The 135,330-nt window shown below is 40.1% G+C and overlaps 1 protein-coding gene and 1 long non-coding RNA gene across 2 annotated transcripts; one reads left to right on the forward strand and one right to left on the reverse strand.

Annotated features, from left to right (window-relative positions):
• Positions 1 to 6,100: 6,100 nt before the first annotated feature.
• BMPR2 (bone morphogenetic protein receptor type 2) lies at positions 6,101 to 109,460 on the reverse strand. Its single transcript, XM_009809575.2, has 13 exons — positions 109,385 to 109,460; positions 53,887 to 54,060; positions 52,383 to 52,562; positions 26,035 to 26,145; positions 25,422 to 25,513; positions 23,215 to 23,445; positions 19,082 to 19,196; positions 17,311 to 17,471; positions 15,399 to 15,546; positions 14,305 to 14,441; positions 10,446 to 10,618; positions 8,103 to 9,382; positions 6,101 to 6,351 (listed from the first exon to the last, which is right to left on the reverse strand). Exons 1-13 carry the CDS (start codon positions 109,458 to 109,460, stop codon positions 6,101 to 6,103), a joined length of 3,129 nt encoding a protein of 1,042 aa, XP_009807877.2.
• A 1,277-nt stretch (positions 109,461 to 110,737) lies between these two features.
• LOC132317420 (uncharacterized) lies at positions 110,738 to 115,598 on the forward strand. The gene is made up of 3 exons (XR_009484078.1): positions 110,738 to 110,780; positions 113,431 to 113,567; positions 115,266 to 115,598. It is a non-coding gene; the product is annotated as an uncharacterized LOC132317420 (long non-coding RNA).
• Positions 115,599 to 135,330: the final 19,732 nt, after the last annotated feature.

Below are 135,330 nucleotides of genomic sequence, written 5' to 3' on the forward strand. Positions count from 1 at the left end.
AACAACTGAATAACTTGCAAATTTACACAACTGCTGATCAATAGGCTTTTAAAAATATCTGACAATTACATTATAAATTAACATAACTCCAACTAGTTGCTGGTTATTATGCACATATGTATATTAAACACAGTGCAATAAATAGAAATGGGCATAAAAAGTAATTCATGTTAGTAACGCACCACAGCAGCCACTAAATCAGACCTGCATGAAGCCCAGATCAACATTAACAGGCTTTGGTGTAACTGAGGATTTATCTTGAAACCTTCCACTCCCACTGGTGCAATTCCATTTCTTGACAATAGCCACAGCTGCACTGGTACTGACCTAGCCCCACAGCCTGAACCGAGGCATCAGCTAACACCCCTCAAGATGTCAGTAGCCAGGGTTCACCCATGTGGTCCCACATTCCACCTTAGCCTTCCCAGGGTTAATCCTCCCAAGAAATTTTTAAAACCACTGCCAGCAGAACCCAACCCTCCTTTTTTGCTCATCATCAATGGCAGACTCCTCTTTGATTTCAACAGCACTCGACTCAAGCGCTAGCTGATGAGGTGTTGATTTCCTCAGATACACTTGTGCTAAATGAAGTCCCATTTTGATTCACAGGAGTGCCTAAATCTGTTACCGGCAGAAGTGGAAGTTCTGCTACCGATTTTAGTCAGTACAGAAGAAACTTCAAAATGAGAAATCTAATTTGTTACTATTTCACATCAAAACTGAAGGGGGGGGGGGGTCAAAAAAGGGGATGTATTTCTACAGCTACAGTTTTACATGACAATATAGAAGCCTAAAATGTAATTAGATTTAACAGACTAAAATACTATGCTTAAATGGCAACCACACATGTAACTATAGCTACGACATAAAAGAGACTTGTAAAAATTATAATGTCTTAAGTATTTTGGGTTATTTTTTTATGTTTAAGAGAGGTACTTTAAATTACTCAGCTTCAGATAAAGTTTGTCATGTGCATTTCGAGCTTTCTCTCTCTCTCATAAATCCATTCCACCTAAACAATGAGTGACAAGTCTGTCAGGGGAGATCTTGCACTACTGGACTATGTGTCACAGTCCGATCTCAATTTTACTGTGATGCACCAAAGACAACTTAAAAATGGCATATGAAAAAGAACATTATACTTGCTACCAATGCTACCATCTGATGCTGTAACTCACAGAATTTAATCCTGGAATTTATGCACAACATACATATGCATCTAAATACACACAGAGTTTAAATAAAAAATATCTATTTGGCTTCACTGCAGTATGTATAGCTTTTTCACTGAAGAAAGGCTTAGAGTTGAACAAAATAGTAAGCACATTAAAAAAAGGAGGTTAATATATTTACCTGCTAAAATGGATAGTGGGAGATCAGACAGAAAAATTCAAATAATCTGAATTTATGCAAAATACTAAGTTGTCCAGTCTATAATCCAACTTTCATAGACTAATCAATCATATTTAAATTTTCTTTGATAAGCTGCTCCAAATTTTCCAATTAGACATCAGGTCATATATATGCTACTGTGCTCGGCAATTACTATTTTTATGTCTTAAAAACAGCCTCGTTCAGCAATGGGAACTGCCATCATTTTTATACAAGTAAAAATTACAGCTTAATTAATTTCTCCTGTATTGACTAAATATGTGAATTTTAAAATTCTCCCTAATTAGGCTGGAACTTTCCATAATAATGTTTCAATGGCAGAATGGCTATGATATTTTGAATATTTTTCATGAAATAAAATTATAATCTGAACATAGACTTAGTAAATGTCATATTAGTGGACTATTTTTTTTAACATTTAAAAAAGGAATATCATTAAAGCAAGATGCACTGAACACTGAAACTATGCCCTATACGATGTATACACACATCTTTTTAAAGTAGCAATTCATTATTATTGTATTTGGCCCAATAATCTATTCCACACAAATAAAGAACTTCCTATTCTCCTTTCTGAGGCAGGTAGGATTAAAGATTTCTTGTAGAGAAAGTTGACACATGGGAAGATACATACTTTCTAAATATATTTATAAAGTGGGCTTTTTTGTTGTCTGTTTCCTGAAACCTGCCAACATCCATCTCGCATTGTTTTTTTGTCCCCAGTGCACTGAGAAAAATGAAAACTGTGTTGCCTTTGAAAATCAGGTAATTTTCTATATGGAAACAAGACACAAATGAACAGCAGTAAGAAAGCAAAACACAAACAGAAATGTTCTTTGTTTCCAAGGATATTCTAATGACGACAATATCAGTTGGTTTTCTTTTAAATTAGGAATTCCTTTACTTTTAGCTGTGCAATTTAAATGCATCTTGGAATTTCAAGAAAGGCATTTTTAATACTAATTGTTTAGGACATGAAGCTATACAGCATTATAAGCAAATTCAGGGCAAGTGTTGCAGATAATCTGACTTGTAAATACCAATTTTAGAAGAAAATAAATCTGACTATGAGGCATGTCTGTTCAAATGGATAGAATTCACATTCTAAAAACCATGTTATGTTGGTGAGTATCTCTAGTATAGGAAACAGAAGAAAAGACAATGCATTAACCTAAGCAACTCTTCTGGCTTCTACTAGTATGTAATTTTCTAAAACCAGTAAGATTTTGGGTTTTGGCTTATACATACAAACATCACAAATGTTTGCTCTAACATTTTACTTGAATTATACATTATAAATTACTGTAGCAAATATTCTACTGTTGCCTATTTGACAGTGGCACAATTCATAGGTATTTACACTATCATTCTATTTTCATTTTGCTATATTTATCTCCTCTGCAATATATATGAGAAACTGATAGAAAATTATCAACTTTCAGAATTATCCTTTTTTCTTAAAAAAGAACAAAAAACCAAAAGCCCAACACAAAGAAATAAAACACATTTGTCTCCCCTGATTATAGTCCATTTATCAACTATCCATGTGTCTGATCTGTAGAATTCTCTCTCTTACATGTATTTCATTTGGTTAAGGATGATTCCCCATGGTATGAGATACAATTCAATATCACTTAATTTACAGAGAAAGTATTCTGTAGAGATTGGATTATGTACTGTGAGCAAAAAAAGGGCATTACTAAATTAAGCATTAAAACCAAACTACTAATCTGATCTCATCTAGCTGTGCAGAATTACAGTATTTCAGTACCCACTAAAGAGTTTGTTTTGACTGACCTTTAAAAAGGAATAATTTTTCTCTATTTAACCTATAGGCTATTTTGTGCTAAAGTACATATTTCTATCATGTTACAAATTATATTTATCCATGGTAGGTTACAAAGCCAATACTTTCTACTAATTGTAATTCATCCCAAAGGCCTTCCAGCAAGTGATAGAAATAGATAAAGGGAAAAGAAACTGTTATGTTTGCTTTAAGAATGTTTAAGGAAAACTGCAGAAGAACATTTTCATCTGGTATTAAAATGATTTTGATTGCATTGAACGAAAATCTGAATTTCTTACAAAGGATTGGCCTGAAAAGAAAGGCTAGAAGACTGGTGCAAATCTGTCTTAGCAGAAAAAAGCAGTAGTCAGAGCAAATAACTTTTCTCTCCCCAGAGTGTTTCAAGTTAGATAAGAGTGTTCTAAATACGCTTTTCATCCCACATTTTGAAATGCTGATGGATGATACATCCAAGGCAAAGCAAAAAGTCATTGGGGAAGGAGTGAAGAATCTTCAATATGCATGATACAGCAATCATCATAAAACAACACACCATACTTCAAATGGAGACTCAAAGAAGGCCAAAAGAGAAGAAAACCACAGCCAGCGTTATGAACAGAATGCCAAAAATCTGATTCAGGTCTTGAAACACAGCTGAGCAACTGGCAGGTTTTCAACATCTGGGATGTGAAATTGCAGCAGATGGGAAGCCGGAGAGTGAATTAAAAGTAAAACCAGAGAAAGGCTGTATTTTTGAAGAGGGGAGATATAACTGTGTATTTATACAGGCGGATAACAGAATTACGTCTCAGAGACAAAGGGTACTACTTGAACCAGTGCTTAAAGAACATAGGGAGCCCAAAATGTGTCTCATGGCTTGTATTTCTACAACTACCCTTAATCAAAGTCTGGATTTATAGAGTTATCTCCTGGAGATATCGAGGAGAATCTAAGAAACATTAAGAAGCATTACAAGAGAAAAATCATAGCAAACAAGCATAAACAAGGGAGTTTGGAAAACAGCAAGAATCAGATGTAGCAAGGCATATATTATGCTAGTTGCATCATCAGACATAGAAGAACAGGGTTGGCAAAGTTTATCTCAGGGGAAAAAAATAATGTAACAGCAAGGAAACAAATGAGCTTGAAAGCATAGAGCATCTGTTTCACTCAGCTGAAAGGAGACAGGCTGGGGGACGCAATTGTTTGCTGCCAGTATCCTGCCATAGGAGTTTGGCAGGCTGACTGAAAAGATTTTCTTTCTTTGAACATCACCAGCTTTCAGATACAGTGATGAAACTTTACTCAGTACCAAAGACTGACATGTGTTATATCTTTTTTATCTAAATAGTTTTTACTGAAGTGTTTTTAATCAGAAAGAGTATTTCCCGTGTGGAAGGATATTTCTTAGGCGAAAGGAGGTCCTGACCAATAAGGAAATTAATTTTCTTTCAGTAGACAGTAAAAACAATCATTCTAAAAAAAAAAAGGTAAGGTTTACTTGAGATGGTGAAAAAACAATTTATCTCAATAGATATTACATTCATGTTCACTGACACCTAAAATTAATGTGCATACAAACTGAAAGAAGGGTCTAAGCACAGGGAAAAAAACCCCAACCCTTCCCCGCAAACACTTATAACCGTGAATTTTAAAAGCATGCAATAAATTTTAACAAGATGAATGAGGGGCTCTAAAAACTCTGAAGGAAGGACAAGTTTCAACTCAAGTCAGCAACAACAGTCAATTAGGATGCACCTACCTGCATAAGTAATCAGGCTGATTTTACCCCAGACTGTCTGTAAGGAAGTACATCAGGAAAGATTTGTGACTCATCACAAAACTGTTTTGTGCCAAATAAGATTCATGATTTTTCCTCCGTGTAAACAAAATACGTTTGCAACCTATCTTCCCTAGAGCTTTTAAGTGTGACAGTTATTAAGATTTCTGAATAAAATGTATTTTTCAATATACGTTATTAGTGATCTAAATAAGGTTTTACATAAATACAGGGGGTGAAACTGCACACAAAATAAAATGTAAAAAATGGCTGACATTGTTTCCTTATGTTTGTTTAACATTTTGTTATTCAGAACTTCACAGGCTGGCATCTACTACTATGAAGGAAACATATTTTGATTTGGAAGGATCAAAGAAAAGGTACTGAGCTCAGATTTTTTTTTTTTTGTTCCTTTTTAAAAGCCCTTTCAAGTTGGGGAAGATTAATGCATTGTCACCTCAGAGCACAATGTGATATAGGCAGCTGCTTCAAGCTGGCTATGGTGTGCAAAGTTCACTGTCATGACCGGCTGACTGTTCAACTGTCAGGGAAAAATTAACAAATACAAAAAGGGGAACGTGTGGCAGTTTTAGAAACACACTTTTCAATAAAGCATACTGTGAACTATAGACTATTGCACATTTCAACATGACACAAGAAAAATAGGGGGTTCAAAAGAGAATACACTTTGTAACATAGAAATATACAGACTAGCTTGTGCACAGAAATCAAAACATGGTTACAAGACACCACTGCAGTCAAACCTGTCTTATAGTCTGCTTATGATCTTACTGACCTTAAGAAACTGGTCCAAACTGATTATCAGCAATACTTTTTTTGTTACTTTTTGTAAAAAAATATTTTGAGACCACATTTTTGATACACATATATATATTCCGTGGTCAAAACAGACAGACTTAACTTTAGCGATACTAAATAAAAGTGCAAAAACGTTCAAAAATAAAACAAAATAAAAAATATGGAAGCATAAGCTAAAAATTTTCTGCATAGCTGAAATCTATTTAAAGCGAGTCCTTGGTAGGGGTTGCTGACAGGAGGAGAAAGCAGTTTTTTTAAAATGTCTTCTGCATGTTTGTTTCAAATAATGCAAAAAAAGGTCATTTGTTGGCTTTTGAAGTGTTTCACAGGCAGTTCACTCCTGCGTCCTTCGATACCATTGTGGTGGCAGTGCCTCCTTCCGCAAGGTAAACAGCGGTGCTGGATTTGGAGTGGACTGCCCGGTCACTGCCATTATTGTTGACCTCGCAGTGCAGCGGCTCGGTGGAGATGACCCATGTTGAAGGACGCCACCGCTTAAGTGAGTACGGAGTTTTCACACGTTTCTTGATCTTTTCTCCTGAGCCCGATTTGCCATCCTGTGATGAGTCACCTACTGAAGAAAAAAACAAACAAAAAACCAAACAAAAAACAAAAACAGAGTAGAAAACAGTATTAAGAGAAAGATAAGATTAGATTGGAAAGTCCAGGGTTGTTACTCATGCAAAACAGAAGAACAAAATCTCATCTTATTACACAAAATCTTATCTTATTACACAAAAGCAACTGCGTGGCAGAGGCATGACAGGTATATCAACTACAGTAGGTGCCACTAAAACAAGGGGTCAGATTATGTTCTCTGTCAGAAATTACTTCAGTGAAGTAATTTATGTTACCTTGAATGCACATTGGCATCAAACAGCAGAATCAGCATTTGACATTTGAGGGGCTTTTGCATAGTATCTTATATTACCTGTAACAGGAGGTACAAAAAAATGTTGCTACCACAGGATGGCAAAGGCTAAACTTTTAACAGCATAATTAAATCATAGGTCCCCTAATCCTACTTCACCTGGCAAAGCATTTTACCTGAAGACAAAATGGTCCATTCTCTGTTAAGATCCTAAGTCAGGATTTGGGATGTTGGGTTGCAAAACTGGCAAAACCAACTTTAATCATGATAAAATTTCAGCAGTAGATATCTGATTGTTAAAAAACTTTCACTTTATATAACCTTCAAACCCTTTCTTTTAACTTAACCTTAAATTAAAGAAAGTTACTGCAATAATATTTTTTCTTTACCTCAATAAGATTTCAACTCAAGTCAACATGTTAAGCCAAAAATTAAGGTTTCCTACTTAAAAGGAAGGCTTAAACATTCTGTTGCTGAATATTGAAGTACATTTCTTTAAAGGTCTGTTCTAGTTTGTTTCTAAACCTTTTCTTTCCAAACATGCCTGGCACCCCAAATTATTTCACTAGTATCACAGCATATCTAAACATAGTCAGAGGTTTGCAAACACCTTTCAAAGACTACAGTGCATTCTGGAAATATATTCTCTTAAAAATGCACACTAGGAGGCCTTTCCAACAGCTCCAACAGGCCCAAAGTCAAACTCAGAGGATGTACCTAATTTAACTATAACTACATGATTACATTCTCACAGGAGAGCTGCATTGTAACATCTTAGATCTTTGGCCGTAAAACTCTGAAGTTATTCTGAAGGAGTCTATTAAAATCGATTCCTTCTGTAACTACTTTGATTAATTTTTAATATGGTAAACTGACAAAGGATTGCTATAATTGTTGCAGCTCAGACAGCAAAGTAGAGAATGCCCAATGCTCCGTCTAGGCTGGGCTAATACAGTAAAATCAGTTGCTTTAAAAGTAATGAAGCATGTAAGTAGTTATTATAATAAATTATTTTAATCAATGCATCTTAGAACCAGCTACTCTTAAGAGAACAAGGCAAAATAAGGAAAAGAAGGTATAATGTACCCCTGAAGGAAGAAATAGGAAGCTTTTTCAATATGCTTTGCAGCTGCCAAGGTAGGTGCCTTGCAAGGCATAATGAAAGTTAGAAATTACTCCCTTCCTAGAGTCAGAGTAGACAAGTTATCAAGGGATAGATTTATTCCATGTATGTGGAAGGAAGATAGTGACCTAACATGTGCTGGAGTTGATGGAGACAGGACTTTGACGAGAAGATTGAAATTGCGCTGATAGAAATTAAATTTCTATGGGATTTCATAAGTATGCTTTGAGGAGGGACAGGAGAGACAGAATTATTTTCTATTCAAGCAGATATATGTAGTTATTAAGTAAAAAAGTGTCAGGGAGACTGTTCAAGTCCTGCAGGCACTTACACTGCATACTACTGCTATCCAAACTATTTGTGGCTGACAGATCCAGCGAATTAGGCCTCTGTGCTCTTCTAGTCTGGGTCTGCCCAGGATTTCTTACTACATTCTGGATACTGACTGTAGCTGTGTCTTGCACTGGACATGGATTACTGTTGTTGTTATTGGCATTTGTTCGGCCATTATCCAGTGGTCTCTCTCTCCTGTCTACTAGGCGGTCCAAAACACCTTCATCATGGCCAGCCTGCTGCTCCCGCCTCAACAAGGGTTCATGTTCATCAGGGCTTGAATTAATATTCAGCCGACTATCCTCTCCACTGAACTGGTTCTGAAGCATTTCCTGGGCCCTCTGCGCTACCGAACTGGTTGTCTGGCCAGATGGCACTGTGCCATTGGCATATTGGGTTGTGCCAGCATGAGAGTTTATGCTGTGGCTTCTCCCAGCCACTCCGTTCATGGTAACTGTGACGACATGAGGTTCTGCAGCATTGATAGTGTTCATCTTGGCAACACCTGTTTCCACTTGCTTCAAGTTTGATTTGTGCTTGCCACCAAATTTTAACCGTGGCTCCTTTGTTGAATTTTTGGTGTTTAGGGGGAGGCTAGTAGGCCTCTTCGGAAGGTTCTGTTGTTTGGGTAGAGGATAGACCTGAGCAGATGGGACATCCGGAATCAAACACGCTTGACCGTTGCTAGCTTGTGTGAAGTCCTGTTGTCCTGTCACCTCTACTGCAAGTTTTATCAGTGGATAGAGCAAGCTGGAACTAGTGCTGCTGAGTGGATCTGGCCCGCTAAACTGCTTAAGTGAATGTTCCATCAGATTCTCATCAGAGCTTTCTTTCAGGTTCTTATCCACTTCTTTGGGATCCAATTTATTTGTCTCTAAGTCCTCCTCTGTTAGCTGCAGACAAACAGGGGTGGGCCCACCTGGCTGCATGACATTTGTAGTATGTAAGTTTGTTTCATCCGAGTAAGGCATTTCAGATATGGTGGTCATGCCAGTGCTAGGAGTGAGGCCAGTTGTATTGGTGGTGGTAGTATTGGTGGACAAACTGGTGACACTTGTCTCAGGACTAGGGATGCGAGCTTGTGCTTGTTGCCGCTCATAGTTAATGGAGTTTCTATTCTTTTCCCCTGAAGTCAATGGTGTAGTGGACATAGAATGTTCAGAAGAGATGTTCTTCACTATGCTGTCAGTGTGGTGGATTGAATCTTCAATGTAGGAAGAGGAAGAGTAATCTGGATATGGCCTTATCTTTGATACACGCCTATGATGCGAGAGATTCCTTTAAGAAAAAAAAAGTGATATTAAGATCATATATGTAAAAATCATCCCGTATTATAAAGCCTCTTATTTAAGAGAGCTGAATGTCTTTCTATTTCTTTTAATGCATAAACTAAGGACAGATACAGTACAAACTAAGATCCTTCAGTAACTTCCTTGAAAATTCCTGGGTAGCAGAAAATTGGTTTTACCAGGACAGCAATTCTGAAATGGATGTTATTTATACAACTAAGTCAGATAACAGTAGTTTTCTTCTATTTGTCCAATATGCTGTTTGTGCAGTTCACTGCTAAGGTACTGCTCTAGTTGCAGAGAAGTCATGCTGAAGGAGGGCAACAAGAACTCAAAACACAAGATGGAGAAAGCGATGCTGGGAAAAAGTCACAAGGTTCTAAACCACAAAAAAATCTGTTATTTTAGCAATTTAGGTATTCTCCGATTTGAATGTAATTTCTTTCATTACAATAAACACCGCCACATACAGCAACATTACTCTTCTCTCAAGTCCAGATCTCTAGTGTATACTATTACGCAGTAATGTCAGTTCTGCAAACTCTCAATCCCTCTGGATCATATATAAGCAGAGAATGCGCAGCATCTCTCTCACTGGGATCAAAATAACAATGACTTAAACGATGGCCCTGCAGTTCTTTAACTGAAAAGTTACAGGTTTGAGACTCAGTGATTTCCTGAACTCATATTGCCTGCAAATTCACAGCTTTTAGAAGAACATTTTAAATAGAAGTTTTATGCATCATTTAGCAAGAGTCCTTAAAGACAATTCATCGTCACTTCATATCTTTGCAAGCCTGTTTGGACAGTTTGCTTAAGTTCAGTTTAAAAGGCCCCTCTGACTGAATTCTGCGGACACACAGGAGATCTTAAGAACACAAGCAATCAGGATCATGTCATACAATACCCATATGCAGACTAGCTCACATAACACACACCCACATCATGGGTGCAGAAATGTTAAGCGAGCAGTGTGCTCTGGCTTCCTTCCTCGAGTGAGCTGAGCATTGCATTGGGCATTCACTGCTGACTAAAACCGAATGTTTTCTTACCGCTCATTTTGCATGGCAGTTGACATAGGGTTGACCGTTGGACTAACTGACTTATTTCTCTCCCAAATCATCATGAGTTCTGCCATCCTCTCCTCAGCACACTGCGCTGTTAGTCGAGCTTCAGCATCTTGATCCCAACAGTCTTCAATTGTTTCCTTAAGTGACCTCACAGCCTGCCAGGAGACAAACAAACAAAACCACTTTATCTTAAATTATTTTCCCTTTATATTGTGCTTCCAATTTACTGTTTTATGACAGCATTCTGTATGCATGAAAATAGTCAGAAGCAGGTGAGAAACAGAAGATACACAATTTAACTCAAAGCTAGTTTACCCTGAAAACAGCAATATGCAGGACTAATATTATCATACCTCACACACACACCAACTAGGAAGACAATTATTTAAGAAAAGCTACATTCACCATCGTCCATACAACGTTCAGTCAGCCCTCTCTGATGTGTGCATGCTCAGCTCACTCTCCCTGCCTTATGAAAGCTGTGTACTAAGGACTGATGATACTCAAGAAATGCTGTCATTGTTATCCTCACAATTCAGCTAATGGTCCCTGCCTTGCTTCCCTGCCCTATATGCAAATAACACAGCCTTGCTTATTTCATCACGCTTTTCTTCCTCTGTTCACTACTGTAGCATGCAAATGCTTCATAAATATCAGTGAATTTGCGCTATGGGAGGAGATTATTGCTGCCCTTGTTTTACAGATGGAGAAACAGAAACAGACACACTTTCCTGGGATCACACTGTGGGGTGAATGGTGCAGTCAGAATTAGAACTCAAGACCTCCAAAACGTGCTGCCATATGGTCAGAGACCTGGAGAGAAGACAACTGAAATTACGAGCACTGAACACTTCTACTTCCACTGCATCCGGAATACAAAAAACAGGCAGACATTTATTGGCCCCTGCTGCCCAGGTATGGCCCATGGATAGGATATGGTTTGCCAGAACATCTCGCATCTACAGCCCAGCTTTAACCTCTCTAGCACCAATGATTATGCATATTCCCAGCTGGGCACTAAGGCATTCACTGAGCCCCACTGACTGCCTCTGCGCCAGAACTGCCTTGTTCGCTTCTGGCAGTGAAAGCCAGGACTAGCTCTGCATGCTAGCCAAGAGCTCCTCGCCCACAGAGCGGGCTCCTGGCATCACCTGCATCTGGCACATCACTGCTGCTTAGTGATACAGCTACGGCTGCACAGGTGGGGATGAGCTCCCACACAAGCAAACCTTTTATCTCCCTTCCCACAGTAGATCAAAGAGGAGCTAAGCAACTACACCCCTCTTAGCTGAGGGACATGAGTCTAAAAGCACCCCCAGGGACAATGACAGGATAGCGTACTGAATCCGTTTTCTCTCCCAGAATAAAAAGCCTTCATTTGGCTGTTAGGACTTGATTTAGTCACAATTTAGACACATCTCTAAGTCACTGGACACCTTAATATCCTGTATTGCCCCGTTGTAAGACTCTCCCCTACAGGTTTCACCAGCAGTAAATTTAAACAGTGTTTAATTTAATACTCTCTTCTAACAGATCCTTTCCTTTTGATGTTTTAAGGATCATGAAAGGAGCATAGTGATGACTGTATAGATAGTTAACAAAACTGAAGTTCTAGAGCTTCATATTTACCACAGTAATGTGTTTTCTATTAACTTCAGGTTCAGAGAGATCTATACTAAAATGCACTATTTAGAAGTTCCAGCACTCAAAGAAGATAGAAGGGACAAGAAATCTGCATTACTCTATTGATATCCTTCAGTCCTGACCTTTGAGGTCAAGCTTGGGCCCTGCTTTGGCTTTGGCAAATGAGACAAGAACGCTGCTAACATCCTAACTCAGTTTATAACCCTTGAATTATTTCATGCACATCATCTGCTCAGATTGTTGATTTATACAGTGAAAAACAATACTGCTGATCAAGATTTGTATCATAATGCATATGTTCAAGAAGCAGATGGAGACTGCATAGGTAATCATAAATTTAGGATTCCACATCTTCTGAGTGCCTTAATTATGTGACCGAAAAAATAAAACATTGCTTTTAATTTGTATTTCTCAAATGAAAAGGGCAAATACATTTCTCTAATAGATGAATTTGCATGAAAGTGATATAACCTAACATGTCAGCTTTAAATAATGGACAAAAGTCTTTTATCACATGCATTAGATACAGGAGGTTAGGACTTGGGTCCAGGGTGAGGTTATCTGGAGCTTCGTTTTCTACAATATCTCCCCTAGATTGCTCATTGAGTTGTTATTCTAGACTGGCATAGGGTGTGGGTTGTTTGATACCCATGAGACAATTACAGATTGTTTATTTCTTTTCTCTTACAGCAATGGTGTAGATCCATCCTTAGAGCTGGACTTATTATCACCACCATTAGTAGTATTTTGAATTTTTGCAAAAAAATTAGTGACAACACAAAGAATGTGTTAGGCAGTTTAAATATAGGGATCATTACTAGCTCAGCGTCTAATAATGCTGGAGTCTATCAGCTTGTTAGAACATAATTAACATTTAAAATGGTAGTCTCCAAAAAAACCCAAACCTTCTTGAGCTGTTTTAGTTATAACCATCTTCAAAAACAGCTGTCAAGCTTGGTTCTTCCAACACTGCATTTGACAACATGGCTGTAGTTAAAACAGTTGCAGCTTGATTTCCTATATAATTTGGGCATGGATTTCATGTCCCCCTCCACCCCCAAGACTGGCTGGCCAAAACTGTATCATAAAAGAACCTCTCTATGAAGCTCTCAACTCAGTTACAACATGTTTTACAACAGTGTTAATACTGGTGGCTATGCTCCTCTCTGAAAATGGTTTCATACATATTTACAAGTACCAGCACAGATGAGGCCTTAGGCTCCCCATTATCTGCACAGTAGCTACATACTTATCAACTAGCAAAGTCTCTGAAGATCGAAGGGCATAATTTCAGTAAGGGAGTAACTAGAAGTATCTTTTTAAATAAGACTCAAATATGTCATTTTCATACTCGCAATCAAGCTATTTTAGCTTAAACAAGTTACCATGTATCAGGTAGAACCCAGTAACTGTTTGCATTTCACTTCGCTTGTAGTAAAAGACAAACAACCCCCCTGAAGCTAAGGGGATTCGCATTACCTCACCTTTGCTGCAGATGAAAGCAAGCACACAGACTCTTACCAGAGTTCAGCTGACTTGCCGTAACTCGTTGGCCTGCAGCAGCAGGCAACACTCTAAGCCATAGCTATACTAATTCAAAACAACAAACATTACTATGTTTATAGTCTTGAAAATAAAAATTGCAGATCAAATGAAGCCATATAAAATTTCTAACGTAGTTATAATGAAATGATTGCTAGAAGCTGTAGCCTCTGCAAATTCTGAGGACTATACAACTTGAGAAAAAGTTTACCACCATGTTTATAGATACTAGTTTTGGAAGAGTGTATTTACATTTTTACCAACTATTTTAGGGTGTTACTAGTTTATAAGATGTTAAAAGGCAGAAAATGCCTTTATGTTTCTTTTCCAGCATACAGAGAACATATGAGCATTTCATACATAATACTACAGGTACTGTCTAACAACGAATACAAGAAGTTATCTTCCGTGTATCACACTTCAGCGTTCCATAACAATTGTAGTATTTTTCTATAAAAGAAATCTAGCTTTCATGTCAATGGCTTTTTAAAAACTGAATTCAATATTTAAGAAGTCTGGACAGAAGCAGCTCTCAATCCTTAAATACTAGGAAAAATTTTTTTAAAAAAGAATGTATTCAAAAATTACTTTTGAGAAGTGAGTACACCCTATAGCTGGTTAAATGATTGTTTCTTTGAAAAATATTCTATCTCACCAGGCTGTTCTCCTTCCACGCTTCTGGGAATTTTGGTCTTTGCTTCTCTCTAGACACTAAGACTTGCATATCTTCAAAAGTGGGATGGTTTCCGACTTCTGTTTGGAAAGCCATCTGGTACTCTGGCACAGATTCTCCTGTTAGCAAAAGAAAGGAAAAAAAAAACACATTAAAAGGCAGAGCAAGGGCTTTCATGTGATGAAAGGTAGTATCAAAGTTGCTGTCTATCGCGATGTTCTCTACTTTCCCCCAAAGTCTATAACTTCACAAAAAAAGCTGAATTAACTGCAAATGAATTAAGTGTTGTTCAGCAACCTCTCAAAGGATAGCATCTTCAAGCTTTGCTGGTTGAGTGGCACATTCAGAATGTCTCAGAGCCTGAGGATGACACCTAATTTCTGTGAAACGTCGCTCACTGAATACATTAATGTACTTCATTTTGAAGGAAGGCCAGCGACATTACAAGTCTCTGCACATCAAGTACAGCTGTTTGACTACAGAGAGAATGCTGCATGTCAGATTAACTCTATATGCTGTATCTTGGGAAGAAGATGGTGGTTGTGACACAATCTCACGTGTTAAATTTTAAAAGTCTACTTCCCCTTGTTTTATGTTATGGGTATGGAGGATTTCCCTCAATTTTCAATGTCACTAGCATAAATAAAAGTACAACTGACTAACGGCTACATTAAATTACAGCACTTTCCCATCCATCCTTTCATGAGGAAAGTCTGAATGACACTTCAGGCACTTTTATCAGTTCTAAGAACTGAAAGTACTGCCTTTGCCATCAGCCCAGCTCTCAATGTTTGTAAACTCTGGACAATAATAATAATGCTCAAATTGCACTTACCATGAGGCCTCCAAACTGATTAAACAAGTAATTTAAAGTCTTTCAGCATGAACCGTGCTTCACACTCAAATACACTTTATTTACAACAATCATCTCGAACGCTAGATGGCACCGACTTAATGGCAAAAACAATTGAGAAAATTATTTCCATTCTTCACTCTAAAAAGCTATGGCTAGGGAGTAGCTTTGGTTGCCAGTACCACTTTCTACTACTTATGTTTTTTCCAGTTCTGTTAGTTACCTGGGAAGAGGTCTGTACATCTCATAAATATCTCCCAGTAGATAAGGCCCAGTGCATACATATCTACTTGTTTCAAAGCAGATTCACAGTCCCTCAAGTTCACTGCTCCTTCAAGCACTTCTGGGGCCATATAGCGGATCGTACCGACCTGGAAAAACATAAAACCAAAGCTTCAAATCAGGAAGCAATTTTCAAATTCAATTTATTATGGGGATTTATTTTTTTTAATACCCTACTTTGTTTGATATTTTCTACAGTTAAGAAAAATGCAGTTCTCTTCTAATCAATGTCTTCAACTTCTAGACTCCTATCAGGAGCCTTGTCATAATAAAATCCTTCCCCTACTCTGTCACTTTTTTGTATATACTAAAAGAAAACAATTTTGTCCCTTACTCAGTGTTCCCATATGCAAAACAATATAGCACAAATGTTTCTTTTTTCCTGAAATTACTCTGTTAAACACCAAGGTATGTATCATGATGGAAGAGGATGCTACTGAACGAGGAACTTGTTCTCTTTATTCCTGGACTGACAGCAAGGCTCTCCCCTACATCTTCCACGGTCAAAGGTTATTAATAGCCTTGGAAGGTATCTACTAATTTCCACTAGAAAATATGTTAGATTAGAGCAATCACTCATCAGTACTTGTAGGACAGTATTTTGTCCCAGGACTATTCCATATCGCTGCATTTTAAACAGTGGTTTCCCTGTTTCTTTGTTCAGTAAGGAGAGATCTAAAAAGAGGACCTGTGCACTAGGTATTATTAATGTAGCACTTGCTTTCTAAGGGAAGGTGATTAGCACTGCAAAAAACATTCTGTGAAGGTTTTCTGTAAAAGCACAAAGACAACAAATACACTAAACCATTAGGGACTTTCACTCTTTGTTTAAAATAGTCTCACTGTATTTCAGTAGCCTGTGCTCAGGTGTCAGTGTATTTATGCTTATACAAAAAGTAAACAACAACAAAAAAAACACTCTCCGAATCACAGCATCATAAAAAAGAAAGCTTAAGAAATCAGTTTCTTCTTTCTGCCCAGAATCCATTCTAACCCACTCCTAGCAGATGTTTTCCTAATCTGTTCCTTAAATTCATGAAATGATGCAAATTCTATACAGCCTTCCTCAGAAGTCCATTCCAGACCTTGGCTGCCTTCTACAGATTAGAAAGGTGTCTTCGTAACTAACCTAAATTTTCCCTCCTACAATGTAATCCCATTACCTCCTGTCCTATCCACACTGAACGCAAACAGTTTTTTACTTTCTCTTTGTAGCAGCTGTTTACATATTTGAAGACCTGTCTTTACTTCCCTAAACAACCCTCATTCTTTCATCTTTTCCCATAAGGTACTCTTTCAAGCATCCCCTGTTATTTTGTCCCCGTTCTTTCTCAGTTGGTCCACGTCTGTCTACATGCACTTCCTCTCCCAGATGTATGCATTTAAAGTCCAGAACATTGCAGATGGCACACAGAGAAATGGTTGTAAGATGTAGGATACGGTATGTCACCATTTTGGAAAAATTAACACCAAAACCACCAAAGAATGTTTGGTTTTCAGTTAATATTTGCAGTACAAGACTGAAGGGACCTGTACCACATCATTGCAAACAACATGGCAACCAAACCTACCTTGCACCTTCTCAATTCTCACACAGAAAACTTCAGTCTCCAGGGCTGCCAGTCCACCACCTTTCAAAATGCTAGGTTTGTTTTCGAATATTTTGAGAATAAACCCAGTTTCTTCCTATCAAGGTTTCAGCCACTTCTCACCCATATTGCAGCAATTCCCCCTTACAGGAATTGTACCACCTTAACATTAACCTTGTAACAATAGAAACAACTGTTTCTCAGTGTTACTTCCATACTAATTTGTCTTCCTTTATACACTGGTTTATCTTCATTTGTACTTACCTCGCTAATGGCTGCATTATCTTCCTCACCTGGGCGTACCAGTCTGTTTCCAGTTAACTTCATGGAGAGTCCAAAATCACTAATTACACATGTTCCATCATTCTTTACCAGTACATTGCGGCTGTTCAAGTCACGATGGGATATTGCGGGTTTGTAATGGTCTATTCGGATATATGGAAGTACTTGTTATTATTTGAGCAGCTCTAGTGTTTGGCAAAATGAGAGAACCTCATTATGTCTGCTCAGCTATTACAAACAGAAAATCAACTTATCTTTTAGAAAGCTAACATTTTCGCTTCTTTATAATGAGCTCCACAGTATGCTATCTATAGAAAACTGACTGGCATTCAGAGTTTCACTGTATCTATACAATATATTAGGCTACTGCTATATACAATTTTAGTGTTTGCCAATAAGCTTCTTTCCAAGGAATATTTCAGTATGATTTTGGCAGGAGACATCATGTACTTAAGCACAGACCTGCTGCCACAGCCCTGACAGCCATTCCAAATCCTCTCTCTCATATCCACACTCCTGTGTCAAATACCACACCAACTATTTACGTTATGATTGGGATTGGCACCTATTCAGAAGATAGATATGTAGACAATATTATTCCAGAGAGTCTGAACATGGTCATCTTGCAAGGGATCTGATCTTTTCCAAAGAATAATCTCAGTTGTTCCTAGTTTATATGTAATTTATTTTGTTAGTAAAGCAGCCAGCACTATAGAACCAGTTTTACTGTGGAATTTATTCTACTCCATGCGTTCCTTCCTAGCATTCATAGACCAGCCTATGGCTGTCTCTTCTTTATGATGGAAGGTTTACACATTTTCTGGCTGCTAATGGACACACCTGCCTGCACATTTTGGAATGATGAAGTTAAGATGAGAGCTGCAGTTTCAATGGCACATAGGAATACTGATTTAGGTATTTTTCAGGCTTGCACTTTTAACAGCATCTTCAGTTGTCATTCTTTGCTAGAGCTGATTTGAGATATATAGTTTGGAATTTTAATCCAAACATTATCACCTTAATGTAGAATTAATGATACCATCCTTTTATTTACTGCCAAAAAGCTAACACTTCAGTGCCAGGCCATATTCTGCAGCCTGATACATCACAGACCTCAGAATATCTGCTTTATAATCATGTTACTTCAGCTGCTGAAATGCTGGCTGAAGCACGCAAGCAGAGATATAAAGATATAAATCAATATGTTGTCACATCCGGTGCTCTAATAAAACACTAGAAGTCCAGCAGTATTGTTTGTACACAGTGAAGACTAGGCCCCCACCCTTAGACAAAAATCAAGAGATACGATAAATGAAACTACAGTTGAGTTAGAAGATTTAATTATTTCTCTTTGTGTATACACTTCACACACAAAATAGAAATTGCTTTGGTGATTTCTGTCTGAACTGCAAAAACAAACAGCACACCCCATATGTTTGCTCTCTGCTAGACAGACATCCAGTGCTTCAGGTCTTCAGTAATCTGTTGCCATGATACAGCAGCACTGCACAACTCTGCCTCCTCCTGCCTTTCTCTGGGGCTCTGCTGGCTCTTACTCCGTGTTTTCATACAAGCATCACAGACACAGCCCACAACATGGGATTGTTCAGAAGGAAAGAACGTGTCAGAAGTTCTGAGTAATCTCTGTTTGCATTCATCATTTCCTACTCACCGTACTGTCACAGGGAAAAAAGAAAGGCAGGAATCTACTGCCTGATAGAAATAACGTCTTGGCATCCCTTCCTGGCCTTACCTCCTCGAGGTAGCTCCGTGTGCAGGTACGCCAAGCCCCTAGTTATAGAGTGTGCCAAACGACAAGAGCTCACCCAGTCACTTGTGTGGAGACTCAAATATTTGCACAAAGAACCCTAAAAAAACCAAAACAAAACACTGGATTAAAATCATTGTCCAGTTGAATAACTCAAAATCTTTAGGAGAGTCGGTTTTATCCATTGCTCCTGAAAGGTGTAATTCCTGCAACTGCTTCTGTGTTTACCCAGATGTTCTAAAACATGAGGTTGGACCAAAGTTTCATTAATTTCTAGTGCTGCCATTTGGTTTATCTAAAGAAGTGGAACAGAAGATTTATCACAGAATAATAGGGATTGCCTTTAGGAATAATTATATTAATTATAAAGCAAAAGCAAAGCTTGCACTTGATTCATTCTTCTGAAAAAAGTCTTGCTGAACAACAGAAGAAGAAAGGTAACTACAGACATAACAGCCTGGGTGACTAAACAGTGGTCTTCAAATCATTAGCACTTACAGAAGAATACTCAACATCTCTCACTGGCATCACCCCTGCTATAATATATTTATGTTTCAAAACAAAAAAACCCCAAAGGCAATTCAGAATAGGAGTGAGTCCACATACACTGAAGAAACAGGAAAAAAGAATGTCATGTTCCCCTTTTCTTGAAAGGGAAGTTAAATGTGAAAAATGGGGGATTTTTTAGTAATTTGTGGTGGGATCTCCAAGAAAACCAGAAGGAAGGGTATCAATTATGATACTGAGATATTCTAGAAACTGAGACTGCTATCTGAAACAAGAGCCAGATCCTGCAAAGTATGACACCTTTGAGCAGTTTTTGTGCACATAGTCCCCAGTGACAACATACTCAGTTTAAACAAACTAAATCCCCATGCATGAAGAACAAGTCATTCAGTTGTCTCTGCATACATATTACAATATATTTATGACTACAAACTACCCTGGTTTTGCCTGTTTAAATCTGTAATCCTAAAGATGCACCAAAGTGTAACTTCTTATCATAGCCACAAATAAAAACACTTTATTGCAAAATTAGTTATATAACATTTGGTACAAAAAAATCTGGTATGTGCCGTTTGAGTCCATTTGGAGTCGACATTCAGGTATGTAGCACATGCACAGTTCAGATGGAGGCACACAGATAATACCAGAATTTAGTGGCTGAAGCATTAGACATTTTTTTATTCCAATGCTAAAACTAAAACCAAGTTCTTGACACTACTTAATAGAATTACAAAAGCCTTACAGGTTTTCAGACTTAGCCTGTGCAGAACTAGGAACCCATTAACAGATAACCTCCTCAGTGAAAACACAGACTAAGTGTCACTCATACAGGTTTACACAAGCATTTTTTTTCATTGTTTAAAATGCTGTTATATGAACTTCAAATAGATTTTGGTAATTAAAAAAACCCCTGAGAATCCACTCAGAAATTAGTTAAAGAATTTTGCATTTTTTTTCTTATCGTTTAAAGCTTTTTGAGAAATACAAATACTCTTATTAGCCTCCAACTGCCAGCAACTTGGGTGCAGTAACAGATTTTCTTGGCTTAGCGGGTTGAGATTCCAGCCCATTCTAATGGAGGCCACAGGACTGTTGTCACTGTGTGACTGGGAAATACTCACTGTATAAAGATCTCAAACCAACTTCAAGATCTTTCTGCTGCAAAGCTTGCTAGCCACCAGATATTTTTTAAGCTAGCTGAGGGCTGTGATTTTATGCTTTTAGTGAAGTTCAATATAAAAGGCAACCAGGAAAAGTTTTAGTCAAGATTTAGAGAGATATTTATAAATTAAGATTATTCTCGTCAGAGTCGTGAGCTACATGTTAAATTGGGGACATTTGTTCTGATGATAACTTTTGATAAAATTGATGGGTTTGTTTTAACAATCACAAGATTCTGTATGTGTTTTACAACAATTTTGCTGTTGTTCTAAAAAGACATGAATGTCTGGCTACTGGGGGGCCAATTCTGTGGCTATTACGTATTTCCTACTATGTCATCCCTTGCAACTTACTGCTTATTCACCTGCCACACCTCAGAGTACCATCAGAAAAGCATGTTGATTGATAAATACATGTATATCTTTCCTTTTATTACTTGCCCACCTACTTTCTGTGGTCCGAAGGCATGTTTGGATGATAACACAATTTGAGTCAAACCTATCTGTCTTGCTTTCACTGAGGCAACACCAAGAAAAATTTTCCATGTGAAAATGTTCTGGTTTGTGTGTTCCTATTTCCAAGAAGGAAAGTATTTCAAGGGAGAATGATGTTTTGGATGGGGAGTATTTCACTTGCACATCTTGTATGGGTTGCTCCTTACTGAAGTAAGATTTATGGCTCCAGTTTGAATGGTGCAATTCCCTTTTAGCAGGGCTGCCACAGCAGGCTTCCTTTTCTGCTGTTAGCTCCACATACAGCAGAACATCTGCTCACTGAATTAAGGATCACACTGTGCATTAATTACACCTGCTGTGCACTTCTTCCAATGACTTCCAAACCACCAGTGGATTGATTTTAGACTAATCTTGCTGTTCTTAATACCATATTGAGAAAGAATCTGATAATATGATGTCATAAGCCTCATCTGTGCATTTAATCAGATAGTTAACAGATTCTGTTTATATAAGCAACAAGACACAATTTTCAATCAAATGGCATTTCAGCTGAAAATCCTTTCATTCAAGAAAACAGCAAAACCAGATCACCTGTTAAGACAGTTATGCTATGCCCTCCCAAGAGCAGAATACTCGCTTGATTTCACTTAACTGAATTAGTTCAAAATAAGCATACTCTGCCAGAGCAGGGCAGAGCTGACGTGCTTTGCCACTGTTCATCTGGTGTGGGCACGACTGAGCTTCTTCTGTGGTCGTTTCTAGTCTCTGCAATCTCTTCTCAGATGCCCATCTCTTATAAGCTGACGTGATCAAGTGTGCTCTCACTTAAAAGTTTCAGTTAAGATACTCTATATATATTTGTGAAGTGCTACGTTGCCTTCAGTTTGCATATATATTTAGATATTTATATACATGTATGCATTTAACTTTCAACATAAGCATATATCTAGAGCCTAAAACACGCTAAGACAGGCCATCATTACTGCTATCTATTACTGTTCTGTCTCTTTTTGCTATTTCAATAAGCAGCTTTTGTCCTACTGCCCCATAACAAATCAAGCTTCAGCCACCATCTTTACACACTGGAGGAAATACGATACAAGTTCACTTACTTGAGACCAAAAAGGTCATTAAAAAAAATATTTAACTGAACAATTAAAGTTCGTTCCCATACACAAGCAAAAAAACCCCAAGTTAATTGTGAAACGTAATTTTTTGCATTTTCATATATATATAACGCCCACATACATTACAATTTATGATTTTTCATGAAAGCAATTCACATTTATGCTATGTATTTTTTTAAACATTTTTGTTTCTATGCGTGTGTACACAAACACACAGCACTAGGAACTCAAATCAATGAATTTGAGGGATGGAATCATTAAAGTTAGCTAACAAGATTTGAAGATATGGTTCTGGAAAAAAAGGCTGCCACCTTAAGACTTGTCCTACATCATCAATATATGGTACAGCAAAATAAATATGGTATGCCACAGAAATCTTTGAAGAAGATAATCGGATAAAAAGCCAACATGATTTATAGTACCACAAACCAGTTTGACAACAATATTGGATCTATTATGTTTCATTGTAAGAAACCCCACCATTTACAGCTACTGAGTGAGGTCATAACTACCATAACAGAGATATAATGTCTTAATACTAAGAAGTTTTAAATTTATTAAATTATCTCTCTTCAAATTCTGTCCTTGAATATTGCACAGTTGATTAAAAATCCCTGCACCATAACCAAGAGCAATTACAGCTACAAATTTGTAAGACTACATTTGGTAGCACTAACTGGGAAATCTTAAAGGGTATTACAGTAAACCACACTAAGGTTCATTAAAATTGTAATTTATATGGATTATTTTTACATTACTGTGCAAGAAGAAGCAATGAAAAACACTGGCAAATACTAAAGTACATCCTTTTTATGCGGCTGTTCTTACAAATCTAAACCAATTCGATTGGTTTCTTTGAAGCACTTACATTGGGGTAATATTCCATCACCAATAAATATTCCATACGGCCATCTGCAGTGAATCTCTCATCCCCCACAATGAAGCGGGCAATATTGTCATGTTCCATCAGTGGAATCCTGTAAATGTTCCTCTCATTGACAAAGTTCTGACGATTAGCGAAAGAAAATACTTTCACAGCAACTGGACGTTCATCTAAGGAGCCTTTATACACTGCTCCATACCGTCCCCGGCCAATCAACTGCAAAAAAATGTAAATAATTAGTTCCCTAAATAATAAATTAAGACAAAACCCAAGTTTTCACTCGATGAAGATTGTACTCCAACTTTTATACTGACTTACACTATAAAAAATAGTGAATATAGTGAATATTTTGTATTGAAAACGAGAATTAGAATGCTGTCATAGAAGGCCAATTTAGATCTTACTAAATTGAACTATACTCTGAATACCCAGGAAATAAATCATAAATAATCTATTCAGCAGTTTTATATACAGAATAAATAATATCTGTGTTTTGTGCTGCTAATTCTCTTATTAAACTTTTGCCTACTAAACTTTTATAGCTTTTATGTGATCAATTTTAATTAACTCCAGAGATCACAGACATTAAGCTAAACATTTTATGTTTACGATAGCTTTATAAGCTGTACCTTTTAGGTTAGTAATAACAATATATGCATTTGTAGTGCAAAATAGATACCAGAAGAGGTAAACAGGTTTTAACAGAAAGGAATAATTAATCCCTTACTACCTGTGAATCTTTATTCTAGCCCCCGCTATGTTAGATGGTCTTCACAGAATGGCCTTTCCCATCTCCATGGCAACTGAAGATAGATGCGATCTCTGCTCTAAACCAAAACGTAGGACCACCTTCAGGAAGAGTCCTAGTTTCTAAAGCTCAAAAAATTCTAACTACATAAGAATTTAGGCATCTATTTAATTCAAATAATTTTCATGAAGACCTAGACAGGAAACTGTAAGGATTTCATGGACCAGTATCTTTTTACTTTTTAAATACTGGAGAAGAAATGGCAAGCAGAACAGATTACAAAAGTAATGCTTCTAAAGATGATAAAATGGTCTAACAGGAAAGTTTGCAACAATAAAGTATCCTTTAACAGACAGACTTTCCGTTTCTCAGTCCTTCCATGTCAGTGGATTGCAAAGCAGCAATGAGTCACTTCAAGGTACAAACCCAGAATGTATTCTACCCACAGAGATGTGAAAAGGCAAGCACAGGTTAAGACAATTTGTTCCGGGGGTGAGGAGCCAGCTTCTTGGGATTTAAGGAAGAGGACAGAAGACCCCATAGCAAACCTCTCCACCAACAAAGTTGCTGCTTTTTCCAAGACTGCATATCAGTGTGAGTAATTTAATCTGGTGCTTTGCACACTTCTACAATACACATCCTTATACCCTTGTAAACTCTGCCTCAAGTACTTTTTAGCTGGCAGAAGGCACCCAAGCTTCTTTGCTGATTAGTCTGCTGTCACCATTAGTCCAGACCACACTGCACGTCTGCAGTCTGCATCTCTAGGTGTGATTTCTAATGGGCAAAAAGAAGAAAAGTACCAGTCTCTTAATCTCTCTCAGTCATTTTACTGATTTATTTCTGGCTAAAAGCTTTTAAAAGTTCCGTAAGTTCTATCAAGCATACCAATTGAAAGCATAACATTTTGCATTTTTCTGATGGTACATCTAATACCAAGCTGAGTAAAAAGTTCTGGTTGGCCTCTAGTTGCCATGGAGATAGAGAGTACCCCACTGTGAAGAATGACTATACATAAACACACCACTACTGAAACATACTGCCCTATCTGCAGTAAATTCTATATTCCAATAGCGTTACTAAAGCATTTCAAATGACTACGGTAGGATACTGTACTTAAAGCGATCTATGTCAAGCAAAAAGATGGATCTTTTGATGCAATGTTGAAATACAGCACATTCCAATTTCCCCCATTACCTCCCAGTGTTTAGCCTCACAGTAGAACATGTTCTAGCTAGTATCAACAACATTACCTACAAAACCAGGCAAAATGTAACTGCAGTAACCTTTTTTTCTTTTTATTTCTTCTTTACACTGTGATTTAGAACCAAACATTACAGGATTACTGATACATTTATTTCTGCAGCTATACCTGGGAGGTGATATGACCACAAGTGTTACATTGAATAAAAATGAAGATTAAGAAACCGAGTTGAACATTTACCTCCAACAACTTTAGATTATCCAGATCCAATGAGGGCTCTGATGCTGCTGCCTCCATCATATTCATACTGTGCAAACCTTGTTTACGGTCTCCTGTGGAAGGGTGATGGGAGAGAATCAGACAGTTTCCTTTGACTGCCATGCTACAAGTGAAAACAACACAACTTACCTGGGACTTGGCAGAAATACATATTGTAGGCAAGGACAATACAAGTAAAATGGAATCCTGTAAAATCTTCTCAGAGTCAGTAAAATCAGCAGTGAAGGTGCTGATAGCTACAAACTTAAGGCTATCTGCTACACAACTAATTTGATACTTGAACGTCACTGGCAATAACTATAAAGCATATTCGCAACCTCACTTAAGCTGTGCTGAGCAAAGGATTTGTTGAAGAAAAACGGGTCCCAAAATGCCAGCTTGCAGAAATCATAAATCTCTCTGAAATGTTATGAAAGGGATACCACCATAAAGTGTCAGAGGGGAGAAAAGGGAGCATTATGTACAAACACATAAGAAGGACTGAGGAGAAGACATTAAGTATAACTTAACATATATAAGTATATGAGAAACATTCAAAAGAACAATTAAAAAAAATAGGATTGTCAAAGCCTACCTGCAAGCATCCTGTATCCAAAGAACAGAGCAGCAATCAAAACAGCCAGTACAGACACAGATGCAAGGGCAATAACTATTGTCTCATCTCGATGAAAAGAATGAGAAGAATCTGAAAGAAAACAAGATGAAGACTCATTTAATTGTAAATTTGAAAGAATCAGCACTATAAAACATGTAATTGTTATTACAACAATGAGGAAAAAAAATTGTACTCTGGATTGTAAGACATGGCACTAAACTCTTTTACCTTTTAAAATCTAGGGATGGCAAAAGAGCTGATTAGCTCAAACACAGCTGAGCACGCATTCATCAGCAGCTTTTCCCAGTCTTCCCTTGCCACGGTAGAGAGGCACCAACAGCAGAAAGTGAATCTTCTTTCTAGCTGGCAAAGTTCAGCCCAGCCATACAAGGCCAAGGTGATGCCATCCTGCTCTGCTATCTGTGCCTTAATCCAGTTTCCTGGTATGAATCTGGTTTGTAACCTTTACAAATTGGGGTTTTTTTATTATTTCTCCCAGAATGAAAATCTCAAAAAAGTTTGCTAATAATGCTGCAAATGTGATGAATACTGATAGTTTTCTATTAAAATATCTACAACATACATTAGATACTTTGGGGTTTTGATTTGTTTCGTGTCAGCGCTCAGATAATTTTTAGCATAATTCTCACTGCTTAATTCACAAAAAGACAGAGATATCTCCACAGACTGCAGCACAGTATCAGGAAACGTGAAACAACAATAAAACACTAAACAAAATTAAATAACTAATTTTATCAAGCCTTTTAAAAAATAACATTTTATTTTTGTCAAAATATAAGTATCCTGCTTTTTCTTTTTTTTTTTTTCCCCCAGAGGGGGAAAAAGTTTTCATGAAAAAATTTCTTAGTGTCTTGAATGGTTAGCTTAATGCTTCTCCACATCAGACCCCAGTCTTGCTTCTTGCAGGCATATAAAGATTCAGCCACTTAAATATAAAAATTTATTACTGCAGATATTCCTCTGATGTCAGAATCACTGGAATGTGGCACTACAAGACCTCATTTACTTTGGCTGCAAAACCAAGTTTGGGAACTATGTTTAAACTTGTCTCATATATTGCTAAAAGTACTCCTTAAAAGACTGTAATGAGACCTAACTATGCTAAAACCACAAAATATAAAACGCACACAAGGCTTAAATATTGGGTAAATTTTTAGGTGAGACTGAAATACAATTTATCCCAGTCTACACTAGCTGAATAAACTGACAAATTCATTTTGCTGGAACTGCATTTAAAAGAAATTAAACATGATTCACTTATTCCAATTCCCAGTGTGGATAGACACAAGAGAACCAGATAAGAATAGAAAGCAAATTTAAAAGACAACGGCTTCCATTTTTACATAACCATAATGGTAAGAGGAAATAATAAAAAGCTAGTAAAACAAAATACCAGAGAGAGTTTCAGCTGTGATGTACATATGTGAAAAATCACCCACCAAAAATAACAGGCAGCTCATATCTAATAAACCCTTCAAATAAAAAGGAGCTTGTATTAATCATGACACCATCAAATTTAAGTTTGTTCCATCAAAAGAAATACCATTGCTACTGGTTTCGGTAAAATAAGTTTCACTAAGAAAACAAGCTATTGCCACAGAGCACTGTACTGTGGAAGAAGAGTCTCCTCCATGACAAGGAGATTAAAAGATACACATTACAATTCTCATCTAAATTATGAATTCAAAACATATACATACATACATATATATTAAAAACCACAACATCATAAAGGAAACTGTTACATCATACAATACTATATGAAATATTACACAAGTGTAAGAAGCTGAATAATTGCTGGCAGGGAAATCATAATTTTGACTTTCATATTTTTGTGAATGGAATTTACATTTTATCGACTTATCTTTTAAAATATATATTAAATGTGGTGGGTTTTGCATCAGGTCAAGATAGTGCCTAGCACGTACTAAGAAAATGCAGGTTTTGAGGGGCTGGGCTTTTTGCTATAATCTCAGCTTTATTTTCTTTGACCACGCAACTAGGGTGCAGCCATTTACAACCTTCCCATTGCTAAATATACAGTAATCGTTTCCACCACTGTTTGCCAAATGCTATCTAATGCCTAAGTCTGATTGCTCTACTTTAGTTCTTCTTACAGTCAAAGGGTTAACAACATGCCTCCATCATGAGGGCCCTCCTCTACCCTGGAACAGGATTTTGCTGTTCCTCCACTCCTAGGATGGCCCAAGGCAAGGGCACCTGGAGCAACAGGGTGATGAAGCAGCTCTGGCTGCACTGGCACACTTGCTCCTTCTCCCGTTAGAAGCTTGTGAATGGTAGCATTATGCAGGCTGGAAAGCTACTAGAAAATCTCCAATAACAACTTTTTGTGCCGATCAGCAGTAGAAAAACATGCAGAAAAAAGGATCGTTGCTTTCTCGTTCCTTGATGGACCAACCCTCTGGGGGCTTTTTATCTTTAATGGGTAGCTGTGCAGCCACCAGATAACCTCAAAGAACTTACCTGGCCTTCAACAGGAAAGAATGCTTTCATTTTTTTTAAGCGAAGTTGTTTCGTAACAAATCTTATATTGGCTTATCTTGAACCGATTTTTCTTATAAACATTTTACAATAATGTTGTCAACATTCTAACAGACAAGTCAGACCTACAGTGTGAGTTACTGTTGTCAGGTTGTTGAGCAACTTTTATAAATACAAATTTCTTAATAAGGGTAACTGAACATCTCAATGGAGTGGTAATGTGCAGCTCAAAACAATATGAGTGGGTAAAACGCTGCATATGACGGCCAGTCATTTCCCAGCAAGGACAGTTTTACTATCTTTTACTTGTAAATCTACATAAAAAGAAAAGCACAAAACAAACCAAACACAATGACAAAAAGCTCAGATGGCCCCCAAAACCCCACAAAAAGTATTGTTTCTATCTTCCCTCTATCTGCTTTGTAGGCCTAATAGCTTTTGATGTTGTCAGATTATCAATCTTTCTTAAATAGAACAAAAAGGATGTCACCTATTGACCCAGTTTTAAAACCTTCCAAAGCTTAACAAAACTCTTATTAACTAATTCATTTTTTCAATCCATCTCTTTCTTTGGATATATTTCATATTTAGCCTTTTACACCAGCTGCTGACTTGCCTTTAAATGCCTAGATGAGAAATGCTGGCAAAGCCAAAATCAGATAGGACCTCTCAAGGCATTTGCAGAAGTTCACATTTCCTCTTTTATCTACTTCTAAGTAAAATAATACATATTTTATATATACACCTATACATACGCACACAGCCATATTTCTCTTGGTATTATTTGGAGATGCATTTTAACTAACTCACCAAAAGGCACATCAGTATGGGTCAATAAAAGTAATTACTGACCTTTAAGCAAGACACTTTTAAAATAAGAATGTAAAATACGCACATATACAAATTTCTTTTCATGTTTTCTTTCATGAATTTATAGTCCTGTCTGAAACAACCATGACTTCTTAAGATTAAGAATGCAATATGAAAGTTTATTTGATATTACACTTCCTATCAGTAGCTCCAGGTGCATCACAGAGCATAAACAAAGTTTTCTCAAGTAAGACTTTGTTGGTCTGAAACTGTTAACAACCCCATCCCCAAATCAGTGAACTCTGCTTTTAAAGTTTGTTTAAAATGACAAGACAGCTGCCCTACAGCTTCAGTATTTTTTTGTCATGTCATAGTATGAACCGCCTGTAAACACGCGTAACTACTATTCAACAATCTCATTTGAGTTTTTGGGATCATTACCAATATTTGGGTATTTCTTTAGTGACAAATACAAACTGAACGAAAAACAAACTGTCCAACAGTGGCTTCAAACTTCAGACCGGGAACACCAGTATCTCAGTATTATTCCCAAAACAATGTATAGCATAAAAAAAGCATATGCTGAGCAGACTTAGGTGCAGACTCTAGAAAATCCAATGATTAAGAAGTTGACTGCTGAGCCAAATTCTACCCACGCTTGTACGCTGAAGATTATCAGCAAAACTTCCTCAAGTTTATGTTACTGTAACTGAAAGCAGAGGTTAGCATACTTGCTTTTTTCACTGCTATTTGTATGTGAGGTTTTTATTTCCAACTTCCACTTAGGCTTCCCGATCTAAAACAAAATCTGCCAAAAAAAAAAAATTAAACCCAACAGAAACCAGTGTAAGGCCCAAAATGCCTTGAGAGCTAACTTCTTATCCCAGTTGGATAGGAAAGGGAGAGCACTGCTCACAGGGTTACCAACTCTTCAAGCAGCAGTGTGAGGATGCCATTTAGAAGGCACCCAGCACGTACATGCTTCTATCTTGAAACATTTCTGTTAGTAATTGTGATACTAGTCAACCTTTTTTCTCAAGTCCACCAATCCCATCACAAAGAAATATCACAGCAAATACTGCAACAGGTTTGGGGTGTTTTTTTTGTTTTTTGGGTTTTTTTAATAAGGAAAAGAAACAGAGCACGACTCATTAAAAGAGAGACGACCTCCTTCTGGTGGGGGAGCAGCTGGTAACCAACAAGCCACCGTTCCCAGAAGCGTCCTGACCTCACCATCAATAAAGAGCTTGTTTTCAGGTTCCAAAAACCCGAGTACAACAGCTCCTGTGTACAGAAAGAATTTTGTCAAAGGTACACAGAAATAATTGAGAACGTATTTCAGAGCAAACTGTGAAGGGGAATGCTTCTAGTACTTAGCTAGAAGTGAGTCATCTGGCTGAACTCAGCCCTGCACTTTGGATACTCCCTGCAGGCACTTCTACCACATTAGGGATTTCTCTCTCTTCTCTCGGGCATCACTGCCATAGTAGTTTCCAAACACTTATGCAACATCTTTGGTAAATTAGTTTTTTAAAATTAAGCTTCCATGTTGCCACGTGGAGGTTGTCTACTGCTGCCTTCCAAACCTTCCCCAGGAATGACACAGAATGAATAATGCTGACAGAGCTAACGGCATCAGGAGGAATACTATTTTTCCTTCAAATTAACTCTTCCACTATAAACATAAGCTTGCAATATTAATTAATGCAAAAGTATTCCAATTTGTGCCTATGCTTGAAAAAGTTTCTTTATTTCTCTGTAATTTAACTTTCAAAAATGAAAGCCTCTTTTGCATGCTGCCTGTTTCCATATTTATAAATTAGCATTCATCCTATTACCAAAGAACATTTTGAGAAATCAAAGAAAACCGAGACAAAACCAGGTAAGAACAGCCAATGGCAAAAGAGTCTGTAAAGGTTACAGAACTCCCCCCTGGGAGCCAGAAAGAGGATGTGCAATTCCTGTGTCTTCCTTTCCCATCAGCAAAGACTGTGAAACCTGCAGATAGCTATCCCCTTAGTTCCCCCCACCCCAATATATCTTCCCTTCTGTGGCCGCTCCACAGAAAGCATCAACTACCCACCACTACCAACGTTATTGCGTCAGTTCAAGCACCAACGTTTGTGCCATGAAGGTAAAATATTCCAGCCTGGTTGACGAACTGTGAGGAACCCCTGCAGCGTCTTCACATTTCCTACTTCACCGCTCAGCAGATTGTCGACCCTGACACCATTACTAAAATTACAAGGTATGAAGTGAATGGAAGGGGGAATGAGGAAAAGGAAGAATAGTTTCCTCCTTATAGCAGCTGAAAGGAGTCCTGAAAACTCCTCTCTACCACTATACCAAAGGTGCTACACCACGATGGCCAAAGAGCTCCCTGGGACACCGTAGAGATCACTGTTACGATAAGATGTCTTAAGACAGCCATGAGAAAAGGCAGTGAGCGTCAACCATGTTGAAAAACTAGGAATCCCATGGGAAAAAAATTGATTGTATAATTAAAGGCTGTATCACAACACAAACACACACAAGGAGGTGGCCTTAAAACCGTGAAAGCAATGATGCTGTTTCCTTCTAATCTTTAAGTGTTTGAATATGAAACCTTAGGCTTTGAGATGTTGTTTCAATCCTACATATCATGGGGGTGATCATATAATAAAGGACATTTGCACATAAATTTCCACCAGATCTCTATATTGCTATTAAAGCTTTTCATTCAATTTTTAGAAATCTGCCTACTCTTCATGTAAATCACTCACAGCTGTGTATCTGTCACACAGTAGTAAATAGTTCTAGAAAATATATGTGTGTATTTAACTTTAGATAAGCATTATCTAAATAAATGTATAAAAACATTTTAGAGAAACATACAATTATTTTATATAATGAAAATCAGTTTTAAAAATAATTACTTATGTTCCCACAGAATTTCTGGTATCAATATATCAGAAGCCAAGTGGTCTTACAGCTGATAGGTACCAAAATATTTATTTAAATTGCCATATCACCAAGTAAGTAGCAATGTTAGTCTCCAACAAATAAGGAAAACACCATCCTTTAACCTTCACAGCACAACAGTAACATCTGATTCTTCAAAACAGCTACAGCTGTATGGACTCGGATCAAAGTCAGTAAAATTACACAGAGACTCAAAGATGTGCCCATACAGATCGCTTTAAAAAGAAGCGGAATCTTCACGCCATCCTGCAACTATTTCTTTGATGTGATAGATTCAATATGTTCATTGCCAATCTGATGCAGAAGTTGCTTTTCCATTAAGGAATCTTAACGATACAGAGGATGAGACCAGAAGCATGAGGGAAACCTTACGGTTCAGTCACCAACGCAGCGCGAGATGGAAGGCTGAAGTGTGGGGGCAATATGGCCTTCAGCTGCAGATGACTGCAAATATGCTCTGCAGATTGGAAAAGTGACTTTTCAAGTATAATTAATTCTACTTGCTTTTAAAGTTGCATTTCTTTTCACAGTGGCCCTGCACAACTTTCATGACACTGATAAGATCTTGGTCCTTTGAAAACACATACAATTAGCAATCTTTTCCAAGGGCCCGTAGATCTCAGTCACAATCTGTTTATCTGTTCTGTCTACACATATCAAACATGTCCTAGGAATCTTCCACAAAGGGTAAAATAAGCCCACATCGCTTAATGCATTCTAGCAGCGCATTCCAACCAAACCAAAACACCTCATCAGGTCTTTTTTCTCCTCTTTTCTGGACAGTAATCAACATTTCTTTCCAACCAACTGACCACTACCTCATTCCTGATCCACTGTCCCACAGCAAGAGAGTTCAGTCTTCATCACGCTAGAGCAAATGACAGGAAAGCCTCCAATATAAACACTATACCAAAACGACTCAAACTATTTTAAGTAAATCTTAAATTAATTCAGTGCAGGGAAGAAAATGTGAAAGAAAAAAAAATAAGCAGAGAACTTGTAACAAAGCAATATGTTAGTAGCCTTTTAGATACCATGGACATAGCTCAGACTTCCATATATGCAAACAAGAATCCCAGTCACACAGCCTTCTACACCAGTTTAACTAAATGCATTTAGACCCACATTTTTAGTTAAGCTGGAACTACAAGGTTGGAACACCTTAAAGTTCTATTCTACAGACCTCTACAACAAACGCCAGCAGGATCCACTGCCAGTTTTCCATTAAACCTATGCATAGCTAAGAATGATGAAAGGAAAAAAAAAGCATTTTCTAAACAACTTTTACCATTCACCTAAGCTTTTATAGGTGCATGTTTTAAAACAACTATTATCCTAATTCTGATTTATAAGCCCATAAATGTGAAGTGAGGCTGCATCCTTCTGTAAGGGCTTGACAAATTATTAATAAAATTAAAATCCATATCCAAATTTTGTAATAAGATAGTAGAAAATGTAAATATCCGATACCTATCAACGTCACCACCTTCAATACTTAAACCAAAGTTAAGGTAAGGAACACTATTTCACATACAGTTTTTGGAGGCACCTGAATGCACAAAGTTAGCAAGGAAACGTCTATGGAAGAGGACTGAGCACTCAGTGCTCACACAGATGAAAAGCACAACAGGAACTGTATTTTTTGTGGGAGGTGGTGCAACATTCTTTAACAAAATAATCCTGCCAATCAGTAACCCTAAGGCAATTTTCTTTCATAACTGAAAACGGATGTGTTTTCCCTGGACTTAAAAGCAAATCCCTGGTTTCTAGTCTACTGGCTTAGATGAAGCAGAAAATTTGTACTTAGTTCCAATCATTCCATTATTTGAAGAAAAGATTTAAACAGTCACCAGTATGCTTCCACTTTGCACTTAGCATCATCATATTTGACTGATTTTAACTTTTTATATAAAACCTTACATACTTATTGTCATGAAGTGTCCTTTATGACGCATCTTCTCATGTTTTTCTCCACATCAGGAAAGCTAAAATTTTTATTCATTTTTCACATAATCACATCGCTGTATGGAACCTGGGCTGTAAGAAAGCACCAGACTCTCATGAGACTTGCAGTAACATCACGACCCAGCAACGATGCATCACAGATCCCATCTGCCTCCTCGGAGAATGCCTCAAAACATCATACAGCTTGGGCTGTAAAATTTATTTTCCATAACATGCTCCAGAGGAATTCTGCTACAGCCAGAAGTCAGTCATTCATGATGGCAGAGTTTCAGCGGGCAGATCTCTCTTTGAAAATCTGCTGTCAGAAAACGCAGTTTGGATTTGAGCTTTCTGGGCTTTGTCTCAAAGAGGAGGGCTCCCTCGCTGCCCCTGAGGCCAGGCGGTCAAGGGGTGGAATTCCTGCTGGAGCCTCCATCCTCCTCTGGGGTACCGGCTGCCACCAAGCACCTGATCCGGAGCCAGGCTGTGGGTATTAGATTCGCCGTTTTTGTTTTGAAAACTGAAGGCTGAACTGATACATGAAACTTAAAAATTAAGCATGTGTGGTAATTTCGTTGGCAGAGAAGTGGGTTATGCAATCCCTAATGGCTTGCTCTTTGATGACTAGGATCTGAGAGGTGAATTAGCAGCTTGTCACGTTTGTACAGAAGTAATTCCTGAGCTGATAAAAACCCAACGCAACTTCTCTTTCTGCCTCTTCTTCTGTGTGTTCGGGCATCTTTGGTGTGATTTCTAACACTACTGAATAGACCCTTATAATCATGATGTATGTAAAGTTAATAGCAATTCAAAAACAAAACCAATTTTAGATTATCTTTCTGAAGTTCACTATATACTGATAAATACTTGGTTACTACAGAGATAAAAGAAGTACCTTGCTTCTATAGGCAAACTGCATTTGAATATACCTCAACCTTGCCTTCAAGCTTAACAGAAAGCTAATTTGGGCACTTAACCACATACTGGGAACATCTTCTATATTGAAATAAAATAGTCAGAAAAATGTTTTTTAATAAAAAGGCTGAAAAAACCATTTACATTGTCCCCTTATATTGATCTTGGACCAATGGGACCTCCTCCCTGTCAAAACAAACGGTAACACCAGCTTTAATATAATGGCACTCTTCCAGCCTCTGTAAAAACACTGGATCTAAAAATGCATATACTGCAACGGTAAAAAATGAGTACTTCAGAAAGCCTCTTTAAAGCTATTTAAAGTTATTTTAAATCCAACATGCTCAATAGCTAAATATTTCACGTTTGTAATGTTCCCAGGCACTAAAAATAGAGCCCCCCAAATTACATCAAAACACTAAAACGCCTGTGTTTACATGGGTGAGCAAACAAACCCCTCCAAACCCCTAACTCTTAAAAAAAGCAGCTATGATCCTGCAATGCCTGCATTTTTTTGTGTCTTCGAGAGCTCTGAAGGCCAGGAATGCTGTCTACCAATCGGTTGTGCTCCCCTCTCTCCTACAAACCCACGCCCCCCCCTTGCCAGCAATTTCCTCGGTGGGAAGGCTGAGCCAAGCCCCAGCAGTGCGCGGTGGCCAGGCCTGTCCAAGCAGGCGCTTCCTCGGTGCACCCCGGAGGAGCGCTGGAGCGGCGGATGTGTCTGTTTATGGCCGGCGAAGGCAGCCATGGTGCGGGAGGTGCAATGCTGCTTCACCCACCCGCCCGCTGCCAGCTCTGCGCTGCCCACTCCGGTGCTTCTGTGCAGGCACATACACCAAGAGCTAACGCCCTGTCAATAAAGCTGCACACCTCTGACTGACATTCAGGAATACTTTTTTTCCTGTCAACCTTAGCAACAGCTGATGAAAAATGAACTGATTTAACTGACATGATTGTATGGGGTGTTTATTACAAAATAATTTCCCTAAACATGCAACAAAATCTGCATTATAGCACAATTTTATGCAACTAACCTGCCCAAGTAAAAACCCAAGATCAATACAGATAGGATGAGCATGAGTTCTGACAAAACCTTTCATTACACTTCTGGTTTATGTCATAGTACTTCAGATTTAATGTCCTAAATCAGCTTAATACTGTAATCCTCAAGCATAGCAACTATTTTAGTACTAAAACTCAGCTCTTCCTACTTTCTTGAATTCAAGAACATTTTTCTATACTTCCAGTACAACTCAGTATAGCATACATTCTTGTACATAAAAGGTTTTGCAATTTTAAATTTGAGGCATGTGCTACAGAGCTGCGAGTTAAACCTGTCTGACATTTTAAAAACATTCATGGCTACTAAAGACCGTGTTTGTCTGGCTAATGCCAATTCAAACAACACCCGTGGTATTCCAAAAGGTATGCATCTGCTCCAGCTCTTCCTATCACAGTCTAGAAGGACAAAGTCTAACATGAAAGTACATGTCCCATTTTCCCATTAATCCTCCCTCATACTCTCCTGTTTTTCCCAGTCATCTTCTCTACACGGCCATATAATTCCTAACTTACCAGATTATCTTTTTAGGACTTCAAAAATATTTTCAAAGTCTTTTGTAACTTTAAGACAACAATAATCATTACATTTCCCCACTCTCTAACACTGTACTGCTTGGTCTTACCAGGTATTTCACAGATGGAATTATTGTTAGAAGGTATTGAGTGATGAAGCAGAAAGCAGGCAGTTGGGGCCAGCCAAAAATCCCCGTCCTGTCTTGCTCCAGGGTCCCTGAGGAATGCAGCAAACAGTATCTTCCCTTCTTTTCCTCAAGACCTTAGGCACTCTCATTCAGTCAGTATCAGTGTCTCTCAGTCTCTCTCTCTCACTCCCATCCCTCAGCCAGCTCTCATCCAGCACAGCGCCATCACTGAAGACACTGCTCTCCCGCCTGCTGCAATCCCCTGTGCCCATGCCAGTGAGCAGAGGAGGCCAGCGGAGAAGCTGAACCTCTCCCGGTTCCTGCTGAAAGCCCCTCTCTCCTCCCCAGCTTAGGGCTATTTTCCTCTATCCCTATCCTTGCTTAAATGGAGATTCAGCTGGCTTCTGGGCAGGAAGAACCTCTTTCTCAAAGCTACTTCACAGATACAAGATGCAGTTATTTGGGGCCATCCTTAAGCAGAAGGAAATTAAGGACAGAAAAGGCTGTGGAAACCTGACCAGCCCAACAGAGCAGTCAGGAGGAGACAGAGGCATGGCCAGCGCTCAGCGGGGCAGAAGCTGAAACGGTGAGAACGGCCCGGTGAGAAGAAAGGCTTTAACCTCAGGAGGACCCCAGCAAGATCAATAGTCTCCGCTGACATGCAGCTTGTTTCCAAGGCATCAGCTGGTGTGACCTCCTTCAAACAGGTAACTGCATCGTGTACGAGTGCATACGTTAGGTATGTGTAAATGCATTTTTCTTCCTAAAGGAAAGAAAAATTTTCTAGAACTTGACATATAAAGCAAAGAGAAAATCGGGTTCTGTTTCTGGCTCTGATACAGAATAGCCTGTTCTTAAGCAGGTTACTTTGTTTCTTTGTGCTTTATGTTAATCAGTTATATAATGGGAAAAACAGTACCTTCCCTAACTTCAAAGGTTATTCTGATTATTTTAAAATAACATGAAGATGAAAAAGGCAATAATGATAAATAGCAATTCTTAGTTTGCACTTATGCAAAATCCTTCTACAGATCTAAGTACTTGATTTCAGATGAAATACAGACATCGTTTGATGTTCATTTCTCGCAGGACAAGCGCCAGCTCAAGCACCCCTTGCCTCCTACTCCCAGGTGCCTGTTCCAGCCCAGCGGTGCCCTGACAGCTGTGCTGTACAGCTGCGGTTATGCTGAGCAGGGAACTGGGTACAAAAGCCAACGGGGGAGACCATGGAAGGGGAGGAAGGATGATAGCTGAGGCAACACCCCTGCCAAAACAAATATACATCAATCAAGTACGAAGGCTGGTATCAAAGCTATCAATTCGTGTTACACTGTGGGTATATGAGAAATACAGCTGACTTCACTTGTATAACATGTTCTGTCTGCCCTACAGTAACAAACTTGTTTCAAACCAGAAATATTTCAACACAAATCTGAATAGGTCACGAGGAGACATTTCATAATCCTATGGAACTGATTTGCTAACGATGTTGGAATCTGTGTGATTGCCAGATTAATTTCACAGATGGAATAAAACTTTTACATACTGAATGATACAGCTTCTGTAACTGTTCTACTTTAAAGATGTTTTCAATGTAATAAAAATTTTTCTTAAATCAATCCCTGAAGTTGTCACAGCCCTGAGTATTGGTTTCAGCTGTTTTAATGATGCTGTACAATTAAACTGTAAGACTGAGATTGGTATCTTCACAAGACACTTATTTACACAAATACTGTAGCAATTAGAATGGGAAAAACAGCCTTTTAAAAAAGGAATACAAAGAAGGCTTCTGTCAATCTAATTTACTCAAATCCTGAGTGTACCATGAAATCCTGTTAAATGAATGGCAAAAAGCTCAAGTCCCATTAAACAAATAGAAACCTTTTTTGTGAAACAACAACATAAAATTAAGCTTGAGACTGACTCCTTCCTGACAGGTGTTCCTGCTTTAACACATCACAAAATACAAGCAGTCACAGCCAAGGTTTTCAAATTACTCTTCTGGACATCACCAAAGCATTTCCAGATTTCAGCGAAGACACTGTGAAACTCGCCCAACTTTTAATACTTACTTCTTTGGTCACCCAAAATTTAAGACACCCCCCAACCACTAGTCTTCTGAAATTTTTTGCCCATCGTTCTCATGCTACTTTTAGAAGAAATGAGATTTAGGAATATGCAATTCTATAAGCTCCATTAAAGTAAAAATGCATAACCAGGACAAAAATGAGGATTTATGACTGCCAATTGAAAGGGAAGACTTCAATCAACTTTACACTTTCAGCCTGCACTATGGTTTTGTGGTTGGGTTCTTTTGTTTATTTTCCTTGCTTATCCCTTCTAAGAATTCACAGGTAACCTCATCAGCTATGCCTCTGAGCACATACCATCCTATTATTGTTTTAGACAAGAGTTCTGTTTCCCAATCCATCCTTTCAAAAAGGAAATCCAAGTGTTCTATGAATTCTGTGATGCTTACAAAATACACTTTCTATTTCTCTTCCTAAGTTTCCCTTTGCTGTAAGATTTCAAATCCAGGAAAGGTCTGCCAGGAGCCCAGTTCACCACAATAACATACCAAATTGTCAAGTACTTGAGCACATTTCTACCTAGCAATTAAAATACAGCTACATTACAGCTGCAAGCCAATATTCAAACTTCAAAAGGCATTTACAAGTACATATTTGCTTCTCCAGAAGAAAAAAACTGCAGCTAACAGCACCTACCTGGTACCTAATTTTATAATAATCTAGAATGAATGGAAAAGCCTGCTTTCCAATCTCATTTCAAGGGCTCCATCATAACACAGGCTAGCATCATGCCAATAGCACTTTTGGGAATAAGACACTGCTACTGACATAACCCATTACAATGATTACAAAAAGATTAACACAGTAAAGAAATGCATGTCATGCTTCTGGCATCACTGTGGCACTGAATGTGCTAGGCTCTTTGTCAGGTCCTGCTTAAGCAGAAACTGTAAGTGACTAAAAGCAATCATTTCAATTCTTAGACAGGCTACTAGAAAGAAATCTCCAAATTTACCAGTTTATGCTCACCTACCAACTCACTCGTAAGTTAGCATGTAAGTGGGCAGGTGTAAAATTAACATGTCTTTGGTGAACATTTAGGTGACACATGATCTCAGCTAATTAAATATTCAGCGCTGCACTCTCCCATCCTATAGGAAACTCCTGTTCCGCAGAAAACATAACACGGTGACCACACAGCCAGACTCTTACTAAATGCAGGACTGTGCTTGCCTGTGCTCCTTGCTCTGTGTAGTCTACTATAGATTATAATACTACACACTAGCTCAGTGTAGGATCAAGTTCAGCAGATTTGGGAGAAGCTATTCAGACTGATATCTTTGGTACCTTATTTCACTTGGTCTATTCTGGAATATTCCATGAAACTAAGGATTTACAATTTATGAGTTTCCCCATTAGCAAAATTTAATTATTATTGCCTTCATAACAGCTATTTAACACCCCACGACTATCATGAAAACTTTCTCCACACCGTAGAGCTTGATGTTTTCTGTTTTCAATTAAAATAATAACAGTTAAAAAAAAAATAATCCCATTTGACTGATCTCTATAAACCCAGGAAAAATAATGTTAGCATACCTGAGCTATACAGGTGAAATCTCAAATTAATTTAAAACCTTTCCTCTGATGCACTCTCTCCCACTGCCATTACACACTAAATATTCTCTTAGTGCTGGACAGAAGTCTCTTATTTAGCCCTCCAAAGCTGAGCAGGGTTGGCCCACATCTTCCTTGGCACTCTCTCATTGTGAGTGTGCCTGTACAGGCGCTGTCTGCAAAAGCTGCGAGGCTCGTGGACAGCTCTGTGCCCAGAGCTCCTGGCACAGTGCTCAGGAGATGTGTAATGCTTCTGGTTTACAGTCCATATTTATTTCACCCACACACATTTTTAGTTTGCTCTGAAGGTGCTATGAATGGCTCCGCAGCTGGGAGTGTCTAACGTAGGCTGTGTACAGTGCTCCGCTCACCCAAACCTACGTGTGGTGGTGGACATTTCCCAGCTTCATCCGCACAGCTAACAAGTGCACGATTGATCTGCTGACAGTGCTGATGAAGGCAGAGAAGCTCGAGTTACTATTCAGGGTCATTAAAAAACTTTTTCAAAAACTAGTTTAAATATTTTCTGTATGTTCATCTATCACTGACTTCTGGTGGTTTTCCGTGCTTTATTTATTTTGCAGTAAGTTTTCACCAAGTTTTCTCTGCTTTCCCCTAGCATTGTGGAGCAGCAGTGTCTGGACCTGCATTCAAAGGAAGAACATTGCAAAGTGTAATTCACTGTGGCTCAGTTAGCATCATCCATTTTGCCTTACTCTCTGCAATTATATCCTCAGAGAACAGAAATGGAGGAAAACAGAACAGCAGTTAGAATATAACCAATTTGTATTTGCTGCAGTTTAGATATCTACCTTTCAGGAGTTCATGCTGGTGTGAATGTGGGTAATTTCTCCACCCTTGGGGGTTATTTTGTCTGGTTTTTTTGTTCAGGGGGTGGTTTTGGGTTTTGTTTCTTTTTTTTTTTTTTTTTTGTATGTGCATTGTTTCGGTTTTGTTTTTTTAAACAGTAAAACCTCCCACATTAAAGATAAAAACTGTACTTGTGTTTTGTAACATTTGTACTAATTCACTAGGGTTTAAAGCTCTATCTCTGCGTCCCACATCACTACTTTTAGAGTGAGTTAATGCTCTAATGGGAGAAACAGAACTACAATCAAGCAACAATGATCTTAGAGGCTCCATATAGATGGTCCAGCTGTCTAGAGCACATATCAGCCATGTATTCCTTCAGATACACACATCCAGTTTGTGAACAGATCGATAGACAGGGCTCTGACCCATCACTTAAAGTTAAATGGAAATATTTTGATTTGGCATAGGAAAAAAAAAAAATCACTTTCACTGCTACAGCTCCAACACTCCTATTTCCTGTCCAAGTGTTACAAAAGTGAGAACTGCTTTTATACAGGATGCAGGGATACCTTACCTTTGCTCAAAGCATACATAGTTTTGAAGTCAGTATGAGTGTCTGGAACAAATAATTTTTTGCTAGTCTAAGAAAATATTTACAGGCCTGCAAGCAGTTTCTAAATGAGCCTCATGCCATCAGTCTAAAGGAAGGCAAAAATCCAGGCCAAAGTCAAAAGCTGTCTAACGTCATCCACAGATACTTCAGAAACTTTTAGGAAATAATTGGCCTAATGCCAAGAAACATATATGAAATTATTTTTTAGGCTCAAACTTTAAAATAAACACATAAAACTGTAGTGCTGAAACACTGAATCCATCTCACCGGAACCTTCAAAGGAATTTAAAAGAACTGGATCACAAACTCCTAACTCAGTCTCAATGCAACTTGGTATTGGATGTCTTAGAAAAAGAAATCTTTCCTCAGACCTCTCAGAAAACATTAGATCTCTCTTTCTACTCTAAAACAAGAGAAAAAAAAGCTAAGGCACAAGAAAAAAGCTAAGGCAATAGAAAGTCTTCACATTTCCCACTTTCAATATCCTTTCTTGCCCTTAGAGATTGAATTTCTAACTTTTCCCCTTTAAACGTATGTGTATAGCAAATGTTCTTCCATGAATCAATTTTGTATGGAAGTATACTATGCAAATTAACTGAAATAAGGTAAAACTCATGTAAGTTAGATTTTAAGACTAATAAATATATTGATTTCTTTCAAATTATCAAATGCGTTACAGAATAAATGTCTTAGTATCTCAAAATAAAACACTGATAATCAAAACAGACTTCTGAGAAAGAAATGTATGGAGTGTCTACATAAATCTGATGACATTCAGTATTTATAAAGATCCATACCTGTTCTGATATTGAAAGCACAGAAGGGAAAAAAAATATTCTGCAGATTTCTAACAGCTGGCATTAAAAGTCAGATTTCCTATCACAAATTCAGTCCTAATGAGAACTGCAACAAGGGAAACTCTCTGTCACAGACACAAATAGACACAACACTCAGTCTCCCAACTCCAATGCTTAGGTATTAGTGTCCACAGCAACACAGCACTGTTCATTTTATTTATTAAATACAAAACAGCAAAAATAATAATAATGAATGGTATACATCAACAACAGCTATTTCAATACATAAGGAAGCAACATTCCCAAACCTATCATGGAAAGAGAGCAAAACTGCAATGTGACTGGGAAGAGTAACACCACAAAAACTTCAAGCTAAAATGAAAAGACACGAAGAAAGACTCAGTACAGGTATACAGAAGTAGTTATGGATTGAGGAACTCTATATTTTATATAAGTCTCCTTATAACATTTTCAGGAATTCCGCTCACTCTAATCTGCCCTATTAACAACAGTAAGCTTTCTTGGTTATATAACCAACACAAATGTAAATAGACTTTTTGTATCAACTTGAATCTCTGTTTGCTTGAAGGCCTTTCAGTAGCACAATTACATTCATGGGAATCTTCATCAAGATTTTAGTGAATATATTGTCATCATCTCCTGTTTGGACAGCAACAACAGGAGTTATTTGGTCTTGAAAGTGACAGCTTTGAAAAAACCTGCAATTGGTGTATAATCAGGATTAACATGACCAGGAGCACGCTGCCGCAATGCTTTCCGGTCTGCGTTGGTTCCCCGGGATGCTCTATGAACTATATGCTCTATTAAGTCTTTCAAGCACGTGGTTTCTGTTAGCCAGAAAGCCAAAAGATCACCTCAGATCTCTGAGACTTCAAAAGAGCCCCAACAGCTCAGTTCTTCAGAAATAATGGACACATCTATAGCCAGAATGACACGTCAGGAGCTAGATGCCCAGTTACGAAACTTCACATTCAGAATTACAGAGTTAGTCACAGGTTCACAATTCAAACACCTGAGGCACTTACCTGAATTTGCCAGTCACTTTATTAATAAAAAGGCCATAAGCCTTTCTTTGTAAGGAAGACAAATTTAAAACCCTAATCCCCAGTACCCATCCACATGCAGAGATTTTGTCTGATATGGCGGAGGGAAAGAGACAAACTATAGCTTATATAAAGTACAGCTCCGAGCCTTCTTTATACTCCCAGTAGAAGATGTTCCAACAGCACAGTTGTGAAAGCAAAAAAAAAGAAATCAGATCACATCAGGAACAATCATTTAGCGCATATATACAAAGACACAGTCCTGAGTGCAGGCTTTGACTGCAGCGCCTGCAAGCCAGACCCGACCCAGCAGCCGGGCCAGCACGGTGCTGCCCCACAGCTTTTGCTCCCCGGCATGGGGGAACGCAGCTATCTCTGCCCACAGCCTGCTCTGCACCAGCCTCTGCAGGAGCTGCCTGACGTCTAACTGACATAATTCCAGCTGTTTTAAACACTTTGTCTAAAAGTAATTCAAGCGTTCTTAGAAACAACTTACCACATCATTAAAAACCAAACGCTTTATTTACCTACAGCTCCTAAGATTGCACCAGACTGAAATATCGTTAGTGTTTTACCTCCAGGTAGTGTCCTCTCTGAAGATGCGCTGTATGCTGTATCATAAAGAAAGGAGCCAGAAATCAACGTATTGGATTTTCAGGATCACAGTATTTTCCAGATAAAGAAAAAGATTTTACCGAAAAAGGCTCAAAAAGGAACAGTGATTAATGACCAGCTCTGAAGAGCCAACATTTTTTAATCATCTGTCTGGACTTTCAGTCTCCTCTGAGGAGGCCGAGTTCCATCATGCTGAGCTACGGATGCAACTTAGGTAAGACTGCAAAGCAGCTGAGCTAACGTTGAAAATGTCTAATTAAGGAGCAAGAAAAAGACATGAAAGGTTTTCCATGATCTAAACACTATTCTGCGCAGATGAGCTTAACAGTACTGAACAGCCAATACCAGACCCAATATTTATAAGCGATCTTCCATTTTGCGCTTAACAGTTCCAGTCCCAAGTCTGCCTCTTACTATGCCAGTAGTCTGTGGACAAAGACCCTTCTCACCATTATTGTAATGGGGACAGGCAAAACTGGTGATGGGGTGGGGTGGGAATTTATTAGTAGTAGCTGGCAGCACCTAGCAATGCTTTATAACTGGACTTCACAGAGTTCTTGTTCCTTTTAATCTTAACTCTATTCATTTCAACATTGTTAAAGAAAACGAGTAGAGCCATGCTAAAAATCAAACATGAGGAACACTGCTAGGGTAACATCGCGGAAGAACGCGGATTATGAGAAGCAGCGTTCTCAGCAAGCATAGCAGCTCCCACCTGCCCAGTGAGATACCGCTGTAGCATTTTGAAGCTAATGCCCTCTGTCAGGAGCTGCAGCAGCAGAGAAGCCTGCGCACAGCCCTTTCTGCCACTCCTGCTCACTGCAAGAAGCCTTCAGCAGGACAAGACAGGGAGAGGGGGATATCAACAAAGCTGATGTGAAAATAAATGGTGTTTGAAAAAGCACAGAGACATAGACAAGTAGAATATTCACAAAACGTAAACAGTGTTTTAATTTGGCTTGATAATGACTACAATGTATAGTATCTCGGCTAATTCAGTCAGTGTAATTTGCTGAGGAGAGTTACCTTAACCACATTCGCAAGTCTTCAAAGGAGAAATGCTTCCATGGTGGTGTAGTCTTAACTCACTCTGAAGTGTTAAGATTTACAGCACCCAGTCTTAAAACTTTTGGGGTGGGTGGAATAGTTATTATTAGAAGCTTATTACTACTACTCATCAGAACGCCTGTCGATCTAGAACATCCCCAAAAAGCATACTGATATGTCAAACTGCCTTCCAGAGAGCTCCCACCTATTTCTGAAATTATCTGGGTTGTTAAATAGCAGCGTAGGATTTGTTTAGAGTAACGTTGATATTGTATACATTGTATACATGTATTACATTGCATATTGCAGCATCTGAATAAAAACATAAAACATATAGCATCCTTGTCTGTTCTCCATTTTGCCTTGAGAGGAGGCAAAACAATTCCTTACCTACTATCTTTTTTATTTACAGCCCAATTTTCCACTAATACATTCTGAAAGAGTCCCATTCTTATGAGCCTGATCTACTTCTGCCTTGCATCTATAAAACATTCACAATAAAGCCCCAAAGTGCATTGTCACAACAGATATCTGCTAATTATGACATTGAATTTCTAATACAATAATATGAAAGTCAGACAATACTCAGCATTCCCAGTAAATGGAAAAAATATATTTACTATATTTGTATTACCCAAAGATATTTGCAGATCTTTAAACTCTTAGAAGTGCATAAAACATACAAACTATAAGCAACTAATTTCCAGCAGAGATGCAAATTAGTGCCTCAAGAACTGCACATGATACAAGAAGTATGAATCACCTATTTACAGATAGTAGTTGGTTTAAAAAGTAGGTTTTCACTATTATTGAAGGTGGCAAAAATCACTGATTATATTTCAGAAAATGGGTGTTTCCTTACTTCATTCGAGACCTTAAACTCAAATAAAATATTTGCTGTGTAGTACTAGAAATATGCAGGACACTTCAAAGATGACAAAGATGCTGATCAGACAATTATATCAAACGACTAAGCTAAAAGTTATGTTCACATCTACTTGAAGAATTGAGATCTCTAAGGACTCTAAAGTAAAACATTTTTAGCCCTCTGAAGCAAAGCGCAGTTATAGCTCTAGCACTTCACAAATACACTATTGCAATGTTAAGATAAAGATAAAATCCCACCTTGCATCCAAACAGCTCTTTTTTAGATTCCAACAGATCTTTTAAAAGAACTTTGCAAAGTTCTCGGACCTCCAAATCATAACACAAAACTAATTCCCGCTGGCACAGCTCTGCAGTTACCTTGTACAGCTCTCCTATCAAGTGCACTCCAAACAGCAGTTTGACAAAGCAATAGGGAATGTACTCACAGAAAACCAAGGGTGGGTTTGGTAAAAATAACATTTGAAATGTTTCTCCTTTTTCAAATAAACATGTTTGTTCTTATTTTATTTAACACAGTTTTTAGCATTTTGTGGGTTTGGCGCATAACAGAAATTTTAAAACATTTCCAAACATCTCCAAAACTTTTCAATCTCAGTGCCAGTAAAACATTCCAATTTCATCTTCCTGAATAAATGTTTCTGTAAGAGAAAAAATTTGTATGTACAGTTTTCTGTATAAGTAGGCTTTGCCTTCACAGCTAACATTTCATATTGAGACTCCAATTGCACATCAAAGCTTTACTTTCAAATTCAGTAAAGATGCAAGTTTAATCTCAGGAGACTATGATGTCTTAGAACTCAAAACATTAAGTGCTGCTACCAACAATCTTTAAGAGATTCTGCTTTTGATATATACATTTCTAATGAGAATCACTGAACTGAAGTTACTCAACAAGCATTACCAGTTATCTTGGGTGACTTGCAAAACCTTCCACTGATTCTACAGAAACCAAGGCTTTCTCTTGACTTTCTATATAACCTTCTACACTAATTGCTTTAATACTTTGTTTGCTCCCTGCAACAACTTTCACTTCTACTTCTTCTCCCCTACATTAATCCATAATACTATCACCTTTCCCTCATTTGCAACAACACAAGAAATAGCCTTAATTAGCACACGTTTCCAAAATGTTGTCACTAAGTAATCTGTAGCAATGTGCTCCCTGTGTCACAACCCCCTCTGCAGTTAATTCATTTCCTGTAGTCAAATAAACAGCAAAAAATAAGTAATACAAGAATTTATTTTAAACATGCATTAAATTTCAGAGAGAAAAGGCAACTGAAGGTTCAAGAAAATACACATTTGTCAATAGCTGGCCAAAAATCAAAAATATTTCATCATTATGTCAATATCTTAAAGCATTATTCCCAAGAAAAACCCACTTTTCCTTTTTCCCCTCTATTAGCTGCTCTACATATCATCTCTTTTAACAGAGATACATATTTAGAAATCTCCAGGCACATTCATCTGTATCTCCTTCAGCAGTTCAGCATCTTTGTTTTCTACAGTGCCCTAAAATAACTTCCTAGGAAGCACAGTATTGTCCTCTTGCACCAAATACTTAGCTGTCTCAAAGTAAACTTTTTTTTTTAAAGAGATATTAAGGCCCTTAATTACTGTCTTAATATTTCCTTCCTTGCCTTATAATATAGTGAAGGTACAGTAACGACATACAATGCCTTATCTCTTCACTGAAAGGAAGATGTGCCTGACTGACTCCCTACCGTTTCAAGGGTACAAGTTTTAATCCTCGTATGGATCAGTCCTGCCTCCATCTTTCAAGACAGAAAATCTACCCCCATGCAAAGATTTGTAATTTCCCCTTTGCTATACATCCAAACCACATGAAAAAATAATTTAGTGCAAGTAAGGGAAAATGCTTATTTACGGAGTGTTTTCTTAGATTAGGCAGATCAGAAATGAAACACCAGCTCCAACACTGGCTACAAGCGTAGCTGACCAGGTACTGCAAGCAGAACTCAGCTGAAGTAAATGCATTTCACTTACAAATTAATATCGGATGCTGCTCTCTGGAAAAAAGCAGTTCAAGATAACAACTGAGAGTGAGCAGAGTTACAACTTTCCAAAATTAGCCTGACATGATCTAATTCAACTTCAGTGGGAGTTAGATTGGGCCATGTGCCCACAGCAACATGAGTCTAACTGCTGCCTCTCAAAAGCAATAGCTAAATGAAAACTGTCTATTACTACCTTAAATAACCTGACCCAGCCACATACATTAATGATAATTTTTTTTTAATGGTAGCTTTTCTTAAAGTTTCCACCAAATTCTGTGAGCACTTAAAGACAGACTTTTATACATGTATTTTATACACATAGCAAGAAGGCTGGCAAAGAAAGGCCAAGACGATACACCGGAAAGATAAACCCGTCTATCAGTGTTTTAGAATAAAGAAATACCAACTTCCTTTGCTGTGTGAGGCAGTTTCTTTCTATCCAAATCTCAGTGCTCTTATTTAATATAAAAAGTTTCTAAATCCTCTAAAAATTGCAGCCAACATTTGTTGCTATGAGGAAAAAACCCTATATCATTTCAACAATAGTATGTACCAGTAATGCTCAACTGTTGCTGCCAGGGATTTTTTTTCATGTATCGTGCAAATACATCCCCTGTCATACAAAAATATATTCTTAACACTCAGTTGCTGTAAGATTAATTTATTTGCAGTGCCAGGAATGCAGCCTTAAGGAAAAAAAAAGAATTAAAAATGGCTTTGTTGCTTTCATCTTGGTGTTATTTTAACGTGAATGTTTCATTACAGCAATATATCTATGACCAACGAGGGAGATCATTTACCTCTTTAGCTACTTAAATTCTATTTAAATGGCCATTATGAATGATTGTAGAACTAATGAATTTGTATTCAAAACAGTCTCAGAATTTAGGAAGCACTTTGTAGACATAAGAGGCAGATATTTAACAAGTCTCAAAACAAATATTTGACAAAGCCAATAGAGTAAACACACATCTCAAAAGATTTACCCAGGAAGCCATAGTCAGCCCTTTTTAGGTCGGGTTAAGGGGTATATACACATACTGGCTGAAATTAAGATAGAAATTTTTTTTCTGCCAATTTTTTGTGAAAATAGAAGATGGCAGAATAATGAATTTATCCATAAGTGATTTAGCAAAGCATAAGAAAGTATATTTTTCCCCAAAAGTGCAAGCTGAGGTTGAGGATGAGAGGTTGTTTCTGAACTTCTGCATTTCAGTAGCTCCAAACTCCACAGGCAAATCTTCAGATCTGAAATAAACACCATTCTCCAACCTCTACTTCTCCTGGCATCAGGAAACAGCTATCTGAATCTTTGCATTTTTAAATACCTCCAGACTGTGGGCTCTAGACTACACCCCATCCTACAGCATTTGCAAAATTCTAGCTGGAGGGACTAGCAACGAACAACTACTCAAATCTGCCTGGATTATCTTTAAGATAGAAGAGAAGAATATTATGACTACTCAGATGTATGACTTTTAAATTACCAGCTGCACATTAAGAAGCAGTAAGGATTAAATTTAACGATACACTAGTCACACCTTCTTTGAAACTTACAGGATCATAAATACAGTTCTAGGAGGCCACTTACCTTACTTTCTGTCACTCAAGAACTATTCAATGTACAACATTTTTAATGCTTTATCAAAAATATAGATAAAATAATGCTTGCTCTTACAGTTCACGGGCTATACCAAAATAACCTTCTGCAGAAGATTTCCCATATGACTGTGACCTGTTCAATTTAATAATCTAAAAGGTATGGTTACATAGATTGCCACAGCCTGTGCAGCTAAGCTTACTAATGTCCATAAAGCATTCTGACGACTTCAGTAGAAAGGCTGGAAAAGTGCCCAAGTAAGGTATCTGGCAGGTAATTCAAAGCTTCCTAACAATTCCATAAAAATTGAACTTTGCCAAAGCAAGAATTCTGTCCTCAATGTTGAGGTGGCAAAACTAAATCTTACAGCACCAAAATGGGTTCTAGAAGGAGTTGAGAGGGGGGGAAAGGGACCGTGGAGACTCTAGTGCCTGGAAGGAAGATCAGTAATGTTGCAGGGACCTGTGTGCCACAGCTTCCCTCCCTCTTTTTTCACCCTTCCAGCTTCCTAGAACATCCTCTACCTCCACAGTGCTGTGGGTGTATGGGATTTACACTGCCAGGAGCAGCCCCCTCTCTCTCAGATGCAGCAGTAGTAGAGCTTTACAGATAAAACACCGGAGCGGCAAATGAGGCCATCCTTGCTGCTGGAATGGCCAATCTCCGTCTCTTAACCTAGTCAAAGCAGGCAGACAGACAACTGTGCTAGGCAGCAACCTACTTTGCTTATGCTTATGCCTCAAGCCAAATTTGCGTATTATGAAAATGGAAGGTGACACAATACCACAGAACAGTTTGAGTCAGTAGAAATGTATGCTGTACTCAATTACAGCTGGGTCAATTAAGGACTGTGTTACAAATTTAATTCCCCCCCCACTCAGCCAGTCAAGCTAGATCTTTCAGTATTCAAAATTATTTGAAGATCTTATCACCCAATAACTGAATTAATTCAGCATATAATTTCTACCCTTGGAGAAGCACGAGCACAAGTCATTTTGTAGGAACCTTGTCTTCCTATTTTGGGGGAATAGAAAGGGACAAGGAATTACCTGTCTAAATCACCTGCACCGCACTAACTCCGGTCACATTTGGGGAGCCCAAACAGATGACTATTACCAGAGTCAAGCAGAGTCTGTTCTGCGTTGCACAGTGCGGCGCTCAGACACTGATTCCAAATGCTGATTGTTTACTGGTTCTACAAAGAGTATTATCAGCCAAAAGGCACCATGTCTTATCAACTCTCTTTACCCATTTATACCGTACGCACTTTCCCAGTAAAAGGGTGCTTTTTTGTTGGTTTTTTTTTTAGCGTGCCAAGCCCTCATTTTGACTAAAATTGTATACAAAGACTCCATCCCAAATCTCCTTTTGAAAGCATCAGTATCTTCACTATCTGAGAGTTTAAGTTAACTCAAATAATATCATTCCTAAACACAAACTATTCTTTTTGCATTCTATAGCTGTAAATACTATCCATTAAAGACATGTTCATTTCACAATACACTTTTCATTGATAAAGAACTCTCGACATACAGGAACAGTTGTACCTCTATTTACATACCTGCCTCTATTCAATTTCTCTTTCACAATTCTTATTCAGAAAAGGCTATCCGAATGCTTAGATTAGGCCACTAACTCAGCTTCTTTAAAGGTTCTTAATTCTTGGAACACAGCATAACAGGGTGTCTGCTAGTCCTGATCTCGCTTCTATAATAGGAGGTTAAGGGGTTTGTTCCCTTGATTTAGATCCATATGCTATGTTGATTTTTATTACAAATAACTTAACAGACAATCTAATCTAGAAAAAAACTACATTGCTCAAATTAGTACTCTTTGAATATTATGCCAAAGTTAATCTCTACCAGAGATACGCAAAAGAATTTCAGATTTCAAAGCACTGTAAAACTGTTGGAAAGAATCTCAACAGCCTGATGTAAGACCGGTTCTACTGCTCAAAGCTATCTGTGAACCGTGACTGACTTTTCAAAGGTACCGTATACGTTAATAAACTTACTGGCCTGTTTTTAACAGAAGTCTGAATCCTTCTGAATATCCCCACAGGCTTCTGAAGTTGGGCACCCAAATACCAAAGCACCCAAGATTAGAGACCACTTTGGAAAATGTAATCTCCATTCAGCAGTTGCCTGTACAAACAATTCTCTTGTAAGCATTTAACTCGTTCTTTGCAGAGCACTGTGGAATATATAAATGTGATCAACTTCATATGGAAAAGCTCTGTTCTGTTTGCCATTTCTGTTCCGTATAAACAGAAAGGTCACAGGTTTTGCATTTTACAGTACCATGAAAGAAGGATCTTTCTCTAAATTGTTTAAACCATGAAATGACAGAGATGGAAACATCTGACTTACTGTAAGGTGTTGTATCAGTAGGGTCAGGAGGTGGAAAATTTTCTGTGAAGTTGACATTACACAAGTCCGTACTACAGCAGCAGAAGCGATATGTTCCATTCTGAATCAAGGAAGGGGTGGTTGTAACTATACACTCCTCAAAGTGACACTCTTGTGGGTCTCCTATATGAGACCAGCAACCTGTAAAAAGAAGTGAATTAAAGAATTCTTTTTAAAGGAGGCATAAAATCAATTCTATTGCATGGACAATTAAACACACCTATAGAAATCCATATATTACCTAACTAAATGTTACAGAGTGGGGTGAAAACAGTTATCATAATTTGCTTGTCTGACTTCACTACCACCTTTTAAACCAAAAACTGAGTAATTTCTTTCAGAGTTTACCACAACCAGGAAGAAGAAATATGGGCAGCAGTGAAGGCCAACATCAGAGGTGTCCAGCTGTCAACCTCAATATAACAAAATCTGAATTCCTGAGCCTTCTAAGCAGATGTATGCCATTCCTTATTTCTCTGATACCACAGACAATATTACCACCCTCTGGCCCACAGTCTAGATGAAACTGTGACCTAGTCCTCTCCTTAGAGCTAGGCCACAAGACTGCATCTATAGTTTGGTGCTTCTTCCATAATTTCTAAAAATTCTGTCCTTCCTCATTGTCAACATCACTGGACTCTTCTACAGGATCACAACTTATTTCTTGGTTAATGCAGGCCCTTTCTCCCTGCAGCAACTGTTCCTTCCCAAGTATGGTCAATGGCAGTTAAACGTCCTTTATGTGCAAATGCCTCAAGGGGAAGAGGCAGCCTGGGGGCAGAGGTGAGCAGTCAGACTGCTTCTTTCAGCAGATTACCAGATCAAACGTGAAACAACAACAACTACAACATCGAGTACAACTACGCAGGATGTTTGTAAATACCAGTTTTCATTCAGCCTTATACTACATTAACTTGTATCCAAGTAACCAAGAGCAGAGTCCCTGAGAATGGTAATCAAAACACATCTCCAGCAACTGCAAACCCTTCACCCCTTCCGACCATCACTCTCCTCGCAGAACAGCAGCGAAGTGACAGTTAGTGGTATGTGATTGTTTCGTGCCATAGCTGCAATTTCCTTTGCAAACAAACATCCAATCAACATGAATATACATTTTAACTTAATGAGACACTTATTTTTAAATTTATCATTACATCAATACATATACTGAGATAGATTCAAGAAAGCTATCTTCCTCTGGACATCCTAAGTACCAAGCAATTTCAGTGTTTTTTCCTTCAACTGTGCATTGATCTCTTCAATCTCTTTTAGAAGTCATTTATTTCAAACAAACTTTCTGTTCATATTTAAAATTGCTAAATGGGAAGTTTAAAATTATGCATTTGTACAATGCACAAACAAAATGTTTAACTTTGCAGCGGTACATCTTTGTATGGGCTGGCTAGATCACAAAATAGTGAGAAGAGTACTAAAACTACTGCACTTACACTGAAATGTTACATACCTTGTTTTACAAGATGTATGTCTCCTTCTCGTGTTTTTTCCCAAAGTCCATAGCAGGTACTACCTTTCATGCACAAAATTGTGCCATTCTCCTGGGAGATTCGGCTCTCACTGATTCCATGGTCCTGCTGATATGGGTCCTTAAATGCACACAGCCGCTCCTCACTCTGCGCAGCTTTAGACAAAGAAAGGAAAATATTTTTTGTCAGTAATTTTATACAAAAAGTATTAACTTTAATAAAAGGATGATTAAGGTCTTCTGGAAACCTACATTCAAAACCATCCTGAATTATATTTATCTGTTCTTTAAACTGTACTCCAACAGTCAGAAATAGAGGTCTATCCCAAAGTTACTTTCACAAAGAGGACAAAAAAAAACCTCAGAAGGTGTTTCAAAATGAATGCGCAAATGTTTGAAGTTCATAGGTGCAGAATAAAAATTTCATTGCATAGTCTGCATCATCCGCATTATTTGTCCTCAAGCATAAGCTATGCAACTGTTAGCTGGTTTCTTCAGCAACCGCATGCGTTACTAAATTGTTTCCAGATCCTAAACCAAGATGATCTTTTTCAGACTGCCATCCAACCCAGTGCCTACCACTCTCTTTCTACTGACCTATCTCTCTTTTTCTACATGTTACCCAGCTGTTGCACTGACATTTACTTCTTTTTGCTCACCAACCTATCAGTTTGGGCTCTTTCACTTCATTAAAGACCATCAACAGAAATGCTAACAGCAGAGTAAAACCCATACAATTGACCAGCAGTTCTGAGAAACACTGTCTGTTAACAGGAGCAACACTGCATGTAAAGTCTCCCTGTGGAAGGTCCAGCAGGAACATTATAAAACATACAAAGAGAGAGCAAAAATAAATACCCATGATCACCTGAAAGATCTTTGGGTTTTTTTATTAAAACAAAACCAAAACCACCCACAAAGAGCATACCAATTTTTACAAGAATATTTAATCAACAAACTTCAAAAATTTAATATCTTAAGAACTTAGATGTTTTACTCATGATTACTGCTTTTATGTTTGTATCACCTCAATTAAAGGACTCAGCCATGTTGATACGCCTCTGTCATCTTTTCTCCAGGAAGAGTAAACACATTCAAACAATGAATTCTTCAGAAAGGAATCAAGTCCAAGATAAATAAATCGTGTATCTGTAGTGACTCTGTTATTTAGAATATTTTCATTCTTCCCTTGAATGATTTTATAAAATGCATGGAAAGCTAGGTATGTAATTACAAGGCACTTAAGTATTATTCAGCAGTACAGCTCAGCAAACATCAAATCGCAGCAAGAATTTGTACTACGTATCTCAACAACTAGATTTCATCCAGTTCTTTAACTCCCATGAAAGCATTGGTAGCGAAAAGAAGCAAGGTGGAGTAGGTTGGTCTTTTGCGAAAACTGGTTTTGAACTTAAAATAAAACTATAGCATAAGTAATTGTAAATTATTAAAGGTACTGTATACGTATAAAATACCTCCTCACTGAGGATTTATTTATTTGATCATTCTGCAGCAGTGGCCCCAAAGAAGTCATGTTTCAGCAAGGCAGACTTACTTCAAAAATGCTGTTTCACTGTGTCACCAGCACAGATGATTGGGTAATAGACAAACCAAGAGACTCAGATATGTCTCTCACTTTCAAGGCTGTTACTGTTCATTAAGGAGTCAAAATTCAAAATTCTCTTATGTTCAGACAACCATAAATAGCTGTACCATCCAGAAAAGCAGTCTGTCAGTGACTCCCGGTTTATTCTGTGGCAGCAGTAATTAAAATAGCACAACTTAGCCTGTTTTTTAGTGGTCTGGTAGGGTGTGTACGATCAGTTGAGCTGCATGTCAGATCAGTGGCGGTAAAGCTCTCAGCTGAAGAGACAGGAACTTCTTAAGCCACTGTAATTCAATCACTTGCAGCTCCACGTACTCCAATAACCTGGCCTGCAGTCCATGCTACTCACCCACCTCTCTGTACACTGGTCACTGTACAATTAACACTTTACATCCAGAACGAGAGTTTTGAAGTGATAAATACATGTATTATAAAGCAGTGGCTTGATATTCAGAAACTCACGTTGCCTAGATTTCATATCTAATTTTTTTTTCTTTCTAAATGAGTAGAGTTAGTCGAGTTACTTAGGACAAAAAGGTCACACATTAACAGCTAGCATATGCTGCCTCAAGCAGTACTTGCCAGTCGCACGTAGTAGTTTTATTCTCAGAAACAGCTGAGTATGCCAGGCGTGAAGCATCTGTCCTGCATCCTCTGCTCCATGACATGGGACCAGCCAAGAAGCAATGTATGAAAGGACAGTACTCCACTGCCATAAGAGAACTGGAGCTGACTAACTTTTTGAAAATCGAAAGGAGCAAAAATTATCATGGAAATGTAATTTTCAAGAGAGAACAGGACAGAATTATACGGCCCTGTGAAATACAACATATCTGCTCCCAGGGACACTACGAAGGTTTTAAAATCAGTTGCGCCTGATAGCTGTGGGGGACTAAGGTCATCTCAGATGTTGTTTGTTTACAGAATGCTCCAATTGCTGCAACATAAGGCCTTTCATAATTTGCCTTTATTGTGAAAAATAAATTAAAAAGAATGGAATTTATAAAACAGCCACACAGATTTGGTTTCCTTATCAAAAACCTGTGGTAAAAAAAAAAGTAATTCCAGGAAAGCCCACTTTCAGAGTACTTCAATAGGTGAAAAAACAAAACAAAACCAAAACTTTTAACCTCTGAATTAATGGAAGAAAAAGAAAAAGAAAAACCCTTTTGTTTTTGCTTTCTACTCAGAAATATAGTTACATGTATCATGTCTGTGCTCCAGAGACACAGACAACTTTAATTGGGGGGTTAATTTGGGGGTTTAATTTGACAGGTTTAATTGGGGGGGTTGGACTAGACGATCTCCAGAGGTCCATTCCAACCCCTTTCATTCTGTGATTCTGTGAATTGCCACTTTTCTGGTCTCTTCACCTTTCTGTAAATCTCTTAGGATCAAGGTTAAGAGGCAAGAACATGCAGAAGATACTTGAAAAAAGTTAACTGTCATGCTAGATGCTGTCCAATGATACACTATAGAAAATAACAGTTGCTACCAAAGGCTTTTCTGATTTAAAAAAATGTATTGCCCTATAAGAATACCTGCAGAGGGGAGGAAGGGGCAAGCATGAGAAAGTACAACACCCACTGCTAGCAATCTGAGTGTCTGTATCTTTATCAGTTTTCTAGCAAACTAATAAAAATGCAAGTTAACTTGCCACAATTTAATGTCAGATGATCTCAGTGGGAAACTTTTCCAACAAAAAATAAAGGTTACTCATCCAACAACTACAGTTTTCATGCTGATCACTGCACATTCCTGCTTCGATTATAACTTAGAGAAGCACAACCCCTGTGGGAGCAGTACCCACTGCAATACTCCACTGACCCCTGCCCCTTCCCTGATGGCATGGAACATCTGGAAAACAGGGGACACATAACAAAAGCTACTTTATTTTTCTCTGTGGCCTCTGTAGGTTCATTGTTGAAGCTGTAATGCCGAAGAAAATTGGGTAGGGCATTCAGATGTCCAGAAACCATCTTGAAGGACAACAGAATAGATGAGCCGCTTCAATTTCTTTGCATGATTTTGGCAGATTCCTGATCTGGGAATTTGGCAGTAAGGTTTCCTTCTTCCAGGCGGTGGAAACTAGTCAGCTCTAAAAACTTTTAGTATTGGAATACTTCTAAATCAGGCCTTGAAAGCAACCTCCAGCCTAGATGAGTAGGCCTTAAACCTTCCCCAAAAGAAATGGAGATACTACACACAGAAGCGCTGGGGTGCCTGTTCTAAACTTCACCTATCTCAACAGAAATCTTACCCTTCAAGGTAAAATACTGTTGCTCATTTGGATTTACATGTGTTCCTCACAGGTGACCTTTTATGTCAGTTTTCAGTCATCATGGGAGCCAACAGCTATGCGTGGTGCATTCTGAGCTGGAACACATCTACCTGCCCCTTGGGAGCTCTGCACTTGCAACATGACAGGGCAGCCACTAAGGCTCTCTATGGCAGCTTAGCTGGAAACAATTCCAAAGCTGCTTCTTCCAAAACTCCATCCCTGGAGATATTCAAAAGCCACCTGGACATGGTCCTCAGCAACCAGCCCTAGGTGACCCCGCCTGAGCGGGGGTTTGGACAAGATGACCTCCAGAGGTCCCTTCTACCTCAACTATTCTGTGATTCTTGCAGGACACAGGTCTCAAGGTACTCAATGTGCACCTACCAGACAGAAAACTGATATTCCTCAGCTGGGCTACCTGCTGTTTTTTTGTCTCCAAGGCAGGTGAAATGATAAGGGGTAAGACTAGAACTACTGGATTCTCTTGTTTGTCTTCAGTTCAAATAGATCCAAACCCAAGGAAATACCTTAATGTTAAGATCCTTATTAAACAACAAGAGCAATTAAAATAAACAACTTATTCATCATATGAAGACTTGAACTGATCCATTTGACATATCCAGTTCATTTGCTACCTATGTCAGATGTAGACAGATGTACAGAGACATCTGTAGACAGATGTGCTCACCAGATATTAAGGACCCGTGAACAGCTCACTGTGCAGCACTCCTTTCCTGACAGATTTCACAGGCTCAAGATGCACCAGCAGTGTATCCTCAAATCGGCAAAATGCAGAAGCCATTTACAGATCAAGCTATACAGTGTATTTGCCCAGACATTAGATGTCCCGGCATACAAACAAAACCAAGACCTAGCACCAAAATAAGTGGCAGCACAGGTTTCACAGGACATCTGCTGCGTGGATGTGAAGTCACCTTTCAGAGCCCTGCTCTTACTAAAAGAAATCATGTTGTTTCAACTCTTTTACAGGCCCTTTCAAGCTATCTACCTCATTATTCCTGCACAAGTTAAGCATCACAAAAATAACTGTAGTAAAATCACTAAAATGAATTTGGACTGCAGTTTCTCTATAAATGTGTAAGTCTATAGTAACTCTTTCATCATTAGGTCTAAAGCACAACAAACCAGAACTGCCAAAGATGTACGTATTCCCCGAAAGATTATAATCAAATAAGCATCAAATGAGCATAAGTAGTAAGAATCAAATGAGCAATTTCTTTTTTTGGTGGGAGTGGGGTGGTGGACAGCTCTGGAGAGTTCACTGTACTTAAACGCAATCATCTGATTAAATCAGTACGTGACAAAAGTGTAATTTTAGAAATACAGAAATTATGACTATGAAAAGGAGAAAAATCACATTAAAGGCTACTACCAAAACTGGAAAAATCTATTTATTATTTTTTTCACAATATATAAGTAGTAAGAGAAGGACTTACGGTACTCGCTATCTTTATAAGCTGAATTTCATAGTAAACTATATTTGTTCATCACATAGAACTCATTATACATTCCAGTCTTTTCTAGTTCACCTTTAATGAAAGACTATGAGGGAGATTTTGAAACAAACAAATGGCAATTGAATGTTTACATGTCATACACCACTGAAAAACTTGCTACTACAGACAAGTGTAGTAGCAACAGATAGGCTGACATTGAAAAGGACAAAAAGTAAAACCTGAACAAGAAATCATGAAGGATTTCTAATGAAACGCCTGTTTTCCATTCCTCTTGAACTTGTGTACCAGACAAACTATGTCAAAATAATTCAATAAAAGTAATAAAATGAACTCAAACTTCCGTTCTCTCATCCAGCAGAGATTTCCAACAAAGACAACAAGGGAAGGCACCATTCCCAGAAGTTCTACCAAGGGAAAAACCAGCGAGAGCGGGGCAAGCTCTTCACTCTCCCTATCACAAACCAGAAAAAACCAAAAATTAGTTCTGTTAATCTCCAGCCCCTTTTTACACCTATATTTATATAAAAAGACACTTTACTGTCCAGTTGCAAAAATATGCTTAAAACATGAGCAGCATTACAACTGAGTATGGGTGCTTCAAGAAGTAATCTAAGAAACATTGAATGTTCTTAGCTTTCCTGCTTGGCTGCCATTACTGGTGCGTCTGATCACCACACGCACATTAACAGACTTGACTTGAAGCAGATTGTGAAACCTTATTGTCATATTCCAAAAGGAGAATGGGGAAGCAGACTACGTTAAATTACTTTCCTGAAATCATAAAGGAACTGGGAATTGCCCATAGTTTCCCAAGTCCATCCTGTGGCTCACTCTTACTGCCGCAGTGCTCTGGGGGGCACGGAGTTCCTCCCCATGCCACCACACAGCCTCCAGAAAAAGCACCAGGGCTTCTGGAATTTCCTTTTGGCATATGGCTCGGGTTTTGACACGATTACAATCTTAGCGTTTATCAGTTCTACTGTCAACAAAAAAAAGCTGAAAAAACAAGTTATTATAGGAAAAATACTATATTGATGTTTTCAGTATTTTCTCCCTGTAATAGTAGTATTTCCACTGCTGAGGAACAGAGAAGTGATTCACACAAATAGGTGAATTCTGGATGTTTGTAGTGGTTTGCTACAAAAACACCCGGAGATATGTTTACTGTTTGAATATTTGCCTTTGTTCCCCACTAAAGACATTTCTGGACAGCAAAGATCAAAAGAAAATTACAAGTGCATCTACTGTCTCTGTAAGAAATCCTGTGTGCTATGAATATACAATTCATCCGTTCTAGGATGAATTTAAACAAATTTTAATATAATAATTCTTTCACGATCATTTTGTGTTCTAAGAAAACATAATTACTGAAAACAATTACAAAAGAAATACCGAAAGTTACAGGAATCGAATTGCAAATCCTTAGAACATGAGTCATGTTTTCATTAATAGCATAGGAAGTCAGTTCCATTAGTACTTAATCGACGCTTCCTGACCTTACATCTATTCAATGCAGTACATGGAATTTGCATCAAGTGCAAAGGGAGGGGGAAAGGAAGGAAAAAGGACTCAAATGTTACTCAAATGCTACGAAAAATTATTCTACTCCATGTTCTAATTGTCAGGATTAAAAAATAAATAAACAAACAAACAAATATTTGCCACTTTACTATCAATGCCAGGCAATACATTTTGTGATGCAACAGTCACAATTAAAAGAATCCGAGATAACAGTAAGAAGACAAACTTGCATGTAACCTACAAGAATAGACTTGCTAGCATCACAGACCACATACATGGGTACCATGTTGGTAATTATGTCCAACTGCCTTCAGGACCACATAGGTGAACACTTGAAGAAAGGCAAAACATGAAAAAGGTTTCTGAGCATTTGTTTGCCTGTTATGGGATTTCTTTACATACAGGCCATCATCCACCATACATTAAACTGGGAACCTCATTAGGCTGCAACAGATTTTTTGAAAACATTAAGGTTTTCTTCTGAAACTTGCCCTTTGAATTAGTGAGATTTTCATCAGAACAGCCATGGACACAAAACCTGTTTTCTTTTGGCCCTGTTAGCTCTCTATGGAGTTCTTTTATTTACACAATACAGGGAAACATCATCGCCCTCAAGGCAGGGTTATGAGATAGCACGTGTCTTCATAATGCAAATTATTAAAAGGAAGGCAATTAAAGTAATGTACATCAGGAGGCTCCTTTGAGTATATATCCTTTCAACTACTGATAGGTGCATTCTGGTGTGATGTACAGAGAAACTGAATCTTGAAGAAATCATCACTTAGCAAGCACTCTACTGCTGCTTTTTTCATCTTTTTCTCCTCAGAGTTTTTAATTACAAATATTTCTAAATGTGTATACACGTATATAAAAATATATCACAAGCAGATGTCTTTTGAAAGAAGTCATTCTTCTACAGACAGACCATCCTCAATATTAACTTAGAGCGGGAGGGGAAAAAGCTAAATTGCTGGTAATCTTCCATGTAGTTACACTTCCAGCACTCTGCTTTGTAGCATGTTTGACCAGCTGCACAGCAGAGATGTGCGCTGACTGGTCAGGAAGAGAAAGACATTTTCTGCCTAAGGATTGGGCATGAAAGTTTGAAGGTCCAAACCAACCAGAAATGGCCCAGGGACTTTTTGAGCAAGAGGTCAGGAGCAGCACAGTGCAACATACAGCCAGGGAGCACTTGGTCAGGCGGACAGCACAGCCTATTGCTTTACAGCAAACTCTATGCTGGAAGTCCTCCAGGTGGGCTCCACAAACGCAACCACTAGATTAATATTTTAAAGATATGAGTAAGAAAGAATGGAAATTTGCATGAGAGAATACAGTAGGAGCTTCCAAGAGGGAAGCAGGGAAGTAAAGAAAAACGCTTCAGAAATTTAAATCTGTGGTCGTAAGCTTTCCTCTCCTTCTAACAAAAAGAGAGGAAATAAACATCACAGACATACGTTTTATAGGACATATTATGTACCTCAAGATATACAACAAAATATAGAATCACAGAATCACAGAATCACTACGGTTGGAAAAGACCTGTAAGATCATCAAGTCCAACCTGGAAAAAAAAAAAAAAAACCAAAAAACAACCCACACAAACAACCCACGCAAGCCAACCACCACACAACAACAACAAGGCACAACACACCAAAAACCAACCCACCCAACACCACACAGCACCATGTCCATCAAGCTACATCCCACAATGCCACATCCACACGCTCCTTGAATACCTCCAGGGAGGGTGACATTTTATTTATTTATTTTGACAATAAATCCCTTACAGTTTATACTCAGTGTTAAAATCTGGAATAATCTGTTCACAGTACTGCATGTCCTTACTCTTCATTGATGAAAATTATTTTGGTTTTGTCTGCTTTTGCAGTGTAACATCACAGTTTCAAATGCTGGCAATTACACAGAGCCAGGCTTTGACTGAGAACTAATGCCAAAACTAAAATGATTGCTAGTACTGATACCCATTTCAAAGTGATTAATTGACTGCACACTCAGATGACTAAATCATTTATGTTCTTTACAAGACCCTTTTCCATCAAAATTGCATGAGACTAGAAAATTCAAGCGTCTTTTTTTCTGTACATGGATATACCTTAGTCTTTCCTTCTCCTCAATATAACCTTTAAGCAAGCACATAAATGTGAAATCTCTTTTCTCTCCTTACTTCCTTCCTAACATAGTGTTGTCTGCTGATAAACACTGCCAGCAGCGAAAGAACCAACCTTTTCCTGTTGTGTATTCTTCAACAGTACTTGGGTATGTTGGTGTTTGAGCTTCATTCTGAAGTACCAGTGGTCCGTCAGCACTAAATGAATAAAATCAAACCAAATCACGTGGCAGCTGTGTTGTATCTCACATGTTGTGCACAAGGTTCACACTTTGCTTCCCAACCAAGCACAGCTGTCTTGCACCACCGCTACACAGTCTGTGGCCTCCTCTCACCCCACCTGGGATGTGCCGTCCCTCTTAGCACAGCCTCACTGCCACAGGGCCATGGACACACGCCCCCCTTGCAGCCCACTAGTGTTACATGCCTCTGCCCAGATGCATCCACCGTACCAGGGATTTCATGAATTGGAATTAATGTAAATGGAGGTATGGAGCGCCCAAAAAGTAAATAGTCAACTCAAATTCTTTAGTGAAGGCCTTGTTCTCCTTTTCCCCAAATTTACTCTCAAAGGAAGTGTTATCTTAGAAGAACCCAGCTTAAGCAAGAGGAGCCATGCAGGAGAGCAACAGGATGGCAGAGATTTATTGCTAGCAGCTGACAAATTATGTAGTCCCCAAATGCTGCCAGATTTTATGCAAAAATACCTGAGCTTACTGCCCGTAAACTGTGTCACTGCCTGATTTCCACAAACTTCTAAACGTTTCTGAGAACAACCAGACCACCTCGCTGTGCAAACCTCATCCGAATCAGGCATTACCACAGAATCAAAATTTTATCCAGCTAGTAAAAGCACAAGATACAGTGGCAAAAAAGCTAGCAACCCCTGTGTTCTGGCATAAAATCTGCTGGGACAAAATTCAAGAATTTCAAGCAAATTTGAACCAATGCAATTAATACTGGTTCATGGTTTACATCAAGAGGTTGAGGCATTTTTCAGCTGATATGGGAAGAAATTCAAGCTGAATCTGTAATAAGAATATATCTCATTGACTCAGCCAGGGTCAGAGAAGAAGAAACTATAGAATTAAAGCCAAGTGTCCTGAAATCTCAACTAGAGCCCCAACAAGTTGACCTTTGACTACCTCTACTTTGGCCGCTAATCGGAGCTTCCCTACCTTACAAGATTTCCTCCAGAATGTATACATCTAAACTAGAAAAAGAATCTACCTCTCTCAATGATTCAGCATTTTCCTTAACATTGTTTTATAGCTGTGTTCAGCTAGTACGCTGTCAGGACATTTGATTTGGTTGTGTAAGTCTGTCTAATTCAGCAGGTTTCTTCCTTCCATTTTTTTGCCTATGCTAAATTACCATTGATTTTTAACATGACAGGATTAATACAAAATGTACGTAACAAACAGGTAGTGGAGGAAGGTTATCAATCTGTCCAATATTAAATTTCTAAATATAACAACTGCTAGCAGTGAAAAACCCATTCTGGTATGTTAAAAAATGATAACGTTATCTTAGTTCAACGATTACGCAGGACTGATGACATTTTAATCATACAACTTTTCACTTAAGAAACAGTTAAAGGCTTTGCAGCAAGAGATTACAGCCAGTTTTGGGGTTTTTTTAATGTAAAAATAGTAAAATGTAATGGCATTTTAGCATTCACTTTGTTAGCTTTAAAATACTCATCTTTGTTGACAGACTTCAACTTATAGCCAGCTTATAGCCATTTCCAAAAACTGCACGTTCCATATTAAAGCAAAATCCAGTCAGCGTGTCCTATGTGGAAATGCAAAGGTCCAAGCATACCCAAAAAGCCTTCTGAAAAAGCTGTCAAGCTCAAATACTGGAAAGCAGAAGTCAATCAGCATAAAACTTACACAATTAAACCATTAAATACCATACAAGTGTCAAATCATGGAGTATGTTTAACACTCACTTAAGGGAGAATCTAACCTAAACACATTAGTGGAGTACAAAGCATAAAAACATTTACTCTTGACTCCGAATGCCTGTTTTTTGCAATAATCTTAGAGCTTCCACAATTTTAATAAAGTTGAAGACGACTATTTTCTGTGGGGGTTCACATGACAGAAAGCATCCCTGTGGCTTCAAATCACATTGGCTGGTTTGCATTGTCTTCTTGTCTCAAGACGAAACGATTGCTTACTTTACTCCATGAGCAAACAGGAATTCCAGTTTTTACACACAGCTGAATCAGCTCAGAAAGAATCTACTCATCGACTCATGATGTTGGGCAAAAGAAAATGATACATTTCCAACAAAAAGTATTTTGTAAGCCAGCTTTAAAGTATACCTTCCACTTTATTTTACTCCAACTCAAGCTAAAGGTCATTTAAGCCCAGATTTATGGAAAAACATAGGGAAGGAAGCAGCTGGCTTTTACTGACTCGATGGGATTTTGGACATCCAACTTCTCCAGGTCTCCTGGAAAAATCCCAGTCTACATTTAATCTTCTGAAAGCATGAATATGTATATTACGGGATTTAAACAAACCTAGCATTTTTCCAATTTATTTTTTTACATATTACTCATTTCCTAAATGACTATTCAGAGAAAAATAAGTATGTTCATGTTACTGTTTAGCAATTATGTCAGAACAGAAATCATCACAGCCCTAGTCACACATAATCTTTTCCAGTCGCCACTGTCTATTCACAGAACTGAAAAAGCCTTAATTCTTTATCTTTGCCCTAGACTGGAGTTCAGGGATTTTCTTCTGGGTATGAGTGTCTGGCTTTTGTTTATCTGGGCTGTCAAAGTGAAGTATCTGCGTGGAATAACACAGGAAACTCTGCAGCAAAAGCAACAGTAAAACAAACTAATGATGTGGTATTTTTCTCCCAAACTCAGATGTAACAAACTTCCCAGAGAAAAATCGATTATTTCAGAGTCTACTTTAGATCCCCTTGAAAAAAAGTGTGTTTCTGGATATTCCCCTAACACATATAATATACTCACTTTTCTAGCAAGCAGAGATGCCATTTCTACTGTGTATATTACTAAAACATTTTCTTGAAAACTTTTCAGTAGCTTAAATTTGGAGAAAGATAGTACCCATACAGCCTGCCTTTTGCAGTATACTACAAATATTCTTCCTATAAACATTTTTAGGAAGCTTACACTACTGGCAATACGCTGAAACATTTGAAAACTGGCAAACGTTCTGTGATCTGAAGCTACAAGGAAATTAAGTTCCAAAATCATAATCATATTTTGCCCTCAGTAACACACATTGTATTATCTTTTGACTGACTACAGAAGCATAATCCATTTGGCTCTAAAATCTTAAACTCCGAAAAAAACAACAAGAGGGGGAAAAGGCAGAAACTAGCTTCCACCCTGACACGCTTTATGAGGGTATCAAGCCTCTCACCTTTTCAGAATTTCTCAAAGAATATATGTTTAAGTTCAAAAATACCTCAAGTCTTTATCTTCAAGGCATTTTATGGCATGCCACAGAATATCCCACAAACCATCATCACCTTGAGTCAAGAGCACCGTCAACATGACAGCTCCCTAGGCACCTTAATTTAGCCAATGCAAGGTGAAAGCCAATTCATGCAGAGGACAGAGTATTATCAAGGACTAGTAAGAGATTGCAGGCTGTTGCAGGAACTCAGGACCTACTTCAAACACTCTTACTCTGTGTTCCTTAACTGAGAGAAGGTATGGAAAGAATTGTGAGCTAAAGGTATTTATGGGTGTTTGTTGAACTGGGCAAAATCAGAGAATATTGACTTTTGCTTCTGCTAGACTTCAAGGTTATCAGCCCATTGAACAGCAGTCAGTGTTCATGTATTTCTTGGTGTTACAGTGTTTAACTTGCTAGAAATTTATGGGCACAGCACTGAACTACTTAAAATCAATTCATAAATTTTCTTTATGCATTCATTCTTTCCCATTTAAATCTTTGTTGTACCAATAAGAACTTCACCAGCTAAGAAGGTGATATAAGCCAACTTGTGCAAACTTTGTATAGTCAGAAAAATCAGTGTCCAGTCAAGACAAGCTCTTCATTAACTTCTGGTTTCTAAACTTACACACGTAGAAAGGGTATGGTTGCTACATGCAGACAAGCCCAGATTACTGAACACACTTTTGTTTCAAGGACTGGCTTTCATGTAATGCAGTACAGTATGTCACACCAAAGAAACAAACTTCTGGGGCCAAGGAAACAAAGAAAAAAATTTTAAACAGTAGAAGATTGTTTTTAATGATCTTTGTCAATGCTAATGACAGGAAACATGGAAAAGGGCACTCCCAAAATATAGACACTCAAAGAAAAGGCTGCAATCAACTTGCTTAACATTTTGCATTACACACCTGAGGACGATGACTACAATTATGCTTGAAAGACCATCTTAACTCCTCACCCTATATATATACCCCAGGTAGGACAGATTAAAACATCTCACAAGACACAACAAGCAGAACACATCAGGTTCTTTGGGTCACTAGTGAGCCTAACCCACCAACCAGCACAGAGCCAGACTGCGTGGGGGCTTCCCCATGCACACTGTAGTTCTCTATGACAGACATAGATACGATAAGCACTTCAGTCCATGATTTTCAGAGTTCACGTTTTTTCTGAGCAGACACGCTTTACGGGCAGGAAATAAGCACAAACTGAATCTTGGCATTTGGGACTAATAAGGAAGGAACAAAGACAAGTCTCATCTAACAAAGAAAAAAATTTAGAGGCTTCACAATGGCAGAATTTGCCAGTAAAGAAGTTTCTTCCTCTACATTTTGACCTTTTTTGAAAGACTTTAGATTTTCAAAAGCATGAAGTGGTATATATATTTATTATAGGGACACTGAACAAATATTAGTTGGTTTAGGTGTCTCTAGAAAAAAAAAAAACAAACTATGATCAAGCACTCTGTCAGCCATTACTGAGAAGGTTACCATTTATGAACTAAATTAGGTTAAGTTTTTCTCTTTAATTTTAACTAGAAACATTAGAATGCAATATAACTTGCGGTAAACATTTAAATAGCTGCTTTAAAGAAATTCAGATCAGGTTTATTAATTCATGTACTTATTTTCTAGCAAACTGGCTATAATTTTTGAAAATTGTAACATGGAAAAACACTCATGTTTACACACACATTATTAAAGATATGTCTCTTTACCAAAAATACAGTGTTGTACAAAATACTGGATATTTTAAATAAGCCATACATACATACAAAGTATGTCTCCTATTCTTTTTAATAGATTTGTACACTGGAAATCCTATTTGCAATCTCTCTCTAAATAAGAGATCCTGATCTGAGCGTGAATTACTTGACATGGTGATAAGCCAAGATAAGAACAATTTCTGGTGATTAAAATACAAATCATTCCAACATTAAATGAATTTAAGTTTTAGAACAGACACGTCTTTTTTTTTTTCTTTAACATAAACACAGCTATCAAAAAAGGGGAAAAACCCACAAGCAAAGTGCAAATACACAACTCGTAACGTGAATATGTGTTTTACAGTCTTCAGGCAAGATACAATTTATTCTACAATATTCACTAAACACATTTACAGGATCAGACAGGTTTTCAGAATCTCTGACACAAACTAATACTGTAATCAAAGGATTAGCAAACCAGCTGCCTATGTGCCATTACAGCTGATTATCATAGACTGTAGACAGCTAGCTTACTTGGAAAGTGCTTTCAGGAATACTCCACTGTTGCCAGAGAAAAGGGTACAGCAGGGTAACATGATATTAACACATTATTTTATTTATAATACATAAAAAAATTGAACTTACGGAATAAATTGAGTGCAGTTTTAGAAAATCTATAGTTATAAACTACGTTTACAGTAAAACCTGACAAAAATGAAGAAGTGAAGAGAATTACAGACGCTGCCATTTGGAGCTAAGAATACTGTGCAGTCAAGGTTTGACTTTTCAATCTTCTCCTCAAATCTTACTAAAAACTAAACTAATGACAAAATCAATGTCTTATCAGAAGCTAGGATAAAATCATAGAAAGAGAAAAACTGAACAATTTGGAAGTCACAGGTTTATCTTCAAAACATTTTCAAACAGCTTTTCAGTTCATGTGTAGAAAAATTTGCAAAATATCAACTGCCAATAGCCCTCAATAAAAGAAGCGCGTTTGTTATTAAAGAGTATTCAAATACTTTGTTATGCCCAAGCACTTTCCTCCTTAAGGCTCTGAGAAAGAATTATTGTTCTGACTGGAGACTGAGCTACTACCAAACAGGAGAGCAGCAGAATTCCGCATTTAACAAGATACTGAAGTGTTTACAGCATTGCTTACTGAAAAACAGGAAACGTCTTTAGTTTTCTACTAACATCTTACTAATACTTCAGCATCACGTTCTTTCAACATCTTTATGAATTGCACTAGTGGTAATGGGAGAATGTTTGCATCACTCCAACTTGATAAAACCATAAAGGAAATTCAAGATTTATTAACTATAAACAAATTTCAGATGTGGAAGGAAATTACAGTAGTGATTCATTCATCTGGTAAAACCACTCCTTTCAGATGACACTGAAGCAAACCCAAGACTAGTAACCAATTGAGTTCATCCCTCTGGTAGCTGGTAAAAGAAGTAATCTTAGCAGACAGAGTAGAGCTGTATCTCGTTACCAGAAGTATGGATGTGCCATTTTTTGCTGCATATGGTTTGCTTTGATTAACACTGGCTTGGTCTATGTCATTTGGAATGATCATTGAATCCTAGGATTCCTGTACAGGGAGAAAACCAGGATCATCTTGATTGCAGTTTCTAGCTATTGATAAGGCCTCTGTATCTCAGAAGGGGAAGCCAAAAATCAGAATTTCACAGCCAGTCAAGAGAGGACCGACTGACTGCCCAGGGGTAACTATGCATATAGTATAACCATGCATATAGTATAAATATGCACGAGTTATTCAAAGCATAGCTTTGCAGAAAGCTTTTAGATTAGATAGATTATTCCTCCCCTACTTGCTTCTTCTCTAGTTTGTCTTCTTTCCCTCACCTTCTGGGGATCTAAAGGTCTTTGAACATCCTCTGTAGGAGATGAAACAACAGCCATTCACAGTTTTCAAATGCTCTGTCTGAATGAGGCAGAGTAGTTAAAGAAAAGAAGCTTACCATAGTTTTATCCTCAGCTTCCTTGTTTACAACGTGGTTACTCTCCAAATCTTGCTTGCTGTCTCTATCCCATAATACTGAAAGGTAAACCTCTCAGGTTTGCAAGCTTTTTTCCCCCTTATATAAAAGCTCCTGAAATCCTCCTCCCTATCCATCCACCCTAGTAAAGATTGCTAAGAGGGTCTACACACAAGTTCATTCACACCTTCTTTGGCTTCTTTATTTTTAAAAGCTGTATTTTCCATTACATCTTGTTTTTTTCTAAATCATAGTTGCACGTCACTGAGGACAATGAGGACAAGAAAACAGGAAATACTTTGATTGATGTGGGTTTTAATGTTACCCAGTCGCTGTATTATTCAGGGACCAGAAAACACTAACAGAATTTAAAGTGAAGAAGCTCCCAACAACAGAATCAGCTGGATTTTACCAACCAGAGGAGAAAAAAGCAGCTCATGCTCAGCTTCATTAATCCTTTCTCTGCCCCCCCTCCCCTCCAATTAGCATGACGTAAGTGCTCTCTGAGAACACTGGACCATAAGGATGTACGACACGGGTATCAATGGAAAATTGGAAGTAAAATAATGAATGCTGGCAGATACGTAAGTCTCTCCTCTGTGAGAAAGAGAACAGAACACGAAACAAGAAAACAAAAATGCAGGGCACTTCATCTTTGTAGGGTAATAGCAAAGGAAAATGGAGAAAGTCCAACAGAGGAAATACGCAACTGTTCCCATCAGTGACAGCAAGCCAGTGACCACCAGTCACGGAGGGAAAGGAGCATTCTATGGATGAAAAATGAGGAATTTAATTCAGGCACGACTAAGCTTTCTCTACCCAATGAATGAGCACATAAACTACAGAAGGAAGTCTTTCAGCAGAAAGCCAACATTCCCTTCAGCTGAAGCTCTTTCAATTCAATGCAAAGCCAAATAAGGAAGCAAAGGAAAAATGTAAATAAAGTCCTAAACAAAAAGAGCTGGTTTTTCCCGATGAAAATCAAGTTTGAGAGTATTTTCAACATTACACAAGAATGTTAACAAAACATGACAGTTCGCAGGCTTTGCAAAATTACTAACTTGTAACTGAAAAATACAGACAAAATAGTACGATGAAATTCAGCAATTTCTGAATACACTGAGTAGAATTTGCTCACAAAATACCATCCTTATAATAGTAGCATTTGAACTTTAAAAGCTACTGAAACAGTGAGTGCAGAATCTGTCCCACAACATTTTAAGTCATAGGTAGGTTTTCCCCAGCACAGACTTCATTGTTGCGCTCCCTTCAATGTCCCTTTCACACCCCTGCAGCAGTGAGGTTCTCTGTCTGTCTTGCTATTTCTCCCCTTAATCCTTAACTTCATTATACTTCCTACCTTTCCTTTCAAAGTCCTATGGCATTCAGTCTCTCACTGATTTTTCTTTCTATCTGCTTATTTCCTTGCCTGCTCTCCTGATGATGCATTTGATAACAGATGCCAGGTTTTCCCATAAGCACCAATACACCTTTTCTAGGTCACTCCCTCTACGTACAGAACAGTTCCTACGAGCAGCTGCCAAGTCACTCCCTTCTCTTCATCCAAGCTTGTGCTGAAATTCATTTTTACCACAATATATGCCCACAATAAGAAACGAGTTCCCCTTTTTTTAACCATTAAAAAAGTATCGACAAAACCCCCATACTAACCCATGCATTAAGCTGACACACTACATGGCTCCATTGCAACTATCTTTGGCATTCTTCAGCCTGTGACCTGACCTCCACACTTTGGCATTTTTACCCTGAGTCATTATACTGTGTCTTTATTCTGACTATAAATAAGCTGGGACAGGAACCAACTCATGCCTTCATCCAAGGATGTATCAAAAATATTTAAAATAAGAAAGATGAAAACTGTCCCAGTTATTGTCATGCTGCCTACTACTACAAAGCACTTACCAACGCCCCTATACAGGGGAAGTAATTAGTTCTCTCATTTCATGGGGTAACTCAATTACGTGTAATTGGGGGGAAGGAAGGTGAGGACATTCCAGAGACCTCTCAGGGCTACAGAAACGTGACTGGCACGAGCACCCACTGTGGAAGACCCTGTTGGTGACCCCTGGGTGAGCCTGCCAGCCAAACCCACAAACAGAACAGTAAGAGCTTAGGCCTGTACGCATTCACCAACAGATGGGCACGGTGCTGCAGTAAGAATGAATGGCAGTGGAGATTTCTTCCAGGTTAGTTTGTACCTACCTGCACAAAATTTGGCAGTCCCCTCCCTAAGCAGGTCTGCTCTCTAACCCAGAGACACCAGATGATGACAGAGCAAAAGTTCTTTTTTTAGGCTCTGTCCTCCTTTACCCCCACAATAAAGCACTGCTCACTTGCTATTTACAACCAAATTTGACAGAAAAGTGAAGACCTCATGGATACTAATTTCTTAAGAGTTCAATGAAAGCATGCTGGGTAGAGGTGAGACACCAGAACTGCTGCAACATAAAGAAAAGGTGCTTATTAGACAAGAGATTTTACAGGAGAAAGAAAGATTATTGAAAAGTGCCTCCTACTTAATACCACCACAGCAGCTCTCAGAGGAGCTCCGGCAAGCAGGACGCTCCCAATTCTGCCAGAGCTTGTCCTATCACCAGATCTAATCCATGTTTCTCACTTCTACAACTTTTTAGTATACACATGTAACCATTTGCACTTTACTTAAAGTGTACTGAAGTTGTTAAATTCCAGTCACGTGCCAAACAACAGTGTTAGAGTCAGAGATGATGCCAGGGCAGAAGCCAAGAAACTGTGGAGGTCTCTCCGCCCCTCGTCAGCAGAGCCGGACCAGCTTCCCAACCAAGACTAGTTGCAATGGAACAGGGGAAGAAATGGAAGAAGTGTAACATGCAATGTCTTGCTGTGTGTTAATCCAAAATCAGACATAAGCTCCTCACAGCAGTGTCTGTTTATAAAGCATTACAAACAACTGAATCCTATGGGATCTACGCATGCACACCCCCATCACCTTCTGCTGAAGCATACACTAACGCTAATCCAACGCTGGCACAAGCAGTATCTTAAAAGAATCAAGAATTTTGCCTATGAAAAAACAAAACTTACTCTTGGCAGTAAGATGAACACAACAGACATTCTTTTCATTTTATACAGTTTTCTTGATATGCATAAATTGATTTAAAAGATTCCACATAAGCCACCATTTAAAGCTAAATGAGTCTGAGGCTGTCAATTTTTATTTTCTTAAGCTTTACCTTTTATATGTGTTCAAAGAAAACAAGTACTGAAAGACATCACTGCAAGTATCACTATAGCAACTGCAGCTCTTGAAGCTTCCTTGATGCAACACACTCAGATTCCAGATGGAACAAAATGCCATGCCTATCTCGCTTTTTATAAGGTGCCTCTCTCTCCTACAAAGCCTCCAAAGACTAGCAGGGACATCTGCCACAGAATTTGCTCTTGCAAAGACCACACAGACTCTGATAAATTCACCTATTTTCACAGTTCTGAAAACAAATAAAACAATCAGTATATCATGACATCTGCACCCAAATGCCTGTGTGAAATTTCACTAGAACAAGAAAAGAATTATGCAAGGTATTTATTCAAGTCCCTTTACAACCCAAGGGTTGACCTCATTAAAGTCAGCGGCAGTTTTGCCACATATTTCAGCAGAGCCAGAATTCCACCCTTCACAGGAGATTTCTCTGGTAGCCCAGCTCTTTGACTCACTACACTGCATCCAGAGTATTTCATAATGTTTCACTATACCTGCTGCCTATCAATTCTGCCTAACTACCTGGATGCAATTCGTAGAAATAGCTGTGTATCCTCGAATCAAAATCTTAGAAAATAATAATAGTAATAGTTTTTTTAAAAAAGTACTCTGGAGATTGTAAACTAATCCAGGGTTGGTTTACCTCTAGGAAAAGACAGAAGACTGAAGTAAAGGCACCATTGGCTTATATTTTTTTATACAGCCATCCAAGGATGAATGACAGATCATTGTGAATTTTGTTCATTGGTTCCACTGTTCTGCATGAAATTCAGCATTATGGAAGCAAGAACAACCAAACAATCGTTTCAGGTGCCACCACTAACTATAACTGCCATTGTAATAGTCAGGTAAAGATTAACACTCCATCAAAATGCATCAGTTCTCCATTGTATTCCCATTGCCAAAAACACATGGAAGAAAAAACAATGAAAATTCCTGATAGATTCTCTGGCTTGGCCCCTACTCTGAAAAATAATTAAGAAGAAATTCATCCGGCTCTTGCCTAATGCCTTTTTGAGTTTGCAGAAGGCATCCCTCAGTTCCAAGCTGAACTTCTGATATTTATTGCGCCTTCCTTTTTGCACCTTCCTGGCCTGAATGAAATGGCAGGAGTATGGTGCAAGGGAAGACAAGCAATTTACCATTGCTTACGGCAGGCACAGTTGCCAGCATTTACAGGATTCGTGCAAGCCTTGATTTCCAAACAGCAATGTGGTTATGTATTAGTAACATCGTTATGCCCTGGAGATTCAGCCCTTTGTCCTCCAGTTCACATAAATGAAAACAAGCACATACATCAAAGAATACTGTCTCTCGTTCTTATCACAAGTTTCTGGTATAGCTGACAGATGGCTCAGTTCTTAGAGTGGAAGAAAAAACATCTCCTAGCTGGCCCCAAATACTTGGGCTTCCTTGGTACACCTCACAAAGAACTGAAGAATAGGAAAATGGGGACAGTATGAATTCTCTCTCTCAAAAGAAAATAAATAATGGAGCAAAACATACAGGTCAAATAATTAATTAGTATTGTCCAGGCCATATTTGAAAAACACTAAATAGAATGCACATCTGTATTTCCCTTCTAGAGCCCTGGGCCTAAACATTCAAAATAACCTCAGCTGCCAATTATCTGGAGTCCCTGTGAAGTCCATCTATCGCAATGAGGAATATGACAGTCACTAGTGGGGAAAGTGCAATGAAAAGGTTTAAGTTGCTATTATCATTTGACAAATCTGTAAGAAGTAACTTTACTTCTTTTTCTTGAATAATATTTTTTAATTTTTAAACATCATAAGTGAGGGAGTGTATGCAATTCCTGATGGATGTCCTATGATATGAAGTTCAGGTCTGAGAAAAAGTTCAAGCAGTATCAATATCTAACCTGCAAGCCATTAAGAAAGACTAGCATCAACAGCAATAACAAGTGGAAACATTTCTTAAATTGTTGTCTATGTTCTTAAATCAAATATCTAAACAAAAATTATTTTCTAAATTACATACATAGAGCTTTAGTTTCTAAATGCAAATCCCAACATGCAAATTTGATTACACATTTCTGGCATGCCATCAAGGCACAGAAAAATGCCACATATACTTGTCTGCCTAACTTTACCTAGAGATGATTCAGATCATAATTATTTAGAATCTTTAAAACTTTTTTTTTTGGGGGGGGGGGGGGGGGGGGTGATCTGAACAAGTTCAAGGAAATCCCTTGAGGATATTTTGTGAAAAAAGGAAAACTTCAATGAAATTACTTCCTTCTAACGATCTCAACTACTTTTAGGTGTAAAGATGGCATGCAGGACCTATAGTTGTAGAGTTCCCAGGTCACAAAAAATGGCTCCAAGGACCTGCAGCATGATTTAGATTATGTCAAGGAAAGCTACAACCTTTTAAACTATCAAACAGATATTTTGAGATAAATGTGAAAGATGTCATTTTCAAGCTTGGGAAAAAAAGTCAACAACAAAAGCTTCTGTGATAATTTTTAATTTTATTTTGTACTTCACCCATTCTAGCATTACTAAACAAATAAGCTGCAATGGTCAGTGATACTTTTCCTACATACTATTATCAATAACTGCTGAACATCTGTAGCATTAACATATTGAATATTCAAAGCAACTTCCCTTTTTAGACTGGAGGGAAAAATCTGAGGTTTTCAGCTTGGTCGGCAGTATTTCCAATTTTTAGCTTTTGACTATGTTGTTTTAAATACTTGCAGAACTACCATTTCTCGTAAAAGAAATCTACAGAGAGCAATAGCCATCAGTATGTACTCCCCTCTCTGAGGCTAGCACCCCCTAAAAATTAAACCGATATTCTACAAGAAATTGTAATCAACTCCCTAGCTCAAGTATCAGCTATATGTTGACGTGCCAGCCAGCTACTTGGTGTTCATCCCTCTCTACTCTTCTTTCTCCCCATATTTCTAAGACTTACTAGTAAAAGACAGTACCATCGCACTGACTCAAGATCAGTTTGTGCAATCCTTACAGTAATTTTAAATCCCTTTGAAAAAGCAAACAAAAAGCACATTTTCTTTCAGGCAACACAGACAATTTATCTGCACTGTAAAACAAATGCTGTTTCAAAAGCTAACTGTACCCACTCAGCATGACTGCCACTTGCATTGCCCTGCTCCCAGAAAATGATTAACAACATAGTATGGGACAGGCTGCTTCCCTCCTTCATAGTCAACCCAGCTAACTAGGGATGTGTATGATTTCCAGACAATATAGAACTATTCAGATCCCCATTCTGGCCTGTTTCTTTATGTCTCTATTAACTGATCTGCAGCTGCACAAACAGCAGTGTTTCACCAGCATACAGTCTCCGTCACTACAATTTATCTCATTCAGTAGCACTTCCATGAGCTTAAATAAACCCAGCATCTGAAAAACAGTAACAAATACCTTCAAGACATACTCCCTTGCTATACAAAAACATAACTACAGATCTCAAACAGTAAATTGCATGACAGTCTGTCTACCACATCTCCACAAAGAGGTTTTGCTGAAGTCACAAGTCCTGGGGAGTCTGAGGGGCCATGTGTTAGTTTTATGAATATTCTGACTCATTATCAGGTTCTGTTCTCAAAACAGAAAACAGCACTGTATAAATTTTGCCATATACCCGGTACAACCATCAACAAAAGCCACCATTTATTTCTTCAGGTAGAAGAAGCTTCCCCAGCTGTGCTAAGAATGCCATCATTTTCCTAAATAAACTATTAAACTGATGAGGAGACTGTAATTTCTAAAGAAAAGTTTGGAAAAGGGTTGTTTTTGCAAATTTGCAAAACAAGTCAGCTAACATGAGCAAATAGTACCTCTCACAGCTGACAGCCCTGGCTGGCAGCAGGTTGTAACTCATTTTCATGCTTCCCCCTGCCCCCCCCAATCTTTTTGGGTACTTTTGCGTAAAAATACAAGAGAAAGACAGAAGAGACTTACTCAGACACATCCAAGTAACACACTCACCCAATCCATTGCTACAACCACTTAATGTTACAATGGCTCAGCTACACTAAATTACTCTGGGTTGTCTTTGCACAGGTATCTCAGGGCACAGTTTTGCACCTTAGTTGTTCAAAACATTCAGCAGGGTAGTGCTTAAATTAAAAGCTTTTTATATTGGTGCTGCTCAGAGCTACAGTGGGTTTTAGAAGGCCTTAAACCTTATCCACATCAAAATCATAGGTTAAATACAGAAGGAAAAAAGTAGCATCAGAGTTGAAAATCCTCCTGTCTAGCAGCACTTAATTTCAGAAAGCGTTCTTTTTTGATCTCTTAAAACACAGTTGCCTCAGCTACTGAACAGTTCAGGAGAACTACAAATTACCCAAAGTTTTCTCCATAACTGATATAGAGAATATACTTTTAACATTAGCGAAAAAATAGCTTTATGCCTTATAGACATTATGATTTCAATCACTTATAGTTTAAGAAAAGGAATGGATTGAAATATTTATTTTTAGGAAATAATTTACAGCTCGCAAAGAATGGGAAATGTGAAAACTAGACCGTATTTTTCTAAGGTGGCGATGTAAACATCTTTACATATATATTCCTCATTTGATTTAGAATATAGCACAAGAGAAGTCAATTTTACTAAGAGTATGGGAAGACCTTTGAACGTCCTGTTACAGTTATTGTGTCTCACTAATGCAAAGGAAAAAGGCGAGGGACAGGCGGAACACATTCAACTTTCACAACAGCTAGCTGAAGTTACGGCCTAAGTTTATTTCCAAGAACTTAGCTAACCCCCCTTTAGCACAATAAAACACAGCAGCTGATGGGTGAAGCAGTCTTTTCTTTCTTCCCCTCCCTTTCTGAACTGCCTCTCTTCGCTGGGAGAGAAAATGCTGAGGCTCCCCTGCCCTGAATGCCTGGCTCTGGTCCAAGCTGCACTTAATGAGGTCCTGGCAACTCCCCGGCACTGCAGACGCCTCTCCAGCACCGCAAACAGCCTTCATCAAACAGACAAGAACCGCGGGCAAAGCTGCGCCTGACAGCAGGGCTTTTACTTCCAAAATAGAGAGACAAGCAGACATTCTAGAATATCGAATACCCCAGACTTTAGCTGAGCTAATCCAATGTCACTTTGACTCTTCTCCAAGAAAAGCGAGCGCTAATACATTACAACAACTAACAAAGTTTATATATAGTGCCATTCAAGTCAGTTAACATTTGATGCACAAGAAACCCTTCTAATTTAAATTGTTAGTAATCCAGCTACCTATTTAATATTGGGGGGAAAAAAATGAAATCAGTAGTAGTCAAGTTCTGATTTCTTTTCTAAGCATCACTGGTAGGGTAAATCACTACAACAGAAACCAAAGTTCTACAAGACAGAAGGAGATTCTTCCTTTAAATAAGTATCAAAGTTCTTAACTAAAGAAACACCACAACAATATATTAGTGACACCACTCAATATAATTTGCTGGAGAATGTGATGTCCACTCATACTTTTACATTTTTTAAATTACAGTAATTTTCATGCTTCATATCCATATTTTAGATTATTTCCTTTTCTGACTGACAAGCTTGGTTTAAGAAAAAAGATTACAGTACAACCTAACTGTATAACAGACAGCAGTTTCTTTGCTTCCAAGCTGCTCTACACTTAATTTCAAGTAAAAAAAAAAAATTAGCCAGAATATAATGAATTGTGCACAGAAAGTGTTGTCTCCTATCTAGTTATGGAGTGGGATTTTCCTGTTTGGGTCAGGAGTTTGTTTATTTGGAAAGGAATAGCACTTTTCTCTACAATAATTTGCAAACTTCATTAAAATTATGATTTAATTGAGTTTGACCTATTATATGGCAGTGTATAACCCAAATCCTTGCTAACACGGTCCAAAGCATTTCCTTTCAAAAAGATCACTTGCGCACAGGAGACACCCTGCATGAATCCCATGTTCAGATCCCACTGGCAGCCAAGTTCCATCTCAGAAGTGTAACTTCAGTAAATTATCAGCAATGAACCAACAAAGAATCCCATCTCCTTGCGCTCAATGCCAGCACTGTCCAAGCTCAAAACTAACATGTAGGAAGTTTACCCCCTTTACCACTGATACTTCCCTTTACCGTCTCAGGTTGAAAGCAGTTCTGAGCCCAAGTCTTTTGTTTTAACACACACAAATTATATATACACAGTAAGTATATGGTATTTAGCAAAGGCACTTACTCTTCAAAGCTTACATTAAAAGACATGGCTACATTCTGTTTGTAGTATCTAATGAACATACCAAGTAAATCCTAGGTTAGGGCTGGCACTTGGTCTCTCCACCCAGGCAAGACTTGTCCAAATGGAGCAAGCTTTTCCCAGAGGTAAGGGAGAAGGTTACTGCTTGATCACGTACGACTGAACAGGGGAATCAGATTCACGTGTTTCGCATTGTTTTTACATAAATACAGCAAGAGACTGTACCTAATAAAAGATGTGGATGAGCTTTACCAAGCACAAAGTGGAGTCGTAATAAATGCTATAGAAGGAGCTAACACCTCCCCACTGCTGGGAGAGACAGAAGGGGGGTGCAGGTCTCTCCAGCTGACACTTGGCAAGACAACTTTGCTTCCTATGAAAGGCATTTCATAGCATGTTGTTCAATGAAGCACTGCATTTGGATAATTTTGCAAGGGCAAAACATTTAATTAAATACAGTAGTAACAGCACAAAGAGGGTGTGAGAAATCTGAACAGCAAACAAAGGAGAGTGGACAAGAGTACAAGAAGGGAGGGCAAAGGGCTCAAGAGAAAAGGTGCCGGAAGGCAGCAGATACGAAGTCCATCTGCCCAAAAGTGGTAAAGCACTGTCTAAGTTACCATTGCTGTGACAATCTAGTCCTACATTCATCACAAATTATATTTCAATTTGTGCATAACACCACTGTCAGCTGAAATGTAAAACCACATTTATACCTAAATAATGATTTTGTGTATTAGATATCACTATTTTTAAATTGAACTAGCAACCCACCATATGGTATTGAAGGTTTGCACCAACATCATCATCTCACTTTGTTAATTTCAGACTATGAAATATATACAAATCAACACCTGTGAAATGCAAAAATAAGGATTTATATGTAAGGATATTTGAAAAGACACACTGATTCTGCATAATTAACAGCATGGAGGAGACGGAAATGTTTGCTCTTCTTAACAATATCCAGCAACCTGTAATTTAGCAAGCTGCTATCATGAAAAACCTGTTCTTCCATTTATCATTTTCTCACCAAACTGGACTAAAATTGTAGTCTGGATTTCATTTAAATCTGCCTTTGTAACGGTGCAGCTGAACATAGTTCCATAATCACACCACTGAATATTTGCTATGCAGGCTATATTTTGAGAGGGAAAGAGGTGAAAGACCTTTTCCTTTAGATACACTAAAGTAGCCTTTGAATCAGACTGAGGGACGGAGAGTGAAAAGGCATCAACAATGCCCACATCAGGGTAATGAAGCAGAAAAGCAGCAGGATCAGCAGCAGCAGAGCGAAGGAGCTGCAAGGGAACTGGACCTCCCCCACTGCAGGCAGGATGGCACCCAGTGCCTACGTGACAACACGGCGAAAAACCACACCGTATGGGTGAGGCTTCAGGTTAGGGCCACTCACCTTCCACATCTTCCTTCTCTACGGGGCAACTGTGTGCTTTTGAAAATTGCACTTCTTATTTATTTGTTCTACCACTCTTGTAGCACAAATCCATTGTGTAATGTTTAACATGAAGTAGACAGGGAAAATGCACAACAGTGACCTCTCAGAATGCTTAATGTATGGGCTAAATGATCAGAAGACCTTTATTTTCAGTATGAGACAAAAGGTTTTTCCCAATGACCCAATGCACATCATTTACAAGGATTATCCCACTGGTTAAAAGGCATTTCAGCTAGCTGACTGCTCAGGGTATGAAAAGGTTTCAGGCTGTTACATTAGTCTCCCTCCAGCTATTCACTTGGTGCCAGTAACAGAGTTGAGTATTTTTGAAACCCTACACTTACGTTGCATATGTTTTTTGGATGATTTCCAATACTGACCAGTTTCAGATGTTAGACACACAAACATATAATATTTTCCAGTACAGTTTTCTGGCTTCTAAGCATCAGCACCTTAGGACTCTCGAAGTCAGAGATTATAGCATTTGGGGGGGGACCAAGAAAAACCAAAACCCCAAAAGACTCTAGAAATTTTTCTTCCACAGATATATATTCATTATTTCTCCTTTTCTTCATCCTATTCTATCCTGCACATGTGTATCAACCATCTTTAAAAAGAAACCAACTCTATCAAATCACAACTTTCATAGAAAAGCAACAATGGGCTTTACCCAACTAAAATGCAAATATGGATGTCAAACAATTTGAAATTTTAAATGCAATTCAATACCCTTTCATGTCATTAATCAATATTCTTTTCAGGAAGGTAATGGCATGAAATAGCTTGCATTAACAACAACAACAACACATTTTGCTAGCAATGACCTCCTTCAATCTTTAAGAGATTGACATCTTTCTCTAGGGTTGGATAGACAATTATAGGAGCTTACATGTACTAAGGCTGTTAAAGATGTCTGTAATCCACTACCAAAACCATTTGTTTACCAGGTCACATAAAAAAAAGAATTCTCCAACTGTATAAAAGTCCATTAGAAAGCATTACTTTATACAAAAGCAATTCAGCACCAAGAAGAATCTGACTTTCTACAAATCCAAACCATTTATTATGAACACAAGATAAATGTCTTGGTTTGGCTTAACATTTAAGACCAGTATTCAGCAGAACATAAGCATGTCCTTAACTTTCTGCCTAACATTAATTCATTAATTTTCCATTGTATGTGCCCCAAGGAATTATGATTTTGAACCTGGTATTTAGCAAGCTTGCAAGAGATCATAAATACAGTGATAAAGTCAATAGTCTTTATTTCATTAATTTTTTTCTATCTCACAATAATATCTCTAAAATCATAGAGTTGTCTAGCACCAAATAAGTTTGTATCAGTCCCTTATTTTTTGTCGTAAGTGCAAATTACTTTCTTTAAATCTCAAATTTTTAAGATATTACTTGCACATTTTTCTGTATGTGATGCTTACAGCTTATCCAAACATGATGCAAAACCACAGAGTAATAGCTTGTGTCCATAAGGCAGCTATCAGTTTACCAAATAATCCAGAAAGGAGCAACAGATGAAATGGGAGGGGAAAAAACAAAAGTAGTCACTACCAACTCTTCAGTAGGAAATCTTTGAATTATAAATAGGTTAAGTATAAGCTTAGATAAAATTGTACTGACCATTTGATTTAAATAAGTATTTTTTAGAACAGCAACAATATTAGCTTTTTTCATCACCTATTACTGTAAAAGACATCAAATATGATTCAGTAATAGAGCTAGAAACAGCTCAGAGCTCTGTAAGTTTGCTGTTTAAATGTCTCCTACTACCTCTTACTATCTCTCCCACTTTATTCTAGAAGTCTTTCAAAAGCAATCTATGTCTGCAGTATACTTCCTAGCAAATAATTATACACATCATTTACATATCTTCATTATTTACATTTTGTTATTATCTTAAGTAACCAAAGGCTCACAAAACCAAAAAGTTTAAAAAGCCTTTACCCTCCTGCTGCCAGGGATTAGCATATTTAAGTATTCTAGGGAGGCCCACATGAAACAAAAGAGAAGGGCTGGGAAGCACCACAAAGCAATGCTTCTCAAGTAGAAATAGGTCCTTTAAAATAAAACAAAAGAAAAAAAGAAGGAAAAAAACAACACTTTTGCATTCCCACCACTTGCTCTTTACCCAGTGACAGAAACAGATTTAAAAAAAAAAAAATTCACTGCAGAAATTCAAAAGATGATAACGAAAGTCAGTGTATCACACACAACCAGCTCAAACCTATTCAGTTCCTTTTTCCTTGCAGAAAAGGTCTGCCCCAAAGCTCACTAAAAAGCACAATATAGTCAAGCCCTAAACGAGCCTCTTTCTCCTATAAATCAAGGAAACTACCAATGGGAATAGAGGATGAAAGAAAGAAATTTCTTTCTCTTTAGACAAGAAGTTCCCAAAACATCAACCCTTAAGCCAAGCTTTTAATTGAGGCAATGAAGTTTTAAATTGTTTAATATGGTTTTTACACATCAGTTGTGAACTACTGACTCTCTCGTGCTCCATGGACCACTTATGGTTAGACAAAGAATTTTTCTAATCAGCTGCTCAATAACTCTAGACAACCCTGTTATTCAGTAATGCAGGAATAATTCTCTCTTTCTCTCCCAGGGCCATTACACTGCCTCTTAAACCAAACTGAAGTAGGATTAGCACCATTTTGCCTTTTCCTCTCCCCTACTTACTGCTGTTTTTCTTGAGCCAGAGCTGACACTCATGAAACTGCACAGTGAACCAATTCAGAGAGACGATCTGGGGAAAAAACAAACTGGGGGAGCAGGGGGAGGTTGGTTTTGAAAAGTCAGCTCTCTCAAGGGTCTCACTGCATACTGAAGCACTGGTGCCTGTAGGGGAGAGAAGGCAAGGCCAAGTGGCTTCAGAGCAGATGGGAGGGAGGTGGAAGTCAAGAAAGGTGGTCCCTGGCAGCTCAAGGTTTAGATCAGCTTCAGCTGCTGGTCACAGAACCGCACCCTAGGCTTCACTGCTTCCTTCAAAAGCAAATCAAACATGTAAGAAATCTGCAAATGCCAAGAAACCAATATTTTTGAGTCAATGGCCGGGTCACTGAGAAATTTGTGCTCATCAAATGCTGGAGGAGTGTTAGAAAACAGAGTGAATTGTCATTGTCAGCTGATTGTTTCAGTATACCACTGTGTGATACCATCCACACTTCCAAGAATTAAAACCAAGAATTTTTTTCATTGGGAAATTATTCTTAAAATCATTGATTTGATTGTCACAGTGGTTTTATGAGAATTTTATAGACATGTAAGCTGTAACCTTGTCCTGTATTGAGTAATTACAGTATAGAACTATACAAAGAAGAGTGAACTACTAAACCTTCGCAGAGTAAATTCCACCGCACTTCATTCTTTGACCTCTGGGGAGTTGAAAGGCAACACCACCTATTTCACAGCAACCCATTACCAAGTACGTCCACCAACAGATGAAGAAATTCCAAATTTCCTCTTAAAGAAGTGAGAAATAGGAAGAATCTGCTATGTTCCTGCTATCACTTCAGGACACAAAATCTTCACTTGGCTCAATTATTTTGAAGTGCTTTAATACATTTTTGATAGCTCAGTGAATGGACTTGTGGGTAGGCAATTTGCATACATTTTGACAGAATATGCAAAGAGGTTCTCTGAAGATCCCTTTATATAAACTACAGAGAAAACATTCATTATTTCAGTAACTATGAATGATAGAAACTGTCCCAGAGAAATCAGACATCCATACACGCTCTGCATTAAAATTTAATTGGATTATTTACTAGCAATGTGATTTCCTTCCTGAAAACCATTTTAACACTCATCTCTGACAAGCCTCTAGAAAACCCTAGAAACAAAGCAAAAAGTAGAGAAATTTACCATAATTACATGTTTGAAAACAAAAATTTACTGGGGGGGGGGGGAAGGACGGACAGGGGGGACAATGACACACCAACACAGCAAAATACGGAAAACCAGATCTGGATTGTTGGGCAACCATCACGCGAGTTGAAAAGAAAAATCACCCATCGGCCTGCTAGTCACAGGTGCCTGGATTGTCCCCAAATTTTGGAACTCACCAGTTTTGGCCTTTTCGGACTTCCTATTCCCATACAGCTTCCTGCGTGTAATTACTTCGCACAGACATTTCTGAGCCATTTCTTAGCAGTAAATCTGTTACTTCCTTCTTTGTGCTGACCCTGAGTAACTTCACTCCTAATGAGCTGGACAAATACCAGTGGACTTTGGAATTTCAAGTGTTGCCAATAATCAAAGTGTTGCCTTTCCTTATACACAAGCATCCATGAAATTCAAGACTACTTGTGCTGTAGTCCAATGCAAACATCTCAGGTCTTCCTCTAAGATAAGGTAAAGGCACTCTGAAGAGGGAGAGTTTCAAAGAGAGCTGACGTATAAAGACAGATTATGAAGCAAGACAATTGCACTGTATCACAACAAAATGACCTTAAATTAGTTTTATGAGAATGAACTTTGACAACAACGAGAAATAAAAAGGTGTTTGATCACTCAGAACATCATTTCAATCTACTTAACATAAATGTTTACTAAAATACGAAAAAATAAGCAGGCAAATATTTCAGCTTGGAAGGAGATGAATATATCTGTAGACGAAGGAAATTCAGATTTGAAAATTAGCCTGTTACAGGAAAAATACACAGCAACTGATGCACTTTTTTCTGCAAGTCTTACAAATTTGTATCTTATGAACTTTAGTTAGTTAATCACTCGGGTCTTGCATTACTAATCATTTATTTTATCTGCTTACACCTTGTAAGCCATTTTGCACATCACAAATACTAAATTATTCTACAAAATTCTACAATAAGATTCACATTTGAAATGTTCAGTTATAACATTATAATACTCTACGTTGTTACAGTCATTCGTCTCATATTCAGATGAATCGCACTTCACAAACAGACATAAATTATGTTCATCAGTCTGATGCATATTTTAAGGGGTGAGTTTAAATAGCCAGCTATGAAACTTTGGTCCAAGAACATGAAAGAAGAAATATAGCCTATTCTGCAGCAGAGGGAAGTGTCACAGGCTCTTTGAATTTAAAATAGGATATAGATTTGTGTTATTAAGGAACGTAGCCACTTGCAGAATCCAAGTATATACACAGATACTATTTCAACACCTAACAGCCCTGAAGTTCCTGAATAAATACAGCGAGCAGGCAGAGCTGAATTTACTTCTCAGAATAATTGCCAGTAACACTGGAAATTTCAAAGCACGGTACAAAAGTGCTGCACACTCCCACTATTTAACAAGTGTTGGAGCTGACCCACAGCAGGAACCCCCACGAGCTGCTGTAACTCAGCAGTCTGGCAGAAAACTAGGTCAGTAGCCCCACAAACATACTACTTAAATTTCTGCCAGGTTAGTGACTTAAAGCTGCTTAATGAGGGGTTCCGGAGGAGTACAAGGGAGAGGAAGGAATACATAGCTAGGAGCATGAGAGAAGCTGCAAGAGAGAGATCTCCTAATGAATTGCTGCTGTAGAAGGATGACTAAATCATCAGCTCCAGGAACTGCAGTCTCCTGCCTGGTTCCTGAAGACCCTTGCCAGAACGCAACAAATAACTGGGGGCAATTAAGAAAATAACTGTAAGTACTCTTCTGCCTCTCACTACCTCAAAGGGCACCTACTGACCAAACCTCAGCTATCATTACTTGCAGACATTTCCTAAAAAAAGCAACCCTGTGAAAAAATCAAATTCTGTATTCATGGTTACATATTTATATGGCAACTTTAAAACCCCATTAAATACCATCCCATAGAGAAATTACTTCTATTTGCCCTGAAATGAAAAAAATGGGGGGGGAAAAAAGGAAGGGAAAAGAAAAAGAGAAGGAAGAAAAAAAATTATATCTGGATAAAACTGATCTACCTAGAAGAAGTGCAGCTAGAATTGTATGTGAAACCTTTTGGAATAGAGTAACAGACCATCTCATGGGCTACTTGATTTTCAAGGTAACAACGAACCTGTTCTACCGACACAAACTGCTCGCTAAAATGAAAATGGTATGAATGGTGAAGGTGCAACACCATTTGCAAAAATGATGATGCTAGCATTGACCCTGGCAAGCACCATTTTGCATCAAATTAATGACAAGTGAAAATTAACCTTTGCTTCCAGTTAGCTGCCTAGCTTACATACCAGTCCTGAAGTTTTCACTTTGCCCTACCTGCTACAAAAGCATCAGAAACAGAGATTACATTTCTCAACCACTGAAATGCAAAGATTCTCTCCCGCCAGATGACTATTTCTAGCTAAAAGGATTTAAAGTATTTTCTAGCTATGATGCACTATTTTCGTATATATTCAATGAACACTGCTCAGTTGCAGCTGTTAAGAATGACAAAGATAGGTAATTCATTCATGAAAGGGTAAGTTACACAGAATTGTCCAAAAATTGACTATCTAGTCTTATCTAAAACATGAGCCATGACAAGTCAGAAAAAATTAATGTTATTTCTTTCAGTGGTATGTATTAGCTCTGAAACCAACCATTTCCTGTGGGATAATGGCTTGCTTTTAATGAAATCAAAGAGATCACCGTAAATAGTTAAGGATTAGAAAAACAAGGCAAGCTATCTGTTACTGTTAGAGAGGTCGGGAAGAGTTTGTCTGCATGCTTCAGTAGCCATTTTAGGGAGGGGTTTAAAAAAAAAAAAGAAAAAGAAAATCTACCTTCAAAACTCATTTCTCTCAGCTTCACAAAACCTTTGAAAATGTATCATACCCATAATCACTGTAAACCCTGTAAAAATAGGTATGTAAGTTATAGTAATAAACACTGTTAAATATTTGATCTTGAAGTTAACTTCAATTGCATACCTAAAACCTTCCACAGACTGTTTTTAAAGATGTACTGACATAACCTAAAGCCAGTAAGGATAATACTAGACAATAAAGTGAAGTTTGTGGTAACTGAATATTTGAAAGCAGCAAGAATACACGAGATACTGAAATTTAAGTTCTTCTGAAATTTCCCTTAAAATACAGTTGTTTCTTTCTGCTGGGTTTCCCCCTTATACCCATCCAAGACAGCTATCTACCTCTGCCCCGCGTTCTGTTCAGACGAGGATATGGACTGAACAGGGACCTGGGAGGCCTATGTAATCCATGCATGAGAGTCACAACAGAACTTTTTAATCTGCTAACAAGTCTGTTCTCAGTCAAGTTTTTGCCCGGGGGTGTTGGTGGTGGAGAGGGAGGACTGTAGTTTTGTTGTTGTTGTTGTTGCTGTTTTAAATAAAGTATTTCAGCCATACCAAGAGTGGTCAGCATATCCAGTTTCTAAACGAGCTTGACTTGAACTGCAGTGACCTTGCCTCCCCAGCTTTGCTAGTAATACTTGAGAAGAGGATCTGTGAATCTTTTCCAAGTTCTTGATAAGCAAAACCATAGTAGCAATTATTGGAAGTAGAAGATGCTATGACAATCGCACATTTTAGTCACCTTATAGACAAAACCAGAAAGCTCTGCAAGCTTCCAGGGCTGCAGTATCAGATTATGAAGACAAACCCAGCCAGTACTTCAGAAAACCTGATCTGGCCTTCTGGCTGGCTGCCACAAAATCTTTACTTCATTTAAATTCTGCTCCAATTCTCCTCTCTATTGTTTTATTGCTTTAGGGAACTTTCACTTCACAATGAGGGCACCTCTGCCAATCTAGCCCTGCCTCTGTAAATAATTTACTGGTTACATGATTTCATCATAAGCAGTGACTGGAACTGGAGCATCGGGGAATTTAAAACACGAGTGTCAAAACGTCCACTTGCCAGCATCTCCCCCAACAGCCAGAGCCCTATCAGTGGCCCTGAGGCAATGTCTGGCAGACCTAGAGCAGGTCTCTGCTTGCTGCGGGAACCACCAAATACATTTCATCAAGATGGGGATGAAACTCCCCTCCAAGAAGGGTAACTGCTTCAACACAGCCACTGTAAACTTCCAATGGAGTACACTAGAGTAAGCAACAAGAGGAGGCACTCTACACCTTCCCCCGCCCGCCCCATCTTTGAGCCAGTCTCTCATATTCCTTTTAAGATTCATCATGTCTCATGCCCAGAGAAAACAGTCTCAAGTCAATTAAGAAACATCAAACCTCTTGCTGGCTCCCTTGGAAAATTCAACTGCCTCACGCAGGCTCTTAAAAATACGGAGGGGGCAAGGACGTACCTCATCCACACCAGCCAGCTGCACCCCTTTCACCTACATAAGCTGTTAAAAACTGTACTATTGTCTTCACAAGAGGAATGATGACAAGAAAACCTATACTCCTCCTGTAAAGGCCTGTAGAACAATCTTTCATACGTAAAACTAGTTGTCAGACGCACAGTTTGTGTCACTGGGGCAGTCCCAGAGAGAGAATGCAAAAATCTCTCTCCACAGGGATCTACGGTTTTGTTATTTGAAAGCGTGTCAGTAAAACTTGGAGCACGTGCAGCTCTGAAGAAGTTTATGCTCTGTAACTTGTGAATGGATCCATTAAAAACACTCATCTGAATACAAGTCCTTCTGCTTACAGAGCAGAAAGCATGACAGAGCAGTCACTAGAATACCGACCTCCACAGCCAGCAACTTCTTTGAGAAGCATTCATTAGGAGTGGGGACAAGCTGCAGAATAGCAGCGATGTGAATTCATGGTTAGATAATGGAGTGCTTGCTTATCATCTTCAAAAAATTTTTGCTAGGAGTTACAGATTTCTCCCTGCAAACCCCATTAAAACATTTTACTGAGTATTACTTTTTTTTAATTAATAATGCTACGAAACAAATTTGAGCAGAAGGAAAGTTTTCCTCAAAATTGCAAAACAGTGGAAGACATTACGGCAATTCAGGTCAAATAAGTTATAAATATTTGCATTAACACACTAGGTCTGATTTGTCATTGGCTTTTTATCATGATTGGGTTTTGTTAAACTCACCACCACCACAAGTATTCCTGTTCTAGTTTATCTTCACATTATTTCAGCTCAGTATGTTCATATACATAACCTGAAATTCAAGTTTTAGGACCTCTTCTAACTAATTGCATTGTTAACCATCTTTTCAATGTTAGCCAATTAAGGACAGCATTGAGGGACAGTTGGGTTAACATTATTTATATTTACTTACTTTTAATTTAAATTGAGATGGGAGGGAATAATGACATTTATTATAACCAAGCCTGGAACTCTGCCTGTAATTAAGGATCTGACACATCTTAGAAGAACTCTCCTTTTGGTTGCTTAAGACATTTGCCAAACTATCAGTGTGGTCACAGATTTCATACAGCAAGTGTTTTTTAATCATTTTACTTAGAAGTGAAAAAACAGTGAAGTGAAAATGATGCTGTCATGCCTGACAGACTAGAAAAAATAGCCTGTGAAGTCCATATTAAAATACTTTTTGAAAGTATTCTGTTGACAAATTCTAAAACTAGAAGAAGCTGAATTTAAGATGTGGCAGACAGGCTGCCTCATACCAAGGGTGTGGCTTTTGGTCGGTTTGCGGCTAGCTCTTTTTTTCTTTTGGGGAAGTGGAAGGGGACTAGAGGGAGGATTGCTCATTTTCTTGACAAAGCACCAAAATTATAGGCCTCTGAAAACCTTCAGAAGAGGTTGTTAGTTTGGAAACTCAATTTTTCACAGACCGGCAGCACTGGACATGCTCTACAGTCTCTCTAGGACACTGGATTGTTGCACATGCTGCTTCCCTAGGCAGGTAAACATGTGTTCAGCTTTATGACTGACCTGAGATTAATTTACCCTCAGTTTCTCCTCCAGCAGCCAAGCACCTACTCTGGTAAAACTGGAACTAAAAGCACGACTCTCTCCTAAGCCCCTTGCTCTTGCCAGGGAAGCAGAGAAAATGGGAAAAAAATAAAATACTAAGAATGCTAGTATGTGAAAAGCAGAGAGAAGACAGAACCCAGGCCAGCAGAGAAAGCAGCAGTGGTGCCACTGCTCAGGTAAGCAGACAAAAGCAAAAGAGGTCAAAACCAAATGAAAAGATCAAAAGCCAGAGAGAAGATGCAACTGAAACAGAGAAAAGAGAGATCGGAAATGCCTGTAGTCTCCAATGAAAAGCAACTCTGTTTTGTAGAAGCAGCTTTTTTTTCTTTTTTTATTTTTTTTTCTTACCCTCTAGGTACCTGGCATTTACTCTATGATTCTGGTCACAACACTGTGCTTAGCAAAAAAATATTATTGTAGTAAGAAACAGTAGGAAATAAACTGCTAGGTTCAAAGCATACAGCAAGAGATTTTATTAATGGCATCTTGTTTTCAATATATAAAGTTTTGGGTTTGTTTTGGGGGTTTTTTTGGTTGGTTGTTTTTTTTTTTTTTAATTAATTGCTTCCATATCCTTATTGCAGGCAGCTCTCACAAGGGTATCTGGATGCAAGACGGCCTGTAAAACTGATTTTTCAGTCTTTTCTCTTATCTTCCTTAGGACTCTTTGCAGACCCTTTCCTGGTAATCAGTGGGGTTAAATCTCAAAATTTTAAGGACATCATTAAATGCTCCTCTAATTCATCCAAAGATACAGATAAGAAATGAAATGTGGTATAAGGAGAATCAGCAATACAGAAGAAGGTGCAACACTTCAAGGGAGAAAGTCTTTGCAAACATATACAGACTCTAAAGTTTCTAGCAGTGCACATTTATGGATCCAAACAATCTCCCAACAAGACCAGCAACAATTTCCAAATTGAAACTAAAGTAACTTCTTACTGCATAGGATGAAATCACTTGGGCAGAACTGGGGATACAAGAATTACCCAGTGGCTACAGGACGAGCCTACAGTGCAGAACTCAAGCAGTATTCCACCAAAGACAACCAAAGACGATTTGAGGCAAGCCACTCTTTATGCCTCATCAGAAAAATGAGTAGATAACACAGCCCTATCTCACCAGGATATATTCCCTGCTTGTTATCTGGCACTCAGAATAACACAGACTGAGAATTCTATTATTTTTTAGCATTCGTGAGGATAGCAGTAGCAGGGAATATTTGTTTTAAAGAAAACAAAAGCTTATAGACGTTTTGTTAAAGAAAGTGCCCATCCCTGGCAAGGCTTAATCTTTCACATGAGAAAGGACTACATGGAATCCCAATATTTAACTGAACAGAGAGATTCCAATGCTTCCAATGTCTGGTTTTAAGAGACAATTCAGTTACTTCACCGGCTAGCTTATACTTGTATTCAGTAGAATTTAGAGAATTACATCAACAAACAAAAATGGTAAGATACAATGTATTTTTAATTAATATATTGGTTCTCTACAGATTCTTCTGTGTTTCATATCAAACAAAAATACATAAGAGGGAAACAGAGCTGCGAGAAGGAACGTGTTCATGCTATGGCAGAGACAGGTAATTATGCACAAACTGTGTGCATGTGTCAGGCAAACATCAAAAGCCAACTATTTAGATTTACTAAGAAATCTACAAAGACTTTAAGCAGAAAACAATTCCTCTCTGTCCAACCTTTTCCAGCGACTAACTCAAATTTGATTTTTTTTTTTAATATGCTTAAAGAGGTCTTTATTACGTAGCTCTTGTGAGGAGGATTCATGCTTCACACCAGTCTAGTGCCTAGAACTTCAGCAATTCAGCCACAGAGGAAAATTAGGAAGGAAGGAAGTTTATCTCCAATTATCTTACCAGCATTCTTGCATCTCACTACCATTTCTTGTGCTTCCAAGCAGTAAATCATTGAAATAACCTTTTCTTTTACAAGTCTCTTATCTTTTCATCAATACTATACCATACATTCTTCTATTTTCATCCACTATTCATCTGTATGCCACAACAGATTTCGATACTTGTAATTCTACTGTACTTTTGCATTACCGCAGTTTGAAATCTGCACCTAGTTAGCATGTTTCTCCCACAGTAAAGAAACTATAGTTCAGTGTCCCTGATCCATTCACAATGGTTTTAATATGGTGATAGTGTAAGGTTTGGTAACTACTGTATTTTAATTTAGGAATTTAATAACACGACATCCTCCCTTTTGGAACATGGATGCTAAAAGTTCCAACTCTCCAAAGACAACTTGAAATGCTGTCTCCCAATTCCAAATTCACTAATTTTAAGACCATAATCATCCTGCTCTCTCTCTAACACACAGCGAGCCTTAAGAAAATTTAAAAAGCTCACTATTAGCAAAAATAATGGCTGTTACAAATAGGAAGGGAATGGAAATCAGTTGGTTACAAGAAAAAGATAACCACAACTACCTTAAAGTTTCATCATAGTATATATAGCTTAAAATTCACCAAACTGCACTGAGAAACTAGCAGTATCTGTGTAAACCCATATAATCCACTTTTACTGATTGTCAAATAGTAGCCCACTGGATTCCCTCACACTAAACTCATTACCTGAGATGTGAAAAATTAATAGCTTCAGAAAAGATTAACAGAAAACACTCTTAGGGTTTCATATACTTGTTTAAATGTCCTTCGTGACTAGGAGTTTCTTAAAATCTACAAGGAATTCAGGGCTCAGAGTACTTTTACATATACTAGTATTAGACACCAAAACATTCCAGCAACATAACTGGATAACGCTAAGGCTCCAATTACCTCCTCTCTCTCCTACACAGGCAGAACAGGCACTTGGAGAACATCTGACAGAAGAGAGAAAAGAAGTGAAAAAAGACAAAGGAAATACACAAAGATGAAAAAAAGAAATAAGAGTAATGAAATTTCAGCAATGTGCTCATCCCTACACTTTGTTTTTTCTTGCAATAAAAAAAACAAGGATACTCACTGTTGAAAGAAAAGGGAAAAAAAGGTTACATAGGGAATGTTCTCATTTACTGCTGCTTCTAAGAAATGCAGTGAAAACATGTCAGAGTACAGACATTTGGATTTGCTAATTTACATATAGATACAGCTTAGGATTAGAAATTCACTTTCATCTAAAATAAGGAACATCCACCATGTACCTACCAAATAAGCACCACATTTTTGCTGAATCATTTAAATATATTCACATAGTTGGGCAATTGTACACACTACCAAAAAAAATTATTTAGTCATTTGTTCAGCTGCCTTAGCTGTTTATTAAACTTCACAGGAGCAGCTCAAACAGACAAAGAGGATGAGTGGATGATACAAAACAACAGATATTTGGAATCTGTGGCCTGCTTGGGGTAACAAGTCAAAGAAATTGAGAGGTCAGGAATTATTATAAAAAATTCAGTTTAACTAAGCAGAGTTCGAACAGCAGTAAGGTAAAATGCAAGGTACAACACTCCAAAATATATTTCAAACTAAAATGATTTTCCTTTTGAACTATTTGTATAGAATTGAAACAGAGCAGTTAACAGTGGTTAGAAATTAATAAACGCATTTCTAAACCTTCTGAAAACAAAATTTCATTTAAAAATTAGTATCTTTAATAGTTGTATGTTTTGCAATAAAACTTTTCACAACTTTTCTCCATAAGTGTAGTTGTAATAAGCACAATGCTTTCACAACCAGCTTTTAATTATGAGATGTCTCAAAAAAACATCACTTTGGGATCATTATGAAAGAAACCCAAAATGGTGAAGTGGATGACAACAGACCAGGAGCCAGCAAACCAGAGATCTGTTCTTCTTTGCTGGTGGCATGCTAAGCAACAGCGAGATACTTCATCTCCTTCCATCCATTGTCTATGTAGTTTGGAAGTACTCTGATGCTCTTCCTCATTACAATCACAGTTAGGCCTCAATGCTTTTTTTTTTTCCCCTTTTTTTTTTTCTTTTAAACACCTGCACTGTAAGAATCAGTGGTGTGCATAGCACAAGTTCTCAAAACACAACTGGTGTCTCAGAACAGAAAATCCAGGGAATGAGACTTGTCTCTAGCTCCCGAGAAACAACAATGTTTATGGCAACTTAGACAATTGCTTAGAGGGGAAAAGCAGCTATTTTTAACTATTTTGCTTAGTGGCTGTACTTGAGGGAGGCTCCCGTTTCCTTTCTTCGTCTTATGTAGCAGCCATAACTAGTATTTCCTTTTCCCTCAGCTGCTTTTACAAAGTATCTGGGCTTGCAGCTTGCAACGATGCACTGTCTTCAATGCCGTCACAGGTTCAAAGCAAAAGCTGAATATTGCTTCCAAACCAACTTCTGCCCTGAAGGGCAGCAGGCAACTTTACCTTTGAATGCATCTATTTCTGTTCCACACAGAAATAGCAAGCCTGAATTAGGTAAGGCCCTGAACATGAACCAGCAGGCCACTCAGGGGATCCAGATTTAAGCTGCTGGTGTTTAATGCTGCTGGTGCTCCCACTAGCAAGCACAAAGGGGATGCAGATTGCACACAAACGTATTTTGATAGTGCTGCTTAAGCACTGCTACTTGGTGTGATCATTTGCACTTGAGACTATTTAACTCAAGCACAGGAATCTGTAGAGACAGACAGCACTATGTCAGCTCTTTTTGTCAGCTCTTGATAACCAAAGATTTGTCAGCTCTTGATAACCAAAACCAAGTATTTGGTGGATCATTAAAGAGTAATTGAAGAGCTTCTGTCTAGGAGTATCAGTGCTAAAGACCTAGTTAACTCTGACTCTAGTTTAATTCTGTTTATTTTAAAGCTATGAGAGGTTTATTGTCATTCGCTAAAACAAGTCTCCTGCACTCCTTAACAGAACTGGATAAACGCTACCACATGCCAGGTATGGGACAGGAGAGACGAACCCTTTTTCCTCAGACGAACCCTTTTTCCTCAGACGGAGACATTTGAGATGAGAACAGTCTTTGTATTCACATTTGTATACATTTTGTGAATAAAAACCGGAAGGATAGGAAGGGCAGAGCAAGCAAAGGCTACAGAAGTTCTAAACTAACTTCCAAAGCCTGATCTCATCAGTCTTGCACAATACAACTCTAAACACAAAGATGAGAATTCAAAACAATTCTAGCAGAACTAGAAGGAAAGGTATCCGCTGTCACACTAATGACTAGATACAGATCTCCAAGAGAGCATGATGATTTTCTTTTTGAACTGTCACGCCTCCCCCCCTCCCCCCCAGTGGCTGACAACACTGAGAATAATTTTGGATTTCTCTACACATAGTGAAAAAATGTACTACCAGCTTGCCTTTCAAAAGTCCTCAAACCCTCTAATAAAATGCACTATAGGAGAAACAGTTTGGAAATCTTTGGCATGAAACCCGTACATTCCCCAAGGACTGGACTAGCCCTTCACACAATTTTACCCTAACTGCCCTCCTCCCCAAATCCTAACCAAAGCTTCATATGATTCTTCCAAAAGCATTATTTAAATATATATCTGAAATCGCTTCCTTAATTACTCACTCAAGCTCATGCATGTTTAAAAGTTTAGATGAGCCACCTCTCATGGGCTATACTGAGTGAAGTTTATGTAGGCAATGACTGTCCTATATTGCCTCTTATCTCACCCCACTGCATTTCCCCCAGAACAAATTATACATTCACAGAAGATCTGTCAATCAAGATTCTCAGAGTTTGTGTTCTGCAAAACAATAAAAGTAGAAAAATAAAGAAGCCCTACTTTTAGAAAGCATACCAGAAGAGTCAGGGAAGCTAAGCATTCCTTTAGGGAAGAATAAACTCCAGTCTTTTGCACTTCCTTTATGCATCCCAGTTGATCTGAGCACTTATCAAAGATCTCTTTTTAGTAACATGATACAACTAATTTCATTAAAGCGAAGAAATGCATAAAACAGCAATGTTCAAGTTTAAACAAAAATGTCTTTTTACAATAACTGAAATAAGGGGACTAAGTGAAAATAAAGAAGAGAGACCATCAAGAAAGAAGCACACATGAAGAACCACCTCCAAATTGGGGGACATAGCATCCAAGGGGAAGAGAAAAGCAGGAAGGTCTGCATCTGCGAAAGTCTACTCTCTGCAAGAACTTGAAATTACCCCTTTTTCCACCAAATGAGGCAGAAGATCGTGCAGAGAAAAATACTTCATAAAAACCATCATAATTATGCACAAAGCAGCTGAATTAAGGGCAGACAGTTATAAATAATGACATTTTTTGGTTTTCTATGACTGATTTCATGTTTGTTTTTAATGCTTTGCTTTTAGGTAATTCTGGTTTTGCTAGTGAAAACAAAACTATAGAATTATGCTCATCCTCTGCTAAATACAACATTTGCAGCTTCCCTTCTTTAAGTGCATCTTTAAGATCCACTTGGATCTTAAACTGTGGAAGGATTATCATCTTCTGCTCAAGCAGAACAATTTACAAGCGAGAAGGAATGGCGTCCACAAAGCTAGGTAAGATAAAATATGAAATTACAGTGGGAATTTACTGTACATCAAATATTCTGCAGCAACCTTGCATGTGCATGCTCACAACTTCTTTCCAAGAGCTATCTTACACTTATTGCAGGTTAGGAGCATGCACACAGGCAATCAAAGCAAAGCAGTTGGCAAACTAGTTAAGTTTCCAACTGAACTATCCTGTTCCTTTACATCTCTTTGTTCATGAGTTCTTAACATTTTTCCTCTAGCTGTCAAGGTGCACCTCACTGCTTGTGCCTCCTACGCTATCAGGGGCATCTGCTACTCACTGTCCTCACATCACGAACAAAACTTGAAAATACCTCTCCCACACTTTCCTCAAGAGCTCCACCATTTTTCCCCTCAGCAGTCCTCCCCAACTGATTCTGATAGTGTCTACATAGAAATCAACCTAACAAATCCAGCACAACCAATTAAACTGGGCTCAGCTTGTGCTACATCACACTTTACCCTTGCATTTTGATATGCCTTAGTAGACACATCCCCTCTAAAAAAAAGGAAAAAAAAAAAGCCCTTTCGTTGGAAACTCTGTTTGAAAAAGTCAAAGCTCACTCAACTACTCTTCAATTAAAGGAGGGAGATGAGTCTTTAATAGTGTTTCTTAATACTTTTTGCTATAAAAGTGTACTTCAAACTTCCTCCCACCTCAACTAGATAACAAGCTTTTTCTTCAATCAAATATAATTAACTGTACAGCACTTCATTAAACCATTTCTTTCAAAAACCACCACTCCTATGAAATGAGAAGAAACCAACATTCTGCAATCCACATAGCATCCTTTCAAGTCAAGACCCTTAACTCTTCGGAAGAGTATTGCTGGTGATCGCACTGAGCTCTTGACTTGCCTTTCCGTGTGCTCACCACAGCACATTCTTTAGCTGCAAGGTCACTTTTAAGAAGGTGATTAGCCTTCCTTGTTTCGTACAGGATAAATGATGCTCTCGTGCCTGTCTAGACTGAAACTTGATGGAATGCAGTTACCTCTGCACCTTGGATTCCCACAGCTCACGGAAGTGAAGCAAGCCCTGGTGTTATCAATTAAGCACTGAAACTAACAGCTTTATGTAATTGCCACAAAGGAATTTACTATCACATTCCATTGCATATGTCACCCTCATTTGTTATTGTATATTTCAGCTAAAAGTAATAACTGTTTGTATGTGGCATTCCTAGATTATTTGAAACTATTTAATTGCAATTATATGTTCAAAGCACATGTCAGTAACATAAAGGTAAATTCATTACATGCTTACTCTAACCATCCTAAAAAGAATAATAAAACCAAGGGCGGAGAAGGATGGGCAAATCTAGGAGAAGAATCAAGACACAAATACGTTATCCTGTAATAACACTGGTAAACATCCAGCCAGGATGTCTAGTTTTATCCGGAGAAGCAAGGATATTGCAGTAGGCTTACTTCTCAGTGTTTCCCGATAGTCTCACTAAAATGCCTGATCTCCAAAATCTGTGTCAAGTTCAAAGAACTAACTGTAAATTTGTATAAATGAATAAAGTATTCAGAACACTGGAATACTAAAAACACTGGTGGGATTACACCAGCATCTTGTATAATAAGCATCTGAAAATAGAATATAACTGTACTGAACTTCATTGTCCCGAAGTGATTCTGGTTTTAAGCTTACAGCATGAACACAAAAATATGTGAAAAAAGCAATGTTGAGAGGCTCATAACTGGCATCACTTCAGCACAGAAAAGGAAAAGTGACTTATTTAAATTTCCATTTAAATACAGAACATTCACATAAATTTTCATTTTCCCCTCAGTAATTGGGTACAGAAGACAAGTTAACTGATACAGTAAGAAGTTCAGTATTTAGAATTATCTTGATTAACTTCAATTAGAAGCCTGGCTAAAGGCTGTTGACGTCTTTTATTTGTTTTTTATTTTGCATTACATGCATGAACATATTGCAGGAAGATTGGAAGTGATTTATAACAGCATCGTTAAATGTACATCAAATCTTGGTGTCTGAAAACGATAGATTTAACTACATTTTAAAATTTGAAGTTGTCAGAGAAGATACCACGTGCACAAAAATATATGAAACCTGCCACCAAAGAGGAGCCGTATCTCTTCTTGTTAGTAACAAAGCAATGTTAAAACATAGGTACTATTTGTAAAACTCCATAGCCATTCAATCACATAAATTAAGCCTTACCTAAGACACTGCACTGATTTTCACAAATATTTAAAACGATTTTATGGAAGATTAATCCTAACCAAATGCAAGGAGGTAAAGTCATAAAAAGGATTGAGATTCCATGCAAATGCTTATTTCAGTTAGTACAACTGTGGATTATTCCAGTTCCTTGTATAAAAATATGGTCAGTAAAGTTTTGCATTATTTTCCACATAAAAACACTTTTTTAAAAGTTAAAATTTTAGTTTTCATCTTTACACTCCCAGCAGTTCAAACAAAAACCTGTTGCTGCTATTTTGATGGGTATTAGCTACACACAGTGCAGTTCAGACACAATTCTGGATCTACTGGCAATTCCAGATGTTTTCTCACTCTGCTAGTGCAAGCTTCTATCTTTAACAGTACATACAGAAGGAGTAAGAGTGTAACACACACTGCCCTGTGTGCTACACACAGTTCACCATTCTTCCCAATTGGTCCCCCAATTTTTAATGAGAATCTTAATTAACTGTGGAGCTTTTTGACTTTTCTGCCTATCTTCTTCCCTCCTTACTGGATCAGCAACTCCGTTGACAGTTTTCTTTACACCACGTTAAAAGCCCATTCTTTATTCCTCTGCATGCCTTGTTATGTTCTCAGCTCAGCTCTTTTTTTTTCCCCTGCACACGGGAAAGGGAGAATAAAATATCCTTGCATTCTCACAGTGAAACCATGAAGTTATCTGAGTTATAATATTATTATCGTATCACTAGTCTTCCTTATTTTACATACCTTCTCCCCATTTTTAAAATTCATTTACTACATTGTGTCACATTTGGACTGCATATTCCTGTGCCCAAAGGCCACATCTTCAATTTTAAATAGCCTTATATGTCTGCATACAGACTAATAAAATAATAATTAGGGGTTTATTTGTTTTGCACACATTCTATTCCACTACTTCTTAAAATAAGGGAAGCTAAATTTGCTGACAGCTTCATTAATGGTACTACTTCTCTGACAGGAAACAATAAAAGCAAAGAAAGTCTCTCTATTTGCCATTTAAGATACTTCTAAGTTTGTACTAAAAAATTCAGGAAAAAATACGTACTAGATTTTAAATTCTTAGCTAAAACAATGTTAAACAACTGTGGCCAAATAATTGTGTTCTGCTGCAACAGCATTAACTACTACAGACTAAATTTAACTAAAATTTAATTAGGCCAGATTCATCTTAGTATAACTAAAAGAGAAATTATTTAACAGGTCCTGGTAGAATCTGGATGTAATTAATAAGTGTAAAGTTTACCAGTCACACAAAATAAGCTGTTTATAAGGACTTTTTGGAAATTAAGAACACCAAGCAAACAGCTAATTTGCTAATATTAAAATACTAGGGTTTAGCAGTGAAGCAAATTGGTATGCTTGAATTTTGGTAACATATTGAGTACATAAGGATATATACACATACAGACAGACACACACATACATGTATTACAAGTCATCTTCACTGTTACCTATGCAATACACACTAGAAATGGGGATTTTTGCATATGTTCTGTATTAAAAAGTTTACAGAGAGATCCAAATACTGCTGCAGTGGGCATGAGAAATTATTTACCCTAATTTAATCAGAAATAAACTATTTCCACATCTTTTTTATTTTTTTCACTCTTTTAGATTCATGGAGTCGTTCATCTCAGCCTGCAAAGCAGAGTAGGAATAGCACAGAACCCTGGAACAAGTTCTTCCACTTCTCAGCCGAGTCCTACTCAAATACCAGCAGCCAGCCCTGCAAGACAGGAGCGTGCGCCCTGACCTAGCGCTTGTCTCCTGTTACAGCTGGCAGAGCCCAGGCCTGGCTATTTCAGTCATGGCAGCTGCTCTGGCTACAGCTCCCGGGCCTGGGCCATTACAGCTAGAAATAAAGGAAAAGAACTTTAAACATGCAAACAGAAGAAACTGACACCGTGGTGGCATCCAGACGAACTTCATTATCCTCCTCTGATTGCAACTGAAATTATTTTAATACAGAAAGATTGTTCTTGGGCTAAGTGCCTGCTTTGCATATATATGGCGGTACCAAAGTGTAACTAAAAAAATAGGTGCTACTATTTTCCTACTAAAATCTTAGTTTTTCTCAGCTTACTATATTGGCTCCACTTATCATTCATATCTCAGACAGCCAACTATAATGAAAATTTATATTTAAGAACCAAGAATCATAAAAAACCCTAATCTTCAGCTAAGAAGGTCCCTTGCCTGCAAATAAACATAGAAAAATAATTTCTAGGGTTTAGCTTTTAAACAAATAAAAGGACTGGCAAAGTTCACAGCATACAGCACATATCTACAGTGTACAGTATGTCCGCACCAAGATTTTTGCAACTTAGAAGGTATAGCAACAGAAAACACCCCAACTAAATCAGCTTTACTGACTTCTCTCTGAAGGATAGCATCAGAAGGGAGGATTGATTTTCAAGTAGGTTCAACAACAAACTAACTACAACAGAACCACTCCATCACTAACAAAAGCAAACATTTTTTAGCAGTGGACAACTAAACATACCCCTGTAAGATCATTTAATACAATCATTACTATAGAAAATAGCTTGAACAGTAACATGACCCATTATTTTTCCTGGTATACATTTGTCAAGTTTAAGAAATCTCATAATAGCAAAGGACCATGGATTAGCTTAAATTCTTGGAAAACCTAATTAAGGTTCTCTAATAGGGATGGTCTAGAAGTTTTGTTCCGAGTGTCTGTACCCATGCTGCTTTGGTTGCAGAAATAAAATGTTCTATTTTTAACAGGAAACAAGCCAAACTGAGTAAGCCTGATAAGGCAAAAGCAAGAGCAGTAGAGCATGTTTAGTCAGTCGTTCTTGCCACTGAACTACGTTAAAGCTTCTCACACCAGGTGAACCTGACCTTTGTGACTTATGGAGAGGGAAGTGTACTTCACGCCAAGAATTATGAGCTTGGGAGATGACACTGCCAACACCTGATACTTTGATATTAATTAAGTGCTGCATCTCTAATGTATAAATTAAGCAGCCCAATTAACATACATGACCTATGATTATACTTTGTCATCTCATTAAAAAAAAAAAGCCTCTTACCCATATTTTCTTACACCCATCCTGCTTACAACTCAAAATAGAAAAAGTATATATAGTAGAACAAAGAGCACAAATGTAGTATCAGCTTTTGGCTAAACATAATAGTAGGAGCTGCTGTGCACCACTGCTAGCATTACCTAGCCCACTTGCTGGTAATAGTCAGTACAGCAGCTTGGAGGTTCACTGTACCACTAGCTGTGTCATTGTCTGCCATTTACTCCAACCCAGGTGACAGTACAAGCCTTTCCATTACTCCTGCTTAACACAAATAATAAAACTATTTTTCATGCACTTCACAGGTTCAAGCAAGCATAATAAGTTAAAAAACATTCAAAGGGACCACAGGAAAAGCGTTGAGTTATAGCACCATTGAAAAAATATCATAAGGAAGTTTAATGTGTGGGATATCTGAACTAAAGCTAAGTGTATACACAGGATAGTCAATTAAATCCAGTTTTGAAAGTGTGAAAAACAATGCATACCATAAACTACAAGTTACTCATACACATTGTGAAGTCATAAATGGATGACAGCCACTCAGTAAAGTGATTTGGGCATTGTTTTGGAAGTTTAGTTAAAAAAATTGCTTACTACATTGTCTCAGAAACACAAGTTTTTCCACAAGCTGCAGACTAATTGCCTATAAACATGCCCCTTCTCCCACACTTCTTACCCAACTCCCACCCCTCCCACAAAAAGGATCCCCAATTCTCCCCCAGATCTCCTAAGGCACGCTGAGTGAACCGAAGACAAAATATACTGTGCTTAGTCCAGGATGGTGTATGCACCAACATGCTTTTCAGCATCACTGCACTGACTGGGCAGACAGTTTTAAGCAAAGAGAATGACCTGGACTGAGTTCTGCTCCCCTTTCCCCTTGGAAACTTCCACCTTGGAACTGTCTCCTCTATTCAGTTCCTAATTTTCATGAAAACAGTAACAAATTAATCGCTAGAGACTTTCAGCATCTTTCACGTATGGTTGAAATTGGCCAGCAGATTCAGAAGTTAATGGTGGAGATGGAAGGGTTCACAGATGGCAATAACAGTCTTCTGTGTCCATAGTGCCTATTTTTCCCTCCCTCTCTCACCAAAATAAGAAACAAAAGAGGAAATACAAAGTACTGAGAGATGCAGAAAGTAGACACCTTTAGAGTTCAAAACAAAAAATGTGATTTGATGCAAACCCAAGAAGGCAATTGACAAATCTGACACACCCCAATGATTTGGAATAAAATGCCATCACCACCCAAAAACCTTGTGGTTTCCAGACTTTTGAGACTGAGGTAAAGGGAAGAGCGTAAAGGCATTATCTAAATTACTAGGTCTCTCATTCATTCTCACAAGAGAGAACAGAAATCTTCAAAACTGCTACCTACAACTACACTTTTTTTCTCTCCCCCAGCACAAAAACTTAATTCCACCACACAACTGCAGGCACCCACTCTCCAAACAAGTCTGGCAAATATAAGACACCATCTCTGTCTGGCTGTCTAATACGCCTTGGTTCTCATCCCACTGCAAACCAGATTGAATCCTTCATCCTTTCACATCTCGCCTGTCCTGCTAGCCTTTCCTCCTCCTGGTCACACACCCAGACTGACCTCTCCTATTGGATTCCACTCCTGCTGCTCAGCCCAGCTCCCAGCTCTGCAATTAACAGACCCCTTGAGTTGGGAGGGCACCATCAGAAATCAAAATTTTAGGAAGACCGTAAGTTTTCAAAACCAGTTTTTTAAAATTGCAAAAATTTCATTTTAAAGCATTGATAGTCAACTCAAGCTTCCCATCACAAATTACTGTAGCCAAGTTTGAGACACTAGGCTTCAACACATGAACTTATCAAGACTGATGTTCCCTGGCAACTGTCTGTGTGCGTACTCCACACTGCATGTTCAGATGGATTGCCACATATTAATTAAGGCATATCTTAAACAATATTGTATTAGAATAGAAGGGGAAAAAACCTACTACTGTTGCATTACAAAAAACATGATAATTAAGCACTGTAATAGGACAGACTACCTAGACAGGCTGTGAAATCCCTTTTCACTGGAGATTTTAGAGATGTAGACAAACATTGTTATCTGTACTTATGCAACCAGACCATGGAGGAAACAGAAGAAAAGTCACTTCCAGCCTTACACTTCTGTGAACTTATGTTTCAGAGGAAGAAAATAGAAAGAAAAAAAAAAAAAAATCAAACCAACCAATAAAAGAAACAAACAAAAAAACAGAAAATCAGTTTGAGTACTGAAATGTTGGTGTTTTGGAGAACAGTTCTTCTATTTCACTTATCTTTAAATTCAAAGTCAAGCAGTAAGCAGTTCCATTAAGTCTACAAAATTAATACTTGAAACTGCCTGTAAGCTATACACAGATTCCCGTCCTACCCAACATAAAGCATCACCAAGCCTGTTTTATTCAGGGCTTAAACATTTTGTTCCAAATGAAACCTTACACACCGCTTACACACAGCCCTGGCTGGGAAAGTTAGATTCTCCGCAGAAAATGACAGCACATGTTCATGGCACAGCCAGACTGAGTCCAAACACAACATAGCTCCAGTGACAGTAAGCCATGCACTCTATTGTTAGGAATAAAATATTTCTGAAGAACCTAACATACCGACTTTCTCATCCCTCTGATGAGAAAGGCAGAGGAAGGTGGTATCTGCCGAGGAAACAATGCCGCTGACTATACAGACTACTGAGAAATACTTTATGGAATATAAAAAGGCAGGGGGGACAACAATGTAGAAGTCAACAAATGATTTTTCAGAGAAGTTTGTAATAAATGCTAGAGACATGTCATCAAAACAACCACTTATACAAAGTTGACCATAAGAATAATTACAAGAAATACAGTTATGCCTCCCTCTTTGTCCAGGGTGAAGTGAGGTTTGCCTTCCTTCATCAGAGAAGGATAGGCACACAATTTAGCAAACCTTTTACACACGGTTCCTTTGAGGGTAAAACCACTCATACTGAAGTGAGGTATCCATGTCATGTCTCCGGGCTTGAAATTTGGGCTCCTTGGCCATCAGATGAGTGCAGCTTCCATTTCATCACAGGCTATGCCTACACCGCACAGTGCAGTACAGAAGTACTTAAGTTTGCTTAGGAACTGGAAGCAGCTTAGCTGAAATCTCACAGAGGTTCATACAGGCTGATTTACCTAATAGAAAAAAGGCTCTTCTCAGCAGGGTGAACAGCCCTGTGCAGAACCCTGTGCTTTCACAGCTACACTATTTCTTTACACAACTAGACAGTTAATGAAGCCCTCGTCTGGCGTACAGACTGCACTTGTACATGTGGCTATCCATCAAGCATACCAGTCGTGCCCCTCAAGCAAACAGCCTGTTTCCATCTGCTAGGCTATTATTTCTGAGACAGCTCCCAAGTCAAACAGAAAAATAAGTTTAATTTTTAGACTACATCTGAATGAGCCATAAACAATGGATATAGCTCTAGTAAAGAAGTAGAAATAGAGGTGCAGATAGGTTTAAAAAAACCTGTTTAATATACACGATACGTAGATTCAGTTACCAACTCAAAACACTGAATTGGAAGAAGCGAGTTGAAGAGCTAAAAGAGGCTTTTCCTCATGTCACACAATTCATATTTCAAACAAATTATGTTGAGACACTAAAGTAACTTTAACCGGCAAGACAGAATTGGATAAAGATGCTTCAGTTCACTTATTTAAATTAATAATTTAAATGATCATTAAAAAAAAATACTTCAATCTCTATCCAAATCCATTCACACTGAAAATTTGGCGGCCCTGTTAAACCACATAGATACAGACTTACGGAAAGACTCCCAAACGTAAAAGGATATTCTGTTTGCTTTAATTTTCACTTTGTACTTTCTGCAAATAATTTACACATTAGAAAATGGAATGCTGTCTACCCTGGATATGTATAAAGAAGGAAAAGTAGTTTAGTATTGCATATCACAGAAGGCAAGCAAGTGAAACGAGGAAAGATTAGATCTTTAATATCAGGTCCATACGAACACCCAAACAAAATTCTTTAGCAATATTGGGTAACAGCTAAAAGGTTCACCAACCACCTCTTCAGGCACAACCCTCACAATTAACGCATCCAAATTGTTTAAAATACAAGGGTGTACAAATATGTCTTATAGTTCTAAACAAAACACTTAGAAGGAGGTATTTCAAGTCGTTTAGGAAATAAAGAACAAAGTGGCCCAAACCATTTTTTTCCAATGTAACTTTTTAAACCCCTGAAATTTTTACCTAAGACTAGTATAGGCAAAAAGTCCTTACTGTAGCATTTCTCTTTACAAGGAGTAGTGTATGATTTAAATACAGTTACCAGGTACCCGTTAAGATCTGGATTTTATGGAGGAAGCCAGTAATATTTTCCCCCTAATAATCAGCAAATAATTCTGAATCTAGAGCTAGTTCTTTATTATATCTTTAATTACAAAGGTGAAGGAAGAACTACCTTCTTTCTTCATTCATATTCCAGATTATGAGTGTAACTGTCATCCGCAGCCCCACTGTAAGATTTTTTTTGTCATCTTCTTTATGCATCTTTACATCTTTCCTTTCCTGCCCATAGTAAGCCTAGGTCTTTGTGGAGCTCTCCCCAAGGAGGTCCAGATATTCTCCTCCAGACAGGAATTTACAAACCTGTTATGAAAACACTTTCCCTCTGATGTCATAATTTTGCATTTATAAACACTCAATTCTATACACGGCTGAGATACAGTATCCATTCACTAATCAGAAGTAAGAATTAATAGGTGTTTTCAAAGCTACAAAGGCAGCATTTTCACTCTGATGGGAGTGTACGGTTCATACTCTGGGGGAGGGGAAGAGAAGAAAGAGTGTTGGCTCTTTCATGAACATAAAAGGGCAGAATTACACATTAGTGTAGCTTCCCCATGTATAGACTTCTTTTTTCTGAAATGCAGTGTAAACTTAAAATCAACCATTAGTTACTTTAACTAAAGATCAAATCAGCCGTGTAGATACTTCTACAGAGGATTATGACCAAGGTTTTTTAAAATGTGGATTGTTAAAATTTCACAATTAATAAATAAATCACGATAGGAAAACAGGTTCCTATTCACAAAACAACCAAACAAGCTGGCATCATTAATACCCTTTTAAAAAGGCAAAATCAGAAATGAAATACTGAGAATGCTTTTGCCAGGTCAGGACCGAGGTGAATTGGCAAAACTGTGCAAATTGGCCTGTACCGCACCTGCCCAGCCCTGGGCCTGGTTCAAAGCCTTCTCCCTCACCAGGGCAGAGAAATGACCAACTCACTGAAGTTTTTACAAAGGGGAAAAAAGCCTACACTTTAAAAATCATATTTGAAAGAAAAGTTGAGATGCTGGGCATTCTTGATTCATACATGCTTTAATACCAAGACTTTTGACCTTCAGAAGTCCCTTCTTCCAGGAAAAAAAAAAAGAAGAAAAAAAAAAAAGGAAAACACTCCTCAGAAACTACCACAGAGAGACACTGCAGACAACAATCTAAAATAATGGCAGTCAAAGGTGAGGATGATATAGGCAACATCAACCTTTTCATTTAAGTTCCTGAAAGAGACCTCTTAGAAAGCAGAAGCGAGAAAAATCAGGGCCTATCCAGTCAAAGCAATGAAGAAACTGCCTAAACATGTATAATTTACAGGATTTTGCTAATAATGACACCAAGTATCCTCAGCTTCAACAAATAATTCAATTCTAACACCTCGCTGAAATGTATTATGGAAACTACCATCAGCTTGTTGGGTCATATCAGCAAGAGACAGCAGTTTTCTTACAAGGATTCATTTATGAATTACACACATCAGATTACAAAATAACACTAAAAAAAAAGCAAGCACTGCAAATTGGATCCCAATTGGTAAACAGACACCAAAGTCCTAGGAGTCTTCCAAAACTGCTGGAAAAGGCATACAGCAAGAAGAATTGCTACTAGTGCCTAACAAAGCTGGGTAACACTCAGAAGGCTCCAACATGCTAATCTGCCACCATGACAGAAAACCAAAGGATGCCAGACCAATACACATATCACGGCCAATCATCCTATGTATCTGACACTGAGCTTCCAAGCAAAATTAAAAACAGGTCTAGAGTGTCCACAGATACGAATAAGGATGCTCTTAACAGATAGGCTTCCAACTTCTTGTTAAAAAAAAAGAGAACTCTTCAAGATCTTTCAGCATTCCTCAACAGTGTTTTGTGTTCCTGTTCTATAATCACAAGTGACAACAGAAATAGCTAAATTTATGCTTCAGATCTCCCCTCCAAGAAAATAAAAATACATTACAGTAAGTCTGTTATAAAACTGCAGCACATGTTTAAGGCCCCTGAAAGCACCAATGCTGATAAAATTAAAAATGGCTGTGCCCAAAGATCCCACAGCAAAACAGGCACAGCTCTGCTGACAATTAAAATATATATTAAAAATTCCTGCATTACCTTACAAAGGGCGAGGTATGCAAAACAAAAAGATTATATATTTTTCCAAAATTGAAGTAAGTTATTAGACAAGAGAGGCAGATCTAGGCAAAGCACACATCTTGAATACAGGTCAAGTTCATTTACACAATAAAGCAGATTTTCGTCTCAGAGACGCTTAACGTATAGGGATTTGAAAACTTTATCAGGCTCCGCCGCTGAAATAGATGCACACCACTTTTTAAGGAGACACAGATGTGCCCAAATACCAGCGGACCCCACCCCCTTCCCTCTGCCAAAATGGCTAGTTCGTTACACCCACTGGCTACTTACCAGCCGCAGTGCTGAGCAGCAGGGTGGCACTGGAGAGCAAGAGCACCAGCACAAGGTGCTGCAGTGAGGCAGTCATACCTGGGGAAGCCAAGGATCGAGGCAGGAGGAGGAGGAAAAAAAAAAAAAAAAAAAAAACCGACGAGAGGAATTTCCTCCTTCTTTCGCACAGCCTTCCTCAACTCTCTCGGTTTACAATCCCGTCTGGAAGAGCAAATGGCAGATGAGAGGAGCCGTCTTCGCCCTCACTCCATTACACCCGCCTGCCGTCATGTCTCGGGGGTCGGCACGGCTCCGCGGACACGGGGGAAGCGCCTGCTTCTGCCTCCCAGCCCCGAGGCATCTCCCCCCGCCGAGGAACGGCGGCACGCTCCCGACTGAGCTGGGAACCAAGCTCACTTCCTACGCAGCTCCACGATATCGAAGAAACAGCCCGGTGGAGAAGGAAACATATCCAGACGCGAGCCCGCGTCTACTGCAGCGTCAGTCAGAGCAGCCGCCGGGGCACGGACAACGAGCTCTACGGGCTCACGGCAGAGCCGCGTCCCATCCCGTTAAAGGTCTCTGTCTTCTCGCCGCCCCTCCTCGCTGCCTCACGCGCCCGGGAAGGCGGCGGCGATCCCCTCAGTCCCTCCGCGGCGAGGCGCGACCCCCCCTGCTCTCACGGCGAGGGCTGCGCCTGCATCTCGACCCATCTGTCTCCCCCGCCGGGCGGGCTCCACCGCGCACCCCCGGCCCCCCGCCACAGAAGCGACGCCACCCCGGCAAAGGTGGGGCCCGGAGCGCGGGGCGGCGGGAGCCGAGGCCCCTCCTCGGCGGCTCCAGCTGCGAAAGCACCCGGCTCCCCTCCGCGGGCGAGAGCGCGGCGGAGGCCCTTCCCCGCGCCGGGGGAAGGCGCTCCCCCTCCTCCGCCTCCCTCCCCGAGTTTCCACAGCGCCAGGCAGCCCCCGGCCCGCCCGGCCTCCTCCCGCAGGTCTCCGCTCGCCGCCGGGGGCCGAGCGAGGCGCAGCTCGCCGGGGAACGGGCTCAGCGCCTCCGCGCTGCCAGCGCCTTCCCCCCGCCCGCGCTGGGCTCGCCGGCAAGGGGCAGCTCCGCCTCCTTCCCGTGCCCGCCGCCGGCTGCGGGCGGGAGCCGAGGGCCGGAGGTCCTCCGCCGCCCCGCCGCGGCTCGCGCCCCCTCCCGCCCAACGGCACCAACGGCTCTCCCGGCTCCAGACACAAAGGGGAGTCGCTCCAACTGCCAGTCTGGGCGCCCGGCCCGCCGCGCCGCGCCACGCCCCGCCCCGCACCGCCCAGGCCACGCCCCCCGCCCGCCGTCAGTGGCGGGGCCGCGCGCCGCCGCGCACCGCACCGCCCCGCCCCCTGCCCGCCGCGCCCCGACCATAGAGGTGGGCCTCCAGGTAGGTAGAGAAGGGCCCTCTCGGACAGAAGGCGGGGCGCTGCCCCACGCGCAGGCGGGCGGGGGGCATTGGGGCAACCAGCCCCGCCATGTTGTGGGAGGGGGCGGCCGGCGGGGAGGGCGGCTCGCCGGGCCGCCCCGGTCTCGGCTGGGCCGCTGGGTGCGGCGGTGAGGCAAAGGGCATCGTCAGGAGTAGGAGGGCTGGAGGGAAGGGGCGCCCGGGCCTCGCCCCGCCTGGCGCGGGTGAAGGCTCCCGACAGACCTCCCCGGGAAGGCCGCGGGTGGGAAGGGGCCTCCCCCGGGCAGCCTGCGGGAAAAACGTCTGCGAGCCCATCAGCGGGGAAGCGTGAGCTCAAGAAGCGCAAAACCCGCGCTTAACAGGTGTTTCGCAGGCTCTCAGGTTGAATCAGCATTGAACTCCAGGGCCTTCCTTTCAAAAACCCCGAAGCTTCTGCCTTGTCCTCTCTTTCAAGGCCCTGTTGTCACGGTCCCCGTTGCGCTCCACTAGAAGCACTGGCAGTACTACCTCCTCCTCTCTCCCTTGGTGAACCACCCCGGCATTGCAGGAGGTTCCCAAGCAAGTCCACCCAGCTCGTACAGCTTCAGCCACCTGATTCTCCCAAGCAAAACCATTATCTGCCTCTTAAAGAGATTTTACAGTTTCAAAACAATGATAAAGCGAACCCACTGAGCTGTTTGTATGCTTTAACCGTTGCTATATTGCACAGGACCAAAGAGATAATTGAGGCCAGCACCTGATGGGAGAACTGTGACTGGACTGTAGTGTCTGATATTCTGGCCTAGCAAGGCTCTTTCAAACAAGTTTTACTGGGTGTAGCATAGAAAAAGGTCTCCTGCGCACACAAGCCACCTTCGTATCCGGGCTTCTCCAAAGGGTTGATTATGAGAAACGCTTCCCTATGTCTGAGTTCCTACACCAGTTTCAAGAACAGGGTACAAGGAATAGGAACTCAAAAAGCCAATTGCACACCTCAAACTATGAAACGCTACTACATAAAATGGTGTGGTTGCACATCAGAGTTACGATTTTAATGATAATAAAAGGCTCCTGCATAACTCCATTCCTCATCACAAGCTGTAATAGGTGAAATAAGTGTAATCCAATTCTTGCATCATCAAGAGAATTATTAAATAAATTCTGATACGATTTTTATTGTTGGGATGCTTCAGCCAGAGACTTAGTTTGACATTCCTAGGGTCAAGCTGAGTTTGTGGCTGATACTTCTAAAAATGTTTTAGAAGTTTGTTCCAATATCTTTACTTCCAATCTAAGCAGATCTAACATGGATATTGGTGAAAGACAATAAAATATAGAACCCCAGATTGTAATTTGTATTGCCACTTTCCAGAACTGCAACCACGTTAACCACAGTATCCTTCCTGTTATTTGTGGAATGCGAACTGTCAAGAAATAACCTTTAGAAGCAAAAAAAAAAAAAAAACAAACCAACAAACAGAACAGTTTTACCTCCAAGAGAGGGAAAAAAAACCCTCAACACTGAGTATTTTTTGTGGGCCCAAAATCCAGTGTTCTTTTCTAGTTCAGCAAAGACACCGAACTGTACAACATACCTTCTGCCCAGCTGTACCTACCAATAAAAGCAGCACGATCTACTTTGTTCACAGAAAACAAGAACCTAACTGTGTGGGTTGCACAGCACTTTCACTGTTTAGATGGTAAAAGAAAATTACTGTAATTGTTTATGACGTGTATCAAAACCTGCTCAGCCTGAAGTAAATGACAGAAGTCTCGCTTGTTTTAATGGTTCTAGTTTTGGCTCATTAATTAATACTGCGAGGTCTTCTACACAAGAAATTGTACAAAATGCCTTAAAATACTTACTTTCCTTTTTTTCTCTCCACAAAATGGATTTTTGTTCTGTGTTTTCCTAGAAAGAACGAACAAGACACACTAAGCGGGTTTCACAAAAACCCAGACCTGATCAAGAAAACACCCTTGTGAAGGCCATGGGGCTGTGGATCCGCTTCGCCTGAGCTTATATCAGGTCCTTGGACTAATCTCCCAGACTTGCAATCCCAGCAGTTTGCAAGACTTTCTCCTCCTTCCCTACCCCTACCCTATTGTGAATTTTGCAAAAGATCTTCTGGCCAGGACCCTCCTAGCCTGGTGCACCTGCGGAGGCTGCGAAGGGTCCCCAGCCACGCACTGATGCCGGGTTGCAGAGCTGGAGCCGCTGCACCCCTGTTTCGCTGGAGCTGGCAGGGGCAAGGAGGGGCTGACCCCCGCTTCACCACACAGATGTAGGAAGTAATCGCTGCTGTCTAAGCACAGAAGCAGCTTCCTTTTCCCACGGTGGTGGGAGGAAACCAGAGATCTAAACTGTCACACTCAGACTCACTCATTGTTATGTGCTTGGACAAGAACATATTTATAATTCTTTCTATGATATTGTTTTATCTACAAGCTAGGATTTTCCTAGTCTAATATTCAGCAATGCCAAGTAAGACCCACAGAATAATACACAGGATAATGAAAACTTGCAGAGCTGCAGCACAGTAAATCCATGGTGCAGGTTCAGGTAAGGGTAGGGCGGAGACAAGAGAAAACCTATAAAACTTACCAAGATTTAAAGGAAAATATCTTGACTGAAGTGCTGTATTTTCACCAGGAAGAACTTCACCCAATGAAACAACAATATTGAACTTAATGGAGACAAGACTGTTAAAAACTAGAATGAGGAGGAAAGACCTTACTAAGTAGATCCTCTTCTGCAACTATGTTCACTGTTCTCACAATCAGGCAGAGGTAAGGCTGTGCCTGGAGGGTTGTCATGGGGCAGGGGGCAAAGAGGACAGCAGCCGAGGAGCTGGGGTATGGTGGCTGCAAGCTCCCCGAGATGTCAGTCTGATGTGCACCAAGTCCACAGCAGGGCACATGTGTCTTGCCCTTGGGAGCTTTGAACGACCAACCATATGCAGCACACGGGGCTGCCCCTATGCTTAAGTGAGACACTGAGATGAGAAATAAGGCTGATATGCATCTCAGATGTTTCCCCACTGTCGGTCATACTGATGCAGACGCAAACATGTTGATATCACTTGCAAATTCAGCACTACATAAGTGCAATTAAACATGTCCTTGTTAGCAGCATCTCCTTTAAGCAACGCGTGTTTATTTTTAATTACCCAGAATATGGAAAACTATGGAATACTCGCTTGGAAGCACAAAAAAAAAAAAAAAAAAAAATCAGTGAAAAATAAAATAAAGCACGAAGAAAACCAAAATAAATGACCAAACAATAGCTTGAGCCCTACTTCTTTTTAGAAAGTTTTCAGGCACTTTAGAAAGATTTCTCAGGATACGTTCACTGTTATCCAAGAGTTTTTCAGCACTGACACAACATAACTGTTATCATTGTTAGGACTCAGGGGACTGTTCTTTTTGACAGGGCCTTTCATGAAGTCAACAAATCAGTTTAAAACAAACCATAAATTATATTTGGCTGCCCATCAGCTTGGCCAGAATATTCTCTCAGTGCTGTCGTTAAGCGTTGGGGAAAGAGCATAATAACATGGCTGATGTTTAGCTTTTAGAAGATATTTTGTTCCTAATTTAAAAACAAAGCATCTCCATAGCATTGACTGTGATGCATAAACATATGTTAAAACAGCAATCAAGATGTTCACAGACTTTCCTACAAATAAACACCCCCATTCTGGATGCTAAGTAATAGCTTAATAAATAATGGATTTGGTATGGGTCTCCACCACGAATGCCTGCCATGCATTGCTAAATTAGGGATCTGTCAGCAAGATCATCTCCCCAATCTCGCCTCCTGTAACAGTACGTGGAGAGAGACGTGATTTCTGATAGCTAGGATCCAAGCCTTATATAGCTCTCTAGATTATTATTAACATCCTGAATTGCAGCCAGAATGAACTGAAAAGACAATACTGTCTACTTACAGTCTGCTGAGTTAGCAGCTAAAGCTTCAGCCAATGCAGCCAAACAAGTAATCACACGCAGATGTCGTTACCCTCGGAAGTATTCACTTACTTACTTTATATAGATTTTCCCATCAGTGTCAAATCCGGGGTGTCACACAGAGGCATTAACGCACCCCCCTAAGTCCCCTTGGAGTTAGAGGTCAGGATAGCGAGCATGGCTGTGGGAAGGCCATAGTTACAGGGAAGTGGGCACATGATATGCAGAAAGAAAAATGGTGAATCCTCTGGGAACTTCATAAGCAACCTGGACCAAGAAGTACCTTTCTTCGGCATGGACACATTTCCTTGGGAATAGGGAAAGGCACCCTGCCCTTCAGAGCCTTCCTGCAACCTACCAGCATTACTTTCACCTTGTCTGAACTATTGTCAGTTTCTGCTCCTTTTGCAGGACTTGGCTTCATTTTGGGAAAACAGGTTCCACAAAAGAGAGACAAAGAGATATCAAGCTGTGACTGATGCCCTGGAAAAGTCAATTCCTTTCTGTTCTTTCTGATAGGCAGGAAAAGCACTGTCCACGATGATCCGTCTGCCCTGCCAAGATGCGAGACTGGCAAAACCTCCTGTGGCATCACATCCCAGAGCAGTCTCATGCTCGCAGTTCTACCGACAGCCTCAAGGAAATGGTAAATCGAAATCCCTGCCTCAGAGGGAATTCATTTAGCCTCTAGTCCAGTTAAGTAATCTGTGCCAGACATTACTTCTGGCCTTTAGACTCATAAAAGTCCATCTGAAGGCTGTTAAGACTTCATTTTCTTTGTCTCTGAAGCACAGAAAAGAACACCAACTTTCAAGTCTTTGAAAATGAATAAACATTTGTGAGTATGAACTAGTAAGTGTTTTCAGACCTGGGTTTTTCTAACTCTACTGTGTTGCTGTGTGATCTACTACGAGATGAACCATACTCTGCAACGAAATCACAACAGTTTTTGATATCATCATCCTGTATTGGAAGAGAAATTTTGTGTCAGCTTTGTTTACCTTTGACAGTAGACTTTTAATTAATTTAATGCAAAAATTAATCATGCTACTTTTGTGGCAGTCCCTGGAAAGATTTATCTTGATATTAAACTTTTATGCTGGTCTTATAGTCCCTGGTTTTGGTATAACGAGTGGTTTCCTACGGGGAGCCCATAATTGCATGATCAAAGATGCAAGGGTCAAGCCTGAAAAAAAGGAGGTGGTGGGTGTGGGACAGGTAAGCTTTCGGTACTCAAGGAGAAGGAAGAGGAAGGTGTGCATCGTGGGATAAACACACAAAGGGAATAGTTTGTATCTAAAAGGATTAGCAGTGAAACAGTTAGTAGACATTTTTACGTTTCATAATACATGATATTTCCCTGTGATAATGAACTACCAACAATGTTCATAGCAGTTGCTGTCTTGTTTTGGAAATAACACTGCTTAGTCTGTGGAAACTTTATCTCTATTTTGGGGGTGGAGGTGAGAGAAACTTTCAAGCTAGCTCTGAGAAGCGCCTCCCACTTTGAATTAAGCCTGAAATTGTATGCTAAAGGCCCTTTACAGCTTGCCTGAATCTCTGGGCTTGTTCATCACAACATAAAAATGGGAAATTTGCTGCAGGGTGTTTATCAGTTCAAAACATCACTTATTCATTAAATCCAACAATGGACTTAGTCAGAAATAGAGATCCAGTGAGTTGTGTCGGAATCATCTGGTCCGTAGCAGAGGGGTATGTCATCACCACAGACCTGCAGGGTTTCATTCCTGAGAGCTACACGAGCCTTCTCACACTCATGACAGGCGGCTAGGAACAGAACTGATGGCATCTCCAACACACTCTCCTCCTACTGTTACCTTCCTTTTTCCTTCTGGTTTTGGGGTGTGGTTTTTTTGCTGTTGTTGTTTGGGGTTTTTTTTAATCACTCACTACACAAGCTATTTGGCAGTGCAAGCCAGGTTGGTTTTTAAAAGCCACTTTTTCCTTTTTGTTCTTTGATTTCTCACAGACTATTAGACCTAAAAATATTTCTCTAATCAGCACAATACTTCTAGCAGAAAGCTAAGAAAAATGCCCTTTTAGAACAAAAAGAAACCCTCTGATAAAGCCTTGGTGGAGCTGCACTCAATTTGCCATGGCGCATGTCTGGAGGAAGCAGCCTGTGTGCATGCTCATTGCTGGCCGTCCTTGAACTCCAGCTGCCAGCTTGACAAATGTCAGACGTTCATCTAAAGGAGAGAAGCAGTGTCTACAAAACACAGTTGCTACTTGTTATTTTAAATGACATATTTTAATGGCAAACCAGCCACGCATGCAACTGCTCCCCAAATGTGAGTGGTGGCACCATTTGCCCCAGATGATACCAGGCACTGGAGGTGGGAAGCCTCGGTGTTACTCCACTCCCCGGAGGACACATCATACCCCTTGAATGGCTCCAATATATTCCTTGCTGCCTGCCAAGCCTGGATGGCTGGTGGGGATGGCGGCACAGTCAGGGTTGCATTTGTCCCCTACCTTTTTGCATCCTTTCTTTGGCAGCTCCTTTGCAGCTGTGGTTCTCCTCTGAGGCTGCTGTTTTGGGCAGTCATTTGGTGTAACAGGGTACATGTCCCCTTCGCTCCATGTCTTTCAGCAGCTGCAGCGCAGCCCCCAGCCTCTGCTGTTACCTGGCTCCTTGGTCTCTTCCTATTTCCTTTGCAAGGAGTCAGCAGCAGTGTCGAGGGAACAGCTTTTGCTCAGGCTTCTTACAACAGTTCCCCTTTGCTATGAGAAAGGGTACATCAAATACGAACCCAACAGCAGAACTTCTTCAGGTTTTGTCTTCTCTTGTGAAGGCAAAAATCAGTGGAAAGAGAGAGTTAGAACTGAAGCATTTTTTAACTCAGGGCTTCCTGCCACGGCAGCGCAATGGCAGAGGGCTGACCTCTCTCGTAGCTATGGCTTCCAGGGGAAGGTGCTGCTCTAAGCATGCCTGCTCAGCTTTCCTCTCTTGCATGCGGCCAGCTCCAGGAACGTCACCTGGAAAAAGACAGAAGTAAAATTATTACCTTTTACTACACCAAACAGGAGATTTCTATCCCTTATGCTTCTGCCTGTAACATGGCATCTGTTGCCTGACCATTTTGAAACTTATTTTTATCTGCGAAGAATGTTCCTTCAGATCCAGAAGTGAGTCAGTATCTCTTTACGGCCTGCTTGCCTCTCATGGATCAATTTGGAAAAATAAACTCAACTAACTGCTTCCCAGAAACATCCATCAGGAATCCCCTTGTTGAAGCGATACAGGCCAGACCACTGACTCCAGCCACCGACACCAGTCCGGGGCTGCTTGGGCATGCAGCCAGCGTTGAGAGCACTGTCACTCCCTTCACCCCACGCTATCTTCTGTCACATGAAATTGCAGAGGTCTAAAAAACTTTGACTCACAAATCAGAACCAGACCTCCAGAGGCCATTTCCGAACTTGCCCTCAGCTCTCCCTCAGCTTCCCACCCAGGGTCGCATCCATGCCTGTGGTCCCTGGGCGAGGTGTGAGCATGCAGGGTACCCGCTCCCCTCGGCCACCCTGGCACGCAGAAGGCACGAGCACCCGCAAGCCCTCCCAGCCGTTTGGATGCACCCCTGAACAGTGCCGTGCTACGCCAGAGCTCCCCACCTGCCAGGCTGGACAGGGACAGAGCTGCACAAAGGGCTGCTGATCACGAAGCCCCACTTCAGAAGTCCCCGAATTTGGATAACCAAGTGCAGGCACCTACAACTGTTGCAGAGTTGGAGCTGAGCTTCACTTCTCTCCATCCCACAGCTGCCCTGCTCCTTTGGCCCAGCCCTGACAGATACAGACACAGCGATGGGACAGGGGGGTGGCAGCGACATTTTGTGGGGGACAGAAGACTCCCGCGGCCGGCTGCGCTGACACCGCTGCGCTCAAATGCAACTGGAAAAGGCCCGCCCGGAGGAGCCGGTCCCTGGGACAGGCTAGCAGATAATCCTCTCTGCTCAGAGGGGAAGGCAGCAAGTTCCATGTTTCGCTCAGCTTAGCCAAAAGCTGTAAAGCAGATTTCTCCTGCCCTCCACTAGCATTCAGACCTCCCCTGCGTGTTTTGTTGATGAAATCTCTCACCCCAATTTGGAAGATAGCGGTGTTTGCTAAACATGCTCTGCCTTGCTACCAGAAGAGCTTTTGACCTTGTCCTGTCTTCTTCTTGGCATTTGGCAAATACTTATCAGCACTTGCAGTGACCTCCAGCCAGCTGAGCAGAAAGCTTTGGAACCGAACATGTGCACAAATAATTCCAGGGGCAGCTGTTACTACTGTATTATCTCCTCCTGTGGTTTCTACAGATACAAATAGTTAATATGTGTTGCAGTTCACAGCCCCTTTCCCTTTAACAGGTCAGAGAGCATCTTCCTTCTGCTCAGGGCCACAATGGGGGCCTTCAATCTGGTACTCGCCTGCGTTGCCAAATGTATCCTACCCTCAGATGAAACGGAGCCCAAAACAGCCGAAGCCACAGATCACAGACCTGCCGTCTTTAACTGAGAAGGTCACCATTTAATCACCCTTCCCAAATTAAATGAAACAGAGGCCGCTCTGTGCGTGTCCAAACATAGAGCCCCCTCTTCCAACTCCTCCGGCCTCCCACAGCTCAGACGCGAGGTGTTTTTTCACCCTGACATGTAGAGGTCCAAGCCTGATCAGAGTTCATTCAACCTGAAGAGCAGCAATGACTCGCTTCCAGAAAATGAGACTATTATGGCTAGAGACTATTATGAAAGCCTGCGTGAAGTTGAGACCAGATGTGTGCTCTGCTCACTCCAGCTGTTGCTTAGAGCAAAGTCCTGGTTTGTTTTGTTTTTTAAAGAAAACGAAACAGAGGATTGACAGGAATTAGGCCTTGTCTGTAACGAGAAAGATTTTTCTGACATTTTTCTGCACTGCCATTACAGATGTGTAGCTGGGCTGGGAGCACACATGCACCAACGGGGCTGCAGCGGCCTCCGGCCTCCTGCCAGGGCACAACAGCTCTCAGAGGGTGGATGAAAACATGGAAGGAGCCCTTACATGATAGGATGGAAGTGAATAGGGATGCCGTCCCATTTAAGTTCATCTCCAAGAATCAGCTTGTCGTCAGTGGGACTTTCTATTATTTTTTCAGTAGGATGCTCTGTACCTTCCCCTGGAAATCAGAATGATTGCATGGCTATGCTTATTCTTTGCCTTTACAGCAAACCTCTCATCAGAGGATCTCAAAGCAACTTGCCAGCAAGAACAGGCACAACCTCACACTGTGCCTGTGAGATATGTGAAGGATGGAATAGATTAACTGCTTAAAAACACACAGCAACTCTGTGGGATGAAGGAAAAACACGGAAAATATATATCCATTTGAAACCATACAGGGTTTTACAGAGAAGCAGCCTGGAAAGCTGTCAGGATGCTGAAATTGCCACCCCTACACAACGACGAATACCATGGAAACCAGCGGGGCACTGCCAGGCAGGAGAGGAGATCAGAAAAATGGCTTTCCACAAAACATAGCCAGGCTGGGACGCTCCTGCTCTCTTAACTGAGGGAAGAGTACATGCCCAACTACCAGCACTGCCGTCAGTGGGAGCAGGGCTCCAGGAGGAGGTTTTTCCCAGCCTGGGGTAATGTTGCGTTCCTGGTGGCGGCTGGTGGATGACAGCAGCAAGCAGGGTGGCTGAAGGCTGCTACATCATGTCAGCTGTGGTATGGAGGTAATGGAAACCCTGAGAGCCAGGTAAAGCTTCAACACATGCTGGGAGGTGTAGGAAGATGAAAGGAAGTCGACACCTGAACGAGGACAGGGAAGGAGCATGCATGTGCAAGCTCTTACATGCCCTGTCTGGTGAGGCACAATAAAGAGGCATGAAACACTCAACAGTAATAGTAGTTTTCCCCCCTGAATACCAAGAAAGCTCAAAAAAGGTTTCCTTTAAGCTGAGCAAAAAGTAAGGAAAGGAAAGAGGCCTGGAAAACAAAACCAAAAATAACAAACGAAACTGAATATAACAGGAATAACAAAAATAAACAAACCCAGACAAGCGGTGGGGGAGGAATGAACATACTGCTAATCTGTCAAGTACACCATGCACATATTAAACTATAGAGTAAGCTCGGAGAAATATCCAGCCTCCCAACTGAGCAAGGACACCTGCTTGTTACTAAACAGCACACAACCCTTAAAAAGTCATACTCTTGGTAAGCCAAGTCAGGAGGAATCCGACCATAAACCAGCTGTACTTATTCAAAATGCTGCTAAGAGGAACAGCAGCATCTAGTGAGTAAGTGGGATATGGGGTGACCTTGGAGATATGCATGTCCCAGAACCAGGCTTGGAAAAAAAATAGCCCAGTCAGTGGAGATGAGAGGCAGGTAGAGAGAGAGCTCTCCCTCTGGCTCTCAGCGGTTGAAGGGTGCAGAAGTGATCTGCTACAGATCCTAGCTGGAATGGAGGTCAGGGGAGAGGGGAGTATCTTATGGAAAAGCGAAGAGGACTGAAAAGCCAGAGAGGCAGCAGAGTGACATTTCTGCCACGCTACAATGCACAAAGCTGACCGGCCTTCCAGTAACCACGGGGGAAGGCTGGAAGGGGACAGGAGTGCTGCCACGGCCATCCCTGATAAGGCTCTATCTAGGAACAGGCGAGGGCCACACAGCCGGCGCAGGACTGCACTCACGGCCCGGCCCAAGAAACGGGTCCGGAGGAGTGCGAGAACAACAGGATAACATCAGGCATTTCTCACGCAGCTGAAGGACCGCTGCTGGTCATCAGGAGGCAAGTGCAGATGGGAGACTTTAAAGCCGTGCCAGAAAAAACAAGCTACAGCCAGGGTCGAGGAACATGGGATCCGACTCCTAGTTGTCAGCAGTTGTGGTGTATACATTGCTGAAAACAGATGCGGTGCCAGGAAAATCCAACTCCCAGCATGAAAAAAATAACTTAAGAAGGATAATGAAAGAAGCCAAAGTAACTGCGACTGTGAATTAGTGATTACACAAAAGCTTTTATCTTGAAGTTATATTAGACCAAATTCTAAAATAATTTCTTCAGCCAGAATGCTCCCACGAGACCCTGTGATTTGGCCACAAATTGCTACATCTTAAAAAAAGAAAAAAACCAACTAAACAGAGATCATCTTTTTAAGCTAGCTGATTACTACACAGCAGGCAACAGCCTCGACTTCATATCACCCTTCTGAAGTTCTCTGCTTTATGCCACCATCCATCCATATAGTGTAACCATGAGGCACAGGACAATTTTCAGGATTTACTCCCTTATGTGGCTGCTATTCAGGAAGGTGGGAACATCGGGCTGTTTGGTATGAAGGGAAGCACACATTAGTCAAAGCTCTCTGAAACAAGTAAGATAACATCTGTATTGCTGTTCCTTCCACTGAGACGTATCAAAGGTACTCCTGAAAAAGCGAATAGACAGTAGTTGGCTATTGCCATAAAGAAACATAGTCATCATCACTGCCAACCCCTTTCCTTTTTTTTTTTTTTTTTTTGCAGAGCTACAATGTTCTTTGGTATGTCTGTGTTGAACAGAAACAAAAATGTCATCTCAAAATAACTGATCTGGGTTAAAAACAACTAGTGTCCTAGTGGCAGGCACACAAGAACAGCATAAGGATCCTCTCTCCCAAAGCAGCAGCTTCATCCCATTCCCCAGGCATTACTAAGCCCAGCAGCAGCTCTAGGCTTCGCACCTGGAAGCCTCTGTGCACTTACAAACAGAGCATCTGCAAATCCCAGGCCCCAGCGAGATGTGGCCACTGCTGGCAGAGCAACTGCCCTACAGCTGCACCGGGACGCTGTTCACTTCCCAGCACCATTCCCCATTCTGATCCGAGACCTACCGAGCACATGAACCTTCCCTGCTTGTGCTTTGGGCTTGGCTTGCCGTAAGTAATATGCTACCAACCTGCAATTTCTAAAGAGGTATTGAAAGTAACATGAGAAAATGATGAATATTTCGAGGAGGAAGCATACCCTTCCTATGAAAGATGGCCTGCTGTAATAGCCCTTCCAAAAGCAAGAGAACATGCTCAAATACCTGTCGTAAAATCTGAAGCTAGAATGCTCCCCAGCCAAAAATGCTGGAAATAGCTCTTTCAAGTCATGCAAACACTTCAGAGTTTCTGAAAGGAGAAATAGCTGGAAATAGTTTCAGATGAAAGAACCTTTCACGCCAGCTGGCAAAAGGCAAACAGATGGATCAGATAGATGGATAGACGGGGCTTAAAGCCACTTTTGTCTCAACAGTGGCTGGGCTTGTGTATGCAACATCTGAAGGCACCATATCGCATCATCTGACCCTTAAATGTTAGCTTTATGAAATCATATCAGATGAAACCGCATCGTTCAAAAGCATCTCTCAGCCTGGCAGGTCTCTTGCCCTCCTCCCCCTCTGCCCAGCAGCACCCTCAGCAGTCCCTGGGCTGGCTCGGTGCTCGCACAGACCTTCGCCCCTCAGGTTTCCCCCCCACCTCAGTTCAGCAGTCCAGCCTCTGTCAAAGCTCAAGAGGGTTTATTACGGCACCGGGAGTTTCGCAAATATTTAGGCAACACACTTTTTTCCCCCCCATAGTTGCAATAGCACCAGGCTGACTGCAGACAGTGAGAAACGAAGGATGTTGTGAAGGCTGAAGGGAAATCCCCCCAAACCACGTTTGATACGCTTTAACAGAAACTTACTGAAAGCAAGATGTGATGCAAATAAGAAAACCAGGGTAAGCACACTGTATTTTTGGTAGCCTGTGCAGCGTGAGAAAGGTGAAGTTTTGGTTCAGCTGTGATTTTGGTGATTGAATCAGAAGAGGCCAAACCAGACGGCCTCAGGACAAGAATTACAGTGAACCCTCACAGTCTGCCTACAGCCAAACACCCGCTCCTCACCACTTACATGCTTTTCTTATGACTATGGTGGGGGGTTGGGATGTCCCCAGTGCTGGCAGCTCATTTCGTGTAATGTTTGTCACAAATTGCAAGGGCCATGGTCCCCGCGGGCTCCCTCCGGCGGCTCGTCCCATGGGACTTCAGTGGGTTGCTGCCAGTGTGACATCCTGGCTCTGCTGGATCACCAGCCAAAGCAAACCTGGGGTCTCTGCAGCATCTCAACTAGTGCAAAGAGATTACAGAAGTCTGGAAAGGTTAAAATAAGTACATTGAACAGGACCAGGAGTAGTTTAACTTTCTTTTAGATATGTGGGGGTTTTTTTGCTGTATTAGGACTATTTGTCCCTGGAGATTTCATGTCAAAATAGAATTGCATAATGAATATTGAATATCAAGAAATTCACAGTTGAAAGTGGCCTGCAATGACAGACCAAAAAAGAGAATCACCTCTGCACCACTTCTATTCTTGCTTCTTTATGACACATTAATTCATCCTGAAGGACTGTAATACTCACCTTTATAGATGTTTCTGCTTTTCACATCAGACGTTAAACTGTTTCCTGTCTCGTCCAGGAAGACTCTGAGTTACCAAAGACATAGCAGGATTACGCCATCAAAGTTACAACATCCGAGCCCTGACGTGACTAATCCCCACGTAAATGGGAAAGACGAAGATGTGCAGTCTGCACAGTGGGTAGGTGCAGAGCCAGACAGCCTCCTTCAGCCCGCGTGGGAAGCATGTCCCCTCCGCATGGGGATGGCCTGCAGTGGGCGAGGGTCTCTGCCCCCCCCCCCCTTCCTTGGGTCCCTTTGTAGGGACAGTGGTGCAGGTCCTGCAGGCACACCAGGGTTCACCTCATTATGGTCCCCCTCTCACGTCAGGGCGGCGTGGCTCATAGTAAGGGAATTATTCCCAGCAGGAATACTGGGTTCTCTGTTTATTTGCTTTCATAAGCATGTTCGTGGGGAAAAAATCCTCCTTTGCATAAGGTATATCATCACTTTCTACCTGTGGACTTGGAAAGACAAGCAAAGCTGCCTTCTCTGTGTAAACCGCACAGCCAAAAATACCTTAGAGAGCACCCAGACTTCTTTGTCCATCTTAGAGAAGTAGTTGTCAGAAGAAGACATCGCCAAGAGCACTTCTCTTTCCTGTAGGCATCATCTTGTGATGATTCACACAGCTCGGCTGAAGGCCATTTCTAAAGCACGTCTACATGATGCAACGATGGAGCTGTGTCAAATGACACCCGAGTGCTCCTTTTCAGAGTAAGGACATTCTTTTTCCTTTGCAGAACCACTCTAGCCAAAAACATCTATGAAGTTGGCCCAAACCCTTCCCCAGCACAGAGCACGGGTGACTGATGCCGGCTCCCATGGGCTCTCCATGGTTTCTGCAGAAACCCCTGGGACTGCTGGTGGGTGGCTGCTGAGGGGAAAGGCCCCACTCACTCCCTCTCTTCCTCCTCCCTTCTTCCAAGCCATCCCCTAAGCACACCAGGACCTCGGCCTTAAATGCCATTCTCAGTGGGGAAACCACGCTGGTTTTGGTGGCTCAGAGCGGCTCTGCATTTAAAAGCTGACTGGCAGGATCTCATCCACCCTCTGTAAAGAGGCAGAGGCACCACTCTTCACCTGACTTCATTAATTTAGGAGAAGGTAGTGGCAGGGAATTGCTGTTTCAAAGGACTTGCCCCAGTAGGGCAGCATTTCCTACACTTTCGGCCATTGAACTGACAGCACGGAGACCTGAAATGAGAGACACGTGTAAAAAAACTGAAGGAAAACCTGCATCTTTTGCAGGCACAAAACACAACTATGGGCAGGCGAAACAACTCATTGCAGTGATTTCTAAAGATTAGGGTTTCACAAGGGGATGGCGATCAGCAGCTGACAGACAAAGGAAACCCAGATGTTTAAGTTGCATATTGAGCAAATTTGACTGAGAAATCAGAAACATAATAAGCATAGATTCTGTTATTCTACATTCAGACTTTTCTTTTTGGGTTAAAAATGCACTCAGAGCTCTTTTTTCTAGTTTTGACCTCAGCAAATGGGAGTTGTTCCACCATCGGTATCAGACTTGCGAGCTCCAATGATTTATTGCAAACTTCATGCTAGCTGATATTTTTGACAGCCCATAGACTCATGCGATTAATCAATGTTTCAGCTTTTATCAGCATAAGTTTCTAAGCTTTATGCTAAAATACAGGAAAACAAACCCTAAAAAATGTATATACCAGGAGCCAGCAAACCCTGGAAGCTGCTATTTGTAAAACCACTGTCATTTTTTTTTACTTGATCATACCGTGTGGGACATGACACTCGATTTTTCCTTAATGCCTGGAGCTACTTTTAGATTGTGCCCTAGATTGTACTTTCAGATTGCACAGGTATATTTGGATCATGCTGTTATATTGTCACAGGCTTCGGTGCCCGTGGTGCCTGTGCTGGTGACTCACCGCAACACCACGAGGCATTGGAGGATCCACCTCCACCGGCATCCTGCACCCATCGGCTTTGGCTTCCAGTGAAGCCTTGTGCAAACCCCTGCAAGCGGCAACAGCTTTCCCCGGCGAGGAGACGCGCCTGCTCTCGCCGCCTGTTGTTGGAAATGGGCAGGAGGCTCCAGGAAATGCCAGTTAGAAAGGGCTGGAGGCAGCAGCAAAGTAAAAATAAATCCAAACCTAGTTAGTAGAAAGGAATCTTTGTGGTCCTGCTCTGTGCTTTAAGTACAGCGTTTGACAGAAGCTGTCTCCTATAGTAGTTCCTCGGCCCCTTTCGTTGGTAAAACAATGCACATCAGTTGGACTTCAGAAATAAAAGATAAACAATATGATAAAACAGATGGCTGGTTACTGAACAAGGCTCTAATCTTCACTACAAAACAAGTCATCCTGAGCATTTGCTTATCAGTGGAGTCTCGGTGAGGCCCTTTATGAGTGCCTTTAAAAGTAAATAGAAAGATCACCACCGATCATAAGGAGAGTTGCATCCCTCTGAAATACTGCACCCAGTAACTCTGAATTTCCTACAGACTTTTCAAGAGAGTTGAAACTTCTACAGGCCTTTGGAGAACAAAGACTTTGACTCGCAGCTCCACTAAATTCATCATCCTGCCCCAGCAACGTGAAGGAAGCAAATATCATGAGACTTGCCGTCTGCCCCAGTCGGGATAGTACATCACTTTCCACTTTTTGCATAAGACAAAATATTTCCTGGTTTGTAGGGTGTGGCTGGGGAAAAGGAATGGTTTATTTTCTTTATTTAATTTTGGTGCTATTTGTATCTGCACTTTCTTTAATAGTTTCAGGTGCATTAATTATCAGGAATATCTGTTTCAAGGCATAAGCGATGAAAGTTCTCAATCTGTCTTCCCCTGCAGGGTTTTAAAACCTATTCTCCTGAAATAGGTGCAAAGCTCTTTCCCACAGATGCTCCAGAGCAGAACTATTTTGATTGCCAAAATACTAAAACCACAAACTCAAGAAAAAATAAAGATAAGAGGCCTTTCAAATCAAGTGAATAAGCCAAGGGGGAAAAAAAATGGACTCAGTCATCTCTCCTACCCATTTAATTAATAGCATTTGTCTCCAGAAACAGCAAGCACAGCGCAAACCACTCTAAGTGCCTTTTTACAGCCGAGCTCCTGCAGCTGCCCCTCTCCTGCCCTCCCTGCCGGGATGTGGCTCTGCTTGTGCCCCTGCCAGAGGGCAAAGCCACCGGCATCGGCGGGCAGGGGTGCGTGCAGAGCGGCCGTGCTCCCCAGCGGGGCCCTTGCTCCAGCCAAGCATTTGAGCGGACGAGATACTGTAGTGAAACGAGCGGGACTGGTTGTGCTTCAAGATAAGATTGTCTGCCAGGGTTTTGTTGAAGGCAGCCTTGCAGATGCAGGAAGGAAAACAAGCTGTAAAGATGGTAAAAGGAGAAGGGAAAAAAATGCCCCAAGGGAAGCAGCGCTGGCACAGGAGACCAAGATCTTCTCCTCAGCGAAGGGCACAGTAACACAGAAACAGAGACAAATGTGAACAGCACAAGTCAAACAGCATCATGTCCTGCCTTAGGAAGCCCCCTCGCCCCGCTTGCTTGCACCATTCTGCACTTCCCGGGGCAGCTAGTGCTGGGACAGGGCGCCAGGGACCTTGGCATGAGGGGGGACAGCCCACCTGCACAGGAGCTGCTCTAGCTCACCTCACCTGCAAATTGTCCCACGCAAGCAGCCAGGCTGCGAGGCCACCTGCACCGGGGGCTGCTTTGCTCCCGGTCACAAAACCTACCTAGGAGACAAATTGTGGGGGCTGGTGCTTCCCAAGCAGGTACCAGCTGCTGACCTGGTAGGTATTTCACAGTGGCAGCAGGAGGAAACGCATCTGGTGGCACAATTTGGAGGCTGATTAAATGCTGCCCCTGCAAGAGAGGCAGCAGATGAAGGACAGCACAGCCAGCCCTGCAGCCGCACGGGCCCTGCTGCTGGCAAAACGAGCGCAACATGGACACATCTGCACTTAGGTCCCATTAGTTTGTTTTGGTTGCTTGGTTGTTTCAGCCTCCTATTGCACCTGGTTAGGCCCTGCATTCAGTCTGTTCCATGGATGTGGAGAAAGAACAAGGACCTTCACAGAGGGTCCACAGAGGCCCACCACTTACTTCTCAACGGAGGTTTTGCTGCTTGGATGCCTTGCTTTAAGCAAGGCAAGGATTCAGGGGGAAATCCTGGTTTCAGTTTAGCTTAAGTTAGTCCTGCGCAGCCCAGCCTTGTGCATCGCCCTGTCCTGCGGGTATTTTATGCAGCGTAGTTTCCTGGTTTGCATATCTCCACCTGCTTCTGGTCCTTTCCCCATTGCCCCAAGCCACCACAAAGGGAGGATGGAGTCCCCAGCTGGAGGACGGTGTGAGGTGGGGAGCCCAGGGGCAGCTGGATTTTCCAGGTGGAGGTGGGAAACAGCAATGCACGATGTGTCATTCTGGTTCTCTGCTGTCTGGAGGCTGAAACCAGCACCTGCAGCCCCTCGGGAGTCCCTCTGAGAGAACAGGGAGGAGCTGTGGGGTCAGGACCAGCGCAGTCCTGTTTGTATTCAACTGGCTGGTGATAAACTCAAATGAGCCAAACGATACCTGAGACGAGATCATCCACACAGCTTCCTGCAGCGCTTTGTTTGCTTGATGCATCTCGCAAGTAAAACCACTGCCTGGACCCCATGTGGGTGAGCCGTGGTCCCTGGCACGCACCTGACCTCGAGCGCAGGAGCAGCAGGGCCCGGCTGGAGGGTCCAGAGCCACATGCCAGTGGCTGCGCAGCCCCAGGGACACAAGGGAGGCAGGGTACTTACAGCAAAAGCCATGGCTGCTGCTTTGCACCCTGAGGCTTGAGGTCTTTTTTTCCAGGAAAAGGAAGAGAGGCTTGTGCTAGATACCTCAGTTTGTTTAATTCTCCATACAGAAACAAAATCCTGAGAGGTTCAAAGCTCCAGTGTTTACTCTATCAGGATTATTTCTGGGCTAAATAAACCATCAAAATCTAAGTCTCTGCTGAAAACATCAAAACATGCTAGTTGAAGCTAATGAATAGTTAGCATTTGGCAAAGACAAAGCACAAATCCATAATTATTGTAAGATGAGTCACCTGGAGGAACTAGAGCAGTAGCCAACAAAAAAACCCCTTTGAATAACTTATGAGAACGAAGATGCCTAGAAACACACGCACCAGTGGCAAGACAACATCAGCCCTGGCGAAGGCAGGAGAGGGGACAGGCAGCACTACCCCAGCTCTGTGGAGGATGTCTCAGACCCCCATAGTCACCTCTGACCCAGGACCCCATGCCCATCTCACCAGAAGCCCATCCCTGGATACCAGGGCGGTCCGACATCCATATTCCCTCCATGACTCATAGGATTGGAACAAGCCAGACTTTTGCAGACAACAAAAAAGATAAAAATCATATTGCTTGGGGGAGTGCCAAGCTATTATTTCACCCAATTAGAGTCTTGAACTGCTGAAAGTTAAAAGGATTTCCTCTGGAAAGAGAACATTCCCCAGCCAGAAAGTCTCCAGAAAGGTACAGAAGCAATAACTCCTGGCATTTGGCATTAGGAAACAAGCGTCTAGACAAAGGCTTCTTTTTTTGGTTTGTTGTTGATGACGTTTTTAAAAGATGCTACAGTCCAGATCTGGGAACTTGGATTTCTATTTTTACACTCTTTCTACCTGTGACAGATTCATGTGTCGAGGACGTGCTGGGGATGGTTTACGCATCTTTGGTTATTTTATGTAACCACCGCAGCCTACAGGTACTATACCCCCTGGAGTTAATATGGATGGGTATCAGTATTTGCATGGATGCGCTGTCATGCAGCAACAGGAACCAAGAGCTGGCTGCACCGATCCCCGCAGCCGAAACTGCCTCCTGGGGAGACCACGTGTGGTTTAGGCCCCATGTCAATCCTGCTTCAGAAACCTCAGCTGGATTTGAGGAGTGCAAGGGGCTCCTGCACAGGGGTCACACAGGAAAGCACCCGACACGCTGGTGCAAAGCTTCAAAGCAGCCCCCTCCTGCTGCTCGAGGCATGGCTGGGTCCGAGCACAAGAGACCTGTTGGGGTTCCTCACCCTGCTTGGCACCTTCTTTCCCACGCCCGCCTGCTATCAACCGAGGAAATACGTGGAGAATGGTACTAAAGGGCAAGTACGGTTTTTACCTTGTCCCGCCATTCCCAGGCGGGTGCAGGCGGGCTGGCCACAGGGAGGAAGCATGCTCTCTTGCCACAGTGCTGCCCATTATTGCTTCAGCATGTCGCAATACACTGATTGAGTAATTGGCAATTATATTGCATTTATCTTATCTCCAGTGTCATGGTGTTACATTCACAGCTGCATAAATACCAGCCCGTCTCCCATCCACAACAGCTTCCATTTTGCATGGCCTTGCTGATCCTGCAGCAGAGAGCAGCAATAAAACCTGAGCTCGGGTTTCGGTGCTGTCCTCCACCCGCCTGGTACCCCAGTAGTTTTAAAAAGATCATTTTAAAATGTGCTTCTACACAGCTACAAAAGCAAACATCTTATTTGCCACTGTGGAAAAGGAAGTGTTTTGTGTTTTGGCACAGCTGGTTTTAATTCCTTCTTTGAGAAGAAAGAATTTAGCATGGCTGCCCTGAGACTGGCTGCAGCTTTATCAGGAGAGATTTCATCGTGGACTTAGACAACCTCACTTGCAGCCATTGTACTGTCAAACAGGTTTCCTTCCTCTTCTTCACAACACTTCTACATCACATCCTATTTAGAGCTCTTACAGTGCTTCATAAATAATGCGATAATGAGAGCCCTGTACACTTATGGGATTTGGGGGGCATTATCTCCCGTTTTAAGAGGTGGAATATGAAGATCAGAGATTAAAGGTGGCAAACCCAACGGGCTGTGATCCAAACAACAGGAGTTTTTCTATCTCATTTCCCTTGGATCTGGAGCCCTTCTTGGCTTTCCTGCCGTTGGCCTAGCTCTCCCACTTCTCCGTCCCATTACTTGAGTCCTACCCCATCTTTTGTCTCCAGGGGAGCTTACAAATTTGGCACCAGCGCGTCACCATCAGTCCCTCATTGTATTTTGCTTGAGGTCTGTAGAGACAAAATTGCTGTTCCCATTAGCCATTAACTGGGATGAGAAATTGAACATCAGAAAGTCTTTCTATCGTAGATTAATACTACTGAAAACACAGTCATTGAACATAGAGGTGCTCACTGCTATGAGAGGAATAACCTTTTGCTTAAGAAATAAGGCAGAGCACAAAGAATGTGAACAGAAAATGAAAGCTCAGAGCTAGGCTCACCTGTGGAGGACGGCCGCTCACTACAGCAGCTCCTGGATTTCTAACAGGGCCTAATTAAGCATAAGTGAGTGTAAGCATAGACAGCGTTTGGCAGTACTCCGTGCTAGCTCGAGGAGGCAGCCTCCGGCTCAGGGCACCACCAGCTCCGCAGGGGCAAGGCTGACTGATACGGAGGGCTGCACATCACACCCTGCAGCTGGAGAAGCACAGGGTCTGAGCCTGGCGATTAAAGCAACCAAGATTTCTCTTCAAAATATTAAGCTACTCCAAAAGACAACATGCTGCTGTGTTTCTCCCTGGGGAGGACAGGAAGCTACTGCTGAGCTGTCATTTAGAATAAAATTATTATTTTTTCCAGAGAAAGTAAAGCCTCGCTGCAGGAGCACACAGGCACCAGGATGTGGCACAGACGGCAGGAAGCCAACTCGCAGGATTTTCCATGTGCAGAAATGGCTCTAGAGGGATGGGCGAGCTGGAGGTTTTACCTGAAAAACAGCAGCAATTCTGTCAGGCTTGGTAGCCCCTGAGCACTCACCGCCCATGTCTCTACCTGTCTCAGCAGGCACCTCTCACTGCAGGGGCACACAAAATCCCAGGATGGCTCTGGGGAGCTCCTCATCTCCAGAGCAGGAAGGCCAGTGCACAGAGAGGTGCATCCCATTCCCTGTGGTGTAGAAAAACAGGGTCCCTCCACTTGGCTTCTGATGCCCAACAAGAGCTGCTGCACATGGGCACGGACACAGGGAAGACATGCACAGGGTGTGTGTCTGTGGGTGGAAGGAACAATTTGTGGATGGCTGGAGTAAGCAGGGTGCCCGTGGGCAGTGGGAGATGCCTGGAAGAAAGCGCACATCCATGGCCAGAAGGCACTGGGGTGAGGGACTGCTGCAGGTCAGGGCAGGGCTGCAGCCACCTGCCCACTGTGGTCCCACGCAAATAAATCCTCATGCACAGGCAAAACCCCAAGTAGCAAAGAAAAAAAATCCCAATTCCAAAAGACTACAGTCTTAGCCTGAAGAGAACATTCCTTTTCCTGACAACAACTTTCACAGTGCAAGTAGCCACTAAAAAAGCCCGATGACATCTCTCTGGTGAGAAGGTGCCCCAGCAGGAGCAGACAGCAAGCAGCTCCTGCACTTGCTGACACCCTCCCTGCAGAGCAGGGAAGCGGGCACGGTGCACAGCTCCCCAATAAAAAAAAATAGCAGAAAACACCACAAAAACCCCCAAACAACACAACAAACCACTTTAACCTTGCCAGATACTCTGCCACTTGGATTCTGCCACTGAAAGCCCAAAGCCAGCACAGCTTTCCTTTGGGGCTCAGTGAACAATGGGGAGAGGATCAGGTAGGAGACCCCCCCCAGGACCTCAGCCCAGAAGCCAGTCAGGCCAAAGTACTTCACAAAACTGGCACCCTCAGAGGGAACACGAAGGGTTGTCACCAGCCCAGACAGAAGAGCCACACAGTCACTAGATGAGCACCTGGCAGCTCCCAGAGGCTGGGCTGGTGGTTGTGTCCCCTGCAGCATGGAGAATGTGTGTAACCCCTTCCCGGGGAGGGAGGGACAGCCTTCGCCTCGTTGGGTCTGTAACCACACAAGTCAAGGGGACTGTTGGCTACTGATTAAGAAGTAACTTGGGCTGTGAAGGAAGGCTGCCTCTCCAGCTCTCAATCAACATGGGACTAGATTTTCAGAAGTAGAGTGAGCACAGCCCACATTACGTCCCAGGGCAGCAGGACCTGGGGACAGAGGGTTTAAGCACCCAAGGAAGCTGTGCGAGGTGCTTTCAAACTGTGTCAACCATTCACATCATCTTCATTGACCCCGTTCTAGGCTTAGCCCTAGTTCATCAGCCATTTTTCACCATTAGCTTTGTTTTAGAGAAACCCATGCTGATAAAATGCTCTAAGGATCATATTAAAACATTTTAGATTCTTCTGTTCCACTGATCTCACCATTTTGCTTGAAGGGCCATCATCAATCTGGCTAGCTGTTTTTTCTGCATTCAGGCAACTCAAAGCATCTATCCTCAATCTAAGGTTAGTTTGGGGCTTTTGTTTGTTTTTGCTTTAATCAATAGACAAAATAAAAGATGCATTTTTGGATGGACCAACTCCCTCAAAGATTAGTGACCGATAGTACAGGCGCTACACAAGTGCCCTGTTGCACAATTATTTCTTACAGAGAGGCTGTACAAGCCTCAGGATTTAAACTTCTACTGTAAAAAGATCAAAAGGCTCGAGTCCCAATTAAGGGCCTGTCCTACTTCTTGGGTAAGAACCACCATCTCTCTGTACAAAGAGGTTATGCTATTTCCCAACTGTACCTGTAGGTTTAATTACCATTATTTTAAGGTGCAAGACTGTACACAAATGCCCAGACCTTTGTAGAAAACCATGTGCGAGCAAACCAGTCTTATCTGCTTGAACTGATAAGCAACTTGAAATGCGGTGACCCTGGCTTACAATGACTGCAGTCTATCACCACTGTTTATTTTCACTGATCATATTTAGCACTGAAGTTCAATACACTTAGCAATGTTTCAGCAGCAGCTCTTTGGGATATGCAGCTTACTGTTTTGAAGATGAGGAGTTTAACAGTTCAAACCAGAACCCAGAGTACTTATTTCCTTACCTGCTTAAAAGAGGTGGTGGCAGATAAGTACACGGTCTATCCAGGACTGAAAAGCTTAAAACTTGATTCCTTTTCTCCACCCAGTATTTCTGGGCCACACACATTGAGCTCTCAATGCTTTTTTCTTTCAAAGGAGTTTCATCCAGTAAAACCAAAAAACCTACAGCATTTCAGAAATTTTGAAAGAGAATAAAGTAGAAGCTCTAGTTAATTTGATACTGAAATCAACACTCCCAACACTGGAGCAGGAGAAGAGACAAAGACATGCTGCTTCATGACTAAGTGCCAATGGGCTGCCTTGGGAGATGGAAGCTGGCCTGTACCGGACATTGGCTTGCAATCATAAACCACCAAAATGTGCGATGTAAGAAAAGAGGTGAATCTCATTGCCTTTTTATCAAAGGAATAAGCAAAAGGGAGGAAAATGTGGCCATGCAAAGATAACTTCCCTCCATTTCGATCCTACTGGTTAGACTTACTAAGCAAGTGATGTTCATACAAATTTTCTGATTAGGGTAAATTATATAAGACAGTTTCTGAGCAGCACATACATAATTTATCTGATACTTTTGAGGAAGCGACTACATTAATAGTTCAGAGGAAACTGAACTCTCATGTCTGTAAGGATTTCTGTTTGAAAATGCATTTAAAATAAAAAAAAACGAAAGGCACTAATAGCCAAGTCTTCCATCTCATTATGAATAATTTTTAATACCTTTGTTGCCCGCTCAAACATTTCAACTTGAATTCATCTTACTTGTCTAGCAAAAAGCAGATGAACTGGAAAGATCTCAGTATTCCCAGGCAATCCAGAGCTCTGCATAGTAAAACATCTGTGACTGCAGACAGTGCAACAGAAGGATTCATATATAACACCTAGAAGACATGGTTGCAATACAGTAGCACAGTCCCAACATGCTGTTTTAGGACACTCCTTGACCAGCCCCTCAATTATAGCAGTTAAACTCACTGCAACCTTCCCAAGGACAAAAAAAAAAAAAAAAAGAAATGCAGTTCATGTTCTTGATACTGGTAGAACTGCATTAATAAACGTGTTACCAATTTTGTTAGGGATTCAGTATATCCACTTACACTAACAGATAAATAAGCCACTGGCAGTTAAAGACCAAGAGCTGGTCAACAAGCTGTATTCCACAGAAAAGCACCAGCTACACTGGCTGCAGAGTTAGCAAATGTTATCCAGCTAAAGACACTGCTA

Source organism: Gavia stellata, chromosome 8 (assembly GCF_030936135.1).
Source record: "Gavia stellata isolate bGavSte3 chromosome 8, bGavSte3.hap2, whole genome shotgun sequence".
Taxonomy (NCBI): domain Eukaryota; kingdom Metazoa; phylum Chordata; class Aves; order Gaviiformes; family Gaviidae; genus Gavia; species Gavia stellata.

Bases quoted from the DNA above. Each gene is read 5' to 3' on its own strand.
- BMPR2 (XM_009809575.2), bottom strand. From the start codon at position 109,460: ATGACTGCCTCACTGCAGCACCTTGTGCTGGTGCTCTTGCTCTCCAGT. The intron at 54,061-109,384 runs GTAAGTAGCCAG...CTTTGTCTAAAG, and splicing joins GCTGCTCAGCACTGCGGCTG to CTGCGCAGAGTGAGGAGCGG. The intron at 17,472-19,081 runs GTAAGGCCAGGA...ATATCCGAATAG, and splicing joins CACGGAGCTACCTCGAGGAG to ACCATTACAAACCCGCAATA.